The sequence below is a fragment of the Dryobates pubescens genome, chromosome Z (genome assembly GCF_014839835.1).
Source record: "Dryobates pubescens isolate bDryPub1 chromosome Z, bDryPub1.pri, whole genome shotgun sequence".
Classification (NCBI taxonomy): Eukaryota; Metazoa; Chordata; class Aves; order Piciformes; family Picidae; genus Dryobates; species Dryobates pubescens.
Window position 1 is genome coordinate 78,709,438 of NC_071657.1, and position 138,543 is coordinate 78,847,980.

General features: G+C 57.0%; 1 protein-coding gene across 1 annotated transcript; it reads left to right on the forward strand.

Moving 5' to 3' along the window:
• Window positions 1-553: 553 nt before the first annotated feature.
• Window positions 554-117,777, forward strand: ZCCHC7 (zinc finger CCHC-type containing 7). Its single transcript, XM_054178753.1, has 9 exons — window positions 554-638; window positions 2,636-3,322; window positions 68,090-68,133; window positions 70,155-70,280; window positions 72,323-72,493; window positions 79,770-79,805; window positions 113,701-113,796; window positions 116,000-116,117; window positions 117,276-117,777. The coding sequence occupies exons 2-9, from the start codon at window positions 2,659-2,661 to the stop codon at window positions 117,683-117,685; spliced, it is 1,665 nt and encodes a 554-aa protein (XP_054034728.1). The 5' UTR covers window positions 554-638; window positions 2,636-2,658; the 3' UTR covers window positions 117,686-117,777.
• Window positions 117,778-138,543: the final 20,766 nt, after the last annotated feature.

Sequence of the window (138,543 nt, forward strand, 5' to 3'; positions counted from 1 at the left end):
CCCAGGGCTGGCAGGGGCAGGCACTTCTGAGGCAAGCTGGGCTCAGGCAGGTTTGGGGTTCCTATGGGAGGGGCAGGGTTCTGCTCTGCCCTAGAGTTCGGAGTTTTGGGTGTTTTTTTCCGAGAAGAAAGGGCAGGCTGGTGCCAAGGTGTGATGTGCCACCTTGCAACCTGGGCTGCCTACCCTAACAGCAGGGCTGCCACTTCTCAGGTGGCTTTCACCCCCAGACACAGGGCATGGCTCTGCCAGAGTCTGTCTGGCTGCCCATGGTCAGAGCTCCCACTGGGAGAAGGAAACCTGAAGGGCAGCTCTGTCCTTCTGTCTCTACCAGTGTGAGTGCTGGCACCATCAGCGTGCCTGCTTTGCCCTGGCATCCTGCAGTGTCTGTCAGCTCCCTTTCCTCTCCTGGAGGCAGTGGTGGCCAGCAGCTGGCATGGGTGCTCCTCACTCTGGGTGAAGAGGCAGGGCACAGCCTTTGTCCTGGCAAAGAGAGCAGGGTCTGGCTTTTGATGGCTGCTGTTTGTCCTTCCTTAGAGGCCTGGACACGAGCAAGAGCTCTGCACCTGCATGGACCTGAGAGGAGGAGGGGGAAGGAAGAGCCTTTGTCTGCCTTGAGCTTCTGGGGAGCACAGGCTGAGGTAAGTGCAGCACCTTGCTGCCTCTTCCTGCTCTTCATTGTCAAGTGTTCCTGGGACAGCTCCTTAAGTGCTCTGTGGCACTCCAGACCCAGCACAGAGCTCAGCTGCAGGTTCTCATCCCTGGCCATGGCTGTTGGGTGACACTCCTGGCCCAGCAGCACCTTCTGAGCCCTGGCCATGGGTGCTGTGTGTGACAGAATGGGGAACAGGGAGTGCTTGAGCTCAGTTGGCTGTGCTGCAGGGGGGATCCTTCCATCTCCTGCACTGCTGAAGGACTCTTTTCTAGCCTCCCTTAGCCACAAACTGATCCTCCAAAAGTGCTTGATCAGAGCTCTCTCTGCTTGTGTCCTCTCCCTGTGGGTGGGGGCAGGCTTAGACCTCTTCAGAGTGCTGACCCCACATGAAACAGAGAAAGGCTCAGGTGTGGGCTGCTCCCTTTGCTCTCTGGGTGCTGCTCTGTCTCCCTTCTGTGACCACCACATCCTGGCCCTTTTGCACCTTGTGTGGCACAGCAGAGGCTGTCCTCACCTCAGGGCCTGGGTGAGAGAGGCAGAGTGCAGCAGATCCAGATGCTGCCCTGCTCTGTGCTGCTCAGCAGGGCTCTTTGCTGGCAGGTGCTAAAGCCTCCAGCACCTTACCCCTGCCAAGTGGGCAGGAGAGCCTTCACCACAGGTTTTGTTGCCTCCACTTTAAGTTGCAGGTTAGAGACCACAGTGAGTGGATCAGGAGGTGGAGATGAGCAGCTGGGGAGCTGAGGAGGGGTCTGATGGTGTCTGGATGTGATCTCAGCTTGGCAGTGACTGCAGGGACTTCTCTGGGTGCTGAGTGGTGGTCGGGGGAGGCTGAGCAGGCAGCAGGCATTGTGCTGTGCTGCTGCTGGGCTCAGGTTTTGTGTGGGTTTGCTTTATTTGGTTGGTGTTGGGGTTTTTTTTTGTGGGAAAAGTGTTGTGTTGTTTTTTTCCCCCCTCTTTAGTTTAACTTCTGGGATAAGAGGAATATAAATGAGGCCAAGTCTGTCATGACCAGGGAAGGACTCTGGCAGGGTATGGGCAGGGCTCCCCTGCTCCAACCCCACCATGGGCAGGGACACCTCTGAGCTATGCTTGGCTGCCCAGGGCCTCACCCAGCCTGGCCTGGGACACCTTTAATCACAGTTGTTTTGTTTTTAATGCAGTTGGGCATCTTGAACCCTCCAACAGCCTGAGGGGAAGTGCAAATGGGGCTTCAGCCCTGGGTGCAGCCTGGAGGCCATGGAGGGCTGCTGGTGCCAGCAGAGATGTCACGGCTGGCAATGAGCAGGGCAGGCAGAGCTTGCAGCTGTGGCTCTCCCAGGTCTGGCAGGGCTATGGCTACAGTGCCAGGGCACTGCCAGGGCAGGGTGGCACTGCCATGGCTCTGCAGGTAAGCCCTGACAGCACAGAGTGAGGTGCCAGCTTGCACGGAGGCTTCAGACCTGTGTGCCGCCTTTGCTGCTCAGTGTTTGTGGTGCCCTGGGACCTGAGCTTGTGCAGAGGCTGTCTCTGTGTCCTAGCCCCAGCACTTCCACTGCAGAGTTAATGTCTGGAGAGCCAGCTGGGGTGGCTCTGCCAGCCAGGTGTAGACAGGCTGCTAATTACTCCTCTCTGAAGGTTCCTCCTCTGCCCCTGCAGAGATAACTCAGTAGAACAAGGTGAAAAGTGCCCAGAATTAGCACTGCCTGGGGGGAAGCAACCAAGCTGGGACTCAGACCTACCCATGTGGCTCTCAGTCCTGTGCAGGAGCCCTGGCATGGAAGCCAGGCCAGAGAGGAGCTGTGGAAGCTGAAGGAGGGCAGGAACCAGAGGTGAAGGAAGCTGCACTCTAGGCAGGTTTGATCCTGTAGCTGTTGGCTCTGCTCAGCTCCATCCTCTGCAGGCAGAGCTCTGTGAGCAGTTTCAGTGAGACCAAAAGGTCTCCTTTGGAAGAGGGCTTTGGGCACATCCAGAACCATCCTGAAGCAGCCTTTTCTCTCTCCCCAGGCAGGGACCCTTTGCCTCCCACCATGTTTTTTGACCACGAGAGCATCGAGGACCCTGAGGAATATGAGGATGAGCTCTACCAGGAGGAGTCCTCCAGCGAGCAGAGCATTGACAGCGAGGTGGAGTTTCACCTCTACAGCCAGATCCATTACTCCCAGAACCTCGGAGAAGCCAGCAGTCTGGGAAGGGATGAGGAGGGAGGCGCCGCGGGGCTGAGGGATGGGCCCCCGGCTCCAGGGGAGCAGCACCGCGAAGAGGGCAGCAGCGCCGCGGCCGCCGGCAGCGCCGCTCAGGCTGCAGAGGACCCGGAGGTCATTGTCTTGTCCGATGGGCCAGAGGATGACAGCGTTTACACCAGCAAAGCAAAGCGGCCCAGGAGGTCTAACGCTCAGGGGAAGGCACAGATCCAGCCAGCCACATCCACCCCGATGCAGGCGGAGGGCGCGGCGCACACCATGTGGGGCAGCTCCAAGAAGAGGAAAAGCAGCAGCAAGCAGCTGAGCCCAGTGAGCCCTGCTGGGGCTTTTGCCCTCCAGGAGGTGCTGGTGATAGAGAGCTCAGAGGAGGAGAGCCTGGAGTCTGAAAGTGACCACATCGAGAGCTGGATGCTGGTGGGAGCGGGCAGCGACGACAAGGATGGAGACATCATACTGAACCTGGAGGGCTGTGCTACTCCTACTAGCCAAGGTTGGTTCCTCTCTCATCACTTACTTGTTCGGGGGGGGTGTGTGTGTCAGGATTTGTCTGCAGCAGTGCTGGTGTCAGTGCTTGAAAAGCATGGTGTGGAGAGGCATGTGTGGGGATGGGAGCAGACATTTGCCTGTGGGTGCCAGCTCTGCAATCACAGTGGGTTTGCTGCTAGGAGCTGAGAAGCTGCATCAGAGTGGTGCCTGCTGGGAACTTCCCAACTTTCCTGGTGTGGATTCCTGAGAGCATCTGAGGAGGTCCAGGGAGGGGGAAGGCTGTGGAACTGTAGCAGCAAACTGTGCAGGGACAAAATGCGGCTGTAGGGGCAAAGAGGTGATGTGAGATTTGCCCAGCAGCAGAGCTGGCAGGGAAGGGCTGCAGGACAGGAGAGTGCTCCAAGCCCAGGAAGAAGTGCCAGCCCTCTCCTGGTGGGGTGACGCCTCTGCCCTGCTGCCTGCCAGCCTTGGCACATTGGCTCTCAGCACAGCAGGCACCAGCACTGGCCAGGGCTGTGCTGTGGCCCAGACCAGAGGGGGCACAACCCAGGGCAGGGAGGAGCTCTGACAGCAGAGGGTGAGGAGGGGAGGAAGCCCTCCTCAGCTGGTTCCCTTTCCTGGACAGAAGCCAAGCACTGGGGGCTGTCTGCAGCTTCTGGTGTGGGTTTTGCGTTGCAGAGGTTCCCAGCTGCCAAGCCTGCAGCAGCTGGCACCTGGGTACTGTTCAGAACACTCTCCCACCACAGGGCACAAGGTTTGTGCCTGTGATGGTTAGTGCCACAGAGCTCACACATGTCTGTGGTGGCCACAGTGTGACAGGCACCAGCACAACCACTGACTGGTGCCAGCCTTGCTTTCCTTTTGTGCCCACTGGCTTCCTGAAGCACAAAGGTGGTGCCCAGGAGCAGCATCCTCTGCCCGCTGGAGAGAGAAAGGCTGCTCCATGTCAGGGCTCCCCTGCTCTTTCCCTTACAGAGAAGTCCTTCACTCTGTGCCCCTGCAGAGGAGGTGGTTTGGGGTGCAGGGCAGTGCAGGCTGGCACCAGCCTCGGGGTACTTCTGTTCACAAGCTGCTCCTGGGCTGGCTGAAAGGAGAAGGCTGAGCAGCTGTGTCTGCCTGTTTTTCTGGCCAAACAGCCATTTCTTGCCCAGAGAGGCTGAGAGTAGGTCATAGGTTGGACTGGATGATCTCAGAGGTCTTTTCCAGCCTCAGTAACTCTGTGATGATTCTGAGAGTAACCTTTCTGCTTGGAGCTGTCCTGGTGTATGTCTTTTCTTAGCTGTCCACAGTCCACTGCTGAAGAACTTTCCCTGCTCCTTCTGCAGTGCCAGAAGAGTGCCTCTGGGAGCTGGGAAGGCCTCAGCTGCCATGCCAGACCCCCAGTTTGGAATTCCTGTGTTTCTGTCTGCCTGTGCATCCTTCAGAATGCTGTTTCTGGGCATTCACATTAACTCACTCTGTTCAGACAGGGCCCTGAGCACCCTGGCCTGGTGGGAGGTGCCCCTGCCCATGGCAGGGGGTTGGCATGGGTTGGGTTGGCATGGGAGGTGACCCAGATCCATGATTTGTGTTTTCTGTTTCCATCTCCTGTACTTTGAAGCTAGAGCTGAGGAGCTTGGCCCTCTCTTACCTGACTGCCCCTGGGGAGCAGAGGTTTGGTGCTGTGTGGAGTGCTGCAGAGAGCCCAAGGGAGGGCTACAAGGATGAGGAAGGGCCTGCAGCACTGCCTGGGGAGCAGAGGCTGAGAGCCCTGGGGCTGTTTAGTCTGCAGAGGAGAAGGCTGAGAGGGATCTGATCAATGTCTATCAATAACTGAGGCTGTCCAGAGAGGTTGTGGAGTCTCCTTCTCTGGAGCCTTTGCAGCCCTGTCTGGATGTGTTCCTGTGCGACCTGTGCTGGATTCTCTGCTCCTGCTCTGGCAGGGGCTTGCACTGGAAGATCTCCAGAGGTTGCTTCCACCCCCTGACATCTCTGATCCCGTGAGACATACTCTTGGAAAGGTTCTGTCATTAATTCATGGTGGGGGTTGGTGGAGCTCCCATCCCACCTGAGGCATTCTGTGCTTACCCTGCCTAGGTACAGATCACAGTCCAGGTCCTGCCTGTGCCCTGTGCCAGCACCAGCAGAGGCTCCTAGTCAGGGCAGCAGGTTCCTGCCAGGACAGCTCTGCCAGCTGGTGCTGTGCTCTGTAGCACATGCAGGGATGCCTCTAGTTCATGCACCTCTGCAGGTGCTGCCAGCAAGCAGCCCTGCCGCAGGCGGAGGTCTCAGTGCTGTGCCTCTGCCACCCTGCAGAACACAAACTGCTTCCCTGGCATGGGCATCCCTCCTGAGTGCTCACAGAGCTCCTCTTCTCTGAGGGCTATCCTCAGATCTGTGCCAGAACCTTCTCTTCTGTGGCTTGCCTAGTGTCTGCCAGCAGCAGTTTGCCTGCAGCAGCTGCAGCTGTGGGACACAGGGTGCCAGGCACAGGCAGACGTGTGGCAGTGGTGCCCATAGTGCACACAGCTGTCTGCTCTGTGCCCTGTCTGACAGCCTTCTCCATGTGCCTGCACTGTGGGCAGGTTAGTGGTGATCTCACCTGTTAGCAGGCTCAGGATGGCATCTGGCACCAAGCAGAGAAACATGCCGTGGTGCCAGCCCCAGCACGGGTGCCAGGTCACAGCCCAGGCTCCCCACCACCTCCCAGACTGCAATGAATGCCATGCAGGCAGCTACAGTGTGCAGGAGTTTGGTGCACCTGCTCTGATGGTGTGGTGCTGGGGATGCAGGGGCAGGTGTGGAAGGACTGGGTGAGATGGTGGAACACCACTGGAGAGGGGCAGGGACCAGGAGCCACCAACTCTCCTCATGCCGAGCAGCCACCCCTGGAGCTGCTGCTGCACTCTGTCCCCAGGCCCAGGCACTGTGAAAGGCTCCTGGGAAATCTGAGCAAGACTTTGAACCAAAGGGATGCACTCAAGAGGTGTGTGGTGGCCAATGATGCCCACAGAGCCCTCAAGCTTGAGGTACCAGCCAGGATGGATGTAGAGACCAGGGACTGGTGAACTCCAGCTCTGGTGTCCCCAGCAGGAGAAGGACAGAGCTGCTGGGGAGAGAGCTGCTGGAGAGAGTCCAGAGGAGGCCACAAAGATGATCCAAGGGCTGGATCAGCTCTGCTGTGAGGCCAGGCTGAGGAAGCTGGGGGTGTGCAGCCTGGAGAAGAGAAAGCTCCAGGGGGACCTCAGAGCTGCCTGCCAGGACCTGAAGGGATCCTGCAGGAAGGCTGCAGAGGAACTTTTCCATGAGGGTGTCTGGATACAGGACCAGGAGGAATGGTTTGGAGCTGAGGCAGAGGATACAGGACCAGGAGGAATGGTTTGGAGCTGAGGCAGAGGATACAGGACCAGGAGGAATGGTTTGGAGCTGAGGCAGAGCAGGGTCAGACTGGAGCTGAGGAAGAAGTGCTTCAGTGCCAGGGTGGTGAGACTCTGGCATAGGCTGCCCAGGGAGGCTGTGGCTGCCTCCTGCCTGGGGGTGTTCAAGGACTTGAGCAGCTGAGTGCAGCTGAGAGGTGTCCCTGGGCATGGTGGGGAGGCTGCAGGGGATGAGCTCTGAGCTCCCTTCCAGCCTGAGCCATGCTGTGGTTCCAGGATCCTGTGGCAGTGCCATGGTGTCTCATGCCCAGTTTGCCTCACAAGGTGTGAGCTGCCCTCTGAATCTGGGGGCAGGCAGTTGTGTCAGGCACTGGATGAAGCTCTTCCCATGTCCCAGTCCTTCAGACAGAGAGGCTGGGGTTCCACTGGGGTCAGAAACAGCTGAAGGCATTGGGCAGATCTCATTATTCTCCGCTGCTGCATCCTGCCTGCTCTGCTCCTGCCTGGCAGCCTTGTTAAACGTTCTCCATCACCAGCTGGCACTTTCTTGGTGCCTCCAGAGCACAGAGAACCTTCCCCCCGTGCAGCCTTCTAGCTTCAGCCAGCCCTGCCTGCTGTGACAGCAAGAGGTGTCCCTTTGCCTGGGGAAACAGCTCTGGCTCCTGGTCATAGAATCCTAGAACTATAGAACTGTTTGACTGGGAAAGCCCTCTGGGATTATCCAGTCCAATACCAATCCAACCCCACGATGGGCACCAAACCATGGCCCCACTTGCTATGGCCCCACTTGCCATGGCCACAGCTTGCTGCAACACCTCCAGCCATGGGGATTCCACCACCTCCCTGGGCAGCCTGTGCCAATCCCTGACCATTCTTGCAGCAGAGAAATTGTTCCTCATGGCCAACCTCAACCCTTCCCTGGCACAATTCCAGGCTATTTCCTCTCCTTCTATCACCTGAGACTAGGGAGCAGAGCCCAACCCCCACCTGGCTGCAGCCTGCTCCCAGGGAGCTGCAGAGAGCCAGGAGGTCTCCCTCATCTCCAGTGTCAGAGAGCTTCCAGGTCTTCCACGGAGGGTTCTCCCCTCCTACTCCTCTCCTCCCGTTGGTGCAAGAAGAGCATGTGAGATAAGAACATTAATCTCCTGTAGCTGGAAATCTTTCATCCATCCCTTCATTAAAAGCCTCCTTTTAACCTATTTCCTCTTGACGCCTAGCTGCAATCCTAATCGCTGCCTTGTTTTCCCTCCTGGTTTGCAGGAAGGCAGCCAGGAAAGCTGCAGCGCTGATGTCCGGCCGCTAAGGGGAACAGAAAACATTTTTATCTTCTCCTCCTCCTCCTCCAGGCTGTGCCCAGCCGGTGCCGCCCGGGGGCATGCGGCCGCGCACGGGTGCTGGCAGGGCTGCGGTGCCCGCGCCTGGCTCTGGCTCCAAAGGTTCTGCGGCGCAGCGCCAGGCTCCCACCCGCGAGAGGCTCTGCTCCGGGTCTTTGTTTTCGAATTAGGGCAGTGGTGAGGCTTTGACAGGAGCACTCTCAGAGATGCTCCTGCTGGCACCGGGAGCTGCTCCTGGGCTCTGCCGGCTCCAGCAAAGCCTTCGAGCCGGGCTCCTGTCGGGACTGCGGCTCTGTCCCCGCCGAGTTCCCCCGCAGGCAGGGCCACGTTGTGGTGCCATCTGCAGTGCCATCTGCAGACAGCGGCACGGCCTGAGACAGTCCGAGCCGTACCCCTGCGTGCTGCTGCCGCTCAGGGGTCCCAGGGCAGCTGCAGCCCCCTGTCGGGAAGAGAAATCCATCGGCGAGGGGGGTGAGGGAAAGACTCGCAGCAATCAATATGATTGATAAGCAAGCTTCAACTTTATTGTTCCACACTTCCTTATTTATAGTCTTATACATAGTTAATTCTATTCTAATTTAACACACACTATTGGTTACTTTCTAAAAGGTTACATCATTGTTTTCACTACTCTGTGGAATTTCCTAATTGCCCTTTTCCCAGATCTTCACCTGCTTCTTATCTTGTTTGCCTTCCTTCTCAAGGGCAGCTTGACTTCATCATACCAAGCATCAGAACTTTTCCACAACTCCTACTCCACTGCTATATTAATAACAGAAAATCCTTCAAGGCCTAATTTGCACAGATGTTCAAACCATTTCCCAACAGCCCCCCGCCAGGCAGCGACGCCGTCGCCCATCGCGCTGGAGCGAGCTCCGTCCCGGGCACAAAGTGCCTCTGCTCCGGGGGTGGGCACAGACCTCGCACCAGCGCTGCTGCCCAGGAGTTGCCTCGGTGTGGGTTCGGCTCCGGGGGTGCCCTCAGACGGCTGAGGAGAGGGCCCTGAGCCCGGCGGAGGCTCCCAGGCCGTTGGGTGTTCTTTCAGTCCCTTTTGTCACCTCCTCTGCTGTCCTCTCCCGGCTGCCCGAGCAGAGATCATTTCTGTGTGTCCCTCCATGGACTGGCTGCTGGGCTTTGGTAAAAGAGGAGCAAATTTGACCTTCTCAGGGGGCAGTGGTTATGAAAGGAAGCCAGGGGAGAAGTCACTTCACCCGGGGCATGGGGATGTTAATGTCAGCTCTTGCTGTCCTGTAAAGCTGCAAAGAGGAGCAGTGGACACAAACTGCAGGCTGGAATTACCAAAACAGGGATTTTTTAATTCCCCACCTCCCACCCCCCGGCTTTCATTTTCAGCAGCCATTTCCAGCTGCTGGTTTTTGTTTTCCCCAGGTTTAGAGAACCTTTCTGTTGCAGCTTCAGCCACAGCAAATCGAGGTTTTGTCATCCAAAGAAACCACAGTAAAAATACATCTGTATAACAGAGTGGGGAGTAAAAACAGAGTGAGGAGTAGAGTGGGGAGTAAAACAGAGTGGGGAGTAAAACAGAGTGGGGAGTAAAAACAGAGTGAAGAGTAGAGTGGGGAGTAAAATAGAATTGGGAGTAAAACAGAGTGAGGAGTAAAAACAGAGTGGGGAGTAAAAATAGAGTGAGGAGTAGAGTGGGGAGTAAAACAGAGTGGGGAGTAAAAACAGTGAAGAGTAGAGTGGGGAGTAAAATAGAATTGGGAGTAAAACAGAGTGAGGAGTAAAAACAGAGTGGGGAGTAAAAATAGAGTGAAGAGTAGAGTGGGGAGTAAAATAGAGTAGGGAGTAGAACAGAGTGAGGAGTAGAGTGGGGAGTAAAACAGTGGGGAGTAAAAATAGAGTGAAGAATAGAGTGGGGAGTAAAACAGAGTAGGGAGTAAAACAGAGTGGGGAGTAAAAAACAGTGAGGAGTAGAGTGGGGAGTAAAATAGAGTGAAGAGTAAAAATTGAGGAGTAAAATAGGGTGAAGTAAAATAGAGTGAGGAGTAAAATAGGGTGAAGTAAAATAGAGTGAGGGGTAAGATAGAGTGAAGTAAAATAGAATAAAGTAAAATAAAGAAAGAATTTGACACTTAGTGAATGAAATCATGAGAGAATAAATAAATAAACAGGTGACACTTAGAGACTGAAACCATGGGGGGGAGGTGGAAAAAAGCCTAAAATGTTCTTAAAAAAAAAAAAAAAAAAAAGTAAAAATAACAAAACTGAAGCATTTTTATTCTTACCTCTAAAATGTGATGTAGGAAGGAGCTTCCTGTTTGGCAGCAGTGGCTTCGTGGAGATAGCTTTGCTATATATGTATTTTATGTGTGTGTGTGTGTGTATATATATATATATAAAAGATGTTTATATATACTTTATCTATCAGGGATTCTGTGTTTCTTGCTGCTTGCTAAACTGATAAATCTGGGTGACTGTTTTGCCTCCCTCAGCCAAGGGGCCCTTTGTTACCTACCAGTGCTTTAAAAGCAGCCTCCGCTCGACACCCGGCTTTAACTGCGTGGTGCCGCAGAGGCCACCCGAAAATCCGACCCCTGTCCCTGGGCTTTTTGTTTTTTATTTCCCCCCCCGCCCCCCGTGCTGCTGCTGTTGTGCAGATCCCTCAGTGTATTTTTAAATCAGGGGAGAAGTGTTCAGGTTGTCTCCAAAATGACAGAAGTGAGCCCAGGCTGCGCTGTGTTTTGCTTCTCTTCTCTTTGCCCTCTCTTCCCGCAGCCAGTTCCGAGCAGCGCTTTGGCACGGCGCGGAACCTTTCTGTTCTAGAGCCTCGACCTTCCTACCACCAACTTTTTAGGTTTTTTCCTATAAAAAGTATCTAGCAGAAATGTTTCCTTGGGCCACAGAGAAATGGCTGAAGGAGCCACACTTCCCTGCCCCAACCGTGGAACCGCAGGACCCCCTTTCGGCTTTCCATAGGGGAAAAAAAGAAAGGATTTATTGGTGAAAATCACTTTACCACTCCAAATATTTCTGACATCCATAGCTTGTGGCACCTGCTCTGTTTCTGAGGAGCAGCAAGACTGCCTGGCATGGCCCAGGGTCAGATGGCCGTGTCACAAACCACAGCCAGAGATTTGTGTGTTGGTGGCTGCGCGGTAGCTGGCAGCGGCGCACGGAGGGCAGCTTCTCCTCACTGCTGCCTGCTCCTGAGGCTGGGGAGGCTGCTGGGATACTCATGGTGGCTCCTTGTCCCCTCTAGTGGGCTGACTTCACCCCCCTGTGAAGCTGCTGTGGCACCCAGGGCTGCAGTGGGCAGCTGGAGGGGCTGGAAATCAGGCAGGAAAGGCTGTAAGCTAAGATGGATGTTTGCGTGGAAGCATCCCGCACCGGGAGCGCCGTGCTGCGGGACCCTGCCGGCTGTCACCTGCCAGCAGGCTTGGAGAGGGACAGTGGAGGAGAGCCCCCAGCCCTGCTGCCCACACTGGGGCCATGCCCATGTCTGCTGGCGAGCAGGGCTGGGTGCTGCTGTGTGTCTGTGTCCCCCCGCCCCGGCCAGAAGGCCAAACCGGCGGCGCGGCCGCGCAGGGCCGGGCCGGTGTCAGCCGGGTGGGTTTGCGTGCCCGCTGGCAGCCGCCGACAGCCGTGCCCCCGGAGCCCGGGCTGGCTGCCCTGCGGGGCGTGCTGTGCCGGCTGGTGCCTGCGCCAGCCCCAGCGGCGCTCAGCTGTAGTAGGAGCGCTTTGTGCATGAGTTGCTGCGGAGAACGCGCCCCGGAGCCCTAATCAGCACTGGGAATCCACCTACCAGTTGGAAGATGCAGCACATGCATATGGATATTTTGATTAAAGGGGGGGAAAAACCCAACAAAAACACAACACCAAACCAACCCACACTTAATCTTCTTTACTGTGTGCTGTGGATGCACTCCACTCTCCTGATGATTTAAGGGGGGGGGAAGAAAAATTAATAAAACTAATAAAGTTGCTTGGCGGATGTGAGGGGGTCTGGGGGCCAGGCTGTACCTGGCAGCCTGAGCAAGGAAGGCCTTTTATCTGTGCAGATCTCTGCTGCTATTGTGGACCCTGGCCCTGATTTAAATTTCCCAAGGCTGGGATTGCTGACTGGGTTTTCTGCAAGAGTGCCCATGCTTGCATGGTCATGTATGCCGGGTGACTTTGCCACTTCTTTTCTTGTTTTCTTTTGCTGTTCTGCTGATTGTTACAAGGGGAATTTTCTTTTCTTGCCCTCCCCCCCACCCCCCCTTCTGTCATCCAGTTTGATCTTTCTTCCTTGTCCCTTATTTCTTTGGCTTCTTACAGGTTGGGGGGGGGGGGGGGGGAGGAACCCAAACCAAAAACCTTTCCTTGCAATTGGAATATTTGAACCCTGATGAGGAAACTGTGACCAGAAGGAAGCTCCAAGATTTATTCTTTCTTCCTTGTCCCTATTTCTTTGGGTTTCTTATAGGTGGTGCTGGTGGGGGGAAAGACCACAAAAACCTTTCCCCTATTGCAGTTGGAATTTCTGGACAACCCTGATGGGAAAACTCTGATTTAATCCTTCTGAAAAGGGATTTCCAAGATTTATTCTTTCCTCCTTTTCCCTATTTTTTGGGGGGTTTCTTACAGGTGGGAAAACTAAACCAAAACAAAAACCTTTCCCATATTGCAGCTGGAATTTTTGAACCTTGATGGGGAAACTCTGATTTAATCCTTCTGAAAGAGAAGTTCCAGGATTTATTCTTTCTTCCTTGTCCCTATTTCTTTGAGTTTCTTACAGGTAGGGAAAAAAAAAAACACAAAAAAACCCAACCCCAAAAACCTTTTTCATATTGCAGTTGGAATATTTCAACCCTGATGGGGAAACTGTGATTTAATCCTTATTATTCCTGTCCCCTATTTCTTTGAGTTTCTTACAGGTTGTAGAGAGGAAAAATAGACCACAAAAACCTTTCCCCTGTTGCAGTTGGAATTTCTGAACCCTGATGGGGAAACTCTTGATTTAATCCTTCCAAAAGGGAAGTTCCAGGATTTATTCTTTCTTCCTCGTCCCTATTTCTTTGGGTTTCTTACAGGTAGGAAAAGCCAAACCAAACCAAACTAAACCAAACCAAACTAAACCCCTTTCCCATACTGCAGTTGTAATTTCTGAACCTTGATAGGGAAATTCTGATTTAATCCTTCTGAAAGGGAAGTTCCAGGATTTATTCTTTCATCCTTGTCCCTATTTATTTGAGTTTCTTACACGTGGTAAAACCAAACCAAACCAAACCCAAAACCTTTCCCATATTGCAATTGGAATATTTGAACCCTGATGGGGAAACTGATTTAATCCTTCCAAAAGAGGAGTTCCAGGATTTATTCTTTCTTCCTTGTCCCTATTTCTTTGGGTTTCTTAGAGGTAGGAAAAACCAAACCAAACCAAACTAAACCAAACCAAACCCCTTTCCCATACTGCAGTTGTAATTTTTGAACCTTGATGGGGAAATTCTGATTTAATCCTTCTGAAAGGGAAGTTCCAGGATTTATTCTTTCATCCTTGTCCCTATTTCTTTGGGTTTCTTACAGGTAGGAAAAAACAAACCAAACCAAACCAAACTAAACCAAACCAAACCAAACCAAACCCAAAACCTTTCCCATATTGCAATTGGAATATTTGAACCCTGATGGGGAAACTTCCAAAACAGGAGTTCCAGGATTTATTCTTTCTTCCTTGTCCCTATTTCTTTGGGTTTCTTACAGGTAGGAAAAACCAAAGCAAACCAAACCAAACTAAACCAAACCAAACCAAACTAAACCAAACCAAACCAAACCAAACCCCTTTCCCCTACTGCAGTTGTAATTTCTGAACCTTGATGGGGAAATTCTGATTTAAGCCTTCTGAAAGGGAAGTTCCAGGATTTATTCTTTCATCCTTATCCCTATTTATTTGGGTTTCTTACAGGTGGTAAAACCAAACCAAACCCAAAACCTTTCCCCTATTGCAGTTGGAATTTCTGAACCCTGATGGGGAAACTCTGATTTAATCCTTCTAAAAGAGAAGGTCCAGGATTTGTTCTTTTGTCCTTGTCCCTGTTTCTTTGAGTTTCTTACAGGTGGTAAAACCAAAACAAAACCAAAACAAAAATCCTTGCCATATTGCAGTTCCTGATGGGGAAACTGTGATTTAATCCTTTTTTTTTTTCCTGTCCCCTGTTTCTTTGGGTTTCTTACAGGTAGGGAAAACAAAACAAAACAAAACAAAACCTTTCCCATATTGTAATTGGGATTTCTGAACCCTGATGGGGAAAATGTGATTTAATCCTTCTGAAAGGGAAGTTCCAGGATTTGTTCTTTTTCTTATCTTTTTTTTTTTTTTTTAAAGTTAATTAGAAAAATGCAATAGAGAATATACTGAAGACAAAGGACTTGAGGGTTTAAAGGGAGAAAGTTTGAGCAGGGCTGCGGAGGGGGCATGAGTCATGCAGATGTCTGGGTAGGTTAAGCACAGGAGAAGTTTGTGTTAATGAATTTTAAAGCAGAGGTCTGGAGGAGGCCTGGCGGGAGGACTGCGATGGCTCACGGCTGCTCCGTTCCCCATCCTGCTGCCTGCCGCTGCGGGCAAAGCTGGCATGTGCAGGCACATGCCTCATTTGGTGAGCCCTCAGGCTGGCATGCTTCTGCAGACACCGGGGCCCTTCGGCTGCTGAGAGCTCCTGCTTCTCCCCCTGGCAGGGACAGGCTCAGCTGCAGCGCTGTGATCTGCCCGGGGGATGGACGGCGCTGGCGCAGCAGGCATGGCTGCAGGTGTCTGACTGCAGAGCAAAGGGAACGCAGACTGGGCACCATCACAGCCACCACTCACCTCGTGGCAACTGGTCGTGGGTGGCTCTGCTCTCTGTGTAATCTGAAGGAGAGGCAGCAGTAGGTCCTTGGGCTGTGTACATGCAGAGGTGCCCAGCGTGTGGAAGAGCACAGGCTGCCAGCCCCGGAACGGTGGCAGTGGCTGTCTGGATGCTGTTACCTGGCATTTCAGGGCTCTTACTGGCAGGTTCTGCACCCCTCTTGTGATTGCCCTTCACAGAACCACACTCCCCCAGCAGCTCTTCCAGATGAGGTGCCCACAGGCATGGAGCAGCCTCTGCCCACTTCGCACTGCTGCCAGCCTGCAGTTGCTGCCTGGTGCCTTCTGGGCTGAGCGCAGCCTCCGTGCTCTGACTGCCTCCATTGTTTGTCCCCTGGTCTCCATCTGTAATGCCTCAGACCTCCAGAGAAGCTCTGGACGAGGGAGGTTTTGTCTGCCCAGTGCTCACCCAGACTGCTCTCTGCACCTGTGCCCCCTGGTGCTAGCAGCCAGCAGGCCTCTGGCATCCCGTGGTGCTGGCTGGTTGGCTGGCAGGCACCTGGTGCTGTCAGGAGGTGGATGAGGCAAGGGTGACCCTAAGGATCTTGCAGTCAGTGGTGTGGGCAGACCACCAGCAGCTCCTCTGATGAGGGCTCCTTGTCAGCAGAGGCAGTTACCATTATTAGCATCACCATTTTTGTAGTTAATGAATTTAGCTTTAAGGATTTTTTATATATACATGGATAGGGATTTAGCTATAGATATGGAAACTTTCAGCCCAGGAAGGTGTCCTGCCTGCAAGGCTCAGCCTCTGCTCCCTTCTCCATGGTGGGGATTGGTGATGTTTGGTCTATTTTTCCTCCAGTGCTGCTGGCAATGTCTCTGGGTTCGCAGTGTCTGCGATGGTGCCAAGTAACCCGAGTGTGCCTGAGAAAACCATGGCATGGGTAGCAGTGAGGCAGACAGCAAATAAAAGCTCTGCCTCTTCAGATGGACTTCTCCTGCCGTCTGGCTTCCCTGGGAGAGCTGAACAGCCACGGTCTGAGCAGTGCAGAGAGCCAGGAGAGGGCACAGGACGAGGTGCATTTGGTCACCGGCTTGGTGCTAGCCCTGGGAGCTCCTTTCCTGTCGGGTTGGCTGTGTGGCAGTGTTGTTGCTTCCAGCTGGTCACTGCTGGAGTGTAGGTGAGGGGAGTGCCCTCCCGGGCATGGAGGAGGCCTGGTACAGAGAGCAGGGTCTGGTCACCGAGCAGCCGGAGGGCAGGTTGCTCTCTGCGGTGCCGTTGTGCCGTGCGGGTGGCTGTGCCCTGCTCGTCTTCGTCGGCCCCCAACACCAGGATGGTCCTCATCGGCCACCCTTAGTCCTTGATAAATCTTCCTCCATCACCTCCTTTAAAACCCCAACAACCAGAGGGGGAGGGAGGGAGCGGGGGGGGGGGGGGGGGAGGCAGGCTGCCAGATGCTGTTTTCGGTCTCTTTTGGAAACCCTCTGTGCATGGTAGAACAGCAGAGTCCTGCCTGCCCCGGCACGGCGCAGGGCTCGGTCTGTCGCAGCCCCGGCGGTGCCTCTGGCTGTGTCGAGGCTGGGCAGTAGCGACCTTGGCACGGCCTGAAGGTAAGGCACCCGGCAGGGAACTCTCTTCTACCTTTAAAACTTTGGCTGCGGAGCCGCCGGGAGCACCCCTACCCCGCAGCCGTGGCGGCTCGGCGGTGCGGGGCTGCCACAGGCAGAGGTGGGCACAGGGGCCCCGCGTGTGCCGCCCATAGACGTGTGTGCCCGCGGGGCACCTGGCACGCAGCTTTACGGAGAAGGTGGGAAAAAAGTCTCCAGCTGCCAGCAGAGGTTTCTCTGGTGCTCCAGAACCAGCACACCTCCAGCCTGTGCCGGGTCCCCGCGATGGGACAGGCTGCAGCGCAGCACCGTGCCCTGAGGCTCGCTCTGCAGGGGGCACGCAGTTTTGGGGTCATTTCACCGCACTTTCGATACTTCCTGGAAACCGGGCTGAGTGGGCTTTCTCACCAGGTTTTGAATACAGGATGGAAAATGGCAAAGAGGAGGCTGCCGTTCAGACACCAGCCCTCGGAGGGGCAGCTTGCAGCCGTGTGCCCTGGGCCGGGCACCCCCTGACAGGCGTGGGGGGATTGTGGCTCGGGGGTGAAGGCAGCGTGGTTTCGGGTTTCTTTCTAAGCGACTCTGCCGGGCTGTGTGTTTTAAGGCGGCAGTGACGGGAGTTTTTAATCCTCATTTTCAAGGCACCCTTAACTTTGTGAGAACCTTTCAGTAGCTTCCAGCTCCCTGGACAGGAAATATTTAAGCTGCTGTGGAGCCATAGCCCTGCACCAGAGACGGACCTGGCAGCCAGGCACCCGCAGGCGTCTGGTGTTTGGGCTCATTCTCTCCTTCCCGAGCGGCAGCCTCGCACAGGTGGCCGCCGCCGTTCCTCGGCCGTTTCTCCGGCACCGGCAGCGGTGAGACGCCGGCGCCCGGCCGCGGCTCGCTGCCTTCCTTAGGCTTCCTCCAAGCAGGCTGCGGAAGCGCTACCGGGCGCAGGGCAACGCCGGTCGCTGTCCTCGGCCTTTCCCGCCGGGACCTCCAGGGAGAAGCCGGTGCCAGCCCCGGCTTCCCGCCGGGAGCCTCCCGCCGCCGCTCCCCGGAGCGAAGGCAAGCCCCCAACGGGCCCCTTCCTGCGCCGTCCTCTCCCGGCGGGCGGTGCCCGGCTCCGCCGCCCCGGAGCCTGCCCGGCAGCGGCTCTGAGAGCACGCCACTGCAGAGCCGCTGCCGGCCCCTGGCTTTCCCCCGGGTCCTGCCCCTGCGGTCTCCGGGGCTGCCTGACGGGCGCACCCAACTCGAGTCCCGCCGGCGGCGGCAGCGGCAGGGGTGAAGGGCTGGGTCTGGCCCCGCCGGGCAGGCGCGTCGGGGAGCCAGCCCTGTGCCCTTCTGCGCGGTGGGTAGCGGGCTCCGTGCCCGCCGGCATGTGCCCAGCCTTCTCCTAGGCTCCTTCCTTCTCTCCTTGTGGTGCTTTTTGCACTGCACTGCACGGTGGTAGTGGTGAGGAGGTGTTCCTGGGACCCCAGCACGGCGTAGCTCCACTGTACTGCTTTGGGGTAGCAACAACCTGGGCCATTCTGCATCCGCTCTGCGTCCAAGCAATTGTGATTTACCTTCAAAAATTACTCCAAGCATTTCTGATTTACCTTCAAAAACCACTCCTTCCTGGAAATGGTGGTAAAGTTACCAGCTTAAGGAAGGAGTAAATCAGCAGTAAATCAGTTTTACTCAGCTTGCCTTCCCCCGAGGTCTGGAGTGAGAGCTGTCCACGCTGTGGATGTTCTCTCACCCTGCAAAGCCCAGCCTGATTTCAGAAACCAAGGACAGGTTCATGACCTGTGTCTGTGATGCAGGTTTTTTGGTGGCACACACTCCTGCAGTCTCTGGAGGACAAAAGCTGGAAAGTATTTTCTTCTGTACATAAGTGTGGGTCTGGAGGTGGTTCTGCACTGGACTGGGCTGCTCAGGAGGAGCTGGGAAGCTGCAGCTGCTTTTTGCCTTGCCTCAGCACCAAGCCCAAGCAGAACAGCAGCCAGTAGCCCTCTCTGCTCACCACCTGCTGCCTCACAGAGCAGGCTGCAGGGAGCAGGCAGCAGATCACCTGCACCTGAGGCTGCTCACAGGACTGTCCTGGAGTGACTCCATTGTTAACAGGGTAGTGGTGCTGCTGAGACTGCAGCCAGGGTTAAGACTTGAGAGTTGTTTCTGATTGTGTTCAGCTCAGGTGGATTATTAGTGTCCTGTGCTCGTCCTGACCGAGAATGCACCTTCAGAGGCATCCTCTCTCTTAGTTGGGCTCACCTCGAGCTGCTTTGTGCAGCTGAAGAGGTGCAGGGCTCGCCAGGAGGAGCGAGCAGGATCACAGGGAGCTGAGCCCTTGCTCCAGGGAGGGTTTTGGTGGCCTTGCTTTGTGTGTAGTGTTGTGAAAGCGGCTGAGGTTGTGTTGGTTATGGAGGATAACTCCCCTGAAGCTTTGCCTTTTGGTTTGGCAAATTTGTGATCTTTATGTCTTAAGTAAACCAAACCCTTCCCAGGCAGTGCTCCGTCGCCATCCCGGTGTCTGAGGCTGACACCAACAGGCAGATGTCACAGAACAGCTAACAGGTTGGAAGGGACCCCAGAGAGCATCTACTGCAGCCCCCCTGACATGGGCATGGACTCCTGTGCAGGCTCAGTACTTGAGGAACCACTTGGCAGACAGAATTCTGTCTCTGCATTAAGATTATATATCTACATCTATGGATCTTTAAAATTTATATCTTTAAAATACATCTCTGTATCCTTAAAAATTTACATCTATCTAATAATAGTATTTGATATATAGAGATCTCAATAGATCTATATCAGTGTCTCTATAATCTATGGATATATAATATGTAATGATATTATTGAAGGTATTCTTCTAACCATTTCCAGTTTAAAAAACCAAACCAGAGAGGCACAGAATGGTTCTGGTTGGAAAAGACCTCTAAGATCAGTAGGCATAAATGAAGAACACATCAGCCCCACCCTGGTCAGCAGCTCAGATGTGGCACAGCTGCAGGCACAACTTCCAGCTTTGGCACAGCTCTGCTGCGGCTTCCTGAAGAACCAGTGCAAGGGGGCAGCTGTGCCAGCAGTGCCCTTGCCAGCAGTGCCCAGGCCAGCAGTGCCTGGGCCAGCGGTGCCCATGCCAGCAGCACTGGGCACACAGGACAGTTCCAGTGTCCCTGTTGTGGAAGTTGCAGGGGTTCCCTGGGTGCCTTCCAGGCATGCAGCAGCAGTGCCGCCCTGTGTGGTCTCACCAGCAGCAGTGCTGTGGTCTGCATTTATCAGCAAGACAGCTTGGCAGGTGCCCCTAGCTCTTGGGGTGGGCTCTGAGTTTGGGGCTGCCGCTGTGAGTGAGGAGGAGAGTCAGGAGCTGTGTTACACACTGAGTGAAGAGGTCTGGAAAAGGCTCTTCTGTGCCCAGTGGTCACCTCTAGACACTCAACAGGCTCTGTCCAGTCTCTAAAGTTGTCGCTGTTTCTCTTAACTTTGAGGTGTTTTAATAAAATGCAGTCCCACCCATGACACAGTTCTGTTTGGAGTGAGTGAAAAATCAGACTCACACACAGGATCACAGATCACAGGATCACAGATCACAGGATGTCAGGGCTTGGAAGCAATCCCTGGAGATCTTCCAGTGCAAGCCCCTTCCAGAGCAGGAGCAGAGAATCCAGCACAGGTCACACAGGAACACTTCCAGACAGGGCTGCAAAGGCTCCACAGAAGGAGACTCCACAACCTCTCTGGGCAGCCTGCTCCAGGGCTCTGGCAGCCTCCCACTGCAGAACTTCCTCCTCCTCTGGAGCTGGAACCTCCTGGGCTGCAGTTTCTATCCACTGCCCCTTGGCCTCTGGCAGGCTGCAGCTGAGCAGAGCCTGTCCCCTGCCTCCTGACCCCCAGCCCTCAGCTCTTGAGAGACATGGATCAGATCCCTCTCAGCCTTCTCCTCTGCAGACTGAACAGCCCCAGGGCTCTCAGCTTCTCCTCGTAGTTGTAAAACTGCCTGGGTGGGGAGGAGGCTTCAGCTGGTGTGGTGTAAGGTCTGTGAGATGTGAGGCAGGTGAAGGACTGCACTAGAATCGCAGTCGGGGTGGAAATGAGCCTGGACACTGTTCTGCTGCAGGGACCCCTGAGAACAGCAGCTCAGCTTTCAGACCCTGGTGGGGATTCTGTTTTCCTGAGGCTGGTGCAGTGTGGACAGTGCTGGGATGAGATTCCAGCCCTGGGCACCTGCCGGCTTCTGTCTTGGTTTGTGGTGCAGCAGTGTCCAAAGCTGTGATCCCTGCTGTGTCTTCAAACCCCAAACAACTCTTTTCCTGTGGCCTGTGCTTATTTCTCAACACAAACTCTGGCTTCAGGGCAGTGAGGAAAAAGGATGTATTTAATTTTTTGCAGGATTACCCATCTCAGGGTGTGGCTTTCTGTGGCTTCCATGTGATATCGGATGGCTTGGGTTTGGGGTTTCGTTTTGTTTGAACCCTGGAGAAGATCAGAGAAATAACTGCACTAAGGAAATAAGCAGGGAAGCACTCAGAACAATCACCCCCAGTGCTGAACCTGCCCAGGCAGTTAATTACTGACTGCAGCAGTGTGCACTGAAGGAGGCAGCCGGGCTCTGGCTCAGCATCAGGCTCCAGCGTGTGCCCAGCTCCACAGGCCTGCTCCTGCCCTCTAGGTGTGGGCTTGCTCCTCTCCACAGGCAAGCTCCACCGTCACCAAGTGATGCCCAGGGCACTCTTCAGCCCTGCCCACGGGTGCTGTGCCCTGGCTGTGGGTTGTTGGTGTGGCTGCAGCAAGGGGGTTTGGGTTCGTGCTGACCGTGGGCCAGGCGCTGGGGGCATGGTCAGAGGGCACTGAGGTTTGACAATGTTTGCTCCACTGCTGGCAGCCTCTTGCCAGGCTCCTGCCAGACCCCAGTGCTGCTGTGGGCAGCACCACAAGGGGATGTGGTAGCCAGAGAGAGATGCAGGGAGACTGAGATCATAGCACTACAGAACTGTCAGGGCTGGAAGGGACCTGAAGGCTCATCCAGTTCCACCCCGCCTGTCATGGGCAGGGACACCTCACACCAGATCAGGTTGCTCAGGGCCACATCCAGCCTGCTTAAAAAGATCACAGAGGGCCAGGTTGGAAGGAACCCCAGGGACCATCTGGTCCAAGCTATCTAAGTGCTGATGGAAAGGAGCTGGCCCAGCACCTTGCCAGGCTGAGCCTTCACACTGCCCAAGGTAGAGAAGATGATTCCAACATCTGTGCTCCTACCTGCTGTGGTTTAAGCTTCTCCCAGAGTGCACAAGGCCAAATGGAACAGATTTAGATTTGCCTCCCCTCCCTTTTTTCCCAGTAGGGGAAAAGCAAATTAGGCAGGAGAAGAGAGAGGTAAAACCACGCAAGAAAAACAATTTGGAATCGATTTGGAAGTAAAAATGTTAAGTTTAACAAAATATATCTAGCATTTGAGTAACAGGGAAGGCTACATAGGTGTAAGGAAAAGAGCAAATAGAAAAATACACAAAAGCAGGCCCAGCTGGGAAAGGAGTCCCTGGGTGTAGATATGGATTCTCCTTGGGTGCAGCCCTTAGGGTGCAGCATGAGGCAGGCCATGTGGTAGCTGCAGGAGCAGGTACAGCAAGAAGTCTGTGAGGCAGGCAAGGCAGGAGCAGGAGAAAGAGCCTGGAAGAGGTCTCCCCTTAGGTAGGCTTGGGGGACAGGAAGGGAGAGTGGAGTAGACCTTGACCTGGCAACAAAGCTGGGGAGGGGTCTGGAGCACAGCCCTATGAGGAGAGGCTGAGGGAGCTGGGGGTGTTCAGCCTGGAGAGAGGAGGCCCAGGGGAGACCTTATTGCTGTCTACATCTCCCTGAAGGGAGGTTGCAGCCAGGTGGGGGCTGGGCTCTGCTCCCAGCACCCAGCACAGAAGAGAGGCCACAGCCTCAAGCTGTGCAGGGGGAGGTTTAGGCCTTGATCTTCGACAGAAGTTGTTGACAGAGAGAGAGATTGCCCTTAGGATGGGCTGCCCAGGGAGGGGCTGGAGTCCCCATCTCTGGAGGTGTTTCAGGAGAGCTTGGATGAGGCACTCAGAGCCATGGTCTGGTTGGTGAGTTAGGGTTGGGTGAGAGGTTGGACTTGGTGATCCTGGAGGTCTCTTCCAACCTGGTTGGTTCTGTGATTCCTGCCCACAGGTTTTTTTTGTCAGGTTCCTTGGTCCCCCTCAGGGCTAGGTTCGTGTCAGCCCCTCAGGGGTGGGTGTAACCTGATACAATGGCAAGCATCTTCTGGAGCCCAGTGGAGCTTGTCCCAACCACCCCTCCTCTGCTCCATGGCACTCCTTGTACCAAAGGAGCCTCCACCCTTTGTGTCCTGGCCCATGGTGGGAAGGTCTCCCCTGAGCCTTCCCTTCTCCACCTGCACACCCTGCAGCTCTGCACTAACAGAATTGGCTTCAGGTACTCTGCTTCTGCACCTGACTGCCTGCAGCTCACCCCCAGCCACTGTGTGCCCTGCAGGCCATGGTCCTGGTGCCACTGGGGGGCAGAGAGCTCCAGCTGCAACCTGACACTGGGGGTGAGGACAGAGCAGTGCTGCAGCCATGGTGCCACACAGTTGCTGCAGATGGTACCCTAGGTACTGCTCCTGCCTCTGGGCTTGGTTTGCCCTGTAAGCAGAGCTGACCCGGGGCACAGGGTGCCCAGGCATGAGAGGGAAGCCTCAGCTGGAGCATGCGGGGGATGGCACAGGGCTGGTGATGTCCACAGTGTTGGTCTGCAGGCCTGCAGCCAGCCTGTCTGTGGGACAGCCAGAAAATGAACACAAAAATCACTTCAATCCCAAAGGTGCTTGCAGGTGATTCTTTTTTGGTCTGCCTCTTTATTTACTGAGGGAGGAATACAAGAGGGTTCTTGGGCTGCATCAGGAGGAGCTTTGCCAGCAGGGCAGAAGAAGGGATCCTGCCCCTTGACTCTGCTCAGACCTCACCTCCAATCCTGCCTCCAGGTCTGGTGTCCCCAGCAGGAGAAGGACAGAGCTGCTGGGGAGAGAGCTGCTGGAGAGAGTCCAGAGGAGGTCACAAAGATGATCCAAGGGCTGGAGCAGCTCTGCTGTGAGGCCAGGCTGAGGGAGCTGGGGTGTGCAGCCTGGAGAGGAGAAGGCTCCAAGGGGACCTCTGAGCTTCCTGCCAGGACCTGAAGGGATCCTGCAGGAAGGCTGCAGAGAGACTTCCCATGAGGGTGTCTGAGACAGGAGCAGGGGGAATGGTTTGGAGCTGAGGCAGAGCAGGGTCAGACTGGAGCTGAGGAAGAAGTTCTGCAGTGCCAGGGTGGTGAGACTCTGGCACAGGCTGCCCAGGGAGGCTGTGGCTGCCTCCTGCCTGGGGGTGTTCCAGGCCAGGCTGGATGAGGCCTTGAGCAACCTGGACTGGTGGGCCGGGTGTCCCTGGGCATGGCAGGGTCTTGGAGCTGGATGATCTTCAAGCTCCCTTCCAACCTGAGCCATTCTGTGATCTGAGCACACCAGAGCTGTGCCAGGGACTGGCACAAAGCGGGCAGGAGCCAGCTGAGCAAAACCTTCATTGGCTTCTTGCACAGGAGAGAGGTGGAGCTGCTTGTCAGTGCCTGTCTCTGGGGGTGGTGTTCCCCCCAGACATGAGGGGGGTCTGCCACACCTCTGCTGCGTGTGGTGCTGGCTGGGTGGCTGGAGCAGCCCTGTGGCTGGGTGCCAGCCGCTGCCCGCCCCGGGCTCTGGGTGCAGCGGCTTCATCTGCTCCATTAAAAATGCAGCAGAACATTATCTGCTGCAAATAAATTTTCCCAGGAAGGGCTGATTCTGCCTGTGTAAAGGTGACATCTGTTTGCATTGGCTGGCAGCAGGTGATTAATGCCTCTCTAATTTCGAGGTTTACCAGTCCAGCTCACCTCCTTGCTTGGGTAGCTGGGGATTGATGGCTGTCGGCTGCAAACACTTCACCTGTTGATGTTTATTTGATGGATTCCCTTTTTTTTTCCTCCCTTTTTTAAGGATAATATGGAATCCATCATTGGGCACTCATTTACTGGCTGCTCATCAAGATGATTGACAGTGAGGCTGGGGAAGGCTTTTCCCTGCTGGCAGCGGCGCTCAGCGCAGGATGATAAGAGCCTGGCCAGGGAGAGGAGATCTCCCAGATTGCTCCTGCCCACAGCCCAGCACAGGCTGCAGGCTGAGCCTGAGGGGGGTGGTTGCCTGGCACAGGGCAGAGTGGTGCAGCAGCTGGCCAGAGGAGTTGTGGAGTCTCCTTCTCTGGAGACTTTCCAGACCTGTCTGGATGTGTGTGGACTACCCTAAAAGATCCTGCTCTGGCAGGGCGTTGGACTGGGTGATCTGTGGAGGTCCCTTCCAACCTCTAATGTTCTGTGGTGCTGTGGTGCTGTGCTTCCTGGTGAACTGATGGCTTGTGGAGAGCAGAGAAGCACCAGGGAGCTGCTGCCAGCTGGGAAGGTGTTGATGCCCAGCTCTGCTCAGCAGGGCTGGCTGGGGCTGCTGGCTGGGGCTGCTGGCTGTGCCTCCATGAGGCCCACACCTCATGGGGAGCTGACCCTCTCCACCACCATCAGCCAGTGCCAGTCACCAGTCATGGCTTGCCTAGCCCCCTGTGCCTGCTCTGTGAGGAGCCCTGTGCCCCTGGGGGTGCCTAGGGACTGCTGATGCCACATGCCACGCACTGGGCACTCTGGTTGCCACCAGGAGAGGTGGTGGTAGCTGAATGCTGTGGGTCCAAAGGGTGGGGGCTGACCTGGTTCCTCCTGATGGTGACACAAAGAGGTCAGCTTGGTGCTGTCCACCAGCTGCCTCTGGGCTCAGGGTGGCCCTTCCATAACCAGCACAGAGCTGGCACCTGGCCTGCAGGGCAGAGAATCACAAGAGCTGAGCTGGTGCTGTTTTGTGAGACTAATTTCAGAGTCTTAGCATGATGGGGTTCAGAAGGGACCCCAGGAGCTCACCCAGCCCAACCCCCTGCTCCAGCAGGGCACCCACAGCAGCTTGCCCAGGGGGGTTGGAAGCTCTGCACAAAAGGAGACTCCACAGCCTCTCTGGGCAGACTGCTGCAAGCCTCCAGCACCCTCATACCAAAGGTTCCCATCCTGCTCAAGTGGCACTTCCTGAGTTCCACTTTGTGCCCCTTGGTCTCTGCCCCTGCCTCTCTCTGTGAGCCTGGGCAATGGCTTCATTGATCTCCTCACTCCCCAGCCTGCGACAGATGCAGCAGCAGCTGCCCAGCTGTGCAGCTGCTCTGTGAGTTGTGCGCAACGACAGCTCCTTTGGGCTTGGGTTTTCAGTGCAGGAAGGAGATGCTGCAGGAGGGTCTGCAGAGATTCACCATGCAGCTGTCCTGAGCCTGAGGGAGCGCTTCAGAGGGGTCAGAATGTATTTAAAGCCCTTCCATGTGAAAGCAGATGAGGAAAATAGATTTTGAGGGTCCTGTCTTTCACCACAGCCAAATTGCATGCTGAGGAGATGCATCTGCATGGCACCCACAGGCTGCTGCTTGCAGCTGCTCCTGTGCTTGTTGCTTGTAATGCTTGCAGCTCCTGCTTTGTGCAGCTCCTGATGCTTGCAGCTCCTGGTGTTCATTGGTCCTGCTGCTTGCAGCTTCCACTGCTTGCTGCTCCTGCTGCTTGCTGCTCCTGCTGCTCAGCCTCCTTGCCATGGTGGGGGATCACTTCCTAGCAGCCTGCTTCCTTCTGGGGGAGGTGCAGTGGTCACAGACCCTTTTCTCCACACTCTTTTGCTGTTTGTGTAGGGTCCAGGGCAGCTGCTGGGTTCTCCATGCAGGGTTTTGCTCCTGGCAAGCTAATCCCAGCCCTTCCAGACCCCTTTGCATTGTCCCTGCAGCATGAAGTGCTGCCAAGGACTGAAGTGATGAATGCTTAAGAACCTGTGTGTGGCATGGTAGTGCCCTGCCCTCACCTCTTCTCGTGCTAAGGGCAGGCCCTTCTCCTTCCCCTCCCATGGCATGGCCCAGGGGTTACTCCCAACTCACCTGTGCAGTTCTTCCCCTAGCCCCAAGGCACTTTGGAAACCTGAAGCAGGGTCACAGGTAGGGTTCCCTGCCAGTGGCTTAGACATGCCAAATATGCATTTACACAAGAACCACACTTCTGTGGCCTTGCCCTTCCATGGCTGAGTTTGGCAGCAGGATCCCTCCCTCCCAGCCCTGGCATCTGTCCTGGCCACAGCCGCCGTGAGTCCGGAGAGCAGCCCCTGCCCCTCTGCTTTGTGCGCCGCACGCCCCCCTGGCTCCTTGCTGCACCCAGCTACTGGCCTGGGTTCGTTTGTTCTGTTGGGCTCCCCTGAGAGCTGGGCCGGCCACAAAGCAGCCCCGGGGGGGACCTGAATGCCTCTTCTTTGACACCCCTGAAAAACGGCAAGCTGCCTTGTTTTGGGTTGTTTTGTGGGGTTTTGGTGAATCGCCGTTTGTTTGGCCCCGTCGCGCCCCGCGCCCTGCGAGCACAGAGGAGTTCTGTGTGCCGGGCATGTAAATAAACTGCTGAGGGTTCTTTGGGGGGCTGGGTATAGTCTATTTCTCTTTATTATATCCGAGTGAAAGGGGCATTGTGTGCCGGGATCTAGGGGGCTCAGGGCTAATCCAGGCTGCGTGGAAAACAAGGGGGTGTACTTCAGGGGATTTGCCGCAGCTCCGCTATTGTCGCCCGGCGCCGGCCGCCTCCCTGGCCCCATGACCTCATCCGTGGCCGAGGGCTAATCCAGCCCCGCCGCGGGCACCGGCGCTTGGAAAAGTTTATTTGAGGAGGCTCGCCCGGGGAGAATGGGCCCTGCTTTGCATAAGTCAGAAAGTCAGGGCGGGGAACAAGTACATCTATGTTGTGCCGCCCAGGGATTCGCCGCTGCCGCTGCCGCGGCGGGGTCTTGCTCCGGGGCTGAGCGCTGCGAGCAGAGTGCAGGGCTGCCTGGCACAGCCCCTGGCTCACAGCCCCTGACCCACAGCCCCTGACCCACACCTGAGCACAGCCCCTGGCTGTGGGGTCCTGCTCTGGTGCTGTGCACTGGGGGTAGAGTGCAGGGCAGCCTGACACAGCCCCTGACCCACACCTGAACATAGCCCCTGGCTGTGGGGTTCTGCTCCAGTGCTGAGCACTGGGGGTAGAGTGCAGGGCATCCTGGCATAGCCCCTGGCCCTCACCTGAGCACCCTCTGTGACTCAGCTATCGCCCTGAAGAATGTGTTAGTTATTTGCTTTTTTTGGTCAGTGCTAGGACGAAAATAATCTAAGGAACTGTTTTTGAAGAGGATTCTCCCTCTGTGTGAGCTCCCTGGAGACCCTCAGCAGCTGGTGATGTCAGAACCCCAGTGTGGCAGGGCTGGGAAGGACCTCTGGCGCTCACCCACCCCAACCCCCTGCTCCAGCAGGGCCCCCACAGCAGCTTGCCCAGCAGCACAATGCCCAGGGTGGGTTAGAAGCTCTCCACAGAAGGAGACTGCACCACCTCTCTAGGCAGCCTGCTGCAGGCCTCCAGCACCCTCAGAGCATTTTCTCCTCCTGCTCAGGTGGCACCTCCTGGGCTCCAGTTTGTGCCTGCACTGTTAAGGTATCTGATAAGCAGGAAGGGTGAGGGCTGTGCAGTGATTAGACCACTTACAGAGCCACAGAGTAGGACTTGGAAGTGAACAGAATGCACCAAATGAACTCACCTGCTGGTCTGTCAAGCCCTGCCACCAGCTCCTGCAGCCACTGGGCTGGCAGTCAGACCATGGAGTTCTTGTGCCCTCACCCCCATGGATGTCCAGAGCCAGGACAGGAAGCTGTCTGTGTGTCTGCCTTGGGCCCAGCTTGGCTCCATCCTGATCTGATGAAATCCCAGACCTGTGTTCCTGCTGTTAGCCCTTTCCTCCCCACCCCCACTTGTTCCCCTGACCTTTTCCATCCCTTTCTTGTCCCAGCTCCTGCCAGAGGGTCAGGCTGAGCCAGCTGGAGGGTGGCTGTGCAGTGCTGCAGCAAGCCCATGGGCAGGCAGGAGGAACTATGCCTTCAAGCCAGCGTGGCACAGAGCTGCTGGGGCTGTGAGCTGCCAGTCTTGCAGGCAGGGATGGTGCCAGGAAGCAGCTGCAGATGGAGGTCTGGTCAGATGCAGCTCTTCTGCCTTGGGAACCCTCCCAGGCTGGCCTGGGCTGCTGCAGTGTCCCCATCCCCTGCTCTGGGTCTCGCTGGCACTGCAGCCCCCAAGGTAGGGGCTGCCCCTGGCTGCACCACTGCCCCATCAGGTTCCTCTTCCCACAGCCCAGGCTTCAGGCTCCGGTCTGGGAGTGCTGCTGGCTGTGTGCTGGGGCTGGAGCTCCATGCCCTGGTGCCAGGCACTGGTGCCCAGCGTGGCTGGGAGGAGCTGCCTGGGCATATGTCTGGCTGTGTGCTTTGTGCTGAGGAACGCTGAGCTCCGTGGCCACAGAGAGGGATTGGAGAGCTTCAGAGCTGTGCAGGTGAGGAGGTGGGGGTGGATTTGTGACCTCCTGCGTGCAGTCCCAGGGGTGGCAGCTCACAGAATCACAGACTCATCATTAAGGTTGGAAAAGACCTCTAAGATCATCAAGTCCAACCTTCCACCCAACCCCTCCACGACCACCAGATTCTTCATCTTCCCTAGCAGTGAGGCCACACCAACTCTTCAGACTTCCAGGTGCTTGTGGAGACTCCTGTGCATTGTTTAAACTTTAGCTTTGGTTTAGTTAAACTGGAAAAGGATAAATGAAGCTTTCCACCCCTTACAAAATAGCTGATGATGGGTTCTGACCTTCCTCTTAAACCACCTCCCACATCAGCAGCACTTAATGCTGGGCCCTGGTCGAGTGCTGAGCTCCTTGGAGGCTCTTCCCCCACCAAGGGCAGGTCCTTGCCATTAGAGTTAGGGCAGGCAGCCTGATGCACTGAGCTGAGTTGCTGTGGAGGCAGAGGCTGCAGGGCTAGGTGGTGGTCACCCCGGTGGAAGTGTCCCTGGTGCAGTGGCTTTCCCCTGGTGTCTCTTGTTACTATTTCTGATGGCTCTGTGGTATCCTGGGGTGCATTAGAAGGGTTCTGGTCAGTAGGTCAGAGAGGTTCTCCTCCCCCTCTGCTCTGCCCTGCTGAGAACACATCTGGAATGTTGTGTCCAGTTCTGGGCCACTTAGTTCCAGAAGGAGCTCAGGGAACTGCTTGAGAGAGCCCAGCACAGAGCCACAGAGCTGCTGCAGGCAGTGGAAGATCTTCCTCATGAGGAGAGCCTGAGGCAGCTGAGGGCTCTGTAGCTTGGAGAGGAGGAGCCTGAGGGTGACCTCATTGCTGCTGACAAAGATGTGCAGGGTGATGCCCAGAGGATGGAGCCAGGCTCTGCTGGGTGCTGCCCAGTGCCAGCACATGGGGCAGTGGTGGAAGTTGAGGCATAGGAAGTTCCCTGGAAACAGGAGGAAGAATTATTTCCCTGTGAGGGTGGCAGAGCCCTGGAGCAGGCTGCCCAGGGGGGTTGTGGAGTCTCCCTCTCTGGAGATACTCAAAACCTGCCTGGGTGTGTTCCTGTGTGCCCTGCTCTGGGTGACCCTGCTCTGGCAGGGGGTTGGGTTGGATGATCTCTGCAGGTCCCTTCCAGCCCCTAGCATTCTGTGACTGTGTGATTATTTTATCTGTACAGTGGTGTGACAGTGCCAGGTTGCTGTGGCCTGGGTGCCTGCAGCTGGACACTTCTGAGCATGCCAGGCCATCAGGGCTGGGTACCACGCTGCACCTCCCTTTGCCCTGCGGTCTCAGCCCTGCCAGGGGATATTTTCCTCCACACAGGGTGAGGAGGGTGGCTGTAGCCTTGGCACCTGTGTGAAAGGCATTTTCCTTCTTGTCTTTACCAGTAGACGCCATGGATGAGCAGCGTGGCTGGGGCCCTTGCTCGCGGAGCAGCCTGCACTCTGCTCTCTGCTGCCTTCGCTGCTGCTGGCTGTTGGTTGTTGGTTGTTTTTTTGGTGACTCTGAGGTTTGCTCCTTCAATTGCTGTAAAATTCTGAAACTTGATGGGTTTTGGTCAATCTGGTTCTTCGGGCACAATGTTGCTGCTGCTGGTCAGAAGACAGCCTGAGAGAGTTGGGGCTGTGCAGGAGAGGAGAAGGCTCCCAGGAGAGCTTCTTGTGGCCTTCCAGGATCTGCAGGGGGCTGCAGGAAAGCTGGGGAGGGACTTCTGAGGGTGCCAGGGAGTGACAGGACTGGGGGGGATGGAGCAGAACTAGAAGTGGGGAGATTGAGCTTGGCTGTGAGGAAGAAGTTGTTGCCCATGAGGGTGGTGAGAGCCTGGCACAGGTTGCCCAGGGAGGTGGTGGAAGCCTCCTCCCTGGAGGTGTTTAAGGCTGTGAGCAACCTGCTGTGGTGTGAGGTGTCCCTGCCCATGGCAGGGGGTTGGGACTGGATGAGCCTTGAGGTCCCTTCCAGCCCTGGCAGTTCTGTGATTCTAAGTGAGGGCTTTGCAACCTACCATGCCTCAGCCCCCCCCCCCGAGGCACGGAGAGGCTTTGTGCCTGGCAGATTTACATTCGTTTCCATGTTATTTATGGAGGGATGGGGAAAACTCACTCATCCTTTGCAAAAAAAACAAAAGCTGCTACTGCAGCTCCAGCCTGCTCCACGCTGAGCCACCACGGCCAGGGTGGTTTCTTCCTTTACACAAGAGAGTGGTTTGCACGGCCCTGGCCGCCCCCTGGCACCCTGGGGGGCAGGGAAGGTTGTTTTGTCCTGGGGGGAAGGCTGCAGGAAGGAGGGATGGATGGGGAAGGAAGGCTGCGGGCAGGAAGGATGGGGCCGGCAGCGGTGCCGCCGCTGTGCCTCGCCCGTCGGCGGCAGGGGCCAGGTCTTTGTTCCTGGGTCCCATCTGAGCGCTCCCTCCCCACCCCCGCTTTTCCCTGCCCCGAGCAGGTACCGAGGGGCGGGGTGGGGAGCTCAGGCTTGCAGGGGGTGGGCTCCGGGGCCCGCGGCCGGGGCTGGGTTCTCCCCGAGTTTTTTATGCCGAGCGGCAAAAGGCTTCCCCGCGGCGGTGCTGCGGGCAGGCAAAGTTCATTACCGCCGCGCTGTGTATTTTTGTATCCACTCGAATGTAATTCAGAGATTATAAACTGTAATAGGATTTATAACATTACACTGTTTAATCTGGACGGCTCCACAAACAGCCGCGGCTGCCACGGCCCTGCCGACACAGCCCTGCCGCCCGCCCGGCCGCCTGCCCGCGGCACCAGCCTGCCCCGGAGCGCCTCCCTGCCTGCTGCACCTCCTGCCTGCCTGCAGGACCTCCCTGCCTGCTGCACCTCCCTGCCGCACCTCCCTGCCTCCCTACCGCACCTCCCTGCCTCCCTGCAGCACCTCCTGCCTGCTGCACCTCCCTACCTGCTGCACCTCCCTGCCTGCCTGCAGGACCTCCCTGCCTGCCGCACCTCCCTGCCTCCCTGCAGCACCTCCTGCCTGCTGCACCTCCCTACCTGCTGCACCTCCCTGCCTGCCTGCAGGACCTCCCTGTCTGCTGCACCTCCCTGCCTCCCTGCAGCACCTCCTGCCTGCTGCACCTCCCTGCCTGCCCTGGAGTACCTCCTGCCTTCCCCGGAGCGCCTCCCTACCTGCTGCACCTCCTGCCTGCCTGCAGGACCTCCCTGCCTGCTGCACCTCCCTGCCGCACCTCCCTGCCTCCCTACCGCACCTCCCTGCCTCCCTGCAGCACCTCCTGCCTGCTGCACCTCCCTACCTGCTGCACCTCCCTGCCTGCCTGCAGGACCTCCCTGCCTGCCGCACCTCCCTGCCTCCCTGCAGCACCTCCTGCCTGCTGCACCTCCCTACCTGCTGCACCTCCCTGCCTGCCTGCAGGACCTCCCTGTCTGCTGCACCTCCCTGCCTCCCTGCAGCACCTCCTGCCTGCTGCACCTCCCTGCCTGCCCTGGAGTACCTCCTGCCTTCCCCGGAGCGCCTCCCTACCTGCTGCACCTCCTGCCTGCCTGCAGGACCTCCCTGCCTGCTGCACCTCCTGCCTGCCTGCAGGACCTCCCTGCCGCACCTCCCTGCCTCCCTGCAGCACCTCCTGCCTGCTGCACCTCCCTACCTGCTGCACCTCCTCCCTGCCTGCAGGACCTCCCTGCCTGCCGCACCTCCCTGCCTCCCTGCAGCACCTCCTGCCTGCTGCACCTCCCTACCTGCTGCACCTCCCTGCCTGCCTGCAGGACCTCCCTGCCTGCTGCACCTCCCTGCCTCCCTGCAGCACCACCTGCCTGCAGGACCTCCCTGCCTGCTGCACCTCCCTACCTGCTGCACCTCCCTGCCTGCCTGCAGGACCTCCCTGCCTGCTGCACCTCCCTGCCTCCCTGCAGCACCTCCTGCCTGCAGGACCTCCCTGCCTGCTGCACCTCCCTACCTGCTGCACCTCCCTGCCTGCCTGCAGGACCTCCCTGTCTGCTGCACCTCCCTGCCTCCCTGCAGCACCACCTGCCTGCAGGACCTCCCTGCCTGCTGCACCTCCCTACCTGCTGCACCTCCCTGCCTCCCTGCAGCACCTCCTGCCTGCTGCACCTCCCTGCCTGCCCTGGAGTACCTCCTGCCTGCCCCGGAGCGCCTCCCTGCCTGCAGCACCTCCTGCCTGCAGCACCTTTGCTGCTGGCACCGATGGACTGGAGGAGCCTGGGCAGTGCCAGGACAGCAGCCTGTTGAAGCCAGCCCCTTGCTGTCAGGGGTGCCCTGGCTGGCTGCAGGGAGGTTTGTGCCATGCCCGGTGGGTGCCAGCAAGCTGCTGTGCCCCAGGATGGGCTCTGAGCAGCTGGGTGTGCCCTAGCAGCCAGGGAGCAGCTGGCATCTCCCTCTGGCCAGGCTGCTGAGGGCTCCTTCCTGCCCTGCACTGTGTGGGACTCCCAGCAGGGAATCCCCACTCTGCATGCAGAGCTGTGAGCGAAACAGGGGGGCGGGAGTGGGAGGCAGGTGCCCAGCGCCCTGGCACAGCACCCTTCCAGGGGCTGCTTAGAGTGCCAAGCAGGCTCAGGCTGCTCCTCCTCACCTCAAAGCACTTCTGGGCGTTGCTTGATGCTTTTCTGTTCTCTGAAATGACATCCTCTTAGTTGGCTTTTTAACCCTTGAGGTACTAGAGCAAGATAACCTCTGCAGGGCTTTGTCTTACCTAGGACTCAGAGACCTCTTCTCCTCGTTGGGAAAGGAAACAACTTCCTTGTAGTCTGCCCTGGTGGCTGCAGAGAGCTGCAGAGTTCCCTCCTGTCCTGACCAGCTGGGCAGGGGTCTATGGTACAGCCCTCCTTGCCCTCAGGGATGCTTCTTTACTTTGTGAGCTGCAGTGGCTGCTGTGGTACTCTGTGGCTGTGGTGCTGGGTGGGAGCTGTTTCAGGTGGACTCAGTGATCTTAAAGGTCTTTTTCCAGCCTCAGTGGTTCTGTGACTCTCTGGGGAAAAGAGAACCTTCCAGGGGTCCATGGTGAATCAGAGAGGAGGGATCTGAGAATGCATGAGCTCCACTCATCTGATCAATGTTTCTCAAGAGCTGAGGGCTGGGGTCAGGAGGCAGGGGACAGGCTCTGCTCAGCTGCAGCCTGCCAGAGGCCAAGGGGCAGTGGATGGCAACTGCAGCCCAGCAGGTTCCAGCTCCAGAGGAGGAGGAAGTTCTGCAGTGGGAGGCTGCCAGAGCCCTGGAGCAGGCTGCCCAGAGAGGTTGTGGAGTCTCCTTCTCAGGAGCCTTTGCAGCCCTGTCTGGATGTGTTGCTGTGTGACCTGTGCTGGATTCTCTGCTCCTGCTCTGGCAGGGGCTTGCACTGGGAGATCTCCAGAGGTCCCTTCCAACCCCTAACATCCTGTGATCTGTGACCCTGTGATCAGCACACCACTGATGTGCCCTGACCTGGCTGAGTGCACCTCAGCTGTGTGCCAGCCTTGTTCAGCTGTCAAAGCCCTGGTGGGCACCTGGGGCATGACCTGTGTTCAGTGTCTGTTTCACAGCCACTCCTGGGGGCTGCCCCTCCCAAGCTGTCCTTTTAACACTGACCTGGGCACACAGCACTGCTTGTGGGGATGGCGCCCAGGGTGGGTGCCTTGGAGGGGGTGAGGCACCAGAGTTTGTCTGCCCTGTGCCACACAAAGCTTGGGTTAGCCCTGGGGAGGGGCATGAGTGTGGCAGCAAACCAGACCTAACCACCTGGGGATGTAGGCACCAGCCCTGGAAAAAGTGGAGTGCAGATGATCTGGGGGGGGGGGGGGGGGGGGGTCATGGGCAGCAATGGGCATCTCTCTGGGTGCCTGCTCTGTGTGGCATGGGCAGCAATGGGCATCTCTCTGGGTGCCTGCTCTGTGTGGCATGGGCAGCAATGGGCATCTCTCTGGGTGCCTGCTCTGTGTGGCATGGGCAGCGATGGGCACCTGCCTGGGTGCCTGCTCTGTGTGGCATGGGCAGCGATGGGCACCTGCCTGGGTGCCTGCTCTGTGTGGCATGAGCAGCAATGGGCACCTGCTCTGCATGGCACGGGCAGGTCTCTCTGGGCAGCTGGCACTGGGCTGGACAAGGCTCTGGGGTCTGTTGAGGGCCATGGCAGTGCTGTGCCAGCCTGCGCAATGACTTCTTGTCCTTCCTCCTCCTCCTCCCAGGCTCTGGGTCAGGGCTTTCATGGCCCAGGGCCGAAGCTCAGCTCCTGCAGCAGGAGCACAGCACTTGGACAGAGACATCCAGGAACAGAGCAGACTCCCAACAAAGATGTCCCTGTGTCAGGGGACCTCACCCCAGCACCCTGCCCCAAACACCCTCTTCTTTGCCCTCACCACCCCTCCACCCCCTCCACCCATCTCTCCTTTTCATTGTTTTGCTTTGCTGTATTTTGAGGTAAACCCTCAGCTTTTCTGGCTGCTGGGTTATTCCTCCCCAGAATGGATCTTTTCTTTGCATAAAGTGAGCTGTGTGTGTTTATTTAGATGTCCAGCCCAGCTGTGGAGAGCTGTGATTGTGTGGTGCTGAAGAATTAATCCAGTTAGTCATGGGAAGCTCTGCTCAGCCTTTTTTCCCCCCCTTTTCTTTTTTCTTTCTTTTTTGTTGCTTTTTTTTTACAGTGTAACAGGGTCTAAAGGAATTACAACTTACATGTGGAAATGTTATTACATCCATAGACCTGCTCTGGCTGGGGCTGGGGGCAGCCAGCCCCTTCCCCACCACCTATTTACTGCTTTTCAGCAGGAAAAAAAACCCACCACAAAAACTTTGTGCTTCCCTTCCCTTTATTCTCAGGCTTTTAAACAACCTTCTTGCAGCACACAGAGACCCTCTGGACTGTGGGATAGAGATCACTAAGCCAGCTGAGGGACTCCTGAGCTGTGGGCACAGCACAGAGCCCCTGCCTGGTGCCATCAGTGCCCTGCCTGGCACCATCAGCCCCTGTCTGGTGCCATCAGCCTCAGCCTGGCATCATCAGCCCCTGCTTGGTGCCATCAGCCCCTGCCTGGGACCATCAGCCCCTGCCTGGCACCATCAGTGCCCTGCCTGGCACCATCAGCCCCTGCCTGGCACCATCAGCCCCTGCCTGGTGCCATCAGTGCCCTGCCTGGCACCATCAGTCCCTGCCTGGCACCATCAGCCCCTGCTTGGTGCCATCAGCCCCTGTCTGGTGCCATCAGCCCCTGCCTGGCACCATCAGCCCCTGCCTGGTGCCATCAGCCCCTGCCTGGCACCATCAGCCTCAGCCTGGCACCATCAGTCCCTACCTGGCACCATCAGCCTCAGCCTGGCACCATCAGCCCCTGCCTGGCACCATCAGTGCCCTGCCTGGCACCATCAGCCCCTGCCTGGCGCCATCAGCCCCTGCCTGGCGCTATCAGCCCCTGCCTGGCACCATCAGTGCCCTGCCTGGTGCCATCAGCCCCTGCCTGGCACCATCAGCCCCTGCCTGGCGCTATCAGCCCCTGCCTGGCGCCATCAGCCCCTGCCTGGCACCATCAGCCCCTGCCTGGCGCCATCAGCCCCTGCCTGGCGCTATCAGCCCCTGCCTGGCACCATCAGTGCCCTGCCTGGTGCCATCAGCCCCTGCCTGGCGCTATCAGCCCCTGCCTGGCGCCATCAGCCCCTGCCTGGCACCATCAGCCCCTGCCTGGCGCTATCAGCCCCTGCCTGGCACCATCAGCCCCTGCCTGGCGCCATCAGCCCCTGCCTGGCGCTATCAGCCCCTGCCTGGCACCATCAGCCTCAGCCTGGTGCCATCAGCCCCTGCCTGGCACCATCAGTGCCCTGCCTGGCACCGTCAGCCGCTGCCTGGCGCCATCAGCCCCTGCCTGGCACCGTCAGCCGCTGCCTGGCAGTGCCGGTCAGGCTGCCCCCGGTGCCGCCGCAGTCACCCTCGGGGTTACTGCGGTTTGTGCCTTCCCCGGGGCGGCTGCGGCGCCGCCGTCCGTGCTGAGGCGCAGCAGGACGCCGCTGGCCGGCCCCTCCGAGCCCTTCCGAGCAGCTCCCCGCGCAGCTCCACCGCCCTGCGGCCGCCGGGGCCTGCGGGCAGCGCCGGCATGAAGCTGTCCCCAGAGGAGCTGTGGGTGGGACAGGGCAGGAACTGCCCTGCGCAGAGGGCAGGGTGTGGTGTTGGGCTTCGTGGGGGCACCGTCTCCCCTCCTGGGAGCCCTCAGGCCCCTGTGCAGCCCTCTGTCCCCTGGGAGCCCTCTGACTCCTGAGGGGAGCAGCTGTGGCTTTCCTTCCCCCAGGAGATGGTCCTCTGGTGAGCACCCCTGGGCTGTCCCTGCGGGCACAGGGCAGCACAGCAGTGCCGGGGCAGCGAGCGCTGGGGCTGCGCCGTCCGGGGAGCCACAAGAGGCATCTGGTCAGCCTCCAGCACTGCCTGAGGGGTGGCTGTCAGGAGAAGGGGGCCAGGATGGTTTTGGTGCTGCCCAGTGACAGGACAGGGAGTAACAGGTACAAGCTGGACCCCAGGAGGCTGCATGTGAGCAGGAGAAGAAAGTTGTTTGGTGTGAGGGTGCTGGAGGCCTGGAGCAGGCTGCCCAGAGAGGTTGTGGAGTCTCCTGGTGTGGAGAGCTTCCAACCCCCACTGGATGTGTTACTATGTGCCCTGCTCTGGCATGGGGGTTGGACTGGATAGTCTCCAGAGGTCCCTTCCAGCCCCTACCACGCTGTGATTCTGTGGTTCCTACACCTGCCTGCAAGTGCTAGTGGAGGTCAGTGTGTCCAGGGGCCCTGCCCTGCTCCTGTCCACCACACAAACTCACAGTGCCTGTGTGCCAGGCTGGCAGCCTGGCTGTGTGAGGCAAGGCTGCCTCTGCAGTGTGCCCTGGCAGAGGGAGCAGTGTGTGTCTGCCAGACACCCAGCAGCAGCCTGCCCTCATCAGCTTCTTGGTTCTCAACCACAAACAGCCTCTGGCACTGCCACTTAGTGCAGGTCCTAATGTGAGGGCACCCATGAAACCTCACCTGGAAGACTGCAGCCAGCTCTGGGCTCCCCAGCTCAGGAGGGACAGGGAGCTGCTGCACAGAGCCTAAGGGAGGGCTGCAAGGATGAGGAAGGGCCTGGAGCACTGCCTGGGGAGGAGAGGCTGAGAGCCCTGGGGCTGTTCAGTCTGCAGAGGAGAAGGCTGAGAGGGATCTGATCAATGTCTCTCAAGAGCTGAGGGCTGGGGGTCAGGAGGCAGGGGACAGGCTCTGCTCAGCTGCAGCCTGCCAGAGGCCAAGGGGCAGTGGATGGCAACTGCAGCCCAGGAGGTTCCAGCTCCAGAGGAGGAGGAAGTTCTGCAGTGGGAGGCTGCCAGAGCCCTGGAGCAGGCTGCCCAGAGAGGTTGTGGAGTCTCCTTCTCTGGAGCCTTTGCAGCCCTGTCTGGATGTGTTCCTGTGTGACCTGTGCTGGGTTCTCTGCTCCTGCTCTGGCAGGGGCTTGCACTGGGAGATCTCCAGAGGTCCCTTCCAACCCCTGACATCCTCTGAGCCTTGTGAGACACATTTGCTGTTCTTGAAGCTGAGAGCAGAGAATCCACATCCTGTCCTCAGGACTCCTTCGGATTTCGTGGAATTACGAAAACATAGAAAGGAACAGAAAATACACCAGAAATAGCAGCACCCACAGAGCATGGGGGAGCCTGGAGAAGAGGAGACTCAGGGCTGACCTTATTACTCTCTACAACTACCTGAAGGGAGGTTGTAGACAGGCAGGTGTTGGTCTCTTCTCCCAGGTGGCCAGTACCAGAACAAGAGGACACAGTCTCAGGCTGCGCCAGGGGAGGTTCAGGCTGGATGTTAGGAAAAAGTTCTATACAGAAAGAGTGATTGCCCATTGGAATGGGCTGCCTGGGGAGGTGGTGGAGTCACCATCACTGGAGGTGTTCAGGAGGAGACTTGATGGGGTGCTTGGTGCCGTGGGTTAGTTGTTTGGGTGGTGTTGGATTGGTTGATGGGTTGGACACGGTGATCTTGAAGGTCTCTTCCAACCTGGTTTATTCTATGTATTCTATGGAACTGCAGCACCCACAGCTTGTGCCCTTCTGGAGCCATGGTCATAGTAGTATCATAGTATCAGTCAGGGTTGGAAGGGACCACAAGGATCATCTAGTTCCAACCCCCCTGCCATGGCCAGGGACACCCCACACTAGATCAGCCTGCCCAGAGCCTCATCCAGCCTGGGCTTAAACACCTCCAGGGACAGGGCCCCAACCACCTCCCTGGACAACCCATTCCAGGGCTTCACCACTCTCATGGGGAAGAACTTCCTCCTCACATCCAGCCTGAATCTCCCCACCTCCAGCTTCATTCCATTCCCCCTAGTCCTGTCACTACCTGAGATCCTGAGCAGTCCCTCCCCAGCCTTCTTGTAGCCCCCTTCAGATACTGGAAGGCCACAATGAGGTCACCTCGGAGCCTTCTCCAGACTGAACAGCCCCAACTCCTTCAACAGCCCCAACTCCTTCAGGAGTTCAGGTCCATACAGCTTCAGGCACCTGAGCCTTTACACAGGTTGGCAGTGCCACCAAGCAGAGGTCCCTCAGGTCCATCCTCTGTGCCATGGCTGCTGGTTCTGTGCCTAGTCTGGTGCCACTGGTTGGTGAGCTGCACTGCAGGAGCCGCTGAGGAGGAGGTGCACAGAGACCATTCCCAGAGGATGGATGAGGGCAGGCAGCTTGGAGGCACTGCCCTGGGGTTGGGTTCAGGCTCTGCCCTGTCCTCGTTGGAGGGTCCTGTCCTGCCCTGGCCCCTCTGTGTGACAGAGCTCTGGGGTGCCCTAGAAAGAAGCAGAGGTCAGCCTTGAGGTTCCCCTGTCCCAGACAGCTGTGCTGAAGAGGTTGAGGGCTTTTCCCATACCAGTTTGTCCTGGACACCTCTCCTGCTTCCAGGAGGGTTCCCAGGCATTGTGCCTGTTCTGAGGTGCAGCATTTGCAGCCCTTCCTGCAGTTCCTCTCTGCTTCATCTTCCAGAGGGTGGAGGTTGGTCACTTACTGCACATCCACAGCTGCTCATCCTGGCACAACTCAGACAGGTCTGGGGCTGCAGCTGCTTGAAGCCACATCCCAGTGGCTATGAAAAGCTGGAGTGGGGCTTGGTTGCCCTGTGGAGATGCTGTCTGCCTGCTGCTGCAGGAGGTTTTCTTTCCCTCCTTTCCTCCTCAGGCATTCTCTGGTGGGTGCTGGATGTGTGCAGCAGGAGCTGGAGCACCCCAGTACTGTGCAGTGACCCCAGGGGGTCCTGGCTTAGCAGAGCAGGGGTCAGTCAGGGTGAAGGGTGAGCTGCTTGGACCTTGCATCTGGGTGATGGTTCCTGGACAGCTTGTAGGACCTGTGCTTTGGCTAGGAGGAAGGTAGATGGGGTGCTGTGTGTGCAGCTGCCTTGTCCCAGAGCTGTGATTTGTTCTAATTTAAGGAAAAAAAAACAAACACACAAAGAACAAAACCCCACAAGCAAACCAACCCAGCAAAACCCTCAGAACCCTCCAAAATTGGTGTTTTGATCAGACTTAGCTTCAAACACAGGAGTTTGCAGCTGGATTTAGGAGCTGAGTTCCCAGCAGCTGTTTTTGAAATACCTCTGCATCTGGCAGGATGGTGCTGAGCACCCTTCACTGAAGCTCTTCTGCACTGGTGGTCACTCTGTGCCTCCCACTGGGGCTCCTGGTTGGGGTCTCAGTGTGGTGTGGAGGCTCTGGGGCTCCTGGTTGGGGTCTCAGTGTGGTGTGATGGCTCTGGGGCTCCTGGTTGGGGTCTCAGTGTGGTGTGGCGGCTCTGGGGCTTCTGGTTGGGTTCTCAGTGTGGTGTGATGGTTCTGGGGCTCCTGGTTGGGGTCTCAGTGTGGTGTGGAGGCTCTGGGGCTTCTGGTTGGGTTCTCAGTGTGGTGTGGAGGCTCTGGGGCTTCTGGTTGGGGTCTCAGCATGGTGTGGAGGCTCTGGGGCTCCTGGTTGGGGTCTCAGTGTGGTGTGGAGGCTTTGGAGCTTCTGGTTGGGGTCTCAGTGTGGTGTGATGGCTCTGGAGCTTCTGGTTGGGGTCTCAGTGTGGTGTTGCTACAGGCTCTGGTCAGGCAGGACACTCAGTGCTTACCCTCTGCTGTGTCATGTCCTGCCTCACCTGACTTACATCAGTGATTCACGGAAGGGTTTGGCTTGGAAGGGACCTCCAACCTCATCCAGCTCCAACCCCTGCCATGGGCAGGGACACTTCCCACCAGCCCAGGCTGCTCAAGGCCTCATCCAACCTGGCTTTCAACATTTCCAGGCTTGAAGGCTGCACAACTTCTCTGGGCAACCTGCTCCAGTGCCTCCCCACCCTCATGGTGAAGAATTGCTTCTTAATGTCTTATCTCCATGCAGCTTCTTCAGTTTGCTTGTCCTGTCCCTCCATGGCTCTGTAAGGGGGCCCTCCCCAGCTCTCCTGCAGCCCCTGTCACGTGCTGGAAGGCTGTCTTGGCATCTTCACCTGGTACCCAGTGGGCAGAGTGCTGTGTGCCATCTTCTCCAGACTGTGCCCTGCCAAGAACAGTTGGGACAGGTTATCCCTGAGGTCCCTCACAGCCTGGAGCTGCGGTTCTGTATTCCCAGCAGCTTCAGGCAGGTTCAGTAAGAGGAGCTTCTGACCTGAGCTCACAGCTGGAGGCTCTCTCCTGCTGGGATTTCTTCATTTCTCCTGGATTAGATCACCCAGGGAGCCCCTGGGGCTCACACTTTCCTTCTGAGGGCTGCTCCCCTCTGGCACAGGATGGGGGTAAGGGGAACCTTGCTTCCCACAGCTGCCCAGAGGCCTTGCTGCAGGTGGCAAGGCAGGGGGGTGGGATAAGAGCCTCCCTTTTGGCTTCTGCAGCCACACAAGGAGGCAGACCCTGCCACAAGGCCAAAGTGCAGCTTCCTGAAGTCTAACTGGGAAGCCACTGAAGCCTTCTGCAGTTTGGAGCATCAGCTGCAGGCCTTGCCCAGAGACCACCCCCCTCATTTTCCTTCTGCTGCTGGTTGCTGTGCCCCACACCTTTTTAGTGCCTTTTCCCTCAGCACTGTCTCCTTCCAAAATCAGTTGTTTTGCTGAGGTTTATGGGTTGTGTCTAGGCAGTGCCCTGTGGTGTGCTGGCAGCATCACAGGAGAAGGTCCAGCAGCAGGCAGTGAGTCAGGGAGCAAAGAGTGGCTGGAGAAGAACAGGACAGAACCCCCTAGGCCAGACCCTAGGCCAGGCTCTGTGCCAGGCTGGCTTCAGGGAGGGCAGTGTGAGCTCCTCTCTGGCTGTCTGTGGGGGAGCAGTGGGCAAGGCTTCCTGCACACTGCTGGGTGGCAGGCAGGGCTGTAGCATGCTGTGACAAGCACCTCGGGCTCCTCACTGGCAGGGCAGCACCCACGACCTGGTTTGCTCTGCCTGTGCCAGGCAGGCACAGCTTTACTCTGCAGCTGCCAGCCAGATGCTGTGGGCTTCCCTGGAGACTTTGTACCAAGCCCTTTTGCCTTTGGCTTTTGTGAGGGTTGGGCTGAGTGATGTGGAAGATCCCTTCCAACCGGAGACTTTCTGAGATACCTTGGCAGAGCTAAGGCTCATGCCATTGGTTGTTGTTCCTGGGTTGTGTTTGGCAGTGGTGTTGGTTTGGTTTCCACAAGACAGCAACCTGCAAGTGTGGCCAAGCTGCAGCAAGCTGCTGCTGCCCATCCTAGGACAGGCCCAGACCAAGCTGCAGCCCAGCCCAGGACAGGCCCAGCCCAAGCTGCAGCAAGCTGCTGCTGCCCATCCTAGGACAGGCCCAGCCCAAGCTGCAGCAAGCTGCTGCTCATCCCAGGACAGGCCCAGCCCAAGCTGCAGCAGTCTGCTGCTCATCCCAGGACAGGCCCAGCCCAAGCTGCAGCAAGCTGCTGCCCAGTCCAGGACAGGCCCAGCCCAAGCTGCAGCAGTCTGCTGCTCATCCCAGGACAGGCCCAGCCCAAGCTGCAGCAAGCTGCTGCCCAGTCCAGGACAGGCCCAGCCCAAGCTGCAGCAGTCTGCTGCTCATCCCAGGACAGGCCCAGACCAAGCTGCAGCAAGCTGCTGCTCATCCCAGGACAGGCCCAGCCCAAGCTGCAGCAAGCTGCTGCCCAGCCCAGCCCAGCCCAGCGCCCGTTGGCGTCCAGCGGCGCTGCTGAGGCTGCAGCTGCTGCAGATGAAGGCAGCCCCAGATGGTGGCTGCCTAATCCTCATGAGAATTCATGTCCTGGAGGCAGCTCTTATCTCTGCAGCCCTGACATTGTCTGCCGGCCTGCTCTGGGGGAGGACGATGCAAACACGCTGGGCGTGAGTTTCACTTCCTCGAGGGACACAAAGGCACAGGAAGTGAAGCTGAACCTTACCAGAGTGGAGCTCACATTGCCCCAGGTCTGCCTGGTTTGGCTCCCCAGAAGGGGCTTGGGGAGTGAGGTGCAAGCTCCAGTGCTGCCCTGGCTGTGCCTTGCCAGGCAGAGCTGCAGCACAGAGGATCAGAGGCTGTTAGGGGTTAGAAGGGAGCTCTGAAGCTCATTGAGTCCAACCCCAGAGGTGGTGTTGCTGGTGTGAGCCTGGTCTTTGCTGCCACGCTGGCTCTCCTGGGCAGCTGTACAGATGCCCCTTTCAGCCCCTGTGGTGATGCCCAGCAGGCACTGGAGGTGCTTTATCAGCAGAAGTTTCCCTGGGTAAAGAAAGATGTGGTTTGAATCTAGAAATTGAGTTCCTAGCACCTGTTTGTGAAGGAGATGAGCACCACATCTGAGTGGGCAGTGCCAGGCAGCCAGCACTGAGGCAGGAGCTGGTGGTGGGAATGTTTCTTGCCTGCAGAATCACAGGATCAGAGGATGTTAGGAGCTGGAAGGGATCACTGGAGATCTTCCAGTGCAAGCCCGTGCCAGAGCAGGAGCAGAGAATCCAGCACAGGTCACACAGGAACACATCCAGACAGGGCTGCAAAGGCTCCAGAGAAGGAGACTCCACAACCTCTCTGGGCAGCCTGCTCCAGGGCTCTGGCAGCCTCCCACTGCAGAACTTCCTCCTCCTCTGGAGCTGGAACCTCCTGGGCTGCAGTTGCCATCCACTGCCCCTTGGCCTCTGGCAGGCTGCAGCTGAGCAGAGCCTGTCCCCTGCCTCCTGACCCCCAGCCCTCAGCTATTGTCCCTTGACTCCCCCTTGCCTGGGTTCTCCCATGCCCCCCTCTCTGGTGTGGGGTGGTCAGGGTACTTCCCAGACCCTCTGCAGCTGCTGCAGCAGGCAGGCAGGAGGGCTTCTGCCTCCTGACCCCAGATCCCTCCTGCCACTCCTCTACAAGGGTGACTTCTCTGGCAGGTAGCAGGGATCCTTGAGCCCCTTCTCTGCCCTCCTCCACCCACGCCCTTGGCAGCAGCCTGTGCCGGGCTGCAGGCGGCCCCCACGCTGCTGCTGCAGAGCAGTGCTCAGGTGCTGCAGGTCTGCCGCTCCTCTCTCACTCTGGGCCTGTGCTGACCTCCGTGATGCTGGCAGTGCAGCATCCAGCCCCGCCCGGGTCGGGGGGGGAAGCATTAGGAATGGAATCATCCCACAGGCCCCACCCTGCTCCAGGCGTGGGGAGCTGCTCGCAGCTCCCTCACCGCCCACCCCTGCTGCTGAACGGCAGAGCGGCTCCAGGGGAGCCCCAGGAAGCGGCAGGGCCCTGGGGGTGCCGTGGCCGCGGCCGAGGCACAGCGCAGCCTCACAAGCAGGGGGTTGGGGTCCTGTTTGGGTTATTTTGGGGGGGAGGGGTGGTGGTTAGGTTTGTTCAGGTTTGTTTTTTTCCTGTTTGTTTTGCTTTGGGTATTTCGTTGGGTCGGGTTTGGTTTGGGTTTGTGTTTCAGGTCTGGTTGGTTTGGTTGGGGTTTTTCTGGTCGGTTGGTTTAGTTTGGATTAGGGTTTTTTGTTTGTTTTAGGGTGGGGTGAGGGGGATTTTTTTATTTGGTTTGGGGTTTTTTGTTTTGTTAGGATTGGTTTGGGTTTTGGTTTTGATTTCCATTTGTTTTGTTCTGGTTTTGGGGTTTGGTTTGGTTTGGATTGGGGGGTTTTTTGTTTGGTTTATTTTTGTTTGGGGGTTTTGCTTTGTTTTGGATTTTTCCTTTGTTTTGATTTTTTTTGTTGTTTTGATTTCTTTTTTTCTTGGTTTGGATTGTTTTTTGGTTTGGTTTGGTTTTAGATAATTTCATTTGGATTGGGGTTTGGTTTTGGGGTTTATTTTCTGTATTTGTTTGGGGTTTTCATTTGTTTTTGATTTTTTGCTGTTGTTTTGGGGGTGGTTTCTTGTTTTGGTTTGGTTTTGGTTTAGATTTTCATTCCATTTGGTTTGGATTGGTGTTTTTTTTTTTTGGGGGTGGGGGTTGGTTTTGGTTTGGATTTTCATTTGTTTGGGTTGGGGGTTTTGTTTGGCATTTCTTTGGGGTGGTTTTTGTGTTGGTTTGTTGGTGGGGGTGGTTGGGGGGGTTGTTTGTTTATTTGTTTTGGCTTTTAGGGTTTTGTTTGTTAGTTTGTTTAGGGATTTTGGTTTGGTTTGGTTATCTGTTTGTTAAAAATAATAAATACCCAGAAAAGCTTCACCAAGCAGAGCAGCACTGACAGGAACAGGCTGGCGGTGGTAGGGCCATGGGAAGGTTGCTGGAGGTAAGGAAGTCTGGGCAGCTGCTGGGGAAGGATAACTACAAGGAACATTTGGTTGCTGTCAGAGGAGGGAAGGTTTGCACTGCTGAAGCCCCAGCCTGGGCTGCAGGACCTGCAGTCACTGAGCCCTTCTCTGCTGTGGTCAAAAAACGGAGCAGCTCTCAGCAGCAGAGCAGGGAACCTCCAGCCTGGTTCACCAGCAGAGCCTTGGTGCTGGGGTGTTCACCTGGGGCTGGTTGTCAGGTGGTGTCTGGGTGATGCTGTGCTGCCCTGCTCCCCGCAGGAGCGTGTCCAGGCGTGCTCAGGTTCATGGCCTTGCTTGCTGGTGCTCTCCACCAGAGGCTCTTTGCTTGCCTGGCTGGAACTGGAAACCAGAACATTTCTGTTGGCTCTGCCGGCGCTGGCGTCCAGGGCTCTGTAACGCTGCAAGTGGAGACACTCGGGATGGGGGGAGTCTGCCTGGTTTGAAAGAGAGTGAGCAAACCCCCTTAACCCTACCCTTACCCCTGATGGCTTTTCCCTTGAAAACAGCACAAAACCTGTTAGCATTCTGATAACCAGGTGAGAGAGGAGGAGCACACACTGAGCTCTGGGCTCTTCTGGTCTGGTTTAGGTCAGGTTTAGGTCCAGCTGCACTGGAAGCAGAGCTTTTATCCCACCTTTTGGGTAGCTGTGACCCAGCCCGTGGCGTGTGGATGAGTGCACAGACGCTGAAGTTTCCTTTTCGGGCTTATTTTGGTTGCCAGCTCGGGGCGGAGCCGCTGCGTTTGGGTTTAGTTTTGGCTCCGAGCGGCAGCAGGCTCCAAGGGCATCGAGCGGTGCCAGCGAGTTCTGAGCTCTGCTTCTCCTGCCCTGGAAGTTGTAATTAAACCTAATTAAACCATCATTAGCAAATTCGAGCTGTGTCCTGAAGTTAAGATGTAATTGGGCTTTATCTGGCTGCGGAGCAGCGCTGGTGCCCTTCCTGGGAGAGATGCGGTTCCGTCCGGGCCGCCCGTAGCCAGCCGGCTCGGAGTGCCAGGCGAGGTGCCCAGCGGGGGGCAGTGGGCCGCTCGCAGGCTGCAGCAGACATGTGCTGGGTGCTGTCTGCGCCCTCCCGTGAAGCCCCCACTGCTCATCATCCATTCCGTCAGCGTCCCCGCGGTCCTTACCAGCAGCACCATTGACAGCGCGGCGGCTCCCCGGGTGCGCGCCGCGGGGCCGCGCAGCGCCGCGCAGCCGTCAGCCGCCCCGGAGCTGAGCACACAAGATAAAAGATGTTGGAGATTAATATGCAAACAATGGGAGCACAATGGGAGCAGCAGGCGAGCCGCAGCGCTCCTGCGCCGCGGCGTTCCTGCATCTCGGCTCCCGCACCTCGGCTCCTGCGGCTGGCAGGACGCTGGGAGGCCGCCGGGATGCGCAGCGCCCGGGGCGCGGGGGGTGCCAGCCGTGGGAGCCATCCAGGGGCGGCAGAGGCTTGCTCCCGGGGTGACCCTGGAGGGCAGGGTGCAGCAGGCGGGAGGTTCGGCAGGTCCCTCGGCGCCGTCGGTCCGGGCGGCATTGATATTCCATCGGCTTTGTGGAACAGTTATGAATATGAACATCTCATTGGGCTGCCGAGGAGCGGGGGGGGGGAGGGAAAAAAATCTAAATTAAAACTTTAAATACCACTATTTAATTACCCAAATGGCTTCATCTGCGTTGAGGAGTGCCTGGGATTATTCTGTTTTTCAATTTGTTTTAATGCTTTCCCGGGTAGGGGCTGATGGATCCCCAGGCCCACTGCTGCCGCTGATGAACTACACTGAGATAAATGACATTGTGGTAAACTCCACTTCATGACACAGCTTTAATTTTCGGGAACACAGACGTTCTCCGGCTGCTGAATGGAGGCTAATTACCTCCAGATCCGAACAAAGTAACTCCTCGTTCTGAAAGATAATAGGAAAGAAATGTTGCAGATTAATGATGCTGTTTATCTTTAAAAGGAAAAAAAGAAGGGGGGAAAAAAACAACCCCCCACCTCCACCTCTCCCCTGACAGTGCCCTTCCCCCAGGACCAGGCTGACAAACCCAAGCTGAAGTCACAACTTGCTGGGTTGTTAAAATCGTTTGAGAGTGGGCTGCTCGGGCTCAGCCTCCCCATGGCTGTGAGGGGGAGGTTTGCTGTGTGCTGAGGGCAGCAGCTTTGCGAGGCTGTGGGGAGCAGCTGGCAAAGGCTCCCTCCCTGCCTGCCCTCTCCCAGCCTCCCTCTCCCTGCCTGTCTTCTCCTTGCCTGTCCTCTCCCAGCCTGCCCTCTCCCTGCCTGTCTTCTCCTTGCCTGTCCTCTCCCTGCCTGCCCTCTCCCTGCCTCCCTCTCCCTGCCTGTCTTCTCCCAGCCTGCCCTCTCCCAGCCTGCCCTCTCCCTGCCTGCCCTCTCCCTGCCTCCCTCTCCCTGCCTGTCTTCTCCTTGCCTGTCCTCTCCCAGCCTGCCCTCTCCCTGCCTGCCCTCTCCCTGCCTGTCTTCTCCTTGCCTGCCCTCTCCCAGCCTGTCCTCTTCCTGCCTGCCCTCTCCCAGCCTCCCTCTCCCTGCATGTCTTCTCCCTCCCTGTTCTCTCCCAGCCTCTCCTCTCCCAGCCTCCCTCTCCTTGCCTGTCCTCTCCCTGCCTGACCTCTCCCAGCCTCCCTCTCCCTGCATGTCTTCTCCCTCCCTGTTCTCTCCCAGCCTCTCCTCTCCCAGCCTCCCTCTCCCAGCCTGTCCTCTCCCTGCCTGCCCTCTCCCAGCCTCCCTCTCCCTGCCTGCCCTCTCCCTCCCTGTCCTCTCCCTGCCTGCCCTCTCCCAGCCTCCCTCTTCCTGCATGTCCTCTCCCTCCCTGTCCTCTCCCTCCCTGTCCTCTCCCAGCCTCGCCTCTCCCTGCCTGCCCTCTCCCTGCCTGTGCTCTCCCAGCCTCCCTCTCCCTGCCTATCCTCTCCCTGCCTGTCTCCTCCCTGCCTGCCCTCTCCCAGCCTGCCCTCTCCCAGCCTGAGCAGAGCAGGAGTGTTCCTGGAGGAGCTGGGGGAGAAGTTGGACTTGTTTGCATTGTGTGGCGCTGGAGGCTGTGAGCCAGCACCAGAGCATGGGGCAGTGAGGAGCACAGAGGTGTCTCTGCTGCCAGCAGGGAGGTGCCAGAGCTGCAGCTGGTGGCACAGGTGGCACTGGTGGTGCTTGCTGAAAGGACTGCAGTGATGCAGCTCCACCTTTCCAACACGGGGCAGGAGAGCATCCTCCTGAGGGAGCCTTCTGCAGGGCCCTCTCCATCCCCATCCCCACCTGGATCACCTGGACTCTCCTGCTGTTAGAAGTGAGTCCTGGCATCAGTTCTGCCATGCCAGCTGCAGAGAGCTCAACCAGGGGTGTGTGAAAGTGCAGCTGGAGAAGGAACTTCTATTCATGGGAAATCCTTCACCTGTGCAGGAGGAACAAACTGCAGCAGCACAGGTTGGGAGGGGAACTGCTGGAAAGCAGCCCTGGGGAGAAGGACCTGGGAGTGCTGGTGGGCAGCAAGTTCTGCATGGCACAGCAATGTGCCCTGGGGCCAAGAAGGACAAGGGGGTCCTGGGGGACATTCCTGGGAGGAGTGTGTCCAGCACAGCCAGGGAGGTTCTCCTCCCCCTCTGCTCTGCCCTGCTGAGACCTCACCTGGAAGACTGCAGCCAGCTCTGGGCTCCCCAGCTCAGGAGGGACAGGGAGCTGCTGCACAGAGCCCAAGGGAGGGCTAAAAGGAAGAGGAAGGGCCTGGAGCACTGCCTGGGGAGGAGAGGCTGAGAGCCCTGGGGCTGTTCAGTCTGCAGAGGAGAAAGCTGAGAGGGATCTGATCAATGTCTCTCAAGAGCTGAGGGCTGGGGGTCAGGAGGCAGGGGACAGGCTCTGCTCAGCTGCAGCCTGCCAGAGGCCAAGGGGCAGTGGATGGCAACTGCAGCCCAGGAGGTTCCAGCTCCAGAGGAGGAGAAAGTTCTGCAGTGGGAGGCTGCCAGAGCCCTGGAGCAGGCTGCCCAGAGAGGTTGTGGAGTCTCCTTCTGTGGAGCCTTTGCAGCCCTGTCTGGATGTGTTCCTGTGTGACCTGTGCTGGATCTCTGCCCCTGCTCTGGCAGGGGCTTGCACTGGGAGATCTCCAGGGATTGCTTCCAAGCCCTGACATCCTGTGATCCTGGGATCTGTCATCCTGTGTGTGAGTTTGTCTTGTTGGCAGCTTGTGTGTCTTTGTGCCTGGTCTTGCTCCAGTACCCTGCAGGATGGACCCAGCTGGCTTCTCTGTGGGGGCAATCACACAACAACCACTCCAAGCCCGAGGGAGGTGACCTCCTGATGGCCACCACCATCAATAGCACTTCCAGCACCTCTGTTTGTTGTTGTCCTTTTCCTAGATCTAAAGCATCTTCTAGATGCTTTGTCTGTATTCCTCATGCTCATCTGTGACAGGGGCACTGTTGCAGCTTGCCTGTGACTGCTCTGTCTTTTGCCCTGTCCATCTGTATTGCAGATGCTGATGGCTCATGGTCTGGGGTTTGGCATTCCTGCTGCCCAGAGCAGAACTCAAGCCCCTGGCTGTCAGCAGGAGGTTGCCATGGGCAGTTAGTGTGTGGTGGGAGTGTGAAGAGCAAAGGTGGAGCACTTTTGTTGTGGCTGAGAGTAAAGCAATGATTCGTTGCCTTTCCTTCTCCTCTTGCCTTGCCCTGACTGAACCTTCCACCCTTTCTCTTTACACCAAACCCTGCAGCAGGCTTCCCAGAGTGAGTGGATGTGGTGCTGAGGGACATGGTTTAGTGCTTGATAACCCTGAAGGTGTTTTCCAGCCTTCTTGTCTCTCTGGCTCTGTGGCTGAATCCTCATCCCTGGAGGGGTTTCAAGGAGGCAGAGATGTGGTGCTGAGGGAGTCACAGGCTCTTAGGGGCTGGGAGGGAGCAGGCTTGGCATGGTTGGACTGGGGTATCTTAGAGGTGGTTCTCTTTTAAGCCATCTTGCCTCACTGGTAACTATTGTGGGGTTGTTGGAAGGTCAGAGTATCCTGGCACAGAGGTGGTCCCATCCTGTGCTTCTGCTGTGCCCCAGCAGATGCAGGAGGAGGCTTTTAAGTACAATGCACCTACTACTCATTTAGCATTTCTGCTGGAAGGGGAGCACTCAGAGAGGTTCTCCTCCTCCTCTGCTCTTCCCTGCTGAGGCCACATCTGGAATCCTGTGCCCAGTTCTGGGCCCCTCAGGGCCCCTCAGCTCAAGAAGGACCTCAGGGAACTGCTTGGGTCCAGCTCAGAGCCACAAAAATTATGAAGGCAGTGGAACATTGTGGTAGGTTTAGGTTTCAACCCACCACAAACATCTTCCTTATGAGGAGAGGCTGAGGGAACTGAGGTTCTTGAGCTTGGAGGAGAGGAGCTTGAGAGGTGGCCCCATTGCTGTTGATAAAGATGTGCAGGGTGAGTGCCCAGAGGCTGGAGCCAGGCTCTGCTGGGTGATGCTCAAGGGACAGCACAAGGGGCAGTGGGTGGCAGCTGGAGCACAGAAAGTTCTCTGTGAACATAAGGAAAAAACTTTTTCCCTGTGAGGGGCACAAAACCCTGGGACAGGCTGCCCAGGGCAGGTGTGGAGCCTCCTCTGGATACATTCAAAATCCCCTTGGACACATCCCTGTGTGACCTGCTGCAGGTGACCTTCTCTGGCAGGGGGGTTGGGATCTCCCTTTTGATGTCCCTTCCAACCTCTAATGTTCTGTGGCTCTGTGAAGCACTGTTTGGGAAAGTGGCTGGTGGTCCAGGTGGTCTCATTTATGTTAGCAGGCATCAAGCCCCAGGGAGTGGGAGGCTCAGAGTAGGGACCAGGAGGTTTTCTGTGCACCTGATTCTTGGAGGCTGGCACTGGGTCACACCTGGGTTCCCTCTCTGATGGGGCAGTGGCTTTAAACTGGAAGAGAGTAGTTTAGATTGGATATAAGGAAGGAATTTTTCCAGTGAGAGTGGTGAGACCCTGGAACAGATGACCTGGAGGAGCTGTGGATGTTGCATCCTTTGAAGCTTTTCCCAGCAAGAGTGGTCAGGGACTGCAATGTGCTGCCCAGGGAGGTGGTGGAGTCCCCAAGGCTGGAGGTGTTTCAGGGTGGGTTATATGTGGTGCTTGGGGCTCTGGTTCAGGGGTGACCCTTGGAGAGTCAGGTCAGGGGGTGGACTTGGTGCTCCTGAGGCTCTGCTCCAACCTGGATGATTCTGAGTCTCTGATTCTGTCTTCTCCAACTACCATGATGCTGTGATTCTGGCTCTGGGTTTCGAAGAGGCCTTGGCTGTTCCACAACCCTGTGAGGAGAGGCTGAGGGAGCTGGGGGTGTTCAGCCTGGAGAGAGGAGGCTCAGGGGAGACCTTATTGCTGTCTACATCTGCCTGAAGGGAGGTTGCAGCCAGGTGGGGGCTGGGCTCTGCTCCCAGCACCCAGCACAGAAGAGAGGCCACAGCCTCAAGCTGTGCAGGGGGAGGTTTAGGCTTTGGTCTTCGACAGAAGTTGTTGACAGAGAGAGAGATTGCCCTTGGGATGGGCTGCCCAGGGAGGGGCTGGAGTCCCCATCCCTGGAGGTGTTTCAGGAGAGCCTGAATGAGGCACTCAGAGCCATGGTCTGGTTGGTGAGTTAGGGTTGGGTGAGAGGTTGGACTTGGTGATCCTGGAGGTCTCTTCCAGCCTGGATGGTTCTGTGATTCCTGTCCACAGCTGTGGCTCATTGCTGCTGTGGGGGAGCCATCAGGGTTTGTGAGAGCAGTGTGAGGGGAGGGTGTGAGGGGGGCATCCTCTGTGTCCTGAAGGGCTGCTGCAGCTGGGGTGGGCGCAGGGCTGCAGGGGCTCCCCTGCCAAAGCCATTTCAGGTCAGAGGGAGAGCAGCTAGCCCCTGGTGAGCCTAGTCCCAGCTTCTGCTCCCAGGTCCTGCTCAGCAGAGAAGGTCCCTGGGGCTGGAGCACAGCCTGGATGTGCAGCTGGAGGGCTCAGCAGCTTCTCCTGCCGTGCCCCTGAGGACGGACAGGTTGCAGGAGGCAGCACTAGGTGCCCCTCTAGCAGGCTCTGGGTGCCCCTGGCAGGCTGGGGGGGTTTTCCTCACAGCAGAAGGGTTTGCTGCTGACTCCTGGGTGCTCTGAGATGCAGCCCAGGGGGTCACTTGCCTCATCCCTCAGCCTTTCACCAGAAGTTCAGCAGCTGCCCCAAGAGTGGTCACCAGGAGAGCACTGCACAAGGTGGGGTTTGGTTTGCCAGAGGCTGTGGCCAGGTGCTGGCTGGGGATGCCTGGATCCATGGAAGAACAGACAGCTTGCAGAGCCTGTTTGGTGCTGGGGAATTGGCACAGAGACCTCTCACACACCTGCTGCTGCTGCCCTCTGTGCCCCTCCTTCACTGCCAGCCTCTGCTGCCAGCCTGCTGCCTGCCAGAGCAGGGCTGGCATGAGGGGGGTGTCAGCCTGCAGCCCTCAGTCCTGTTTGCAAGGGGGTAGGTTCAGCACTGCAGGAGTGAATCAAGGGACATTCCCTGGCCCAGAAGGGTCCTTTTTGTCCTTCCCTCCCCACCCCTCACGACTTTTCCTTCATCTTTTGAGGCCCAGAATCACCATGGGGGTGTTGAGAAGAAGCCTCTTGCAGGTAGATGGTGACATCAAAGCTGTTTGTGTCACTGTGATGCCACCTGTGTGGGGTGCAGATGGCATCCCCTGTAGTGCAGTGCTGTCCTCTGGCACTCCTGGGTGCAGGTAACCTTCCTTGGCTGTTGCTGTAGCGGTGCACAGCTACCAGAGCTGCTGTTGTTCCCCCTCCTGCCCCGCAAGCTGCAGACCTCTGTTGCTGTTCTCCCTCGTGCCCCACTAGCTGCAGATCTCTGTTGCCCTTTCCTCCTCCTGCCCCCAGGAGCCTCAGATCTCTGTTAGGTGTCTTTTAGGCTTTGGGGTTTCTGTTGGGCAATTCTCATCACAGCTGAGGAGGCCTGGGGCTTTTAAACACATAAGTAAAGTTTCATAGGATCACAGAACTGCCAGGGCTGGAAGGGACCTCCAGGCTCACCCAGTCCCAACCCCCTGCCATGGGCAGGGACACCTCACACCACAGCAGGTTGCTCACAGCCGCCTCCAGCCTGGCCCTAAACACCTCCAGGGGTGAGGCTTCCACCACCTCCCTGGGCAACCTGTTTCTCTAGATGATGCTCTCCACAGAGCTGAGTCCTGCTCCAGCTGTCCCCGTGGCTGTGTGGCTCACCCCTGGCACTCTCACAAACATGCCCCCGTTGCCCTCCTGGCATTCTGGGCCCCAGCAGTGACACCCTGGGGCACCATGGCAGAGAGCAGTGCCTGGAGCTGGCACTGCCTCTGAGAAGCTCTTTCCCACTCCAGCAGGAATCTGCTCAGCAGAGAGAAATGTAAATGTGAGGAGAAATCTCCAATTTCCCATTCTGTGCCCGGCTTTGATTTTGTGCTGATTCAGGCGGCAGGGCTGACACCGGAGCTGCTCCTTCCCTCTGCCCTAATCAGGCTTTGCTTTGTGCCAGCCTTTCACTGCTCACAGCACTATCTCCTGAAACAGTCCACTTGGTATGTATGAATCTGTTTTTCTCCAGATAACACAGAAAGTAAAACCATGAGGGGCAGGCTCCCATCTATTGCCTTCTGCTCATCTCCAGCGGTGAGATGGAGAGGGGTTGGTTGGTCTCTGCTGAGGGGTTGGTTTTTTGCTCCCTTTTCCAAAAGGGAAAAAAAGAGGCAAGAGGAGGAAGTAGCAGACAGCTCTGTGGCCTGGCTGTGCCAGGTGCCAACAGCCAAATACCAAAGAGCACGCAGCTGGTGTTGATAAAGCTCTCAGGGAGATCCCAGGTGCTGCAGGAGCCCCACGCAGAGCCCACGCCAGTGCCTGCAAGCAGCCTCCGGAGCCAGCAGCTCTGCCAGCTGTCCCCTGGGCTCTCCTGTGGGGTGTGGGTGCTGCAGGAGGTGTTTCTGAGGAAGTGGGAGGGAGCTGGTCAGACGTTCTGGAGAGCTTCACTGCAGAGTGGGGCACTACTGGCCATGCCCAGGAGAGTGGGCAGCTGGCAGAGCACACAGTGGGGCTTGGCACTGATGCCAGCAGGGTTTTAACCTCTCACTCCAGAGGGGCTATGGTGCTGTAATAGTGCAATTGCCCTGCTCCAAATGGACCATGCTGGTCTTCCACCCAGGGTTGCCATGGAGGGCCTTGTCCTGTGCCTCCTCTGTGTGTGGGACCCTCCACATGCCTCCCCCGTGGGGTTCTGGGTGGGGTTCTGACCAGCACCATCCATCCTGGCAACCCTGGCAGCTGATGTGTCGTGTCCTCTCCTCTCCCACTGCTGCTCCTGGGGCAGGCTCAGGTGCAGGGGGGGGTCCCTCTGCTGCTTGCCACCTGAGGGGCAAGAAGCCCCTTTGGATGGGACTCTGCCCTGTCTCCTGTCATATTTCATCCTAGGTGCTGCTGGCTCTGCATCCCCTCCTCTTTCCCCCACTGATGTGATTTTGTCTTATTTCCTGTGCTGCAGGCCCAGGGTGGGGGTCACCAGCTCCTTCAGCTGGAATACCAGAGGGGAGAGAAGCATTGCAGCCTGGGAAGGTTTTGGTAACCCTCTTTTCACAGGGTGAGAGGTGGCAGCCTGGCTGCAGCAGGCAGGAGCCAGTCAGAGCAGGGGCCTCGGGCAGGGCCAGCAGTGCCTCTGCAGATCAGGCTTCAGTGGGGACCCTGAGGACCCCTGCACAGATCACAGCTCTCTCAGGAGTCTGTTGTTCCAAACAGCAACCCCAGACCTTCCTGGGGAGCTCTGGGGTAGAAGGGAACACCAGGAGCAGTCAGAAGGTGAGGGTGCGAACACCAATAAATGAAAGACTTCCTGACTGGCTTGGGAGGAAGTCTTTCCTGGTCCCAGATGGAAGGATCCTGGATGGAGCTGGGAGGGTCATGGATATAGCTGGAAGGGTCATGGATGTGGCTGGAAGGGTCATGGATGTGGCTGGGAGGCAGAGGTGCTGTGTAGGAAGGAAGATGCTGAGCTGCAGTGTGGAGACCACTGCTGGCAGCAGTTGTGCTCTCATCCTGACAGCTGCTAGCAGGGAACTTGGCCACATTTCTGTTTTCCTGGGGCCAGCCTGCTCTGTTGGCTTCCCCTGTGCAGCTCCTGCTGGTGCTGAGGCCAGGAACAGGACCAGGACTCACTGGAGTGCCTCTGTGGTTGGCTCTGTGTGTGCACTGCCAGCCCTTGTTTCTCTCTGCTGGTCACTTCCACTGTGCCATTTTATCTTCCTGCGAACACCTCTGGGCATCCCTCCTGCTCTGCAGGAGCCCTTTCCGTTTGGCTGCAGGCTCTGCACTGGAGACATTTTCTGCTGGGAGGCTTCTTCTGCCCCAGCCCTGGCGACCGCCCCCGGCCCGGGCGGAGGCTCCGGCAGCGCGGCTGGGTGCCGGTGGTGGCAGCTCCTCCTGGAGGCGGTGTGAGGCTCCCCGGGGCTGTCCCTTGGTGCCGGGTTCCGGGGGTGTTTGGGTGCTGGAGATGTGGCTCCTCGGAACTGTTTGTGCTGTTCGGCAGAGATGCTCTCCACGGCCACAGATTTCCTGCGTGTGCCGTGGGGAGTGGTCACCTCTGTCGGCAGAGCTCTCAGGTTCTCTCCTGCCACCCTTCCTCCTGTCTCTGTCGCCCGCAGCTGGCTGGAGTAGCTGAAGCTGAGATTCTTCTCTAGACCCTGCTGCAGGGATCAGCCTGGACGTAGCCTCCCGGCCTCAGCCTCCCGGCCTCAGCCTCCTGAGCATCCCTGGTGCCTCTCCTGGCGATGCAGCTCCCAGCCCCAGGGGCAGCAGGGGACACCTCCACCCTCTCCTGGGTGCCGCAGGTGTCCCCTCGAGGTCTCGTCCCGCAGCGGCTGCTCCGTGGGGGCAGGGCCCTTGCGCGGCTCTCTGCCGAGCTGTGCACCTACTGAATTCGTTAGGAGGCAGCTAAAGCCACTTTTTAATTTCCCCTCCCCCAGGGCCGCTTTTGTTATGTATTGGCTTGCTAATCCTTGTGTTGAGCAGTATCAGACATCACCTTTCTTGGGGGCACTTAGTCCACTCTTCCGCTTTCTTTGTCAAAGGGCTCCCTTAATAGGAGAAGTCAACAGGGAGGACAAAGGGGCTTGAAAGCCGCATTTAATCGGGGTCAGAGGGGTGGTGTCGGGAGTGACGGGCCCACAGGCAGGCTGTCCTTTCATGCTTCCCGACGCAGATGGTCCCGGAGCATTCAGCTGCGGGGAAGAGAAAGCTGCCCGCTGAAAGCCATTGTAGGGCAGCATCGTTACAGTCGAGAGGGGTTGCCAGGGGTAACTGGAGAGTGTCACCAGCATCCTGTGATCACTAGGCTGTGCCATTGAAAGCCCCCCGGACCCGCGGCTCCCCGGGCACCCGCACGCCCCTGCGCCGCAGCCCCCTCCCAGCCTCCCCTCTGGCGGCCCTAATGTCATCATTTTGGCTGCGGCCGGGGGCGGGGGGGACGCAAAGCTCCTCCGCATCCCTGCCTGCTGCGGTCGCCGCCTCCCGCACGGGGTGCGGCCGCGGGCCACGGCCGCTCGGCCGCCCCGGGGCAGGGCCTCGCCGTGTGTGAACTTAGGAAGATAACAGCACCGTGCGCGGAGCCTTCCTCCTCCGGCGCCGCTCCCGGGGCAGCGCAGCCAAGCCGCAGGGCACCGAAGCCGGGAGGTTGCGGCGCTCGGCACGAACAAAGCCTCGGGAAGCTGTGCCCGCAGGAAGCCCCGCGGGGACCTGCTCTGGCACCTCGCAGCGGGTGCAGTGTGTTCGACAAAACAGCGCAGCGCTGCCTCTGTGTCTAAGCAGGAGCCCCACTGGCACGGCTTGGTTGGCGCTGGGATGCCCAGCGCCAGAGCCTTGCCTCAGGTCTCCCCTCAGACGCCTCGGGAAGGTGCAACCTGTGGGGAGGGGTCGGCAGAGCAAGCCAGCTGGTGGCCAGCAGCCATCCACCCCCGTGTGCCAGCAGCAGCTGGCACTGAGGGGATGCATCCCTGGGTGCCACCCGCCCTCAGCTGGAGCTGCGCTCTGCTGGCAGGGGCTGGGAGGGTGAAGGTGCCCCTCAGCTGGTACTGCACCCCTGGGGGCTCTGGAAGGGGTGGCACAGACAAGCCTGGTGTTGGGTACAGAGCCAGCCTGGTGTTCAGTGCAGAACCAGCTGTGTCCACTCAGCATTTGGTGAAGAGATGCCCAGTGTGGAGCACAGAGCCAGCTGTGCTGCCCAGTGGTGCCCACATGTCAGGGCATAATCTGCAGGTGTGTGGTGCAGGTCCTGTGGCTCCTCTGCTCTGCCAGAGAAATGGCAGGGCCAGGGGCAGGAGGTGCCAGTCCTGGTTGTGGTCAGTTCTTGTGAGAGCATAGTCTGCATGGCAGAGCCTGGCAGTGCCACCACGCTGGGACTGTGCAGGGAGTTCTCTTGCAGGTCACTGGAGGACTCAGAACTAGGGGGACTGTAAATGCAGGGGTAATCTTGACTAAAGGTTTGGCATTGGAGGTATTTCTGCCCTTTTTTAGCAGTGGCAATGCTTCCTGTGCTTGCCAGCTCCTGCTCTTCACTCCCTTCTGCACTGCTGCAGAGCACTGAGACATCTCCTGGGCACCAGCGGTGGTGCTGGTGGCATCTCGGAGGGCTCCGTGTGGCCTCTGTGCTGCTGGGACTTGGTATGGTGGCAGGGGTGGTGCCATGGGTAACACAAACAGATGGCAGAGCCTGTGTGCCTCTGGGTGTGGTGGGCAGCCCTGGCATAATCTCTGTGGCAGTGGGACAGGCAAAGAGCACAGGCTGGAGGCAGGAGTGTGGTGCAGGGAGCAGGGCAGCAGGGACTGGCACAGAAGGAACCCCTCAGGCAGGCTCTGCTCAGGCCACCAGAGGGTTTGTCCCTGTGTGCCTGCAGCAGGGGCAGGCTGCAGACCCCTCAGGGTGGCAGGGAGTCGCTGCCCACCCATCCTCTCAGGGTCTGGGTGCAGCCTAGGTTTGCCCCTGAGGGCTCTCCCCTCCTGTGCTGTGCTCCCCTGTCTGAGGGGTGCTGCAAAGCTGTCCTCTCGCTCCCCTCTGCCAGAAGAGGAGCAGCAGGGTGGAGACCTCTCTGCTGCTGCAGCTCCTGGCTGCTGGTGCCACGTGGGCACGGCAGTGGCCAGAGCAGCGCTCTCAAGGTGCATTTTGGGCACAGTCTTCACTTGTGCCTGAAAATCAACAGCTCTGGAAGCTGAGCAGTGGGTGCAAAATTCCTGCCTGGATCCATCTGTGCTGGGTCTCTGCCTTCTGAGACCTGGGGCAGATGGCATCCTGCAGCTCTTTATTGTTGCTGTTGGGGGCTTTGAATGCAACGGTTGGAGGCTGCTCCTAGCAGAGGTCCTGGCTGCTGCCCACAGCTGAGAAGCTGTTGCTGGTCTCCTGCCTTAACCTTGAGGAGGGCAGGTTGAGAGCAGAGATGAGGAAGAAATTGTTGGCAGTGAGGGTGGGGAAACACTGGCACAGGTTGCCCAGGGAGGCTGTGGCTGCCTCCTTCCTGGAGGTGTTGGAGGCCAGGCTGGATGAGGCCTTGAGCAACCTGGGCTGGTGGGAGGTGTCCCTGCCCGTGGCAGGGGGCTCGAGCTGGGTGGTCTTGGAGGTCCCTTCCAGCCCAACCCATTCTGTGACTGTGATTCTGTGCCATCTGCTTTGAAGGGGGCCTGGACCTGCCACTCCCCTCAGGAAGCTGGGTTGGTTGCAGAGTTTGAGACATTTTGATAGCCTTCAGGGGAAGGAGTGGCAGGGGTTTGCCAGTGCTGCTGGGTAGAGGCTGGGTCCATGCTGGCATCATCAGCTGGGGCATGGCTTGCTTGTGTCCAGCCAAAGGGGAAGCCTGAGGCAGACCTCAGGAGTGAGTGCCCTGGGCTGCAGCTGAGTTGGCACAGCAGAGATTAGTGCCAGGGGCTCTCGCTCAGGGCAGCAGGCCAGGCTGCTGAGGCCATCCAGGACTGAAACCACAGCCCCAGGGCTGCTTGAGCTTCCTCTGAGCGGCGCAGGCACCGCAGTGCTGCAGCCCAGGCTGCTGAGCCAAACCCAGGGCTGTGTTTTAAAGAGTTACTGCTTGGAACATTACAAACTGCACTGAAGACCATGGACGTGCAGCTTGCTGCAGGAGCTGCCCCAGGGCTCCACTTCAGGCAGGGGGAGAGGAGGGCACCCTGCAGCTCTGCCAGGGCCAGCCAGAAGTGCCCCCTGAAAGTCTCAGTGTGCTCTTTGAAAGCCATTCTGTGCACCCCAGCTGCTCAGGGCTACTCCTGGCTGCTGCCCTAGCAGCAAGGTGAGGGAATGCTGAGCTCCCCGAGCTCAGGATTTGAGTGCTGGCTGCTGGCCAGGCACAGAGCTGTGAGCTCTGCTTGGCCCCAGTGTGCCCCTGATGCGTGGAGCACCTCAGCAGCACCCAGTGTGGTGCTGGACCAGCTGAGCACCTCCTCCTTGGCCTGGTGTCTGCCCACCCTCAGTGATTTCTCCTGGTGGGCAGCTTGTTGTGGGTTTGTCCAGGGACTGCTCCAGAGCAGGGATTGTGGATGTGAGGGGGAAGGGCTGCAGGGCAGCTCGTGGGGCAGTGGCCATGCCCAGCACGGACTGCTTGTGCCAGTCTCGGGGCACAGGCTGCAGTGTGTGTACCTGTGGGCTGATTCTGGGGGGTTGTGCAGCCTTGCCCACAGTGCAGCCACTGCTGGTGGCTGGCTGCAGGCCAGCAGGACAGGGCTGGCTTCTCTGCTGGCTGCTGCACAGCCATGCCATGCCAGCCATGCCAGCCGTGCCTGAGCTCAGCACCAGTTGCCTTGGTTCTTGATGCCAGCCCTCGGGAGTCAGTGCCTGGGAAATGCTGTGCCTGGTGCTCAGGGTCTCACACAAGGGCTCTGGCTGGTCCTGCAGACATTTTCCCTTCCTGGCTGAGAAGGGCACAGCAGCCTCCTGCGGGCACCGGGCAGCTGCAGAGCAGCTGGTGAACGGCTGAGTCCTGACCTGGAGGATGCTGGTGCTTGGCACAGGGGCTGCAAGCTGGAACACAGCAGGAGGAGAAACCTCCCTGGTGTGAGGCTGCTGCAGGCCTGGGCAGCTGCACAGAGAGGCTGTGGAGTCTCCTTGGCTGGAGGCTTTCAGCACCTGCCTGGATGTGTCCTGTGTGCCCTGCTCTCAGCTCTGGGCTGGGCTGGGAGAGCCCTAGAGGTCCGTTCCACCCCTGCCATGCTGTGGTTCCATGGAGCTCATCCCACTGGATCCCTGGGGCCAGCACCATGGGCCAAAGACCATGGGCCAGAGCAGAGTGGCTCTGCCAGCCTCTGCTCCCTGGGGCTGGAGGGTGCTGGTCTCATCCTTCCCAGGGAGTGCTGCATGGCCCTGCCCTGGGCAGGGGGCTGGGGTCAGGCATCCCAGGTCTGAAAGACCACAGCAGAGAACTTGAATACAGTGGAGCTGAAAGACCCTGCTGCAGACCCTGCATGCAGTGGATATGCCTGGAAGGGCTGAGTTTGAAGGAGATGCAGCAGGGAGGGGCAGTGCAGTGCCCAGGTCACTGCATCCCTCACCCCTGGCAGGTGGGGACCTGTTCTCAGATTTCAAGATCTATGCTAAATCCATGAAGTGACAATGATTTCTGCTCCTGAATTGCAGAAGTGTTCGTAGAGTCACAGGACCACAGCATGGTATGGGTTGGAGAAGCCCTCCAGGATCATCACCCGGTCCAACCCCAGCCCAACCCCACCATGGGCACCAAGCCATGGCCCCAAGTGCCATGGCCACAGCTTGGTGCAACGCCTCCAGGCACTGGGACTCTACCACCTCTCTGGGCAGCCTTTGCCTGTCCCTGACCACTGTGGCAGCACAGTAATTGTTCCTCACCTCCAACTTAACCTTCCCTGGCACCACTTCAGGCTATTTCCTCCTCCTCTCACCTGAGACTGGGGAGCAGAGCCCAAGCCCCACCTGCCTGCAGCCTCCAGTACCAATATTTTTCAGGAGCTTCCTGCATGTTCCCTGTTCCATCTGTGCTGTAATCCCCAGGGGAATCAAAAAGAGGTTCTGGGGATATATCCAGCAGGATTTCACCAGTTCCAGGGCTCCTCATTAGCTTTAACTCAGCCTTCAGCCCTGCTCTCAGAGTAATGCAGTGTCCTGCATGCTACTTGGGTCAGGCTTGTTGGGACTCTTCCTCTGCAGGTGAGGACAGTGGCAATGCTTCCCTGGCACTCAGTTCTGCTGCCCACCTGTTCATGCTTCCCTGGCATTTTGCTGCCCACCACGCTGGGGCTCAGTGCCACCTTGCTGGTAGCCTTGGTCGCAGGGTTGGCATTTCCAGCTGCACCTGCAGAAGAGCTGAGGGTCTGCCCCTTCCTACCTGTGAAGATGCCCTGTGAGCACAGGTATTTCAGACCTGTGCCAAGCTGCGGCCATGACCTGAGCCTGGCCCTGTGAACAGTCCATAACCTGCACAAGGGCAGCAGAGGAGCAAACTGGGATGAAGCCAGACTGGGATGAAGCCACCACATCTATTGTTGCCGTGCCTTGTTCTGCAGAGGGCTTTGCCTTCTCAGGGGGAATGTGAATGCTCCCAGGACAGGGACATGGAGTGGCTGAGGCTTGCCAGCCTGGGAGCTGGTGTGGTGTGGCCGCCCTTGGGCCTGCCTTGTCCCAGGCACGCTGTGGTGCTTCTCCCTGTGTGCCCAGAGCTCCTCTTCTCCCACTCGAGTACCTGCGAGCCTGGTCTGACCTCGAGGGTGGGAAGGAATCTCCCAAGGGAAGCAGTGGACTCAGCCTGGCAGAGTGCTGGGCCAGCTCCTTTGAACTACACCTGGAGAGCTTGGGGTCCCTCCCAGCCTGGCACTCTGGGGTTATGTGAAGGAATGGTCACAAGTGGGATGCTTCAGCCTTGCCCTCTCCAAAGGGGGCAGGTTCCAGCATGGGAGAGAGCTGCCCCAGCTGAGCCCATGGCCAGTGACTGCTGCTCAGCCTGTGTGCAAATGTGATTTGTATTTTTGTGTGGGTCCAGTACTTTTGGACCTTCAGGGTGAAAGTGAAGAGGCAAAGAAGAGTCCCAGGGGAGCTTTACCAGTTTCAGCTCTCCACCTGCCTCAGTGTTCTCCCAGCTCAGGGATTCAGCCCCACAGTTCACCCCGAGGGCAGCATCCAGGGAGCTGTGCTGCTTTCCGTGGGGGGTGGGCTGGGGTGGGAGGGTGGTTCACTGACTTAGGTTTGGAGCCTGTTTGAAACATCAGCGAATTGTTTCCATGGAGCTTTAGGTCTGGGTTCCTGCCCCTTGAGGGGGGAAGCATAATGTGGTTGGCACCTCCCTTCCACAGCTCCAGGCAGGGACACCACCAGCCCCAGCAGAAAAAGGCTCCATGGACTGGGGCCCCTCCCTTGTCCTGTGCTGGTGCAGAAGGGTGAAAAACGTTACCAAAACTGTGAAGTGAAGCCACAATCCCCTCCAGGCTCTGCTGCCAGCCAGGAGCTGAGCACCACTGGCCACAGCAACTCCATGCAGTGCTACAGGCTGGGGTCAGAGTGGCTGGAGAGCAGCCAGGTAGAGAGGGACCTGGGGGTGCTGGTCGATGGTAGGCTGAACATGAGCCTGCAGTGTGCCCAGGCAGCCAGGAGGGCCAATGGCATCCTGGCCTGCATCAGGAACAGTGTGGCCAGCAGGAGCAGGGAGGTCATTCTCCCCCTGTACACTGCACTGGTTAGGCCGCACCTGGAGTCCTGTGTCCAGTTCTGGGCCACTCAGTTTAGGAAGGAGGTTGACTTGCTGGAACGAGTCCAGAGAAGGGCAATGAAGTTGGGGAAGGGTTTGGAACACAGCCCTGTGAGGAGAGGCTGAGGGAGCTGGGGTTGCTTAGCCTGGAGAAGAGGAGGCTCAGGGGTGACCTTATTGCTGTCTACAACTACCTGAAAGGAGGTTGTAGACAGGCAGAGGTTGGTCTCTTCTCCCAGGCAGCCAGCACCAGAACAAGAGGACACAGTCTCAGGCTGTGCCAGGGGAGGTTTAGGCTGGAGGTTAGGAGGAAGTTCTACACAGAGTGATTGGCCATTGGAATGTGCTGCACAGGGAGGTGGTGGAGTCACCATCACTGGAGGTGTTCAGGAGGAGACTGGATGGGGTGCTTGGTGCCATGGGTTAGTTGATTAGGTGGCATTGGATGATAGGTTGGACACAATGATCTCAAAGGTCTCTTCCAACCTGGTTTCTTCTTATCTTCTTACCTTCTTACCACTTCGCTGCAGAAGGTATTAAAGATAATCAGAGGGGTAAAAGAACTTCTTTCTCCTTCAAAGCCACCGATTACCCCTTTTTTTGTTGTTTTGGTTTGGCCACCTAGGAAGCAGTCAGGGAGTGAATCCTGGGTGCAGCCGATGGGAGCAGTGGATCCGTGTTGGGTCTTTCTCCCTCTAAATTAGAGCTCCCAGCATAGACAATGGCAGCTATAAATTGTCTCTGAGCCCTCATTCTCTGCTGGCAATGAAAAGTTCACTTTTGCCTCCTTTTCTCTCCTTACCTTGGGTCGCTGTGAACACCAGGAAGAATAACCCTGCTTTTCTCTCCCTCTCCCTCTCCCTCTCCCTCTCCCTCTCCCTCTCCCTCTCCCTCTCCCTCTCCCTCTCCCTCTCCCTCTCCCTCTCCCTCTCCCTCTCCCTCTCCCTCTCCCTCTCCCTCTCCCTCTCCCTCTCCCTCTCCCTCTCCCTCTCCCTCTCCCTCTCCCTCTCCCTCTCCCTCTCCCTCTCCCTCTCCCTCTCCCTCATTTTTTGTGGGGTTTTTAATCCATTCGTTTTACACTTTTCAGACAGATGTTTTTTTTCCCCCGGGGTGAAACAAAGGTTAACTGAAATTTCCTCTGTTGTGTACCTGAACGAATCAGCGCTCGGAGGAGGAAATCCCATTGATGGCCGGGAGAGTGACAGGCGCTATTTAAAGAACTCCCCCGGCGTTGTGGTAGACCAACCATGCCCCGCAGTTAACTGTTCCTGTGGTCCCCGCACTTGTACCCACCCAGAGCAGAGAGAAAAACTACTTTGTTCTGCAAATGTTGCGCTAAGCTTTGAAAGTCATGAGCCCGGGGGGCGGCCGGGGCTGGCGGCGGCGGCAGGCACCGGGGGCAGACAATTGTGCAGCCTGCACAATGCGGCCGGCAGCGCTGCGGCTCTGCCTGCGCCCCCCGCGGCCGGGGCTGCACGGCTGCATCGTCCCCTGCCTTGCAGCACTGCAGCTGCAGCAGCTCTCCTCTCTGCAGCCAGACAATGTGCAGCCTGCACAATGCGGCAGGCAGCGCTGCGGCTCTGCCTGCGCCCCCCGCGGCCGGGGCTGCACGGCTGCATCGTCCCCTGCCTTGCAGCACTGCAGCTGCAGCAGCTCTCCTCTCTGCAGCCAGACAATGTGCAGCCTGCACAATGCGGCAGGCAGCGCTGCGGCTCTGCCTGTGCCCCCCAGCGGCCTGGGCTGCACGGCTGCATCGTCCCCTGCCTTGCAGCACTGCAGCTGCAGCAGCTCTCCTCTCTGCAGCCAGACAATGTGCAGCCTGCACAATGCGGCCGGCAGCGCTGCGGCTCTGCCTGCGCCCCCCGCGGCCGGGGCTGCACGGCTGCATCGTCCCCTGCCTTGCAGCACTGCAGCTGCAGCAGCTCTCCCTGCAGGAGCTCAGGATTTGTTGCTGGAGAAGCTGCCTGATGGCTCAGCTTCAGGGAGCTGAGCTGCAGGGGTGGGACCCTGCCACTGGGCACAAGGGGCAAGGGGTCCCCACACCTGTCTGTGCATCCCCGGCTGTGTGCCCTCAGCAGCTGGAGCAGACTCTCTGCCTGGCTCCTTGCTGCATTCTGCCACGCTGCAGGACCTGCCTGCTGTGGAGGGGCAGCCCTGCCTCAGCCTGGTGCTTCTGGGGCCTGGGGGGAGGCAGCCTGCAGCCCCTCAGTTGTCAGTCTTGGCTGGCAGCAGCTGAGACTGCTCCTGCAGGCAGTGGCAGCTGAACTTCACTTAAGTCACTTTAATAGCTGCGGGGCTGGTTGCTTCCCTCCTGAAGGACTCCTCAGAGGTGTGTGTGGGGTTCCCTTTCCAAACCCTTGCATGCTTCTGGCCACTGCACCTCTGCTGTGGCTGAGCTCTTGCATTGAACGCATTGCAGAAGAAGCTGAGCTCTGTTGTGTGTCCCCTGCCATGGTTCTGGTTTGTGATGCCTCTCCAAGGCCTCATGCTGGGTCAGGGACAGCCTGCTGAGTGCTGCAGGTGCAGCTGCACTGGCAGGAGTGTGCCTTTGCCTGCACTTGTGTGAGGTGATGCACAGTGAGAGGCTCTCCTTGCCATGAGGAAACATCTCAGAGCCTCTGTCAGCGCTTACCTGAGCTGATCTCTCCCTGGGAGCTGACAGATCCCTGCTCAGGTTGTGTTAGAGACACTGCCCTGTGAGCTGCTGCAGCAGCAGAGTCCTGCTCTGCAGCCACCTCCCCTCAACGGGGCAGAGCTGAGGCATCCCCAGGAGTGCCAATTCCCCTCCCTCTCTGCAGGAGTTCATTCAAATTAAAGGTGATTCTCCCCCTCTGCTCCACTCTGCTCAGACCCCACCTGCAGCTCTGGGTCCAGGTCTGGAGCCTCTGTTCCAGGAAGGCTCTGGAGGTGCTGGAAGGTGTCCAGAGAAGGGCCCTGAGGAGGAGCAGAGGGCTGGAGCTGCTCTGCCATGGAGACAGCCTGAGAGAGTTGGGGCTGTGCAGGCTGGAGAGGAGAAGGCTCCCAGGAGAGCTTCTTGTGGCCTTCCAGGGTCTGCAGGGGGCTGCAGGAAAGCTGGGGAGGGACTTCTGAGGGTGCCAGGGAGTGATAGGACTGGGGGGGATGGAGCAGAACTAGAAGTGGGGAGATTGAGCTAGGCTGTGAGGAAGAAGTTGTTGCCCATGAGGGTGGTGAGAGCCTGGCACAGGTTGCCCAGGGAGGTGGTGGAAGCCTCCTGCCTGGAGGTGTTTGCAGCCAGGCTGGAGGTGGCTGTGAGCAACCTGCTGTGCTGTGAGGTGTCCCTGCCCATGGCAGGGGGCTGGGACTGGGTGAGCCTGGAGGTCCCTTCCAGCCCTGACACATCTGTGATTCTGTGACCGTGGTGTGTGCCCTGGCAGTACTGATGGCTGAGGGCCACAAACACCAGGGAGCCTTTGTGAGTGAATCTCCTCAAGAGGCTGCCAGGGGCAAATACTTCACTCTGAGATGCCAGAGTATTTCCTCATTTTCAATGGAGGGACACCAAAGGGCCTCATTCTGCCATGGGCATCACTACAAAGAGCTGGCACCATGCTGTGCCACCCAGAGCTGACACCGTGGTGTGCCCCCTGTCTGCTCTGCTGGGACCAGAGAGCCTGGGGGCAGCAGTGCCCAGGAGTGTGGGTGTGGTACCCCCTGCCCTGGTGCTGGAATGTTCTGAAGGATGCTGAGCTGAAGAACTCTTGCTGGATATCTTGGCAGGGGGTTGTGTCTGTGCCCTTAGTATGCCCCAAAGGACCAGCTGGGTGCCCTGGCTATGCACCATGGCTTGGGCACCACCTGTCACCAACAGGCTGCCTGTGAGCCTCTGTGGCAGTCGTTGGCATCGCTGGCACTGGAAATAAAAGCATTGCAGAGTGCTCTGCAGGGCAGGGCAGGTGGCAGTGGGCACAGCTTTGGGGTGAAGAACAGCAGCAAGCAGGTGCTTGAGTGCCCAGCCTGTGCCCTGGTACAGCACACTTCATCTGAAATCGCTGACTGCCAGTCAGTGGGGGGGCTGCCATAGCACTCTGGGTGGCATGGGTTCAGTTTCTGGCTGCCTGCCTCCTGTTGACCAGGAGCAGGGCAGTGCCAGACAGCTGGGTAAATGGCTACTGCTTGGCAGCCGTGGTGTAATTTGTGTGCTGAGTGGGCACAGGCTGTGACCGCTGCTGGCACAGGGTCAGCCGTAACTGTGAGGGGGCAGGTGGGCTCCTCTGTGGGCATGGGGGTGAGGGAGGGAAGAGAGGGTGCCCTGGGCACAGCAAGGGCAGCAGGCAGTGCCCAGGTGCAGCACTTCCAAGCAGCTGTAGCTGCATCCCTCTCCTTCAGCATCTTGCCTCTGGCTTCCCTTCTCCCTCTGTGCTCCTCCAGCCCAGAGCTGTGCCTGAGGAGGTGCAGGTCTGACAGCTGGCACCTCCTGTGGCATCCTGGTTTCCTGCACCCTACCAAGCCCCACTTGGGAAGGGTTCCTCAGCTCACAGGCTTGGTGCTGTGGCTGTGCATGGAGGCACTTGGGCCTGCAGCAGCAGGTAGCAGTGCAGGAGGCACAGGTTCTGCAGAGCCCCAAGGAGGAATTTTCTGCTGTCTGTTTGCTTCCTGCTCCCTGTGCCTCTGCTCTGCAGGGGCTGGCCTGGGCATCTTCTGAGTGCAGGCAGAGGTCTGCAGCAGGAGCTGTGGAGGCCCTGTCCTTGAGGATGTGAAATCCTTGTCTGAGCTGGTACAGAGGGGGAGGACAGTGGTGCCAGGGTACAGGGTGGTGCCAGAGGAAGTGCTCCTGATGGTTGGACACTGAGGTGACTCAGGTCTGGTGCCAGCTGGGTTGTAGTTTCCTTTCCTGAGGGTGCAGCAGTTTCAGGCTTGGAGCCTTCAGAGTCTGCTGTCAGCACTGAGTGTGTGACAGGGAAGTGTTTGTGCAAACCCAGTACAACCTCCTTCCATTTCTGTTTTTCAGGGGACCCTGATGTGGACTGGTCCATCTCCACCAAAGACTTGGAGGTAATTGCCAAATTCTCCTGAGGTTGTTCACTTCCATCTGCACTGACAAGCAGGGCAGGACAGCTGGGGCTGAGAACTCCATCAGGTTCAAAGCTCAGATTCACCAAGCAGCTGGGGAGCAGTTCCCATGCTGGCTGCATGGGAAGTAATGTGAGGGCAGTGGGAGGGAGACAGCTGTTTACAGACTCGTTTTGCCTTTTCCCTCAACGTTTTTGAGTCCTTCTTTATAGTTACAAATGGCAGATTTGGTCTGGGCTTGTCCAGCTTTGCACTTGTCCCAAGAGGCTCCCCTCAGTGCATGCAGGGAGCCTGCTTCCTCAGGCACTGCCGGCTGTGGTTGTGCTCAAGGACTCCAGCTCCTGCTGGAAGGGCTCAGGGGAGAAAAGTGTCCTGATGAGGCTAGGGAGAACAAACCTCACAGCTGCCACTTTGAACATCTAAAGAGAGTGTGAGCAAGAGCTTAGTGTGAGCAAGAGCTTAGTGTGAACAAGAGCTTAGTGTGAGCAAGAGTGGAGTGTGAGCAAGAGTGGAGTGTGAACAAGAGCTGAGTGTGAGCAAGAGCTGTGTGAACAAGAGCAGTGAGCAAGAGCTGAGTGTGAACAAGAGCTGAGTGTGAGCAAGACCAGTGTGAACAAGAGCTGAGAGTGAAAAAGAGCTGAATATGAGCAAGAGCTGTGTGAACAAGGGCAGTGACCAAGAGCTCAGTGAGCAAGAGGAGTGAGCAAGAGCTGAGAGTGAAAAAGAGCTGAGTGTGAATGAGTGGAGTGTGAACAAGAGCAGAAAAAAGAGACTCACACAAATGGACTGCAGAAGTGCTGGAAAGTTTAAATGGAAAAGCAGTGAGTGTTTTACAGAAGCTACAAGCACAGTGACAAAGGAGATCCCAAAGCACACCTGGAAGCCTCCCAGCATTTCCATTCTCCCTACCTCAGGATACACCCAAAACCCTCAGGGCTCTTTCTTCCCCCCCTCCACTGATAGGCTAATCTCAGCTGGCCAGATCTGAGGTTGCCCTTCCCCCTTCTCCTCCTGGCATTAGGCCTAGCCAGGCCTAAGAGGCCTTGAGGTAACTCCCCTTCCATTACCAGATAGGGAGCATCTCCCATGGGAGCAGTGAGGGAAGAAAGAGGAAGTGTGAGACCTTGCAGATGGATTTATAGGGAGCAGGACATGATGGGGATGAAATACACAGCTTCCTGTGTCCACCCACTGGGCTGGACACCTGGGACACCAGAGGTGTATCTTGTGTGGTAGCAGCACAAGGCACCCAGCCTAAACTGCCACAGCAAGAGCTGAGTGTGATAAAGAACTGAGAGTGAAGAAGAGCTGAGTGTGAACAGGAGCTGATAGTGAACGAGAGCTGAGAGTGGACAAGAGCTGAGTGTGGACAAGACCTGAGAGTGGACAAGAGCTGGGAGTGGACAAGAGCTGGGAGGTGAGTGGACAAGAGCTGGGTGTGAACAAGAGGTGAGTGTGAAAAAGCCTTCTCCATGCTCAGGCTCCTGAGAAACCAAAGTGCAGCTCAGCCTGTGCTGTGCAGCTGTGCCTGCAGGGGCTGAAGCACTGCCAGAGTCCAGCTCTTGCCAACACTGAGGATGAGAGGCTGCAGGACCTCCCCTGTGGGCACAGTCTGGCAGAATTGGGGCTGTTCAGCCTGGAGAAGGCTCTCGGGAGACCTCAGAGCAACTGAAGGGGCTCCAGGAGAGCTGGGAGGGGACTTTGGACAAGGGCTGGGAGTGCCAGGATGAGGGACAATGGCTTGGAACTGGGAGAGGGCAGATTGAGAGTGTTGAGAGTGAGGGTGGGGAGAGCCTGGCACAAGCTGCCCAGGGAGGCTGTGGCTGCCTCCTCCCTGGAGGTGTTTGAGGCCAGGCTGGATGAGGTCTTGAGCAGCCTGGGCTGGTGGGAGGTGTCCCTGTCCATGGCAGGGGTTGGAGCTGGGGTGTTGAAGGTCCCTCCAGCCCCAGGGATTCCTTGAGCCTGTGAGCCCAGGGGTCAGACACCTTCCTCTCTGCTTGCAGGCTCAGATCTCCAACTTCGGAGCTGTGCGGCGCAGCGGTGCCAGGTACTACACAGCCAACAAGAATGTCACCTGCAGGAACTGTGCCAGGCAGGGCCACCTCTCCAAGAACTGCCCAGTCCCAAAGGTATGTGGCACACCTGCACTGCACTGGTTTCTCTCACACCACTCTCTGCTGGTCTCTTATTCCACTGGAAGGTTCTCCTTCATAAGGACACAGAACTGTTGGAGCAAGGCCAGAGGAGGGGCACCAGGATGAGCCAGGGGCTGGGGCAGCTCTGCTGTGAGGCCAGGCTGAGGGAGCTGGGGGTGTGAAGTCTGGAGAGGAGAAGGCTCCAGGGAGATCTCAGAGCTGCCTGCCAGGACCTGAAGGGATCCTGCAGGAAGGCTGCAGAGAGACTTCTCATGAGGGTGTCTGAGACAGGAGCAGGGGGAATGGTTTGGAGCTGAGGCAGAGCAGGGTCAGACTGGAGCTGAGGAAGAAGTTCTGCAGTGCCAGGGTGGTGAGACTCTGGCACAGGCTGCCCAGGGAGGCTGTGGCTGCCTCCTGCCTGGGGGTTTTCAAGGCCTTGAGCAGCTGAGTGCAGCTGAGAGGTGTCCCTGGGCATGGTGGGGAAGCTGCAGGGGATGAGCTCTGAGCTCCCTTCCAGCCTGAGCTGTTCTGTGATGGTTCTGTGGTTCAAGGTGAAGGATGGCTTGCACCAGAGCAGGTTACTACATACAGTTCACTGCTTTGTGGAGGTCTTTGCTGGGAAAGAAATCTGTAAGTGTAAACTGAGCCGGCAGAGTCAAGCCCAGCACAGAGACAGTTTCAGTCATGTTGCAGAACCAGTCCTGAGATGCTGAATGTCCTTCAGATGTACTTTCAAGAAGAACCACCCAGGGAAACCCCAGACCACCCTCAGGGAAATGTGGGGCAGCAGTGAAGCAGGGTGTGAGAGACTGCAGGATCTGGAGAGCAGATTCATTTGGAGAGAACCCTGAGCAGCTCAGTGCCAGGGCTTAGAGGTTTCAAAACCAGTCAGGATCCTGTGCAGGAGTGGGGGCAGCCTCATGAGAGCCTCACAACTGAGGCTGTCAAAGGCTTGGTGCCTGAGGCTGTCACTCACCCTTGCAACTTGGGCCTTAACACTGCACCCAGCTGGGACAAGCCCTTGCCCCCTGGGGTATGCTGGCATTGAGGAGATACCAGCGTGGCCCTGGCAGGGTCCTCAGTGTGTTGTTCGTTGCCCCACAAGGCACATGGCCAAGGGGCTGTACCAGACAGCCCAGCTGGCACTCATGGCCTGGCCAGCCACTCATTCACACAGCCCTTGTGGGCCTAGGGAGAGGGCTGGGAGCACAGCAATGGGACCAGGCCACGGTGGGAGGTGCAGAGAGTGAAGTGGGAAAGAAAACCCAGCAGTGCAAAGGCCCTCTGAGCACAGCAGCTCCAGCACTGCCAGCCACAGGATGGTGGGGGGTGGAAGTGACCTCTGGAGGGCACTGAGTCCAAGCCCCTGCCAGAGCAGGGCCACCTCAAGCAGGCCACACAGGAGCACATCCAGGCAGGCCTTGAAAGTCTCCAGGGATGGAGACCCCACCACCTCTCTAGGGAGCCTGCCCCAGGGCCTTACACCCTCAGAGAAGTTCCTCCTGGTGTTTAGATGGAGCTTCCTCTGTCCCTGAGCAAGAGCTGCTTGGGAGAGCCTTGCTCAGCTCTGTGGCTAAGCACCATCTCTGGCACAGTGTCCCTTGCCCAGGGATGTCCCCAGCAGCCTGCTGGCTGCACAGGGGTGAGTGGCACAGCCCCCACACCAGCCCATGCTGGGTGCCAGGAGGGGTTCAGGCAGAGTGCCCAGTGCTGCTGCTGGGAGTGAGACACTGTCTGTTCAGTGATTACTTTTGCTGCACGCACTGGGGGCATGGGACAAGGGCACAGGGCACAGCAGAAGTGCTTCTGGTGGAGAATGTGCAGGGAGTGTGCAGACACAGCTTGGAGTTTTGCTCCTTTTGTAGTCTTCTTCCCTTGGCTTCCTTGAAGGAGCAAAACAGCTCTGCAATTCCTAGCAAGAAGCAGGCATTTATTTGGGGTAGCTGCTTCTCCATGTCCTCTCTGATTGTTCTGGGGGGGGTTGTAGTCTTCTAAACCATTGCACTGAGCTTCTTCCTTCCTTTGTTTCTGCACAGAGGGTTCCCCCCTGCTGCCTGTGTGCCAGGAGAGGTCACCTCCAGCACAGCTGCCCAGCTCGTTTCTGCCAGAACTGCTCCTTGCCTGGGCACTGCTTCAGGGACTGCCTGGAGAAGCCCTTCTGGAACAAGCAATGCAACCGCTGCCACATGCAGGGGCACTATGCTGATGTGAGTACACACGGCCTGGCACAGCACTGGCACAGCGCTGGGCACGGCACAGCCTCCTCTTGTGTGAGAGACTCACACAGTCACACAGTTGCAGCCTGCTTCAGGCTGGAAGGGACCTTCAAGATCATCCAGCTCCAGCAGGCCTGGGGAGGGGGTACTGGGCAGGCCTGGGGAGCGGGTACTGGTCTGACCTTCTCTTCCCTTTGGCTGCATGCAGAGCTTTTATCTGCACAACTCTCCCTGCTGCAGCTGGTGTCCCATGGCTTCTGCCATGCCTCTCACCCCTGGTGTCACAGTCATGGAGTAGATGAGTTTCAGGGGAGGGCTGAGCCTGTAGCTCAGCAGTGGACATAAGAGGCCACTCCTCATGTGCCCCCTGAGCACATCTTCAGGAGGGGCAAAGCAGCTGTGGCCTGTCCTGTCTGTGTGTTCATCCTGCTCCTGCCCTGTCCTGTCCTGCCCATGTGTCCATCCTGCTCCTGCCCTGGCCTGTCTGTGTGTCTGTTCTGCTCCTGCTCCTTCCCTGTCCTGTCCATGTGTTCATCCTGCTCCTGCCCTGTCCTGTCCATGTGTCCATCCTGCTCCTGCCCTGGCCCCGTGCTGCAGCAGGTGTGAGTCAGGGCAGAAAGTCCCAGCGTCTTTGTCAGGTCACCACAGGCAGTGGTACATGGGTCATGCAAATGGTGCTCAGCACCTCTGGGAGCTCTCCATCTCCCCTGGTGTTTGACTGTTAGCAGCCTGCAGCTGCTGTTCCTGCCAGCTGCACCCTCCCTGAGCTCTCTGCTCCTAAGAGCTGGGGGGTGACAGCAGGGTCTCACCTGCCCCATGCCTGGTGGCACTGCAGAATGCAGAGGGCAGGTTGTGTGGCCACAGGGCAGGGTCAGAAAGGGCAGGGAAAGCAAGAAAACTGAGGTAGGGCAGTGGAGAAAATAGAAAGTGAGCTAAGCTCTGGGAGATTAAAAGTGAAAGTGCAGAAGTGAGGCTGAAAAAGGGGCACTTGGTAAAGGAGTCAAAACAGTAGCACAGGATCACAGTACCAGAGTACATTACAGGTTGGAAGGGGCCTCCAGAAATCATTGAGTCCAACCCCCCTGCCAGAGCAGGGGCACCCAGGGCAGTCTGCACAGGAACCAACCCTAAACCCTTCTTAACTTCAGCAAGAGGCCTGTAAGGAGATGATGAAGGCTTGCAGGAAGGCTCAGCTGAGACAAGGCTGTTGCTAACCTCCTGAACAGCAGCAGGCTTGACAATGGAAGAAACCAGGGACATCTCCACTCTGAGGTCTTGCTTGGTGGAGGGAGCCCCCAGAGAGCCCCTCTGAAGCTGCAGAGCACAGCAGGGTAACCCTTGGCCTGAGCAGTAACCTTCACCAGTGCCAGTCAGCACAGCCCAGAGGCTGTGGGGCAGCTGGAAGGTAACAGCAGAGGGTCAGTTCTGGCTTTGTGCCTGACCAGGAGCTGACTGCAGATGCAGTGGCACTTTTGTGCTGGTCCTGAGGAGAGCTGTGCAGCTCTGCCAGCCTGACATGTGGGGGTCTGGATGTGATGCACATAGGGGGGTCCCAGCCTGCTTCTATAAAGCAAAGCTCACATCTCAGGAAGCTCTGGAGCTCCTCAGGTTTGGAGCTGAGGCAGAGCAGGGTCAGACTGGAGCTGAGGAAGAAGTTCTGCAGTGCCAGGGTGGTGAGACTCTGGCACAGGCTGCCCAGGGAGGCTGTGGCTGCCTCCTGCCTGGGGGTGTTCAAGGCCTTGAGCAGCTGAGTGCAGCTGAGAGGTGTCCCTGGGCATGGTGGGGAGGCTGCAGGGGGTGAGCTCTGAGCTCCCTTCCAGCCTGAGCCATGCTGTGAGGCAGCTCAGTGATGCACTTTGCTAGACACTGTCAGGGTAATCAATTGATCATCTGCTGGGGCAGTCTCTGTCCCTCAGCCCTGCAGATGTGTGCAGGCATCAGCTGGAGTAATTTGGGAAGCAGCTCAGCCTCAGAACGTCTCCAGAAGTTTTCAGTGCAGCTTTGTTTGTGTGCTGCTGCCCCAGGACAGAGTGCATCAGGTAGTGTGTGCTGTGTGTGTGCAAGGTGTGTGCTGTGTGTGCAGAGCATGTGCTGGGTGTGTGCACGGTGTGTGCTAAGTGTATGCAAGGTTGTGTGCTGTGTGTGTGCAGGGGGGGTGTTGGGTGTGTGCAGGGGGTGTGCAGTGGGTGTGTGCAGTGGGTGTGTGCAGGGGGTGTGCAGTGGGTGTGTGCAGTGGGTGTGCAGTGGGGGTGTGCAGGGGGTGTGCAGGGGGTGCAGGGGGTGTGCTGGGTGTGTGCAGGGGGTGTCCTGAGTGTGCTGGGTGTGTGCAGGGTGTGCTGGGTGTGTGCCCTTGCACAGGTGCTGCTGTCCTTGTGTCCCTCACCTGCAGCTGCAGACCCCCTGAGGCTGCTGTGTGCTACAGGCTTCAGGGCAGTTTGGTGATCTTCTGAGGCTTGTGCCAGCTGCAGGGGTGGAGAAGACTTCTTACACAACATCTGTGTCAGGGAGCAGGCAAATGTGCCAGGCAGGACAGGGTGCCCTGGTCTTCTACCTTCAGAGCAGCAGGGGCATGCTTGGTGAGCTGGCTGATCTCAGCCTGGCAGCCAGCAGTGCCCAGGCCCTGAGCTCTTGGGCCAGGCTGTGTCTGCTGGCCCAGCCTGTGCAGAGACACAGCTGAGTCTGCAGACCCCAGGGTGCCAGGGCAGCAGCCAGGGACCTCGGCCAGCACCTTCCCCATGTGTCCTGGCACCCTCTGGCTATGTGAACGACTATCAGCCTCCCCTCCCCCGGAAGATTTCCTTCTGCCTTTGGCATGTGAACCAGGCTCTAGGCTTGGCTGGAGGCCTCGTGGCCCATGGTTCCATTCCTGCTGGCAGGGCCATAGGCCCTTGGTCCCCTCTGAGTAGCAAACAGGGAGTTTGCCCTTCCCTGGTTCCCTGTTTTTTGTGCCAGCAGTGAGTCAGTGCCCACCTAACCCTGGGATCCCAGCACGGTGGGGGTTGGAACGGACCTCTGAGCTCCTCTGAACTCCTGCAGCCCAACGCCCCTGCCCTGGGCAGGCTGCAGTGGTGGATGTGGTGTTGATGGCGATGGTCAGCGCGAGGAAAGGGTTTGAAGGGAGGGACCCCTGAGCCCCTGCAGCCCAGAGCAGGCTGCAGTGCTGGCTGTGGGCGCTGTCGGCGATGGTCAGTCTGAGGAAGCGCTGCCGGAGCCGGGTCCGCGCCGGTGCCAGCCGCCTCGGTGCCAGGCGCGCCGGGGGCAGAGGTCTGGACATCTGCCGGTGCAGGAGGGGCCGCGGCGGGCGGCATTGTGCGAGCGTCGCGGCGGCGGCCGCCCCGCCGGGGCCGAGCGGGGTGCGCGTTTGGGCAAATCTTTTGTTCGGCTGCGGCGGCTTGCGGCAGGGGCAGCTCCTCGCAGGCGGCGCTTTGACAAAGCACCAGAGGATTCTGTTAAAAAGTTGTGTTTAGTAATTGTAGCCGTCGTGTCAGGCCGTCAGCGGCTGGGAGCTGAAGGATTTTCCGAGATGAGCAGCGGCGCCAGCAGGGACCCGCGTCTCCTGGGCCAGCCGCGCTCTCATTAAGATTTGCCGCTAGCCGCGGCGGGGCTCGGCGGGGATGTGACGTGCATGCTGTTATTGTATGCTTGGCTTGTCAGCCCGCAGCTTCCTGACACTCACTTATGTCACTCTTTATTCAGGGAGGAAGAAGCTTTTGATAATTTGACAAGACAAGCTCTTAAACGATCTAGGTCATGGCCTTCACTGTCTGTGATTGTGAACATATTTCCTCCAAGCCCTGTCACTCATCACAGCTACATTTTCTCCCGGGGAGCCGCGGGCCCGTCCCGCTCGGCTGTCAGCGCCTGCGCCGGGCTCCTTCCCGGCCGCTGCGGCTGCGGCAGCGGCGGCGCTGCCGCTCCCCGGCGCGGCCGCTCGGCTCCGAGCGAGGCTGCTCCGCTCGGCCGCGCCGCTCCCGGCCGCGCCGCCGTCGAGGGCCCTCTCGGCGCAAGGCGGACGCCCGGCCGAGGGGAGCGGAAAGGAGGAAAGGCCTCTTAGTGCCGGTTTTGTGTTTGCTCATTGTTGTGGAAATAGGAGAACTGGTGGTGAGGGCCTCGCCTATTGAGCACTCGAGCCCCGGTCTGCTGTCAGGGGCTGCCGGAGATTGAGTGTTTTATTTCCTTTGATGTGCACGTTCGAGGACGGGGAAGTGGGAATTAAACGGCGGGCGCATTAAGCCGCCGCGCTGGTAAAACGATAATTAGCACCCGATAAAACCCAGCGCGGGCCGAACCGCGCAGCACCCGGCCTGGACTCGTCTGGCGTGGCGGCCGCGGCTGGACCTGGCTCGGGTAGGCTCCACCGCCCCTGCAAACCGACTCCGCCGCGGGCAGGGGGAAGCCGGCGCCGGGACCTCGGCGGCCCCGCCGGCGGCGGCCCCGCTCGCACGGGCGGGCGCCTTTTGTGCCGGTACATCTACATGCGAGCAAGGTCAGAGCGCTGGGGCAGCGAATAAACGCAGTTTTATTTTAATGTAGTTCATCGCTCCGCCGTCGTTACTCGTGTACCGCAGGGGCTTTTCTTTAAACGAGGGCCATTCACGGTTAAATACTTTTAAATAAATAAGGCGAGTCGCAGCCTCGGTGGTGGTTGTGTTTGGCTGCGCTCTCTTCCACGGCACACCTCCGTGCTCCGTTTGAGGAGCCAGCGCTCGGCGGTAATTGTTAATTAGAGTTTTTGTCCTTGGCTGGTAGGAGATGCAAGCAGCGGCTCGCAGCCGGTGCGGGGCAGTCGGGGCCCCGCTTCGCAGCGCCGTTGTTTCGCCAGGCATCTGCTCTCGGCTCCTGCAGCCGGCTCCGGGAGTTCTGAGCGAGCGCTGTGCTGATCAGCAGCGCTGCACCGAGTCACCACCTGAGCGAAGGAACCTGCCTGGCCACCTTGCCTTTGACACCTTGCCCTTGACACCTTCCTCCTCCCTCCCTCCCTGAAGTTCACCCACAGCCTTAAAGCTCCCTGCGAGGTGGTGATGGCTAAACCTTCCCCTTGGTGTGACTCCTGCTTCTCGCTAGCACTGCTGGGGGGGCAGGGCTGTGCCTCTGCCAGGGCTGGGTGGCAGCGGTGACAACTGCCCTTCCCTGCCCTGAGGTACAGATTTCTGCTGGACACAGATTTCTGCGTTTAGAGCAGGTGGAAAAAACCTCAGCCAAGCTGCTCTGGGTATTGGAAAGCTCGGGCTAGATGATCTTGAAGGGCCTCTTCCAACCAAATACATTCTGTGATATTCAAAAACACAGCACTTTAAAAAAAATTATATTTATTATTATTTATTATTATTACTGAAAAGCTGCTGTGTGAGTAAAGGTCATGTCACAGAGTGGCATTTTGCCAGCGTGTGACCAAGGTGCTGATTGTGATTTTTCACCCACATTAGTGCAGGGCTCTGTGGTAATGGAAAACTACCCAGAACTAATGCACAAATAACTGCTGCCACCTCTGCTGCCTGCCCGGCCAGGCCTGTGCTGCTGGCGGCCTGCAGAGAGCAGCCAGGCCTGGGCAGAGAACCTCTCTGGGCACATGAGGCTCCTAGCTGGGCAGCCTCTGCCCGCCGTGTCCCACGAGTGCTCAGGGTGGAAAATCCTTTTGTGTGCGTGGGAGGCAGCACAGGGTGCTGAGGCTGTGGGGTGCCACAGGCAGCCCCTGCCAGGCTGCCCCTGCCAGGCTGCTGGGCACCCCCCACCCCCGCAGGCTTTCCTTACAGAGCACTAATACAAAGCTCAAATATTTGCCGGCGCTGTTTGAGCAGGGGCGGGGGGGGTGGGAGGTGGGGAGCCACCGTGCAGAGCAGGCTGCAGATTTTCCTGCAGAAAATTGTGTTGTTAGCTGCAGAATGAATAACAAACAACAAAACATCTCCACCACCCTCACAGCCAGGGCAGAGCGCACTGCCTGTGCCAGCGGGCCGCTGGCAAACATTTGGGCCGCTTTTGGAGGCACTTCATTGCTAATTTTGTGTTGGGGTTTTTGTTTGTTTGTTTGTTTGTTTGTTTCCTTGTTTTAATGAACATTTGCTTGTTTGTTTGTTTTAATTAATGTGCTGTGTCAGAACAGAAAGAAGCAAACATTTAGGCAGGGGGCAATAAAAATAAATGTGTTCAAAATGTAAAACATTAATAGCTCTCATTTGCAAGGAGCAGGGAGGCTGCAGCAGGTGGGGCAGGAGCCATCCCACAGCTAAAATTTCCTCTGAAAACAGTGGGGATTGGGACAGGCCAGGCAGGCTGCTATTTGTCCTCAGGACCCAGGAGCTGCCCTCACAGGAGGGTAAATGTGTAAAGCAACAGCCGTGGACCGTCCCCACCCCGGCAGCCATGTGCACACTCAGCACTGAAATGGCTAACAAAGTGCCCCTTTTCTCTGTCTGCCTGGGGCTCAGAGAAGGAAGGCAGAAATGTTGTAGATTTAGTCAAAGAGTCCGAAGGACCCCGGAGGAAGTCAGCTCTGCCTCCCTGGCTGCGCTGGTTTGTGCTGGAGGAGAGAGGAGCCGTGCGGTCCGCCCACGTCTCATCCTTCTTCGGTCTGGCCGTGTTAATTGCTGCCACTCGGGAACTTGCCCTGCAACATTTTTCACGAGGGGTTGCAAGTTTGTGTCCCAGCCTGGCAAGTCAGAAAAAGAAAAAGAAAAAAAAAATAGAAAAGGGGGGTGGTGGTGGGAAAAAAGTCATTGTAAAAATAGAAACATTAAAGCAATCTGTTCTGCTGCTTGTTTACAGCTCGGCTGACAGCCGGCTGCTGAGGATTATTACTTGTAACAATTATGTTTTGATTAGGATGGAGGCGAGGGGCACAAACACTAAAACGCTGCTGCTCCTGCGGGGAGCAAGGGCACCCTGTGAATCGATTTCCCAAAACGTTCTGCCAGGGCAGAGTGTGTCAGAACACGCAGGGTCCACACCCCGTCCGGCGTGGTTTGCAGCACCAACACTTCGCTGCAGTTAGAAGCAGGCTGCCGTCCCAAACTTCTGCCCTTCGGAGGGGAAGGGGAGAGGGAGCAAACTTGCTGGCTGCCTGACCATGGCAGGGAGTGTGTTAAAGCAGTGTAAAAATTCAATTAAACTGTCTAGCCAGGTTTCTGAAGCTGAAATGCAGACCCTTTCAGTTAAGCTTCTTATTTTCCTGTGACCGACACCGGTGGATGCTGTGTTATGCCAAAACCAACAGGCTGTAAAGCACCTTGTTTCATGCTCCTAGCTGATCAATATTTTTATTTTCCAGGCTTGCCCAGAAATATGGAGGCAGTATCACCTAACAGTAAGTAGAAACACCTTTTTTATTTTCTTCTACACCCCAACCTATTTACTCCTCTGTGAACTGCTGACCATAAAATATAGACAAGCATCTTCTGTGGGAAGATAATGAACATCTGAAGAGGTTTTGAGCTGAGGAATGCAATGAAACACTGCCACTGCTTTTTTAAAACGTCTTTAGGAGCTGTGGTTTGGTTTTCATAGTGGAATCTTTAAGTGAGTGCCTGGCAGCACTCTGCTCTCAGCGACTGCCTGCGCCCCTGCAGAAAGGGCAAGGTCTGCGTGGAGGCGTGCAGCAGAAGCAGTGATCCCATCTCAGAGATCCCAGATGCTGGTAATTAGCCACTGTGTGTGACAGAGCTTTCTGTTGAAACCAGCGAAATAAGCCTCAGCCAGAGCAGGGATGAGGAAGGGAACACTGTGAACTTCAGCAGATGATTTCTGGTGGGTAAGGAGCTGGCCGCGTCTGCTTCTCGGGCCTGCGTTAGCTGATCTTTAGCCACTGAAGCAAGAGAAGGAACCAAAACTTTGTGCCCTGCACCAGTGTTCTGCTGAAGGTGTTTCCCTGGTGTGCAAAGCTGAGACAAAAATTGAACAAAATGTCTGCAGAGTTGGCTGAAACCTGCAGCAGGGTCTGGCTGGCTGCAGCGGGGTCTGGCTGCAGCGGCGCTCAGCGTGCTGCTGTCGCACACCTCGAGCAGATCCATTTGCAGCATTGCTGTAAATAAAAAACCCTTCAGAGATGTGGATTTCTGCTGCTCCTCTGAGCCTCTGCTGTCACTGCTGCCCAGCTCAGCCTCGCCGCCGTCAGCTCTTGGGGAGGATTCACCACTGACATCCACCCACAACAAAGCAGCAAACTTTGTCCACTGCTTTTCTTCATGGCTCTGAGCTCTGCGCTTCTTTCTCTGTAGCACTAAACAGGAGATGCTTTAGAATTTGTTGCTTCCACCCCTGTACGGTGCTGGAATGCCCTGGGGTTTGGTTTTGGTTCCCCCCCCCCCCCCCTTCTATTTTTGCTTCTAAATGCAACGAATAGGAGATAGGAGAAATCTGTGCTGAAAAACCTCTCCCTTGTCTTTTCAGCATCGTGGTTTTAAAGCAAAGATCTGCACTGCAAATCCTCCACCCTTTCTTCTGGTTGTATTTTGGCTTTTGCTTGTATTTGAAGCAGAATTGGTGTGGACTCTTTTAAAACAAACAAACCAACCAACAGAATAAAAAATTAAGACCAAAGCAAACTCCAAACAACAACCAAAAAAAGCCAACAAAATCCTCAAACCAAATCAAACCCAAACAAACTCAAAGAAACCCCAAAACCAAAACCACAACAAACCAACCAAACCAAACCCCCCAAAAACAAACAAACCAAACCCCATACCAAGAGGAAACAAACCCCATGGTGAGCAAAAGGTGTGCTCGCTGATGTGCTCTGAGCACTTCTTGCTTGCTGCTTTAACATTTGATGAAGTGGGAAAGTAAATGCTGCCTTTCACTGCCATCCCTCAGGGTGCTTGTGAAAGGGATGCTGATGCTGTTTGGGCTCTCACAGGCAGGTGGGCTGGGTGCAGCCCTGTGCTGCTGTGGTACTGAGGGGTAAGGCTTAGTTTAATTTTCACTCTTGCTTGCCACCGAAAATTCCTCGTCAGGTAGGCAAGCTGCAGTCCCCTCTCAGAAAATGCTTCTTACAGGGGAAGCTTAAACTTGGCCTAGGGACAGGATCTGGGGCACCTGAGGTAGAAAATGTTACCCTTGCATCCTGCAGAGTGCTGAGTTCAGCCTTCCCTGAGCGTGACGCTGGGGAGGTTTTGCCCAGACCAGCCCCTGTGCAGCAGGCATCAGAGGAGGACGTTTGTTACAAGCAGCCTTTGGGGCTTTTTTGGTGCATTTTAGGGGCACTCTGAAACCTGGTGGAATCTGGGTGCACAAAGATAAAAACAGACATGGAGCTGGACCCTCACTGCTGCTAAAATCACTTTTTTGTTTTGCAGTGAGCTCCAAATTATGTGCACATGATCCACATTTCTGAGGCTTTGCACATAGCCCTTTTTTGCTTGGTTTGCACGGGCAGACCAATTCTGACTCAAAGTTCTGTTCAGTGCTCTGGTTGAGCCAGGAATTTAAATACCAGTGGTAAAGGATGTGCTCCATGTCAGAAACAGATTACAGCCGCGAGAAGCTGCTTCGAGGGAGTCGTTTAAAGGTTGTAGCTGTTCCCCTCCGCAGCCAAAGCAGGGCAGCCAGCGCTGCTCTCTCAAGAACCAAAGCTGCTGCAGAAGTGTTTGTTGAATTCATTTACAGACCGAAAGTGGAGCTGCGTCGCTCCCAGGTCTGCGGGGTGTTTTCTCGCTGCAGGAACCAGTTCCGTTTTCAATAGACGATAGTTTCCCTACTTTAACTCTCCCGGTACAACCGGGGCCCGAGAAGGTCGGCCGCAGGGTAAAGCAGAGCAGTTTGAGTTCGTAGAGCCCTGTCGCGGCGGTCGCTGCGCCGCGGGGGCTGAGGAGTTTTTGCTGTGTTTTAGCCGCGGCTACAGCCAGCAGATTTCAGCTGATTGGGGTGAGCTGATGAGGATTGTGCCCAGGCAGGAGGCTCTGAGCGCTGTCCCGGGGCCGTTTTAGCGGCGTTCCCCCGCAGCACCCACGGCAAAGTTTGCCTGGGCGCCGGCGCTGCGAAGTGCTGTGAGGTGCAGCGCAGGCAGCCCCCTTCCAGCTCTCCCTTTTGTGGCGCTCTCGGCGGCTCCGCGCCGCCCGGGTCCCGTTGTTCAGAGCCGGACTGCCATCTATTGACTCCGGCACAGCCCTGCACGGCGGCCGGGGCCGGCGGAACAATGCCTCGGGAGCCAGCCCGGGCCGCGGCTGGGGATGCGCCCCGCGTTTGTTTGCCTTCGCCCTGCTGAGAAATGCTGGCACGGTGCAAACAATTCCTTGTGTGGGCAGAAATGTCTTACTCCGGCCCAAGCAGGCTGCCGGCGCCAGCAGCCTCAGCAGCAGCTGGAATGGCAAAAAGGATTATAAGAGGAATATTTTAATTTGCCTTCTGATGGAAAAAGAAAAAGATTATCATATTGTATTCAATGAAGCTGAAATTTAAAGGCTCTGTGATAATCGAAGCTTTAGGAGTGGATGAAGTCAGCTTCTTTAAACTTCTTCTTTCAACTCTGTTAACTAAAATTATTCTGAAAAAAAACCCAACCAAACAAAAATTCAACAACCAAACAAACCACCCAAAAAAAACCCAAACCCAACAAAACCCCAATCAAAGTCAGCAGAACAATCCAATTGTTGTTTAAAATAATATTTGATAGCCTCTGTCAGGTGGTGGTTTAGAACTTCTGCCAAGCCTTTGCTGTGTGCCTGCTCTCTGCCTGTCTCTGTGGTGCCAGAGAAGGGAGAGGATGTTTGGCACAGCTCTAGGAGCTGCCCTCCGTGCAGGCTGGTGGTCAGGGGCTGGGTTCTGACCTCTGCTGACCTTGAGCAGAGGTTTTACCATTAGTGCATTATGGAATCTGTTACCAATCTCTGCTGGCAGGCCCTGGAGGAACAGCTTTGGTTGCAGCTTGCTGCCCTGCGAACAGCAGCACCAGCGGCGGCCTCGGGCCACGGCGGCTGCGGGTCCTGTGCAGCTCTTTGTTCTGGGTCATTAGGAGGCTTAGCTTTTGCCTTTCTCGGTGCAGGATGCTCCACAGACCCAGGGCACTGCACTCTGTGCTGCAGGGGCTGTGCCATCACGTTCCCGTTCCCCTTCCCCTCAGGGGGTGCTCCTGGCAGGGGTTCTGCACCTCAGGATGCTTGGCTGTCGTTCCTGTTCCTGCTCTCTTGTCGTTCTGTATTTCAGCTACAAAGGCAGAGACACCTCCCAGAGGTTTGGTGCCTGTGGAGGCTGCTTTGGAGCCCTCTAATTATGAAAGAAGTCAGTGCAAAAACTTGAGAGATCAAGGCAATGGTTTCCATTTTTTGGTTAGGTTCTGCAGTTTTCAGGGTCTCTCAGTCTGATAATGCCTTCTGGCTGCTTGTCCCATGCAGCTCACACTGCTGGGAGGTCTGAGCTGGAGGGGAAGGGACAGTCCCCCGTAGCCCAGGCTTGGAGGTTTGGTCTGAGGTCCATGGTTCCACAGGGCACAGAGCTTCTTCCCAGGCATGGAACTACTGTCAGTGTTCACAGCTTGGGCTTTGGGTGGCCAGTGAGGTGGGAGCTGCCCTTCTGTGGGGCTCCACACTGTGGAAGGAGGGAAGGAAGCTGCTTGAACTGGTGGACAGGACCCTGGGTATAGACCCACTCGTGTCCTGTAGGTCATCCCATGGCTTTGCTGGTGGAGTGACCCACCCCAGGGCAGATTCTGTGAGCAGTTTGCCCACCCAGAGATGACATCAGTGAAGAATAAAGAGGAAACTTACTTTCAGCACATCATGCCCTGTGTTTTCCCTTGGGCATGAAGCTGCTTCTGTGCCAGCCCCCTGAGGTGTAACTCAGGCTGTCCTGCACAGGGGTCCCCAGCAGGGGTGCCCAGGGCCCTGCTGGTGGTTCTGCCATGGGCATGTGCTGGCTGCAGAGGGCTGTGCTGTGCAGGGCAGCTCAGGGTACATGACAGTCAGTGAAGGATCAGGATGTGGATGCAGCAATCCAGCAGCAAAGAGGGCTGCAGGCACTGCTGTTGCCTTCAGCAAACAGCCACAGAGCGGTGGGGTGCTGCCCCTTGGACAGGCACGGCACAGTGTTTGTGTCCAGCTGCTCTTGGGTGCGGATCTGTGCGTGTGCAAACCAAGCCCTGCTCCCAGGGGATGCTTTCTTTCTGCAGGGACTGCTCATTTTTAACAGCTTCCTCCTCCCCCTGTGCCGCCCTCGCCGCCAGGACTCCTTCCCCCATCCCTGCCTTCGCCAGACTCATTTATATTAAAGCTCCTAGGCCAAGATGGCCACCAACAGAGCTTTAGAGCCATCAGAATTTTTTACTAGCAGAAGCTATCATTTAACATGCTTTTTGACAGTTGGTTAATCTTACTTTTAATCCACTCACACAAAAGAAGGTGAACCAGGAGAGGGCTGTTTTGGCCTCTGTGTGCAGGAGACAAGCGGGGACAAAGCAGCTTTTGTGTTGCAATGTTGCGCTGGGGTTCCTTTGTGTGCGCTGTGTTACAGCTCCTCCTGGCCCCACTCCTCCCTGGGATCAAAATGTAAGCACTGCTTGTGCCCTGCACCATGAGGCTGCTACCAGGAGAGGCAAAACGTGACCCTGGCCAAAGAAAGACATCGGCTCTGCAGAGAGCCAGCGCTGGGCTCCGGAGCAGACGCACGGCTCTGGGCGGCGAGGGAAGGGTGGGAGCAGGACAGCTGCACTGCAGGCCAGGCCTGGTCCAAGGCCAGTCAGGGGCAGGTCAGACCAGGTCCAGTGCAAGTCAGACCTGGTCAGATTCAGGTCAGGTGCAGGTCAGGTGCAGGACCAGTGGATGTCAGACCTGGTCCAGTGCAGGTCAGGAGCAGGTCAAGAACAGGTGAGGTGCAATGAGGTCAGGTCAGGTGCACGTCAGGTTCAGGCCAGGAGCAGGTCAGGAGCAGGTCAGGTGTAGGTCAGAAGCAGGTCTGGTACAGGTCAGACCTGGTCCATTGCAGGTCAGACCTCATCAGATTAAGGTCAGATGCAGGTCCAGAGCAGGTCAGATCCAGGTAAGGAGCAGGTCAGACCTGGTCAGATTAAGGTCAGTTGCATGTCAGGAGCAGGTTAGGTGCAGGTCAGGAGCAGGTCAGGTGCAGGTCAGACTTGGTGCAGTGCAGGTCAGACAGACCTGGTCAGATTAAGGTCAGTTGCTGGTCAGGAGCAGGGCAGGTTCAGGTCAAGTGCAGGTCAGGGTTAGGTTAGGGTCAGGTCAAGTGCGGCTCGGGAGCAAGTCGGGAGCAGGTCACATTCAGATCAGGTTCAGGTGCAGATCTGGGTCAGGTCAAGTGCAGGTCAGAAATGGTCTAGTGCAGGTCTGGTGCAGGTCAGACCTGATCCAGTGCAGGTCACACCTGGTCAGATTCAGGTCTGGTGCATGTCAGGAGAAGCTCAGGAGCAGGTCAGGTGCAGGTCAGACCTGGTCCAGTGCAGGTCAAACCTCATCAGATTAAGGTCAGATGTAGGTCAAATGCAGCTCAGGTGCAGGTCAGAAGCAGGTTAGGTGCAGCTCAGGAGCAGGTCAGGTGTAGGTCAGGTGAAGGTCAGGAGCTGGTCAGGGTCAGGTGAGGTACTGGCCACAACAAGGTCAGGAGCAAGTCAGGTGCAGGTCAGACCTCGTCCAGTGCAGGTCAGACAGACCTGGTCAGATCAAGGTCAGTTGCTGGTCAGGAGCAGGCCAGGTTCAGGTGCAGTGCAGGTCAGGGTCAGGTCAGGGTCTGGCCAGACCTGGTCCTGTGCAGGTCTGGTGCAGGTCAGATTAAGGTCAGTTGCAGGTCAAGTGTAGGTCAGACCTGGTCCAGTGCAGGTCTGGTGCACATCAGGAGCTGGTCACAACAAGGTCAGGAACAGGTCAGGTGCGGATCAGACCTGGTCCAGTGCAGGTCAGACCTCGTCAGATTAAGTTCAGGTGTAGGTCAGGAGCAAGTCAGGAGCAGATTAGGTGCAGATCAGGAGCAAATCAGATGCAGGGTCAGGTTCAGGTGCAGGTCTGGTTCAGGTCAAGTGCTGGTCAGGAGCAGGTCAGGGTCAGGTCAAGTGCAGGTCAGGGTTAGGTCAGAGTCAGGTCAGACCTGGTCCTGTGCATGTCTGGTGCAGGTCAGGAGCAGGTCAGGACCAGATCAGGACCAGATCAGGAGGAGGTCAGGACCAGCTCAAGTGCAGGTCAGACCTGGTCCAGTGCAGGTCAGGAGCAGGTTAGGTGCAGCTCAGGAGCAGGCCAGGACCAGGTCAGGCCCAGGTCAAGTGCAGGTCAGGCCCATGTCAAATGCAGGTCAAGTGCGTAGCCCATCACATCAGGAGTAGGTCAGGTGCAGGTCAGGAGCAGGTCAGGAGCAAGTCAGAAGAAGGTCACAAGAAGGTCAGGAGCAGGACAGGAACAGAACAGGAGCAGGTCAGGGCAGGTCCAGAGCAGGTCAGGAGGAGGTCACAAGAAGGTCAGGTGCAGGTCACAAGCAGGTCAGGTGTAGCTCAGGTTCAGGTGAAGAGCAGGCCAGAACTGGTCCAGTGCAGGTCTGGTGTAGGTCAGACCTGGTCTAGTGCAGGTCAGGAGCAGATCAGGAGAAGGTCAAATGCAGGTCAGGTGCAGGTCAGGAGCAGATCAGTTGCAGGTCAGGTTCAGGTGAGGTGCAGGACAGGAGCAGGTCTGGAGCAGGTCACAAGCAGGCCAAGAGCGAGTCAAGTGCAGGTCAAACCTGGTCCAGTGCAGCTCAGATGCAGGTCAGCCCTGATCCAGTGCAAGTCAGGATCAGATCAGGATCAGGTCAGAAGCAGGTCAGGTGCTGGTCAAGTGCAGCTCGGGAACAGGTCAGGAGCATGTCAGGTTCAGGTCAAGTGCAGGTCAGGTGCAGGTCAGACCTGGTCCAGTGCAGGTCAGATCTGGTCAGATTAAGGTCAGGTGCAGGTCTGGTGCAGGTCAGGGCTGGCATCCTGGCATGCAGAGTTCAGGCATCCACAGCAGCGGAGGACGTGGCTGCGGCCTCCTCAGCTCTGTGCTCTGCATGCTGCCACCAGCCAGCCACGTGCCTGGGAGAGATGTCAGTGGTCTGCCAGGTTCTGCTCAGGTGTTCTGGTGTTGTTTCTGCCAGTTCCAGTGAAACCACCACTTTGTGGCACTCTGTTTTCCCCTGCTGTAGGATCTGGGAGCAGGCTGCTCTGTGTCTGCCCTGTGGTGGCTGCTGGGTCGCAGGGCAGGCAGCCCAGAGCTCCGGGGATGTGAGTTTGGGTAGGGATGACTCTGGATGGTAGGGGCACAACCCCCTGTGTGGCTGTGATGCCCTGGATAGAAGGTGCCCTTTGGGAGCCTGGGTTCCTCCAGATTTCATATGCTTTGGAGGTGCCTGCTGGCCCCCTGGCCAGGGGGAGGTTGGGTAGGTCTGGGACCTCAGCTGGTGGGTATTTTGGGTTTAAATTCTCTGCTGGCATTGTCCCAGACCAAGCCCTGCTGCCTTTGCCCATTGGTGGCCAGGATGCTTCTGAAGTGTTTGCCCACCCTGCAAGGGGACAGAGCTGCTCTGCTGAGCTGCCCAGAGGCTTCTTCATGTTTTGCTTTGCTCTCTTTATGTCCCTGCAGGCTGTGGTCTGTCCTGTGTGACCATCCCAAGCTTCAGTGCTTCTGAGGCTGCCAGAAACATAGCCCCAGCATCTTGTTCTCTCTGTTCCATAACAGGCAGTGTTCCTTTGGATGGTTACTGGGGTTGGATTGGTTGTTGGGTTTTCCCCCCCCAAAAAAACAAAGAGAATTTCAGATCCTGAAATGTGCTGGCTTATGAGTTCAAAGCTGTAGCTTTCAGTATGGTTCTGTCCCAGTTTGTGCTTGAAAGCTGTGTGTAAGACATCACAGGAACAAGAAGTAGCTTTCAGTAACTTAACTTTAGACACTTAACTGTGTCTGCAGTTGGCCTTTTCATGCAGGTGCTGGGTGGTAACAGAGCCCTGGCCAGCAGTCAGCACACAGTAGTCAGTGGTTCAGCGGGAAGAGGAAGCTCAGGCTGCTCACCTGAGGTGTGCCAACGCATCTGGCTTGTGGCAGGCCAGGAAGCTGCAGGGTGCTGCACAGACCTGAGGAGCCGCTCTGGGTGGCACTGGAGGTGCCTCCAGCTGCCCTGCATCTGCTGCTGCTCACCTGAATGGCAGCAGCGCAGCAGGCTGCACACCTGCGTCCTGTTCCTCTGCCTCCTGCCCTGTCCCAGTCCCCTCCTCAGAAAACACAACCAAACAAAGGGTTGCTGTCAGGCCTGGGGCTGAGGGCTGATCACAGCTTGGTCAGAAACTGCACTTGGATATATTTCTGGGAGCGGTCTGGGGCTGGGGGCACAGAAGGCCTGGCTGACTGCACCAAACCATTTCTGTGTTTTGGGGCTCTGAGTAACCTCAAAATGTTTGTCTGTGGGAAGTGGCAGTCCCTGGCTTCAGTGTGCACCTCCATGCTGGCTGAGGAACTCTCTTCCTGCAAAGCAATACCTTCAGGGCCTGCCTTTATGTGATGGGTTGAAGGTCCCCTGACATGAAGTTGCCAGACCAGGTGAGCTGGGAAGCAGATGAAGCTCTGTTTGCAAGCACAGCTACAATCCAGAGATACGGGCTGCCATGAATGTGCGCCAAATACACAGTATTTACTCAGATGTACAAGCTATAAACAACACAGGAACCCCCTGGACAAGACCTGGGGGTTACCAACAGCTCCCTCCTCTTCCCTCCCTCCCCCCTACATGGGACAAGAGAAGCAGAGAGCTGTTTGCTGGTACTTAGCCACAACAATAGAATAGAATAGAATAGAATAGAATAGAATAGAATAGAATAGAATAGAATAGAATAGAATAGAATAGAATAGAATAGACCAGGTTGGAAGAGACCTTCAAGATCATCATGTCCAACCTATCATCCAACACCACCTAATCAACTAAACCATGGCACCAAGCATCCTGTCAAGCCTCGCCCTGAACACCCCCAGCGACGGCGACCCCACCAGCTCCTCAGGCAGCCCATTCCAGTGGGCAATCACTCTCTCTGTGTAAAACTTCCTCCTAACCTCCAGCCTAAACCTCCCCTGATGCAGCCTGAGACTGTGCCCTCTTGTTCTGGTACTGCTTGCCTGGGAGAAGAGACCAACCTCTGCCTCACTACAACCCCCCTTCAGGTACAAAGAGCACAGCCAAGGCCAGCCGAGCCAGCAGGAGCCAGAGCCAGGATCTGCCAGAGTGAAGGAAGTGAAAAGAGAGCAAAGTTAGTCTACAGATCTAAGTTTATGTTTATTGTCTGTCCAAAGGGATTATTTTCTCCTCCTATGATCAGGTGACTGCCTGGTGGATGTGGGGCAGGCTGTGGATATGGTCTACCTGGACTTCAGCAAGGCTTTTGACACCGTCCCCCACAGCAAACTGCTGGCTAAGCTGTCAGCTCATGGCTTGGACAGCAACACTCCATGCTGGGTTAGGAACTGGCTGGAGGGCTGAGCCCAGAGAGTGGTGGTGAATGGTGCCACATCCAGCTGGCAGCCAGTCAGTAGTGGTGTCCTCCAGGGATCATTGCTGGGCCCCATCCTCTTTAACATCTTCATTGATGATCTGGGTGAGGGGGTTGAGTCAGTCATCAGCAAATTTGCAGATGGCACCAAGTTGGGAGCAGATGTTGGTCAGTTAGAGGGCAGAAGGGCTCTGCAGAGGGATCTTGACCAACTGGAAAGATGGGCAGAGTCCAACAGGATGGCATTCAACAAGTCCAAGTGCCAGGTGCTGCACTTCAGCCACAGCAAAACCATGCAGAGCTACAGGCTGGGGTCAGAGTGGCTGGAGAGCTGCCAAACAGGGACCTGGGGGTGCTGATTGACAGCCACCTAAACATGAGCCAGCAGTGTGCCCAGGTGGCCAAGAAGGCCAATGGCATCCTGGCCTGTATTAGGAACAGTGTGGCCAGCAGGAGCAGGGAGGTCATTGTGCCCCTGTACTCTGCATTGGTTAGGCCACACCTTGAGTGCTGTGTCCAGTTCTGGGCCCCTCAGTTTAGGAAGGACATCGAGACACTTGAACGTGTCCAGAGAAGGGCAACAAGGCTGGGGAGAGGCCTTGAGCACAGCCCTGTGAGGAGAGGCTGAGGGAGCTGGGATTGTTTAGCCTGGAGAAGAGAAGGATCAGAGGTGACCTCATTGCCCTCTACAACTACCTTAAAGGTGGTTGTAGCCAGGAGGGTATTGGTCTGTTCTCTCTAGCAACCAGCACCAGAACAAGAGGACACAGTCTCAAGCTGTGCCAGGGGAAGTTTAGGCTGGAGGTGAGGAGAAAGTTCTTCACTGAGCGAGTCATTCACCATTGGAATGTGCTGCCCAGGGAGGTGGTGGAGTCACCATCCCTGGAGGTGTTCAAGAGGGGATTGGACATGGCACTTGGTGCCATGGTCTAGTTGTGAGGTCTTGGGTGACAGGTTGGACTTGATGATCCTTGAGGTCTTTCCCAACCTTACTGATGTTGTTGTTATTTTCACCTTGCCATTATTTCCCTTTTCACACCCAGTGGTGGTCTGTTTACATTCTGTCACTTTCTGCTCAAGATTTGTGGAAAGTTTTGTGGATATAGCCTAAACCCACCACACTTTAAAGGGGATGGAAATTAAAGTGGTTTAGTGTTTGGGGTGTTGAAGTCCATGCTGAGCTCAGCCCTGCCTGCCTCAGAGGCTGCTCTGGCACTTCGCCAGTGCTGTGCCAGCTGGGGCGGTGAGGAGTTCTTGGGGCCAGAGAGCTGCTCCCTCTTGTGCCAGCTGTGGGTAGGACCCTCTCTGTCCTCCACACACCCCTGTGCATCTCTCCTGTGCCCCAGGCAGGCCAGAGCTCTGCCATTCCTATCTCTGTGCCAGACCAAAGCAGTTGGGAAGGAGGTGAATGGAAGAGAGAGCAGGAGGGTCGTGCAGGAGCCTCTGCCGTGGTGCCAATCACGCATCAGGGCACTGCTGCTCAGGGGCAGGGCTGGGCTGTTCCACTGCCTGCAACACTTACAGACTGGGTAGGAAAATTCATCTCTCCTTCAGTCAGAGAAGGTGAACCTGCACCATCACTGCACTGGTTTGTGCTGCTTCAATTATGGAGAACAAATCTGATGAGGAGAGCCTGAGGGAGCTGGGGATGGTTAGTGTGAAGCAGAGCAGGCTGAGGGCAGAGCTCATGGCTGTCTCCAGCTCCCTGAAAGGAGGCTGTGGAGAGCTTGGTGCTGGCCTCTGCTCCCAGGGAATTGGTGACAGGACAAGAGGGAACAGCCCCAAGCTGCCACTGGGCAGCTTCAGACTGGACAGGAGGGAACATTTAGTGCCAGCAAGAGTGGTCAGGGACTGGAATGTGCTGCCCAGGGAGGTGGTGGAGTCCCCATTAGGGAGGAGGTGTTTCAAGGTGGTTTGTATGTGTTGCCTGGGGCTGAGGTTTAGGGGTGACCCTTGGAGAGTAAAGTCAGGGGTTGGACTTGTTGCTCCTGAGGGTCTGCTCCAACCTGGATGTTGCTGTGAGTTTGTGATGCACCTCTCTTCCAGTCTCTCCAGCCCCACAGCAGCAGCGTCCTGCGCCCCCTGCGCTCACTCCCACCCCAGCGGCGCTCAGAGCCCTGCGGGCAGTGCCTGCCAGCTGAGAAGGTGCCCAGAGAAAGTTGTGTCAGCGCTGACACTGCCGCCCCGGCACCTGGCAGCCAGCAGCTAACTGAGAGGGGAGGGAGGGAGGGAGGGAGGGAGGAAGCAAGGCGTAAAGCATCGGGAGGGAGAGAAAGATGCCTGGGGCTGTGCCGAACTGAGAATACAGCCCTGAGCCACTGAGAACACAGACCCGAGCCGCCCAGCAAGCCCCAAGAACAGGGAAACACAACTGTGCTGCCGAGAGCAGCCTGGATATGTGTGTGGCAAGGACATGGTGATCAGTGTGCACAGTGTGTGAGAGCACAGACACAGTGATCAGTGTGCACAGTGTGTGTGAGAGCACAGACACAGTGATCAGTGTGCACAGTGTGTGAGAGAGCACAGACACAGTGATCAGTGTGCACAGTGTGTGTGAGAGCACAGACAGTGATCAGTGTGCACAGTGTGTGTGAGAGCACAGACACAGTGATCAGTGTGCACAGTGTGTGTGAGAGCACAGACACAGTGATCAGTGTGCACAGTGTGTGAGAGTAACTGACACAGTGATCAGTGTGCACAGTGTGTGTGAGAGCACAGACACAGTGATCAGTGTGCACAGTGTGTGAGAGCACAGACACAGTGATCAGTGTGCACAGTGTGTGTGAGAGCACAGACACAGTGATCAGTGTGCACAGTGTGTGTGAGAGCACAGACACAGTGATCAGTGTGCACAGTGTGTGTGAGAGCACAGACACAGTGATCAGTGTGCACAGTGTGTGAGAGCACAGACACAGTGATCAGTGTGCACAGTGTGTGTGAGAGCACAGACACAGTGATCAGTGTGCACAGTGTGTGTGAGAGCACAGACAGTGATCAGTGTGCACAGTGTGTGTGAGAGCACAGACACAGTGATCAGTGTGCACAGTGTGTCTGAGAGCACAGACACAGTGATCAGTGTGCACAGTGTGTGAGAGCACAGACACAGTGATCAGTGTGCACAGTGTGTGTGAGAGCACAGACACAGTGATGTGTGTGCACAGTGTGTCTGAGAGCACAGACACAGTGATCAGTGTGCACAGTGTGTGTGAGAGCACAGACACAGTGATCAGTGTGCATAGTGTGTGTGAGAGCACAGACACAGTGATCAGTGTGCACAGTGTGTGTGAGAGCACTGGCACAGTGATCAGTGTGCACAGTGTGTGAGAGTAACTAACACAGTGATCAGTGTGCACAGTGTGTGTGAGAGCACAGACACAGTGATCAGTGTGCACAGTGTATGTGAGAGCACTGACACAGTGATCAGTGTGCACAGTGTGTGTGAGAGCACAGACAGTGATCAGTGTGCACAGTGTGTGTGAGAGCACAGACAGTGATCAGTGTGCACAGTGTGTGTGAGAGCAACTGACACAGTGATCAGTGTGCACAGTGTGTGTGAGAGCACAGACACAGTGATCAGTGTGCACAGTGTATGTGAGAGCACAGACACAGTGATCAGTGTGCACAGTGTGTGTGAGAGCACTGACACAGTGATCAGTGTGCACAGTGTGTGTGAGAGCACTGACACAGTGATCAGTGTGCACAGTGTGTGTGAGAGCACAGACACGGTGATCAGTGTGCACAGTGTGTGTGAGAGCACAGACAGTGATCAGTGTGCACAGTGTGTGTGAGAGCAACTGACACAGTGATCAGTGTGCACAGTGTGTGTGAGAGCACAGACACAGTGATCAGTGTGCACAGTGTGTGTGAGAGCACTGACATAGTGATCAGTGTGCACAGTGTGTGTGAGAGCACAGACACAGTGATCAGTGTGCACAGTGTGTGTGAGAGCAACTGACACAGTGATCAGTGTGCACAGTGTGTGAGAGAGCACACAGTGATCAGTGTGCACAGTGTGTGTGAGAGCACAGACACAGTGATCAGTGTGCACTGTGTGTGTGAGAGCACAGACACAGTGATTTGTGTGCACAGTGTGAGAGCACAGACACAGTGATTTGTGTGCACAGTGTGTGTGAGAGCACAGACAGTGATCAGTGTGCACAGTGTGTGAGAGTAACTGACACAGTGATCAGTGTGCACAGTGTGTGTGAGAGCACAGACACAGTGATCAGTGTGCAGAGTGTGTGTGAGAGCACAGACACAGTGATCAGTGTGCACTGTGTGTGTGAGAGCACAGACACAGTGATCAGTGTGCACAGTGTGTGTGAGAGCACAGACACAGTGATCAGTGTGCACAGTGTGTGAGAGTAACTGACACAGTGATCAGTGTGCACAGTGTGTGTGAGAGCACAGACACAGTGATCAGTGTGCAGAGTGTGTGTGAGAGCACAGACACAGTGATCAGTGTGCACAGTGTGTGTGAGAGCACAGACACAGTGATCAGTGTGCACAGTGTGTGTGAGAGTAACTGACACAGTGATCAGTGTGCACAGTGTGTGTGAGAGCACAGACACAGTGATCAGTGTGCAGAGTGTGTGTGAGAGCACAGACACAGTGATCAGTGTGCAGAGTGTGTGTGAGAGCACAGACACAGTGATCAGTGTGCACAGTATGTGTGAGAGCACAGACACAGTGATCACTGTGCACAGTGTGTGTGAGAGCACAGACACAGTGATCAGTGTGCACAGTGTGTTTGAGAGCACTGACACAGTGATCAGTGTGCACAGTGTGTGTGAAAGCACAGACACAGTGATCAGTGTGCACAGTGTGTGTGAGAGTAACTGACACAGTGATCAGTGTGCAGAGTGTGTGTGAGAGCACAGACACAGTGATCAGTGTGCACTGTGTGTGTGAGAGCACAGACAGAGTGATCAGTGTGCAGAGTGTGTGTGAGAGCACTGACACAGTGATCAGTGTGCACAGTGTGTGTGAGAGCACAGACACAGTGATCTGTGTGCACAGTGTGTGTGAGAGTAACTGACACAGTGATCAGTGTGCACAGTGTGTGTGAGAGCAACTGACACAGTGATCAGTGTGCACAGTGTGTGTGAGAGCACAGACACAGTGATCAGTGTGCACAGTGTGTGTGAGAGCACAGACACAGTGATCACTGTGCACAGTGTGTGTGAAAGCACAGACACAGTGATCAGTGTGCACAGTGTGTTTGAGAGCACTGACACAGTGATCAGTGTGCACAGTGTGTGTGAAAGCACAGACACAGTGATCAGTGTGCACAGTGTGTGTGAGAGCACAGACACAGTGATCAGTGTGCACAGTGTGTGTGAAAGCACAGACACAGTGATCAGTGTGCACAGTGTGTGAGAGCAACTGACACAGTGATCAGTGTGCACAGTGTGTGTGAGAGCACAGACACAGTGATCAGTGTGCACAGTGTGTGAGAGCAACTGACACAGTGATCAGTGTGCACAGTGTGTGAGAGCACAGACACAGTGATCAGTGTGCACAGTGTGTGTGAGAGCACTGACACAGTGATCAGTGTGCACAGTGTGTGAGAACAACTGACACAGTGATCAGTGTGCACAGTGTGTGTGAGAGCACTGGCAGAGTGATCAGTGTGCACAGTGTGTGAGAGTAACTGACACAGTGATCAGTGTTCACAGTGTGTGAGAGAGCAACTGACACAGTGATCTGTGTGCACAGTGTGTGTGAGAGCACAGACAGTGATCAGTGTGCACAGTGTGTGAGAGCACTGACACAGTGATCAGTGTGCACAGTGTGTGTGAGAACACAGACACAGTGATCAGTGTGCACAGTGTGTGTGAGAGCACTGACACAGTGATCAGTGTGCACAGTGTGAGAGCACAGACACAGTGATCAGTGTGCACAGTGTGTGTGAGAGCACTGACACAGTGATCAGTGTGCACAGTGTGTGTGAGAGCACTGACACAGTGATCAGTGTGCACAGTGTGAGTGAGAGCACAGACACCTTGATCAGTGTGCACAGTGTGTGAGAGTAACTAACACAGTGATCAGTGTGCACAGTGTGTGTGAGAGCACAGACACAGTGATCAGTGTGCACAGTGTGTGAGAGCACAGACACAGTGATCAGTGTGCACAGTGTGTGTGAGAGCACAGACACAGTGATCAGTGTGCACAGTGTGTGAGAGCACAGACAGTGATCAGTGTGCACAGTGTGTGTGAGAGCACTGACACAGTGATCAGTGTGCACAGTGTGTGTGAGAGCACAGAAACCTTGATCAGTGTGCACAGTGTGTGTGAGAGCACAGACACAGTGATCAGTGTGCACAGTGTGTGAGAGCAACTGACACAGTGATCAGTGTGCACAGTGTGTGTGAGAGCACAGACACCTTGATCAGTGTGCACAGTGTGTGTGAGAGCACAGACACAGTGATCAGTGTGCACAGTGTGTGTGAGAGCACAGACACAGTGATCAGTGTGCACAGTGTGTGTGAGAGCACAGTGATCAGTGTGCACAGTGTGTGTGAGAGCACAGACACTGTGATCAGTGTGCACAGTGTGTGAGAGTAACTAACACAGTGATCAGTGTGCACAGTGTGTGTGAGAGCACAGACACTGTGATCAGTGTGCACAGTGTGTGTGATCGCAGTCTTAGTATCATAGTATCAGTCAGGGCTGGAAGGGACCACAAGGATCATCTAGTTCCAACCCCCCTGCCATGGCCAGGGACACCCCACACTAGATCAGCCTGGCCAGAGCCTCATCCAGCCTGGGCTTAAACACCTCCAGGGACAGGGCCCCAACCACCTCCCTGGACAACCCATTCCAGGGCTTCACCACTCTCACGGGGAAGAACTTCCTCCTCACATCCAGCCTGAATCTCCCCACCTCCAGCTTCATTCCATTCCCCCTAGTCCTGTCACTACCTGAGATCCTGAGAAGTCCCTCCCCAGCCTTCTTGTAGCCCCCTTCAGATACTGGAAGGCCACAATTAGGTCACCTCGGAGCCTTCTCTTCTGCAGACTGAACAGCCCCAACTCCTTCAGTCTGTCCTCATAGGAGAGGTGCTCCAGCCCTCTGATCAGCCTCATGGCCCTGCTCTGGACACCTTCCAGCACCTCCATATCCCTCTTGTAATAGGGGCTCCAGAACTGGAGGCAGTAGTCCAGGTGGGGTCTCACCAGAGCTGAGCAGAGGGGGAGAATCACCTCCCTTGACCTGCTGGCCACACTTCTCTTGATGCAGCCCAGGATCTGATTGGCCTTCTGGGCTGCAAGTGCACACTGAGAGCTCCTGTTGAGCTTCTCCTCCACCAGCACCCCCAAGTCTCTCTCCTCAGGGCTGCTTTCCAGCCAGTCACTGCCCAGCCTGGATTTGTGCCTGGGATTGCCTCGACCCAGCTGCAGGACCCTGCACTTGGTCTTGTTGAACCTCATGAGGTTGGCTTGTGCCCACCTCTCCAGCCTGTCCAGGTCCCTCTGGATGACATCCCTTCCCTCCAGTGTGTCTGCTGCACCACACACTTGGTGTCATCAGCAAACTTGCTGAGGGTGCACTCAATGCCACTGCCCATGGCACCCACAAAGATGTTGAACAAGCCTGCTCCCAGGACTGATCCCTGAGGGACTCTGCTTGTCCCTGGCCTCCACTGGGACATGGACCCATTGACAGCCACTCTTTGGGGGCAGCCATCAAGCCAGTTCTTTATCCATCTAGTGGTCCACCCATCAAACCCATGTGTCACCAGTTTGGAGGCCAGGATGTGGTGCAGGACAGTGTCAAAGGCTTTGCTCAGGTCCAGGTAAATGACATCAGTTGCTCTCCCCTCATCTATTAATGTTGTCACCTGTTCATAGAAGGCCACCAGGCTTGTCAGGCAGAATTTGCCCTTGGTGAAGCCATGCTGACTGTTCCAAATCACCTCTTCACTATTCTTCTGAGTCAGTAGTGCCTCCTGGAGGATCTGCTCCATGATCTTTCTGGGCACAGAGGTGAGACTGACTGGGCTGTAGTTCCCTGGTTCCTCCTTCTTACCCTTTTTGAAAATGGGGGTAATGTTTCCCCTTTTCCAGTCTGTGGGGACTTCCCCAGACTGCCATGACTTTTGGAATATAATAGAGAGGGGTTTAGCAACCTCATCTGCCAGATCTCTCAGTACCCGTGGGTGTATCCTGTCGGGTCCCATGGACTTGAACACTTTCAGGTTCTTAAGGTGATCACGAACCTGACCTTCCCTTACGATGGGCAGTTCTTCCTCCCCGTCCCTGGCATTGTCTTCCATAACATCAGGAGTGTGACTGGAGGCCCTTGCAGTGAAGACTGAGGTAAAGAAGTTATTGAGTACCTCAGCCTTTTCCTCATCACTTGTGACCATTTCACCAGTTTCCTTTCTGAGGGGGCCCACACCTTCTCTAGTCGTCTTCTTCCCATTAATATACCTGTAGAAGTTCTGAGTGTTCCCTTTAACCTCCCTGGCTAGATTCAATCCAAACTCTGCTTTGGCTTTCCTAACCAGGGCCCTTGCTGCTCGGGCAGCTTCCTTATATCCCGCCTGTTCTAGCTGTCCTTCCCTCCACTTCCTGTAGAGTTTACTTTTAAGTAATAGTGTGTCCAGTAGTTCCTTGCTCATCCAGGCAGGCCTCAAAGCATTCTTTCCAGCTTTTCTATTTGTTGATATGCATAGCTCCTGGATACAGAGGAGGTGGTCCTTGAATAGTGAGCAGCTGTCCTGGGACCCTCTTCCCTCCAGAGCTTTGTCCCAAGATATTTAGGCTATCAGATCCCTGAAGTGACCAAAGTCTGCACGCCTAAACTCTAGGGTCACTGTGCATAGTGTGTGTTAGCACTGACACAGTGATCAGTGTGCACAGTGTGTGTGAGAGCAACTGACACAGTGATCAGTGTGCACAGTGTGTGTGAGAGCACTGACACAGTGATCAGTGTGCACAGTGTGTGTGAGAGCACTGACAGTGATAAGTGTGCACAGTGTGTGTGAGAGCAACTGACACAGTGATCAGTGTGCACAGTGTGTGTGAGAGCACAGACACAGTGATCAGTGTGCACAGTGTGTGTGAGAGCACTGACAGTGATCAGTGTGCACAGTGTGTGTGAGAGCACTGACACAGTGATCAGTGTGCACAGTGTGTGTGAGAGCACTGACAGTGATCAGTGTGCACAGTGTGTGTGAGAGCAACTGACACAGTGATCAGTGTGCACAGTGTGTGTGAGAGCACAGACACAGTGATCAGTGTGCAGTGTGTATGAGAGCACAGTGATCAGTGTGCACAGTGTGTGTGAGAGTAACTGACACAGTGATCAGTGTGCACAGTGAGTGTGAGAGCAGACACACAGTGATCAGTGTGCACAGTGTGTGTGAGAGCACAGACACAGTGATCAGTGTGCACTGTGTGTGTGAGAGCACAGACACAGTGATCAGTGTGCAGTGTGTATGAGAGCACAGTGATCAGTGTGCACAGTGTGTGTGAGAGCAGACACACAGTGATCAGTGTGCACAGTGTGTGTGAGAGCACAGACACAGTGATCAGTGTGCACAGTGTGTGTGAGAGCACAGACACAGTGATCAGTGTGCACAGTGTGTGTGAGAGCACAGACACAGTGATCAGTGTGCACAGTGTGTGTGAGAGCACTGACACAGTGATCAGTGTGCACAGTGTGTGTGAGAGCACAGACACAGTGATCATTGTGCACAGTGTGTGTCAGAGCACAGACACAGTGATCATTGTGCACAGTGTGTGTGAGAGCACTGACACAGTGATCAGTGTGCACAGTGTGTGTGAGAGCACAGACACAGTGATCAGTGTGCACAGTCTGTGAGAGCACAGACACAGTGATCATTGTGCACAGTGTGTGTGAGAGTAACAGACACAGTGATCAGTGTGCACTGTGTGTGTGAGAGCACAGACACAGTGATCAGTGTGCACAGTCTGTGAGAGCACAGACACAGTGATCAGTGTGCACAGTGTGTGTGAGAGCACTGACAGTGATCAGTGTGCACAGTGTGTGTGAGAGCACTGACACAGTGATCAGTGTGCACAGTGTGTGTGAGAGCACTGACAGTGATCAGTGTGCACAGTGTGTGTGAGAGCAACTGACACAGTGATCAGTGTGCACAGTGTGTGTGAGAGCACAGACACAGTGATCAGTGTGCAGTGTGTATGAGAGCACAGTGATCAGTGTGCACAGTGTGTGTGAGAGTAACTGACACAGTGATCAGTGTGCACAGTGAGTGTGAGAGCAGACACACAGTGATCAGTGTGCACAGTGTGTGTGAGAGCACAGACACAGTGATCAGTGTGCACTGTGTGTGTGAGAGCACAGACACAGTGATCAGTGTGCAGTGTGTATGAGAGCACAGTGATCAGTGTGCACAGTGTGTGTGAGAGCAGACACACAGTGATCAGTGTGCACAGTGTGTGTGAGAGCACAGACACAGTGATCAGTGTGCACAGTGTGTGTGAGAGCACAGACACAGTGATCAGTGTGCACAGTGTGTGTGAGAGCACAGACACAGTGATCAGTGTGCACAGTGTGTGTGAGAGCACTGACACAGTGATCAGTGTGCACAGTGTGTGTGAGAGCACAGACACAGTGATCATTGTGCACAGTGTGTGTCAGAGCACAGACACAGTGATCATTGTGCACAGTGTGTGTGAGAGCACTGACACAGTGATCAGTGTGCACAGTGTGTGTGAGAGCACAGACACAGTGATCAGTGTGCACAGTCTGTGAGAGCACAGACACAGTGATCATTGTGCACAGTGTGTGTGAGAGTAACAGACACAGTGATCAGTGTGCACTGTGTGTGTGAGAGCACAGACACAGTGATCAGTGTGCACAGTCTGTGAGAGCACAGACACAGTGATCAGTGTGCAGTGTGTATGAGAGCACAGTGATCAGTGTGCACAGTGTGTGAGAGAACACTGACACAGTGATCAGTGTGCACAGTGAGTGTGAGAGCACAGACACAGTGATCAGTGTGCACTGTGTGTGTGAGAGCACTGACACAGTGATCACTGTGCACAGTGAGTGTGAGAGCACAGACACAGTGATCAGTGTGCACAGTGTGTGTGAGAGCACTGACACAGTGATCAGTGTGCACAGTGAGTGTGAGAGCAGACACACAGTGATCAGTGTGCACAGTGTGTGTGAGAGCACAGACACAGTGATCAGTGTGCACAGTGTGTGTGAGAGCACACACACCTTGATCAGTGTGCACAGTGTGTGTGAGAGCACTGGCACAGTGATCAGTGTGCACAGTGTGTGTGAGAGCACAGACACAGTGATCACTGCACAGTGTGTGTCAGAGCACAGACACAGTGATCAGTGTGCACAGTCTGTGAGAGCACAGACACAGTGATCATTGTGCACAGTGTGTGTGAGAGTAACAGACACAGTGATCAGTGTGCACTGTGTGTGTGAGAGAACAGACACAGTGATCAGTGTGCACAGTCTGTGAGAGCACAGACACAGTGATCAGTGTGCAGTGTGTATGAGAGCACAGTGATCAGTGTGCACAGTGTGTGAGAGAACACTGACACAGTGATCAGTGTGCACAGTGAGTGTGAGAGCACAGACACAGTGATCAGTGTGCACAGTGTGTGTGAGAGTAACTGACACAGTGATCAGTGTGCACAGTGTGTTTGAGAGCACTGACACAGTGATCAGTGTGCAGTGTGTGTGTGAGAGCACAGTGATCAGTGTGCAGTGTGCACAGTGTGTGTGAGAGCACTGACACAGTGATCATTGTGCACAGTGTGTGTGAGAGCACTGACACAGTGATCAGTGTGCACAGTGTGTGAGAGCACAGACACAGTGATCAGTGTGCACAGTGTGTGTGAGAGTAACTGACACAGTGATCAGTGTGCACAGTGTGTGTGAGAGCACAGACACAGTGATCAGTGTGCAGTGTGTATGAGAGCACAGTGATCAGTGTGCACAGTCTGTGAGAGACCACTGACACAGTGATCAGTGTGCACAGTGAGTGTGAGAGCACAGACACAGTGATCAGTGTGCACAGTGTGTGTGAGAGCACTGACACAGTGATCAGTGTGCACAGTGTGTTTGAGAGCACTGACACAGTGATCAGTGTGCAGTGTGTATGAGAGCACAGTGATCAGTGTGCAGTGTGTGTGAGAGCACAGTGATCAGTGTGCACAGTGTGTGTGAGAGCACTGGCACAGTGATCAGTGTGCACAGTGTGTGTGAGAGCACAGACACAGTGATCAGTGTGCATAGTGTGTGTGAGAGCACTGACACAGTGATCAGTGTGCACAGTCTGTGAGAGCACAGACACAGTGATCAGTGTGCAGTGTGTATGAGAGCACAGTGATCAGTGTGCACAGTCTGTGAGAGACCACTGACACAGTGATCAGTGTGCACAGTGAGTGTGAGAGCACAGACACAGTGATCAGTGTGCACAGTGTGTGTGAGAGCACTGACACAGTGATCAGTGTGCACAGTGTGTGTGAGAGCACTGACACAGTGATCAGTGTGCACAGTGTGTGTGAGAGCAGACACAGTGATCAGTGTGCACAGTGTGTGTGAGAGAACAGACTCAGTGATCATTGTGCACAGTGTGTGTGAGAGCACTGACACAGTGATCAGTGTGCACAGTGTGTGTGAGAGCACAGTGATCAGTGTGCACAGTGTGTTTGAGAGCACTGACACAGTGATCAGTGTGCAGTGTGTATGAGAGCACAGTGATCAGTGTGCAGTGTGTGTGAGAGCACAGTGATCAGTGTGCACAGTGTGTGTGAGAGCACTGACACAGTGATCAGTGTGCACAGTGTGTGTGAGAGCACAGACACAGTGATCAGTGTGCACAGTGTGTGTGAGAGCACTGACACAGTGATCAGTGTGCACAGTGTGTGTGAGAGCACTGACACAGTGATCAGTGTGCACAGTGTGTTTGAGAGCACTGACACAGTGATCAGTGTGCAGTGTGTATGAGAGCACAGTGATCAGTGTGCAGTGTGTGTGAGAGCACAGTGATCAGTGTGCACAGTGTGTGTGAGAGCACTGACACAGTGATCAGTGTGCACAGTGTGTGTGAGAGCACAGACACAGTGATCAGTGTGCATAGTGTGTGTGAGAGCACTGACACAGTGATCAGTGTGCACAGTCTGTGAGAGCACAGACACAGTGATCAGTGTGCAGTGTGTATGAGAGCACAGTGATCAGTGTGCACAGTCTGTGAGAGACCACTGACACAGTGATCAGTGTGCACAGTGAGTGTGAGAGCACAGACACAGTGATCAGTGTGCACAGTGTGTGTGAGAGCACTGACACAGTGATCAGTGTGCACAGTGTGTGTGAGAGCACTGACACAGTGATCAGTGTGCACAGTGTGTGTGAGAGCAGACACAGTGATCAGTGTGCACAGTGTGTGTGAGAGAACAGACTCAGTGATCATTGTGCACAGTGTGTGTGAGAGCACTGACACAGTGATCAGTGTGCACAGTGTGTGTGAGAGCACAGTGATCAGTGTGCACAGTGTGTTTGAGAGCACTGACACAGTGATCAGTGTGCAGTGTGTATGAGAGCACAGTGATCAGTGTGCAGTGTGTGTGAGAGCACAGTGATCAGTGTGCACAGTGTGTGTGAGAGCACTGACACAGTGATCAGTGTGCATAGTGTGTGTGAGAGCACTGACACAGTGATCAGTGTGCACAGTGTGTGTGAGAGCACTGACACAGTGATCAGTGTGCACAGTGTGTGTGAGAGCACTGACACAGTGATCAGTGTGCACAGTGTGTGTGAGAGCACAGACACAGTGATCAGTGTGCACAGTGTGTGAGAGCACTGACACAGTGATCAGTGTGCACAGTGTGTGTGAGAGCACTGACACAGTGATCAGTGTGCACAGTGTGTGTGAGAGCACTGACACAGTGATCAGTGTGCACAGTGTGTGTGAGAGCACAGACACAGTGATCAGTGTGCACAGTGTGTGAGAGCACTGACACAGTGATCAGTGTGCACAGTGTGTGTGAGAGCACTGACACAGTGATCAGTGTGCACAGTGTGTGTGAGAGCACTGACACAGTGATCAGTGTGCACAGTCTGTGTGAGCACAGACACAGTGATCAGTGTGCAGTTTGTATGAGAGCACAGTGATCAGTGTGCACAGTCTGTGAGAGACCACTGACACAGTGATCAGTGTGCACAGTGTGTGAGAGCACTGACACAGTGATCAGTGTGCACAGTGTGTGTGAGAGCACTGACACAGTGATCAGTGTGCACAGTGTGTGTGAGAGCACAGACACAGTGATCAGTGTGCACAGTGAGTGTGAGAGCACAGACACAGTGATCAGTGTGCACAGTGTGTGTGAGAGCACTGACACAGTGATCAGTGTGCACAGTGAGTGTGAGAGCACAGACACAGTGATCAGTGTGCACAGTGTGTGTGAGAGCACAGTGATCAGTGTGCACAGTGTGTTTGAGAGCACAGACACACTGATCAGTGTGCAGTGTGTATGAGAGCACAGTGATCAGTGTGCACAGTGTGTGTGAGAGCACAGACACAGTGATCAGTGTGCACAGTGTGTGTGAGAGCACAGACACAGTGATCAGTGTGCACAGTGTGTGTGAGGGCACAGACACAGTGATCAGTGTGCACAGTGTGTGTGAGAGCACAGACACAGTGATCAGTGTGCACAGTGTGTGTGAGGGCACAGACACAGTGATCAGTGTGCACAGTGTGTGTGAGAGCACAGACACAGTGATCAGTGTGCGCAGTGTGTGAGAGAGCACTGACACAGTGATCAGTGTGCACAGTGTGTGTGAAAGCACAGACACAGTGATCAGTGTGCACAGTGTGTGTGAGAGTAACTGACACAGTGATCAGTGTGCACAGTGTGTGTGAGAGCACTGACACAGTGATCAGTGTGCGCAGTGTGTGAGAGCGCACAGACACAGTGATCAGTGTGCACAGTGTGTGAGAGCACTGACACAGTGATCAGTGTGCACAGTGTGTGTGAGAGCACTGACACAGTGATCAGTGTGCACAGTGTGTGAGAGCACTGACACAGTGATCAGTGTGCACAGTGTGTGTGAGAGCACTGACACAGTGATCTGTGTGCACAGTGTGTGTGAGAGCACAGACACAGTGATCAGTGTGCACAGTGTGTGTGAGAGCACTGACACAGTGATCAGTGTGCACAGTGTGTGTGAGAGCACAGACACAGTGATCAGTGTGCACAGTGTGTGAGAGAGCACTGACACAGTGATCAGTGTGCACAGTGTGTGTGAGAGCACTGACACAGTGATCAGTGTGCACAGTGTGTGAGAGAGCACTGACACAGTGATCAGTGTGCACAGTGTGTGTGAGAGCACAGACACAGTGATCAGTGTGCACAGTGTGTGTGAGAGCACAGTGATCAGTGTGCACAGTGTGTGAGAGAGCACTGACACAGTGATCAGTGTGCACAGTGTGTGTGAGAGCACAGACACAGTGATCAGTGTGCACAGTGTGTGTGAGAGCACAGACACAGTGATCAGTGTGCACAGTGTGTGTGAGAGCACAGTGATCAGTGTGCACAGTGTGTGTGAGAGCACTGACACAGTGATCAGTGTGCACAGTGTGTGTGAGAGCACAGACACAGTGATCAGTGTGCACAGTGTGTGTGAGAGCACAGACACAGTGATCAGTGTGCACAGTGTGTGTGAGAGCACAGTGATCAGTGTGCACAGTGTGTGTGAGAGCACTGACACAGTGATCAGTGTGCACAGTGTGTGTGAGAGCACAGACACAGTGATCAGTGTGCACAGTGTGTGTGAGAGCACAGACACAGTGATCAATGTGCATAGTGTGTGTGAGAGCACAGACACAGTGATCTGTGTTCACGCGTGTTTGCCAGCACGGCCATACCATGCGCTCCCGGGTCCTTGCCACCTGGCGGCGCTATTGGAGCCTACTCGTCAGGTCCTGTACCTACGTCCTGCTCTCTGCCGACTCTTCTTGCCGCCGCCTCTCCGCCCCGCTGTGCCCTATTCATGGTCTCGGTCCCCTGCCCATCCCCGCGGTTCTCTGTTCGTGTCCTCTGGCCGTGCCCGCGGTCCGCTGGCCGTTCCCCTCCGTAGGGCTCCTTCGTGCGCCCGGCCTTCCGTTCGGCATTGTGTGCGTCCGGGCGCCGGTAACGGAGCCTGACAGCGATCCGGGCCGCGCTGAATGCCGGCTGCGCGGCGGACAATCGGCGGCGGCGCCGGGGCAATATTCCTGAGAGGATTATTTAACCTTTCAATTTAGGGGGCACAAAGCCCGGCTGATTAATGAACTTTCTGATGGGCGCCGATAAGCGGATCTGTTGCTTTATTTCCTGCAGAAGTGATTCCTTCTCCTGCCACATTACTATAATCTGGGACGTAAAACGCGGCAAATAGATTAGCGAACAGCACTAAAGAGTTTATCTGTCCGGCAAACTGAAGGAGCTAAATTAAAACGGGTAATGAAAGCGGCGGCTGAGCCCCGTGCGGGGCCTGCCAATGCGCTGCGCGTTTGGAAGGGACTGGGCTGGGCGGCGGGGCCGGGGCCGGGGTTGCCTCCCGTCCTCCCTCCCTCCCCCCCGGTAAAAAAATGAGCTGCGTTATCTGGATGAGTGCAGACACGGCGCGGTCCTGCCTCCCGCGCGGGCAGACAAGGTCGATAGCATTACAAGGTATTTGTGGCAGTGCTTGTTTCAGCCTTCAGAGCTGCCAGCTTCCAGCCGGATTTGAATTACAAAAGAAGAAGCTGGCATGAAAATTGAAAGGCTTTATCGGCGAGTCTGGAGCCTCGTCGCGCATTGCTTATTTATGCAGTCCATTTGCACCGGGAGATGTGAAAAGGAAATGTGTTTTTTTAAAAATAAGGCCATAAAGGCCCAGATGTGTTCCAGATGGCAAATAAAATATAGATACCTCCAAGTATCTGCCCAGGAAGCGACTCCGCTCCCTGTCGCGCCGGGCCTGGGAGGAGCCTTTGTGCTCCTGCCGCGAATTCCTGCGTTTGTGTCACCCCGCAGGTAGTTTCCGGGCGCGAAGGGGGAAGTGTTTGCTAACTCCCAAATCCCGCCGGAGGAGGATGGGCTTGTGGCCGGAGAGCTGCACCCGAGGCGGCTGCAGGCCGGCGCGACCCTCCCGTGGAAACCAGGGTTTGCGTTCCCGGTAAAATTAGCCACGGAGGTCCGGAGAGCTGCCAGCACCTCCAGAGGAAACTGGGATGCCTCTGGAACCGTGAAGGGTCCGAGGCACTCGGGGACTGTGGTGGTGGTCTTGCCTATATCCCTCTGGAGGTTGTTTCAGGGTGGTTTGGGTGTGGTGCTTGGGGCTTAGGGGTGACCCTCGCAGAGTAAAGGTCAATGGATGGACTTGGTGCTCCCGAGGGTCTGTTCAGACCTGAATGTTTCTGTAAGTCTGATTAATTTCTCTAAGAACTTGAGATTTTCTTTTATTTCTCCCCCTCCCCATTTTTTAGAAAAGACTTTTGTTTAGAATTAATGTTTTAGTATCTCCCCCCTGCTTCCCCCTCCCCCCCGCCTGCCCATTCTGGCTAAGAGAGTCAAAAGATCACTTCCCTTTCCCTCAGTTCTGTAGTACTGCACTCTCCATTCTCTTCCCGGAGCCTTTCCGCGCAGTGGGCTGTAGGTGCTGTTTGCATCTATTTAAGATGCATCACAGAAACGTCTTACTTCAGTCGGAAGCGACCCCTGCGCTGCTGCGCTCCTGCTGCCGACCCAACGACTTCTACTCCTGCTGCTGGGAGGGGCTGCGGCTTCCCAGGCTTTCCTGTTAGCTGTGGGTGTGCACTGTAACCTTTGTCGTGCACTTCAAACAGCTCTAACCCTGAAGTCAGCCGGGCTGCCTCCTGGGTTGCTCTGCTGTGTTTCCTTGGTCCCGAAAGGGGGAGAAGAGGGCTGCAGGAGCACCGCCAGTGGCCTCAGCCGCTTGTGGATGCTCAGGTGTGACCTCCGCAGCTCCTGCCGGAGGAGAGGGCTGGAGGAAGGCAGAAACGCAATTTGATACAGAAACTGACCCTGTTTATAGTTGTTTGGAGGTGTGTGGGGGGAGTGTGTTAAGAGCCCAAACGCCAGGTCTGCCTGTGCGTTCCTCTTTCATTAGCATGCAGCAGGCTGGGTCGGTGCCTGCCATGAATTTTCATAAGGGTTTTTACTACGTAGCATGTGTGGCTTAATGATGCAATCACCTGATAGACTGGGAAGGCTCCAAAGGAGACGTTCCGGTCTGTTGTGTACATAATGCTTGTTTCAGAAACCTGCCTAATTAAGGAATTACCCAATGGAATGCCAGCCTGCTGGGTGCACGACACGGGGAAGGAAAATAACAACAACAGGAGCCCCGGCGTAATTACGATATTACATGATAGATTGGCAATTTTGACTAGCGGGCAGGGAAGCAACCCTGCCATTGTTCCAGCTGCCGAACAAGCAGATTATGGTAATTTCCCAGGGAAAATAAATGTACGTTTCGCGGTGACAGAGCCGTTCTGACCGCTCCGACTCCAGCCCGCGGCCCACGGTGTGTAATGATTCACTTGATGATCACCTTTCAGCGGCTCAAGAAAAGAGGGGGAACGTCGCCGCTAATGAGTTTTGCTCCCAGCCTCGTGTCTCATTTGTCTCAGCGAGCTGCACAGAACCAGAGCCTGTGGCGAGCAGAGCTCGAGTGTAGGCTGTGCTGGGCACGGCGTTGGAAGGGGCAGCTCCTTCTGCTCTCTGGGATGTGCCGAGCTGCTTCCCCTGCGCTGCTTCCCCTAATCCGCTGCTCCTCGGAGTGCGACAGGAAGCAGCAGCAGGAATGCGCTGGTGGATGCCCTGCAGGCGCAGCAGCTGATGCCAGGGGCCGGGGGAGAGCTCAGCCTCGGCGCGGGCAGCGCTGGGCGGCTCCGAGGCGCTGGGGGGAACCACAGCTCGGGGAGGTGGAGGGGAAGGGGCCACAAAATCGCTCCCAGCACGGAGCTATCCCAGCCCCGGTGCTGGATGTAACGAAGAAAAGCGCTCGGTGCCAGCCTCCATCCGAGGCAGCTGACGGGCACTGCTGGGCCGGCGCAGGGTTACGGCTTGTGTCTGCCGGCCGTGAGACTCGGGGGCAGGGGGACCCTCTCCGCACCTTGTTTGGTTGCCAGGGGGTTTCAGTGGCGCACAGGGCAGGGTGGGAAGATTTTCCTTCGGCAGGCTTGGGCCCGGCGTATCCCCGAGCGACGCCAGGGGGGTCCGTGCAGGGCAGGCTGCGGCTGCTCTCGGTGGGCAGCGAGGCTGGGCGTGCGCCGCGGTGCCATCTGGAGCCACCGGCGTGCGGTTGGGCGGTAGGAGTCGGCTGGCAGGGCCGGCGGCGCTGGCCCGGCACGGGTGGCACAAAAGGGTCTCCCTCCCTCTGCCCCTCGGCGCAGCCTGCTCCCCGTGCGGCCGCAGGGGCACACAGTCGGGGCGGGCAGCGGCTTTGGGTTAATTAGTGAGGTTTAGCCAGATTGCGGAGCCTAAGTGGTAATGAGCTGCGCGGGAGCGAGCCCTGCGCGGCGCCGAGGCGCTGCAGATAAGGGGAGCTGAAGGTCACCGGGGGAGCTGCCCGTCTGGGGCCATTTGCATTCGGAATTACTGCCGCAGATAGGCCGGAGAGGCAGCCCTGGCATTTTGATCTCTTGGCCTTTGTCATGGAGATTCCCGGCCCGGGAGGGGGGGCGGCCAGCGTCCCAGATAATGATTAACTGTTTTAATGGCATTCATTCATTCATCCCGCACTGGCTACTCATGCAGAAAAAAGGGTTATGTAAAATGACATTAGAAGAAAAATCATTTGTAATCGTTGCATCAGGCTGCACTTTGAGGAGACATTAGGAGTAAATCCATGGCGTGGTAGGCTTATGCTTTATCTTCTGATATTTACTGAGTGTACTGGTGCATGAAAAGCTTTCAGCAAGAATAGCAGATGGGATGGACCTTCCTTAGGTAATGCTATCTGCCAGGTTATTACTTCTCTGTATTGATAGTGGAGTAATCTCCAAGATATCACCCTACAAATATAGATTATTTAAATGTTTGTAACAAAAAAACCATAACATAAAGGCAGCCACGTTCATGAATAGTTTATTCTGTACCCATGTGGCTGCAGCCCTTTGCATGCCTTTTTATATTTATTTTTTTTTTTTCCCCCGGCCGTAAATAACACAAAACAGGGCGGCTCGCGCGGGCGGGGTCCCTTTTTGTCTGGCTGCGGAGAGGACTGAAGTTATGCAGCGCTGCCAGCGCCGGCTCCGCTCCCCCTGCGCCGCGACCTCCGCTGCCGGCTGAACAAAAGGCAGCGTGGCCGCGGGGCGCTGCCCGCCGCGGGGCGCTGCCCGCCGCGGGGCGCTGCCCGCCGCGGGGCGCTGCCCGCCGCGGGGCGCTGCCCGCCGCGGGGCGCTGCCCGCCGCGGGGCGCTGCCCGCCGCGGGGCGCTGCCCGCCGCGGGGGTCGCCGTCTGCGTGCCGCTGGCCCCGGGGAGGCTGCAGGACCAGGGGCGAGCCCTGGCTGGCAGCTGGGGTCTCGGTGTGGGTGCCCCTCGCAAGACCCAGGCACTCTGCTCCTGTGGGCGGCGTGGCCGTGGTTGGCACTGCCGGCACCCTGGGTTCCAGACAGTCTGCAGCTGGGCACCACCAGCCACACGTTCCTTGGCAGGAGAGCAGGAAGCTGCCCGGGTGTCAGTGGTCAGCCAGGTCACCTCCTGCATGCTTCGCTGTGGGGCTGCACCTAGGCACCTGCTGAAGGAGGTGGGAAGGGACCTCTGAAGACTACCTGGCAGAGCAGGGGCACCCAGGGCAGGGCACACAGGAACACATCCAGCAAGGCTTGGAAGCTCTGCAGAGGAACAGACCCACAACCTCCCTGGGCAGCCTGCTCCAGGCCTCCAGCACTCTCACACCAAAGAAGTTTCTGGTCATGCTGAGGTTCCAGTTTGTGCCTGCTGTTCCCTGGCCTATCTCAGGACACCACTGAGCAGAGCCTGGCCCTTGCCTCCTGCCCCCCAGCCCTCAGGTACTGGTAAGCATTGCGCAGATCCCCTGCTCCTCTCCAGGCTCAGCAGCCCCAGGGCTCTCAGCTTTCCCTTCCAGTCCCTTCAGCATCCCCACAGCCTCTGTGGGACTCTCTGTGGTAGTTCCCTGTCCTTGACCTGGGCAGCCCAGAGCTGCATGCAGGTCTCTCCAGGGCAGAGCAGCAGCACAGAGGGCAGCACATGCTCGGCTGTGCCTGCAGCTGCCCTGCCAGGAGGGACCAGCAGCCCAGCTCAGAGCAGCAGAGGATCTCCCCATGAATGGCTGTCAGAAGTAGCAGCCTCTGGAACTCCATGCAGGTGTTCCCTGTGGGAACAGCAGTGATGGCCAAAGCCACCTGCTGTGTCTGGAGGGTGCCCACTGGCAGGGGAAGGTGCCAGGCCAGTGGGCACCATGGTGTGCAGCACCAGGCTGTCAAGGGCTGTCCCTGACACCATACATGCTCTGCTCAGCCACAGGTCACTGCTGCCCTGAAGTGACCACACGGTGCAGCTGTGCCACTGCCAGGCTGGGGTTGTGCCTCGTGCCAGGGCCTGGCTGGCAGCGGGCACAGCAGCAGCAGGGAGGGCCTGGGTCTGTCTCTGGCAGCTGTGTTGCTCTCTGGCAGAGCTGCAGCAGACAGGGACTGACTGAGGGAATCTGCTGGGGCTTTGTGGTACCACCTCAGGGTGGGCACCAGTGGACATCAGCTCTGAAGGCAGGTTTGGCGTGGGTACCCTTCTGCGTGGTGGGAAGGCAGAGGAAGGCCTCCCTCGTGGGACTCATTTCTGCTCTCCAGGAGACCTGTCCTAGGTGGAGGCCATCTCGGGGGCCACCCTGAGAGCTAACCACAGTGCAGGAGGCTGCTCTGGGACCTGAAACCCACAGCAAGGGATTATGGAAACGTTTGCAGCTCAGGGGGTCTTGTTCCACCCCTTCTGTGCTCCTGATCAAAGCTGTAACCCCAGCAGTGCCATGGGCTGGGGCTCTGGCTGCAGGGCAGGGGGGAGGACTGCTCCGTGGCTGAGGGCTCCTTCCTGTCCCTCTGTCCCCACCTCGCTGTGGGATGGGTCACTCTCCTCTGTCCCCACCTCGCTGTGGGATGGGTCACTCTCCTCTGTCCCCACCTCGCTGTGGGATGGGTCACTCTCCTCTGTCCCCACCTCGCTGTGGGATGGGTCACTCTCCTCTGTCCCCACCTCGCTGTGGGATGGGTCACTCTCCTCTGTCCCCACCTCGCTGTGGGACGGGTCACTTTCCTCCGTCCTCCCTCAGCCTCCTCCTGGTGGGGGAGTGCGAGGCACGGGTGTGGAGCACACAGTGGTCCCCGGGGATGGGGGCCTCGGGGTGAGGTGGCCCTGCAGGTGTGATCAGAGTCACAGAGCATGGTGCAGGCAGGGGTCTGCTGCTCCTGCCCATCTCACGCTGCTGCCACTCTCCCGAGGCTGCCAGGGGGCTCCAGCCAGGCTGGGGGTACCCAGCTGGCACAGGAAGCAGCTCCTCAGAGGAAGTTCAGCAGCTGCCACTAACTCCTGTGAGGTCCCCAAGGGTCCTCTGAGCTCTGTGCTCAGAAGGGAATCCACAGGCACCGAGGCAGCTCTCGCCCTGCTTCGGCCCTGGCTCCTGCACCCCTGCTTGCATCTGTGCCAGCTGCTGGGCACTGGCTCCACAGCAGTTGCCTCTGCAGAGGTGGATGTTCTTGTGCCTGTGGACAGTAAGGGGCAGGGTTCACCTGGTGTGAAGTGGGGAAGGGTCTGCCTGTGCCCTGGGTAAGCCCCAGGGGCAGCCAGGGACGTTGGCATCTCGTCCCCTCTGCTGGGAGCAGCACCAGTCCTGCAGTACCTGGAAGGTTCTTCTGCAGCCTGGGCACTGCTGTGGGTGCAGGCCTGCACCAGGGCTTTGCTCTGTGGCTTTGGGCAAGGTGAGCACATCCAGAGACAGCTGTGCCAGCCCAGCTGCTGCAGGAGTGTCTGATGGGGTGTGCTGGGTTGAAATTCCCCTGACATGAAGCTGCCAGCCCAGGTGGACTGGAAGCACATGGACTTCTGTTTGCAAGCACAACTGCAATCTGCAAAGAAAAGCAAGGAGTATGTACAAAATAGACAACATTTACATGTATTTACAACTCACAAACTACACAAGAACCCCCCTGGAAAAAACAGGGGGCTGCTCATCACTTCCCCTTCCCTGCCCCCTTCCCTACCCCCTGCACACACCGGACCAGGAAGCAGAGAGCTGTTTGCTAGTACTCAGCCAGAACAAAGCAGCAGGGCCAGAGCCAGGACCTGCCAGGGAGAAGGAAGAGAAGAGAGAACAAAGTTGGTTTACAGACCTGAGTTTTGTGGCAGGTGTCTCTCCAATGGGTTGTTTAGGACTCACCATTATTTCCCTTTTCACATGCCCTGGTGATTCGTTTACATGCTGCCACTTTCTGTTCAGCACTGTGGAAGATCCTCTAGGCACAGCCTACAACTGGCACGTGGCCTGATCCGTCCTGGGGGTGTGGGGCAGTGGGCTGGGGGGCAAGGAGGCGTGGAGAGAGCGCAGCCAGCAGCCTGCCTCTGCTGTCTGGAGCTGAAACAAGATGCCCAGCTGGAGCGGAGGTGGGGGAGCCTCTTGCCCCCTCACTGGCACTGCGGGGGCTGAGCTGTGCCCCGCAGGGCTGCAGAGGCAGCAGCCAGGGCAGGGCAGGACCCTAAGGCCCCAGCAGCCGTGGGGAAGGCGCCGGTTTCACCCCATGCTGACCCTGTGCTCTGTTTGCACCCTGCAGACCCAGCCGGGGCAGATCCAGGAGGCAGGGCCCCGCCGCGCGCCGCCCTCCCCGGCCTACTGCTACAACTGCTCCCGCCGGGGGCACTTCGGATACGTGAGTGCTGGGCACCCCGGTGCCAGCTGCCCGCCGCGAGCCGGCACGGGGCATCGGGCGGCGGGGGGCAGAGGGGCTGGGCCGCGGGCTCTGGGGAGGCCGTGGCACCTTCTCATGGCACAGCTGCAGGGCAAGTGGAAGGTTTCTAGCGCCCAGCTGTGCTCTGTGCAGACAAGGCAGGTGCCACACAGCCTGGCAGCCTGAGGAGGGCGCCACAGAGCAGGGCCTGGTCCTGCATTTGACTTCAGTTGCACCAAGGCCAGACACAGGCTGGGTGTGCTGGGAGAGCAGGGCAGGCAGCTAAAAGCTGGAGAGCTTCCAGGTGCAGAAGGACCTGAAGGTGTTGGTCATCGGCCAGGGTGTGTCTAGCTGGGTGCTGTGCCCACCAGCAGCCTGGGCTGGAGCAGCAATGGTGTGGGCAGCAGGAGCAGGGCAGGGCTTGTGCCCCTGGGCTGGGCACTGCTGAGGCTGCAGCTTGAGTGCTGCCTTCAGCTCTGGGCCCCTCACTGCCAGAAGGAGACTGAGGGCTGGAGCAGGGGCAGAGGAGGGCAAGAAAGGTGGGGAAGAGTCTGGAGAACAAGGAAAAGAGTCTGGAGAACTTCTAAGGAGTAGGTGAGGAAATTTGGGTTGTTTGGCCTAGAGGAAAGGAAACTGAGGAGAGCTGCACAGCTGCCTGAAAGGAGGAGGCTGGAGCCAGGTGGGGGTTGGGCTCTGCTCCCAAGGAACAGGGACAGGACAAGAGGAAATGGCCTCATATTGCACCAGGCCAGATTTGGGTGGGACATGAGGAACAATTTCTACCCCTTGAGGGTTGTCCAGGCCTGTCCCTGGCTGCCCAGGGCAGTGGGGGAGTCCCTATCCCTGGAGGGGTTTCAAGGCTGTGTAGATACGGTGCTGAGGGCCATGGCTTGGTGCTGACCTGGCAGAGCTGGGTTCATGGTTGGAGTTCAAAGACCCACAGAAGCATCCAGGTTGGAGAAGACCTTTGGGACCATCAAGTCCAACCACTGACCCTACTCTACAAAGTTCACCCCAAACCAGATCCCCAGGCACCACATCTGAACGCCTCCAGGGTTGGTGACTCCACCACCTCCCTGGGCAGCCTGTGCCAATCCCTGACCACTCCTGCTCTGAGCAAATTCTTCCTCATGTCCAGCTTAACCCTGCCCTGCTTCAGCTTGGGGCTGTTCCCTCTTGTTCTGTCCTGGTTACCTGGGAGCAGAGGCCAGCACCAAGCTCTCCACAGCCTCCTTTCAGGGAGCTGGAGACAGCCATGAGCTCTGCCCTCAGCCTGCTCTGCTTCACACTAACCATCCCCAGCTCCCTCAGGCTCTCCTCATCAGCTTTCTTCTCCAGGCCCTTCACAGCTCCCTTGCCCTGCTCTGCCCTGGCTCCAGCACCTCCACATCTCTCTTGTGCTGAGTGCCCCAAACTGGACACAGCACTGGAGCTGTGGCCTCCCCAGAGCTGAGTCCCAGGGCACAGTGCCCTCCCTGCTCCTGCTGGGCACAGCACTTCTGATCCCAGCCAGGATGCCTTTGGCTTTCTGTGCCACCTGGGCACTGCTGGCTCCTCTTCAGCTGCTTGTCCATCAGCAACCCCAGGGCCCTTTCTGCCAGCAGCTTTCCATCTGCACTGTCCCAGGCCTGGAGCCTTGCCTGGGGTTGTTGTGGCCCAGGTGCAGGCCCTGGCACTGGTGGAAGCTCATGAGTTGATGATGTTAAAGGTCCCTTCCAACCAGAATGCTTCATGACTTTGTGTTCCTGAGCAGAGGAAACTGGTTCCAGGGGCCCTTTGCAGGATGAGGTAGCCTAGGGGTCCTGCTCCTGTTGAAGCCCCCAGACCCCTGGACACACAGCTGCTTGTGCCTGGCTGCCAGAGGCGTGGGGTTGTGCACAGGGAGGGTGCTCGGGCTGGGTGTCAGGAGAGGCCTCTGCACTGGGAGGCTTCTCAAACACTGAACAGGCTGCAAGGGGCAGTGGTGCAGTCACCACCCCTGGCACTTAGGGACAGGGTTAGTGGTGACCCTTGGGTGCTGGGCCAAGGGCTGGGCTTGGCTGAGCCAGGAGGTCTCTTCCAACTGGATGTACTCTGTGACTGTGAATGGTCCCTGGCCAGCACCCTGCACAGGCACCAGCAGCCGCAGCCCCTTCTGCCCTGCAGGAGAATCCCAGCCCTGGTGACCCTCAGCTGTGTCTTGCAGGAGTGCTCAGAGAAGAGGATGCATGAGAGCATGCTGCCAGCCTACCCCTTCATCTGCTGCTACGATGACAAGCAGGAGATCAGGAGGAGAGCCTTCAGGGTGAAGAGGAAAGCTGAAGGTACCTCTGGGGGGAACACCTCCTGCTTTTCACCTCTGTAGAATTATCTTCTTCTGTGCTTGCTGCTCTGGGGAACACTGTGGGATGGCTCTCAGGTGTAGGGATCTGAGCAGCTTCTCCAGCAGCACAAAGGACTTTGTGGCTTCCTTCATCCCTGCCCTCATTGTGCCCAGGTGTCAGGGTGGGTGTCCTCAGAGGCTGCAGCCCCACTGACACTGGAAATGATACAAACCAGCAGGGAGAGGACTGAGCTGTAGGTTATTAGATTCTGGTCTAATAACAGGGAAAAAACCCACTCAAAAAATCCATCAGAGTTCCCTCTGTCAGAGAGGATTTTGTCCTACCCAACCTCACAGCTTCACAGATTGCACTGGGCTGGAAGGGACCCTCCAAGGGCACCTTGTCCAACTCCCCTGCACACAGCAGGGACAGCTCCAGCCAGAGCAGGCTGCCCAGGCACACAGCCAGCCTCAGCTTGAGTGGCTGCAGGGATGGAGCCTCCACCACCTCCCTGGGCAGCCTGTGCCAGGCTCTCCCCACCCTCCCTCTGCACAGCTCCCTCCTGAGGGACAACCTAACCCTGCCCTGCTCCACTGCCAAACCACTGCCCCTGGGCCTAGCCCCACAGCCCCTTCTCAACAGTCACAGAATGCTCTGGGCCAGAAGGGATCTCCAAAGCTCACCCAGCCCAACCCCCTGCACTCAGCAGGGACATCCCCAACTGGATCAGGTTGCCCAGAGCCCTGTCCAGCCTCACCTTCAATATCTCCAGGGATAGAGCTTCAAGCACCTCCCTGGGCAACCTGTTGCCCAGCAGCCTCCTGGTGCAGAACTTGTTCCTCACATCCAATCTCCATCTGCTCTGCTCTCATTCTAAACCATTGTCCCTGGTCCTGTCCCTGCAGGCCTTTGGGGACAGTCCCTCTGCAGCCTTCTTGCATCCCCTCCAGGTACTGGAAGGCTGCTACTAGGTCCCTCCCCAGCCTGCCTGTAGGTCCCCTTCAGATGTTGAAATGCAGCTCTAAGGTCTGCCTGGAGGCTTCTCCTCTGCAGGCTCAGCAGCCACAGCTCTCCCAGGCTGTCCCCCATCCCCTGATGTGCCAGGCACTGGGTCTGTGCCCCCTGTGTGGCTGCTGCAGCAAACTGCTCTGTTCACAGAACTGCAGGGCGCTGGCCTCCTGCCCCAGCAGCCTCCCACCCTAGGCCAGGAGGGGCCCAGCCACAGCAAGAAGAGCAAGTCCTGGAGGGAGCACAGGAAGCAGCAGAAGGATGGCAAGTGGCACAGGAAGATGGCAGAGGGGCCTGGAGAGGAGCAGCACAGAGGCCATGGTCTGGAGGAGGACTTCCCCAGAGGGCTGAAGAGGCAGGCATGGAAGGGCAGCAGAAGCCACCGGGTGCCCATGCTGCAGGCGTTCACAGGCAGCAGGGCCCTGTGCGTGCCAGGGCGCCTGGAGGCTGCCAGCAGGAGGAAGAAGAGCAGAAAGCAGAAAAATGCTGGCCCTGGTGCCAGTGACAACCTCTTCCTCATAAAGCAGAGGAGGAAGAAGCCCAAAGAGAAGCCTTGGTGATGAGGAGGCAGCTGGGCAGGGCTGGCCCTGGCTGGCCTGGGCTCTGCCTGCTGCTTGCCCCTCTGCTCACACTGAATCTGGGTCCGTCCCCAGGCCTGAGCCGTGCCCGGGCACCAGTCGGACCCAGCCCCCACCTCCACCCCTCTGGCAGCTGCCCAGCTGCTGCTGGCACTATGCACTGCCCCCCCCCCCGAGCAGGCTGCAGGCTGATCTCCTTTGCTGGAGGGGTGGGGGCTGGGAAGGGTCCACAGCAGGGTGGGTAGGTTTTGTTTCTGTACCCTGAGATGTTGCTGTGCCCACGGGGGCAGGATCTGCTGCTAGGGCACACGATGCCCTTGGGGCTGGCGTGGGAGGCTCTTACATTGGGGATAAAGCCAGGGGTGTGGACCTGAGCCACACTCCCTGTGGCCACTCGCTCCTCTCCGGGGCACAGCTGGGCACTGCTGTCCCCCTGGACGGTGCTGCAGAGTGGTGGCCTTGCACTGGCACATGAGCCTCCTGCCTCACCCTCCAGCATGGCCTCGTGGGCCCCTTGTCCCTGGCACTATGGCTGCTGGGAGCAGGGCAGGGTTTGCCTCTGTGTGTCCTTCCCATGCTGCTGAAGCTGCTTCCAGAGCAGAGGGAGCAGCTGCTGGGCAGTGTCTGACCCCAGGCCTGCTGGGCCCTAGCCCCATAGTCCTTTTTGAGGCAACTTTTGTACTCTGGAGCCAAGCCCCTGTTTGTAAAAGCTTTGTAAGGATCAGTGTTTCACCACAGGAACAATAAACCCCATATGCTCTTCCTCCCTGGCTCTTCTCTTTCCTCAGCTGGAGCCCCATCCCCTCTGGCAGCAGATTTTCTGGGAAGGAGCAGGCTGGGGGCTGACCTGCTGGGAAGCAGCTGCATGGAGAGGGTCCTGAGCATGCTGCCCATGACCAGCAAGGTGCCCTTGTGGGGTGCATTTGGGCCAGTGGTGCCCTGGGGTGTGGCCAGAGGGCAAGGGAGGTTCTCCTGCCCCTCTGCTCTGCCCTGGTGAGGCCACAGCTGGAGGCCTGGTGCCAGTGCTGGGGTCCCCAGGTCCAGAGAGACAGAGACCTGCTGGACAGAGTCCAGGGGGGGCTGAGAAGCTGCTGAGGGTCCTGGAGCAGCTCTGTGAGCAGCAAAGGCTGAGAGCCCTGGGGCTGAGAGCCTGGAGCAGAGCAGCCCCAGAGGGCAGCTGAGCAATGCTCAGCAAGAGCTAAAGGAGCTGTGGGGGGCAAGAGGCTGGGGCCAGGCTCTGCTGAGTGGTGCCCAGGGACAGGCCAAGGGCCAAGGGGCAGAAAGTGGAGGGCAGGAGGTTGGATGTGAGCAGGAGGAGAAAGTTGTTTGGTGTGAGGGTGCTGGAGCCCTGGAGCAGGCTGCCCAGAGAGGTTGTGGAGTCTCCTGGTGTGGAGAGCTTCCAACCCCCCCTGGGCATTGTGCTGCTGAGCAAGCTGCTGTGGGGGCCCTGCTGGAGCAGGGGTTGGGCTGGGGGAGCTCCAGAGGTCTCATCCAGCAGCACCCTGCTGGGTTCTGTCCTTGCTGGCAGCTGGCATTTAACTTTGCTGATTGCTTGGCTGCAACGTCCCAGCCACACTGCAGAATTAAATCATTTTTAGCCTTATTAAGAAAATAATGAACTCTGCTGCACAGCCTTGCCCCTAGCACTGGAACTCATCTCCCACCTCCTGCTTTGCCTGGCTCTGTCTGAGCCTTTGGAGCCAGCACCTGGGCAAGGAGGGCTGGTTTGGGTTGAGCACGGAGTTCCTGGTGCAAACCATCCCATAAGAACAAGCTGCTGGGTCTCCAGCAATGTCCCAGGAGCCAAGAAGTTAACTGTGAACAGCAACAGCACCCAAGGAGCTTGCTCCAGGCCCTTGGTCTGCTCCTGAGTTCTCTGGGTGCACTGTGGTGGTGCTCTTGGATCCTCTTGGGCTGAGGATCCTGATGGCCACCAGGGTGCCATGCTCTGGAGAGGCTGCACACAGCGCCTGAGCCCTCTGCCCTCGTTCCACCTCACGTCCAGTTAAGGAAATGGTGATGAAAAAGGAGGTTAGAAGTGGTTGCCACTGCTTCTCCAGGCACTAGGCTATGGCTTCCAGTGGTGCAGCAGGTAGCAACCTCACTTGCACCTGGGAGCATCTCAGATTTCAGCCCTGCCTGCCAGGGAGGCTGTAGGAAGGCCCTGGGGCCGGAGAGCTGTGGCTGCCTTGGTGTTGCCCAGCTGCAGTCTCACGGTGAGCAAGTGTGATGAGGACCAAGCCAGAGCATTTCCTGACTTCTCTCACAGTCAGGAGCCCATGGTGCCAGGAGTGAATCCTGAGATGTTTCTCTGGTGCTCCATGGCTTCAGCCAACAGTATTTCACCTTGGAGCCTTCTGTAGAGTCTCTCAAAATCAGTTAGGTGCTGGTGAGCAAACCCCTGCCTTGTCCTGGGAAGCCAACGGTGGAGAGCTCAGGCGGGGCACTCAAGAGGCTGCTGCTTGTCCTGGCAGCGGCTGCTGCAGCACCAGGAGGCAGCTTTGTGGTGCAAAAGTCTCAGGCTCTCCCCAAGTGCTGCAGACACCCAGCCCTGCAGACACCTGCCCTGCTTTCCTCTGGCAGTCTGTGCAAAGTGGAGCATCCACTAAGGTCGTGGCAGGGCACAGCACCAGCTCAGATCTGACTGATGTGGGGCTTGGCACAGCAGGACAGAGTGGATCTGCTCTAGAGAGCCCACCAGGGAGTTCAGAGAGTCACAGAAGGGTTTGGGTTGGAAGGGACCAGCTCCATGGGCAGGGACATGTCCCACCAGCCCAAGTTGCTCAGGGCCTCATCCAGCCTGGCCTGGAACACCTCCAGGCTTAGAGCCTCCACAGCTTCTCTGGAGGACTGCAGCTGGGGCACCAAGAAAGAGGCCTCAGGAGGGTGACAGTGGGGGGACCACAGCAGCTGTCTGAGCAGGGTCTGCAGTCCTGCTGCTGGGTTAGGGAAGAGCTGAACAAAGGTCTGCTGCAGATGTGTGGGGGCTGCTGGGGTCTATTAGCAGCCTGCTCCTGCCCTCCCTGCTGCACAGACAGCAGGGCTCAGCTGCATGGCACTGCCCTGTCCTCAGCAGCTGCTGCCCAGCCTGGGGCAGTGCTCAGGTGCCTGCACCTCAGTGCCCTGCATCTCACAGCCAGCCTGCTCCACTCCAGCACCAGGAGCGTCTTTCAGACCAGGAGCTGGAGCCTGCTGTCTTGCTCCTGCAGGGGACAAGGGGCATGGAGACAGCAAGGATTTGTCCCTTGCCAGGCAGCAGGAGTGGAGCAGGAGCCTTGTTGGCAGGTATGTGTTGTAATACAGATGTCATGTTTGCAGCCCTGCAGATGGGGTGCCGTGGGGTACCCCCAAGCAGGGAATCTCAGCATGGGGTGGGGGGCTGTGCAAGGGACCTCTGGGGATCATCCAGCCCAGCCCCCTCCCAAAGCAGGGCACCCACAGCAGGCTGTGGTCACTGAACCTTTCCCAGGTCACCAAACTCCACATGGAACAGTCAGGAAGCCTCCATTTCTCTGGGGAAAAAGCAGAACCAAGTCTGTGGTCTGTGGTGGGCTCCACTCAGGGCTCTCTGCTGGCTGGGAACAGAGCAGGCTGCATCCAGCAGGCTGTCACTGCTCACCAGTACCTCCAGCATGACCTGTAAGGCTTCTGCCTGGCAGCTGCTGGGCTGCCAGAGCAGAGCAAAAGCAGTGCAGGTGGAGATGGTTTTGCATGGATGAGCAGGGCAGGGGCAGGAGCAGGGGGGATGCATCTTCCACCAGCAAAAGCCCCACCACAGTAGGTCCTGGTTAGAGGATCCTGGAGCATGGAAATGCTGTTCTGGAGCAGGTGCCTGGAGCCTGAGAGGCTTTCACCAGGATCCATTTCTCCTCTCAACCCCAAATACCCCTAGCCTGTCTCTGCCCCCAGCTGTATCCCCCCCTCAGGGGGGGAAGCTTCTGTGGAGCACCAGGAGGTGAACTTCCCAAGGCAGTGCTGGAGCAGGAGGACCAACAACATCATGAGAGAGTCTCCCTCTCTGTGACTCCTTAGTCCTGCACAAGTAAATTTTATCCTGCTGCTTAGGGTTTGGGTAGAACATGAGCTCCAGTAGCTCCAAGAACCTCTGCATGGGAAACCCAGAACACGATGAAGAAGACCAAGCAGAGCCTTACCCTCCTCCTCCTCCCCCCCAGCCATGTGTGCTCAGAGGTCTCTGAGCTGCTGCTGGGTTCTCTGTGCACTGAGGTATTTCATGTTGTCTTAGACCTTCTCCACTGGTGGTTTGCTCTCAACAAGAGAGGTTCTGCAGTGATGCATGGTTACAGGACTCTTACACAGCCTAAGAGGTTTTAATGTCACAAATGCATCAGCAGAGCTGCCTCAGTGGGAGGCAAGAAGCACAACCTACAGTGGGTGCTGTGCACAGGTCATAGCCCTTCTCTCTGCACTCCTCAGCACAGACAGGGACCTGGTGGAGCAGGGCCAGGGGAGGCCACAGCAGTGCTGGCAGGGCTGGAAGCCCTCTGCTGTGAGGCCAGGCTGGGAGGCTTGGGGCTGTGCAGCCTGGAGAGGAGAAGGCTCCAGGGACAGCTTCTGGTGGCCTTGCAGTGCCTAAAGGCTGAGCAGAAAGCTGGGGACAGACTTTTTCTCAGGGCCTGCTGTGCCAGGACAAGGGGGGAGGGTTTGGAGTGCAAGAGGAGACTGAGAGTGGAGAGAAGGGAGAAATGTTTGAGCCTGAGGGTGGGGAGAGCCTGGCCCAGGGTGCCCAGAGAGGTGGGAGCTGCCCCATGGCTGGCACAAGTTGGGGTCAGGTTGGCTGTGGCTGGGAGCAGCCTGCTGTGGTTGGGGATTCCCTGGGGGCTGCAGGGGGTTGGGCTGGAGCAGCCTGGGAGGTCCTTTCCCACCCAACCAGTCTGGGATTCTGTCAGCTGCAGGGTGCTGGTTGGGTACCTGAAGTTCTGCACTTTTCTCTCTCCCACCTGGATGAGAGAAAGCCAAAGGAGTTTAGACTGATGCCCAACCTGTGTGTGCCCTGGCACAGGAGGCCTGGAGAGCTTTTGCTTCCAGGTCTGGGCAGCAGTGCCAGCTGCCAGCTGCCTTTGCCCTCTGCTCCTTACTGCTGCTTGAGGGCATCCTGGAGGCAGCAGCACAGCCCTGCTCCCCTGGCACCCTTTCTCCAAGCCCTTTGGAGTCCACACAGCAGCTGTGCAGCACAGACAGACCTTGGGCTGCTGATCAAGGGCTCAAGGTTGGGCTCTGCTCTCTAGGAACAAGGACAGGACAAGAGGAGATGGCCTCAAGTTACCCCAGGGCAGGTTCAGGTTGGCCATAAGGAACAATTTCTACCCCTTGAGGGCTGTCCAGGCCTGTCCCAGGCTGCCCAGGGCAGTGACGGAGTCTCCAACCCTGGAGGGGTCTCAAAGCCCTGCAGCTGTGGTGCTGAGGGCCGTGTCTTGGGGGTGCCCTGGGGCAGTGCTGGGCTCAGGGCTGGACTCCATGGTCCCCAAGGTCTCTTCCAGCCCACAGTGCTCCGTGGCTCTGTGGCTCCGGGGCTGTCCCCACCGTGTCCAGTAGCCCTGGTGCAGGCTTGCTGCAGCTGGCTGTGCACGGCCTGGCCCTGCAGCAGAGCCTGCAGGGTTTGCATTGCAAAGTGGTGATTAGCAGCTCAGTTCATTACCAGAGCAAATTCAATTTTTCAGGGCAAAGGAGGCAGTTGTGTTTGTAGAGGAGACTCTATTGATACAGCCACAAAAAATTAATTCATGACAAATGTAAGGAAAATTAATAGTCTTTAACCAGGACAATATTTGACTGTGTCTAATTGTGCTTTGCCAGCTGCAGTGCACTCTTTGAGGAGTCCTGGCAGAGCTCCTTGCAGAGGCATTTTGCACCTCTGATGAAACTGCATTTAAACGGGGGGGGGGGGGGGGAGGGGCAGGGGGGTGTTACTTATCCTGGCCCCAGCCTGCTCGAAGCACTGCAGAGCTGTGGTGGGGCCTCAGGACCCTCTTGTGCCCCTGCACTGGCAGAGCTGCTGTGCAACCCAGACCCCTTCTGGCAGAAAGGAAGGACAGGGAGAGAAACTCTGCTGGCAGGTGGGCCCTGGGCAGCTCTGGGCCGTGGGTGTGGGGTCCCATGCAGACAGCAGCCAGGATCAGCTGCTGCTGTGGCTGTGCCAGCACCTGCTGGTGCTTCCCTCTGCCAGCCCAGCAGGGCAGGGAACAGGAGTGGGGGCTGTGTGTGAGGGGGTGGTCCTGCATTTCCCTTTGAGGGGGAGCCCCAAGAGCCAGGCTGTGAGCCAGGGTCTGCTCTCTGCAGCAGACTTGTCCCAGCGGCTGCAGAGGCCCCCAGAGCCCCTGACCCCTCCTGTGGCCTTGGGGTGTCCCAGGTGGTGGGTGGACAGGGCAGGCACCACTGTGCTGTCCTCAAAGCCTCCTCACTGGGCACAGGGCCACATTCCCCAGGCCAGGATGAGTCCTTAGGTGGTGTCCACCAGGGAGGGTCTTGCCCCTCCTCAGGCTGACTGTGGCCCTTGCAGCCTGTAAGGCAGAGCAGCTCCTGTGGGGGGGTGTGTGTGTGTGTGCAAGTTCCTGCAGGCTCCTCTGGTCCCCACCCTGGTGAGGACTTGCTGGAGCAGGAGGCATCCTAAGCAATGAGCTGCTGGTGTGCAGCAGGAGGGGCAGGAGGCTGCAGCTCCCTTGGCCCAGAGCAGCAGAGAATCTGCTTGTCCTGGGTGTTCCACAGGGTTCCCTGTTCTGTGTTCCAGCCCCTCCATGGCACCCTGCATCCCCTGGGTGACCCTGCAGCCATCCTGAGCCCTCGTGGGTAGGGGGGATCCCAGGTGCAGAGCTGTGCAGGTTCCAGGGCATGCTGCAGGCTCAGCACCAAACCAGGCATCTGACTCCTGAGGAGTCCAGCAGGCTGGTGGTGCCAGCCCCAGGTCAAAGTGGCACCAGGGGCAGGAGGTGCTGTCTGCCTGCTGCTGGACTGACTGGGAGGTGGCTTCAGACAAATCTCATGAGCTGCAATCAGGACAAGTGCAGGGTCCTGCATCTGGGGAGGAATCACAGCAGGGACCAGGACAGGCTGGGGCTGCCCTGCTGCGGAGCAGCTCCATGCAGAAAGCCCTTGGGGTGCTGCTGGGCAGCAAGTTCTGCATGGGACAGCAAAGGGCCCTTGAGGCCAAGAGAGCCAATGGGGTCCTGGGGGGCAGCAAGCAAAGTGTGGCCAGCAGGGCTGGGGAGGTTCTGCTCCCCCTCTGCTCTGCCCTGCTGAGACCACCCCTGGAAGCCTGTGTCCAGCTCTGGGCTCCCCAGTTCCAGAGACAGAGACCTGCTGGAGAGAGTCCAAGCAGAGGCAGGAGGAGGATCTGGGGCCTTGAGCATCTGCCCTGTGGAGAGAGACTGAGAGCCCTGGGGCTGTTTAGCCTGGAGGGGAGAAGGCTGAGAGGGATCTGATCAATGTCTGTCAATAGCTGAGGGCTGGGGGTCAGGTGGAGGGGGCCAAGCTCTTTTGGGTGGTGCTCAGTGATAAGCAGCAATGGACACAAACTGGAACAGAGAAGGCTTCAGCTCCACAGGAGGAGAAACTTCTTTGGTGTGAGCGGGACAGAGACCTGGAGCAGGCTGCCCAGAGAGGCTGTGGAGTCTCCTTGTGTGGAGACTTTCCAGCCCCCCTGGATGCATTCCTGTGCAGACTGCCCTGGGTGCCCCTACTCTGGCAGGGGTTGGGATGGATGCTCTCTGGAGGTCTCTCCCAGCCTCAGTACTCTGGTGCTGCAGTGCTGTGATGCTTCCTGCTCTCAAGGAAGTGAAGAGCTTGCCCAGGATTTGGAACAGGCCCAGGTGGGCAGGATGGGTCCCCCCTGCCCTGTGAGGGAACAGCTGTCCTGCCCCCCTCGTGTCCTGTCCCCCTCGTGTCCTGCTCCCTCGTGTCCTGTCCCCCTTGTGTCCTGCCCCCCTCGCGTCCTGCTCCCTGGTGTCCTGTCCCCCTTGTGTCCTGTCCCACTCGTGTCCTGTCCCCCTCGTGTCCTGCTCCCTGGTGTCCTGCCCCCCTTGTGTCCTGTCCCCCTCGTGTCCTGCTCCCTGGTGTCCTGTCCCCCTGGTGTCCTGTCCCCCTCGTGTCCTGCTCCCTGGTGTCCTGTCCCCCTCGTGTCCTGTCCCCCTCGTGTCCTGCTCCCTGGTGTCCTGTCCCACTCGTGTCCTGTCCCCCTCGTGTCCTGCCCCCCTGGTGTCCTGTCCCCCTCGTGTCCTGTCCCCCTCGTGTCCTGCTCCCTGGTGTCCTGCCCCCCTTGTGTCCTGTCCCCCTCGTGTCCTGCTCCCTGGTGTCCTGCCCCCCTTGTGTCCTGTCCCCCTCGTGTCCTGCTCCCTGGTGTCCTGCCCCCCTTGTGTCCTGTCCCCCTCGTGTCCTGCTCCCTGGTGTCCTGCCCCCCTCGTGTCCTGCCCCCCTCGTGTCCTGCTCCCTGGTGTCCTGTCCCCCTCGTGTCCTGCCCCCCTGGTGTCCTGCCCCCCTCGTGTCCTGCTCCCTGGTGTCCTGTCCCACTCGTGTCCTGTCCCCCTCGTGTCCTGCTCCCTGGTGTCCTGTCCCCCTCGTGTCCTGTCCCCCTCGTGTCCTGCTCCCTGGTGTCCTGCCCCCCTCGTGTCCTGCCCCCCTCGTGTCCTGACCCCCTCGTGTCCTGCTCCCTGGTGTCCTGCTCCCTGGTGTCCTGCCCCCCTCGTGTCCTGTCCCCCTCGTGTCCTGGCCCCCCTCGTGTCCTGGCCCCCCTCGTGTCCTGTCCCCCTCGTGTCCTGTCCCCCTCGTGTCCTGCCCCCCTCGTGTCCTGTCCCCCTCGTGTCCTGCTCCCTGGTGTCCTGCCCCCCTCGTGTCCTGCTCCCTGGTGTCCTGTCCCCCTCGTGTCCTGCTCCCTGGTGTCCTGCCCCCCTCGTGTCCTGCTCCCTGGTGTCCTGTCCCCCTCGTGTCCTGCTCCCTGGTGTCCTGCCCCCCTCGTGTCCTGACCCCCTCGTGTCCTGCTCCCTGGTGTCCTGTCCCCCTCGTGTCCTGGCCCCCCTCGTGTCCTGCCCCCCTCGTGTCCTGCCCCCCTCGTGTCCTGCCCCCCTCGTGTCCTGCTCCCTGGTGTCCTGTTCCCTGGTGTCCTGTCCCCCTCGTGTCCTGCCCCCCTCGTGTCCTGCTCCCTGGTGTCCTGCCCCCCTCGTGTCCTGCCCCCCTCGTGTCCTGTTCCCTGGTGTCCTGTCCCCCTCGTGTCCTGCCCCCCTCGTGTCCTGCTCCCTGGTGTCCTGTTCCCTGGTGTCCTGTCCCCCTCGTGTCCTGTTCCCTGGTGTCCTGTCCCCCTCGTGTCCTGTCCCCCTCGTGTCCTGCTCCCTGGTGTCCTGTCCCCCTCGTGTCCTGCCCCCCTCGTGTCCTGCTCCCTGGTGTCCTGCCGCAGCCTGCAGGCAGCTGCAGCCTCCTGCCCTGCTCATCCCTGCTCAGGACAGCCTGGAAGCCGCTGCCTGCTCGTCCCAGCTGCCGACTCGGAGCCAATTTGCATTGGGTAATTGTTTTCAATTAAGTGATAACAATCCTGCGCGGAGCAGCAGTAATCTTGTCCGAAGGCCAAACAGTTCCTCCTGACTCGGAGATGAGGCTGAGCCCTCCCAGGCCCCCTCAGCGCCAGCCCTTATCGCAGGCAGGGCTGGGGGAGGCTGCTGGCCAGGGGGAGCTGCTGGCCGCCAGCCCTCCCGTCCCCACAGCCACCACCCGAGGCGCTCTGCAGCCCCGACGGCCGGGTTGCAGCGCCTGGGTGGCAGCGGAGCTGCTCCTCAGCTGCAGCCCTCAGCACCCACCAGCTGCAGCCTGCATGGAGCAGGAGGTGCTGTGCACAGCCAGGCAGAGCTGGGCACCAGAAGGGCCTCCGTTCCCCCATCTGGGCAAGGGGCACAGGGCTCAGGAGTGCTTCTGTCACAGAGGGCACCTTGCTGCCCAGAATCCCCCACTGAGGAGCTGCCAGCTCTGCAGGGGCCCCTAAGGTGCCCCCTGTGAACCTTGGTGCTGGTCCTGTGAATGCCCACTGGGCACTGAGGGTCCCTCACAGCAGGCTGGGGGTTGGTGACCTCCCCCCAGGAGCTTTGCCCATAGGCTGCCTACCTTTAACTTGGCTGTCACAGCAGAAGACAAGGACTGGTGCCACCCAAACATGGCACCAGCTAGGCCCCAGTGCCCATTCCAGCCAAGCCATCACAGAATCACAGAAGGGTTTTGTCTGGAAGAGATCTTTAATGTCATGGAGCCCAACCCTTCACCAAGCACTTCCAGGGCACCACCAAGCCATGGCCCTCAGCACCACAACTCCAGGGCTCTGAAACCCCTCCAGGGATGGGGACTCCACCACTGCCCTGGGCAGCCTGGGCCAGGCCTGGGCATTCAGGGCAGAAGTTGTTCCTCATGTCCAAGCTGAACCAGCCCTAGGGCAGGCTGAGGCTGTAACCTCTTGCCCTGTCCCTGTTCCCTGGCAGAAGGCTCTGCCCTCCCGCTGTCTCCAGCCTCCTTCCAGGGAGCTGTGCAGTGCCAGGTCAGTGTCTGACAACTTGGTGTATGTCACAGGAGTTTGGTGTTGAAATCCAGGGCTTCTGGCCAGCCCCAGCACGGGAAGGGGGCAAGATCTTGGCAGAGCTGAAGGTGGTCCCCATCCCTGGCAGCCCAGCATGGCTGGCAGAGCTGCCTCCAGAGGTGCCAGGCTCTGGTCACAGCTTTTGGCCATGGTCTGCCCCAGGTGGCTGCCCTGTGGCTCACTGCCCATTGCCCTTCTGTGCCTGGCACCAGCACTGGGTATGCCCAATGGGGGCCTGGCTGAGTGCTGCCCTGGATGCAGGCACCCAGGATTGGCTGCAGGCTTTGGGTTAGCAGGGAGTTAGAGTTGGACAGCCTTGTGCCCCCAGGACAGGATTGTGCCCTCCAGGACAGCCTTGTGTCCAGCAAGGCTGCAGCCAGGCACCTGACTGTGGGCACAGCCACACTGCAGCTGTGGAGACACTGCAGAGGGCACAGCTCCCATGGAGGGCATCCAGCCATGGCACTGCCCAATTGCACCCTAATGGCTGGGAACAGGCCAGGGCACAGCACGGCCTGGACTGCTGCTCCCAGAGGGTCCCATGCCAGCCCCACAGCCCTGGGCAGCAAGTACAGGGCCAGCATAGGCTGGCACCCACCTAAGGGGCCCTGTGCATAGGGCTGGACCCCAGGGTGCTAAGGCCATGCCAGGCAAAGGCTGTGGGTTGCTTCCCTGGCAGACACAGAAGCACAGACTGGGTTAGGTTGGAAGAGCCAAAGGGCTTGGAGAAAAGGTGCCAGGGGAGCAGGGCTGTGCTGCTGCCTCCAGGATGCCCTCAAGCAGCAGTAAGGAGCAGAGGGCAAAGGCAGCTGGCAGCTGGCACTGCTGCCCAGACCTGGAAGCAAAAGCTCTCCAGGCCTCCTGTGCCAGGGCACACACAGGTTGGGCATCAGTCTAAACTCCTTTGGCTTTCTCTCATCCAGGTGGGAGAGAGAAAAGTGCAGAACTTCAGGTACCCAACCAGCACCCTGCAGGTCACAGAATCCCAGACTGGTTGGGTGGGAAAGGACCTCCCAGGCTGCTCCAGCCCAACCCCCTGCAGCCCCCAGGGACATCCCCAACCACAGCAGGCTGCTCCCAGCCACAGCCAACCTGACCCCCACTGCTTGAAGCTCTGTCCCTGGAGATATTGAGGGTGAGGCTGGACAGGGCTCTGGGCAACCTGATCCAGTTGGGGATGTCCCTGCTGAGTGCAGGGGGTTGGGCTGGGTGAGCTTTGGAGATCCCTTCTGGCCCAGAGCATTCTGTGACTGTTGAGAAGGGGCTGTGGGGCTAGGCCCAGGGGCAGTGGTTTGGCAGTGGAGCAGGGCAGGGTTAGGTTGTCCCTCAGGAGGGAGCTGTGCAGAGGGAGGGTGGGGAGAGCCTGGCACAGGCTGCCCAGTGTGAGCTTTGGATATCCCTTCCAGCCCAGCGCACTCTGTGATTATTTTGTCTTTATCAAGGCACAGATCCAGCTGCCAGGAGCTCTCTTTTTCCCCAGCCTGGCCAGGGGATCAGGGTCCTGTCACATGATGTAGCTGCTGGTGTGCCTGAGCGGGGAGGGTGAGCCCTCAGACCTGCAGGGACCCCCTCAGCTCCCCTGGCTCAGCAAAAGGGCTTTCCACTGTCCCCACCCGGGGTGGCTGCTGAGCCCCTGCTGTCCCCTGCTGCTGCCCAAGAGCAGAGGCAGGCAGCCCCGGGGGGCACAGCCACCATGGGAGTCACAGAGTGCCACAGGATGGGTAGAGGCCATGCAGCTCACACCCCCTGCAGTGCACAGGGACCCTCCAGCCAAAGCAGGCTGCTCAGGGCCCAGCCTGGGGGGAGCAGCCTGACCCCAGCACCTGTCCCAAAGGGTGGTGATGGTGCTGGCAACTGGGCAGGCTTCAGCCTGTACTGAGCACTGCTCAGGGGGTGCTGCAGGGCTGGGTGTTGCCAGGCTGGCTGCTCCTGGGCTGCAGGGCTGTCTAATGCAGAGCTGTCTGCAGGGCTGGGTGCTGCAAGGCTGGCTGCTGCAGGGCTGCAGGGCTGGCTGCTGCAGGGCTGGCTGCTGCAAGGCTGGCTGCTGCAGGGCTGCAGGGCTGGCTGCTGCAGGGCTGCAGGGCTAGCTGCTGGCAACTGACACAAGGCTGCCAGGGATGGGTGGCACCTCACTGGCAGGAGAAGCATCAGGGTGCTTACTGGTGTCAAGCAGCAGCTGAACAGAGCTGATCTGTGGCAGTGGCTTACAAGATTCAGTGGCAAGGAGCAGGAGGTCATTTGCTGCATGGGAGACAAACACAGAGACAAAGTTAATTAGAATCGATTTGGAATGACTTTGCACAGGGACCAGGGGTGGAGAAAGGTGAGGGAGATGCTCCTGCTGTGAGCCCTTTGCTCTTCTGGCTCCTGAGGGAGGTTAGGCATGTCTAAGTGCTTAGTCTCAGACTTGTTCACAGAGATACAAAGGGTGAAGAGATCCTCCTGCTGAGCCAGAAGGTTCAGAGAGGATCCCCGTGCTGACTGAGCCCCTTCTCAGAGAAGAGCCTGGGTGTAGCTGGATCCACTCCCAGCCCCAGGAGTGGTCACCAGTTTGTCTAAAGGGTTTTCTTGTGTGCAGTGCATCCTTTACACCACTCAGGTTGGCATCCTCTCAATCCCTCACCCAGAACCTGCTGTCACAAGGAATCCCTCAGCCTCCAGGAGTGGCTTTGAGAGGTGTCCCTGCTTCAGGGAAGCCTCTGGCACGCAGCCCCTGCACTGCAGGGCAGCTCAGCAGGCCCAGGGCTGCTTTGCAGTAACTCACATTTATACAGCTGCAGCTGTGGCTTCCTGCCAGGGCTGGCTGGAGATGGCAGTGCCCAGCACTATGGCTTGGTGTGCTCAGACCACCCCCAGCTGCTGTGTTGCTTTCTGCCCTGAAGATACATGGGCAGACCTGAGCAGGGCCACATGGGGCTGCACAGCGCCATAGAACCACTTTGGCTGGAAGAGACCTTTAAGGTCATCAACACCAAGGATGCCACTGAGCCATGGCCCTCAGCACCATATCTGCATGGGTCTTTGTGGTGGGTTGAGAACTCCCCCCAACATGAAATTGCCAGCCCAGCTGAAAGCAGATGAATCTGTGTTTACAAGCAGGACTCCACTCTACAATGGAATGCAATGAATGTGTACGAAATATACAATATTTACAACATTTACAGGTATTTACAACAGTGAGTGTGGCCTCATGCATTTTGCTGCCTGCTGCACGTCCAGACCCAGACTCAGTGACCGCTTATGCTGTGCAATGCTCACCAGCTCTGCAGACAGTCTATCTGCAGACCGGCCGCCCAGCTCGACTTCACCTGGGGATGGGCAGCAGCTGCAGACAAGCAGCAAGCTTTTGCCCAGCAGGGACTTATCCTAGGCTTAGCGACACAGACGACTCAAGCTCTGAGGAGGAAGTCCCTCTATGGCACATTCCCCCTATCGTTAGGCAGGAAGTTACTGCAGCCCGTAGTGGCCACAGGACCACAGTAGAACGCAGGTTTGCCCTTACTCTGTGACCTTGAGTACTGCATCCAGTTCTGGGCCCCTCAGTTTAGGAAAGATGTTGACTTGCTGGCATGTGTCCAGAGAAGGGCAACAAAGCTGGTGAGGGGTCTGGAGCACAAGCCCTGTGAGGAGAGGCTGAGGGAGCTGGGGTTGCTTAGCCTGGAGAACAGGAGGCTCAGGGGAGACCTTATTGCTCTCTACAACTACCTTAAGGGAGGTTGTAGCCAGGTGGGGGTTGGTCTCTTCCCCAGGAGGGCAGCACCAGAACAAGAGGACATAGTCTTAAACTGCACCAGGGGAGGTTTAGGCTGGATGTTAGGAAGAAATTCTTCACAGAAAGAGTGATTGTCCATTGGAATGGGCTGCCCGGGGAGGTGGTGGAGTCACCATCACTGGAGGTGACTGGATGAGGCACTTAGTGCCATGGTTTAGTTGATTAGATAGTGTTGGGTGATAGGTTGGACTTGATGATCTTGAAGGTCTTTTCCAACCTGGTTAATTCTATTCTATTCAGTTGAGTTGCAGGAAAAATTCTCCCATGAGCCAAATGAAACAGTTACTGACTGTCTGTGTAGTGTTTCGGCCACGGGCGGCGATCTTGTTCTCCTGAGCGCTGAAGAGGATGATGCAGACTGGGGGCCAATTGTATTTTTGAGTCCAGGTCCTAGCAGGAATTATTCCCTGACTGCCCAAATTGCTTATTGAGCTGGGGGCATAGATACCTCCAAGAAAGATGAACCCATGGTCATACAGATAGAGACCTCAGTTGAAACTGTCTGCAGCCGTTAGAAAAACGTCATGCATTCAAGCCATGCATGAATGAGGGCCCCATGCATCCCCTTTAAATGCACCCATTAACCCCAAGAGGCTTAAACCTCTCCCCTGATGCCTTTAAGGGATGTTTAATTGATCAAATGGAGCAGATTAAGCAGGCAGTTAAAAGGAATAAGAGCTCTGATGATTCTTGTGAGCACATCCCAACCTGGAAAGAACTGTTACGGGACTTAGCAAATCATGGGGATCTTGTTGGCTATCCAGTTCATACACCCTCTGACAACAGATACTGTGCTGGTACCCACAAAGCCAGCCACAGAGCATCACCTTGCAGTAAAAAACGAGAGGTGTGCCAAACACAGGCAGTTCCCCACACAAGTCCAAAGAGCAGCCCAAACCAGTACAGGTGTCACCCTGGGAAAACCTGAGGACCTAACTCCAGCCGGGGCAAGCTTCACCGACCAGAGACTGGTTTCAGCAAGCTCTTTCCTTAGGGATACCTGAGCATGTATTAAAGAGCCTGACCATGGGACACATTCAGTCAATCGTGCTTAGGACTTTGAACAGCAAAGCTGTAGTGGCAGCAGTGGTGAGCAGAGTAATAGTAGCAGTTCTTCCGCTGATGATTCCTCTGCTGTTGTGGAAAACCCATTCATGCCTCATCACCAAAGCTTCAAGGAGGTGCCAAAACCCGAAGTACTGCGATGACTGCCACAGGCCTCTCTCATCACATGGTATGTGCCTTGCAATGGTCTGATAATTTGGAACCTCTTGTTCTAGTTCCAACAGGACCAATCTGAACTGCCATTCAATTCCTCAGTGATACTGGTGCACAAATCAGGGTTTTAAATGTGCAGCAGGCAAAGAGACTGGGAACACAGCCATCCCATAGGAGAATTCAAATTAGAGCTGTCACAGGCACACCCACTATTTGCCATTTGGCTTAGGCTAGGCTGTGGCTCCCAGGTGACAAGCATAGCACCTTGGTAGGGGTTGCCTTAAGCCCTTACCCTGAGAACATCTTAGGATTTGATGTTCTAGCTGGCAAAAGATAGTATCTCCCTGATGGTTCCCTGTGGTCTTTTGGTTTCTCTGGCATGGGGGCAAAAGGGGCAAAGACTGATCATATTAACACTTAGCAAATCATTCCTGCTCTACCATCACCTGCATTAACCAGTATCCATTACCAGTGGCAGCCAGAGAAGGCATCTCAGGAGTAATTACAGACCTGGAGCAGAGGCAGATCATCTGCAGGATGCATTCTCCCTACAGTCCTCCAGTTTGGCCAGCACGAAAGCCTGATGGATGGTGGAGACTAAGAGTTGATTACCAACAATTGAACAACAAGACAGCCCCTCCTACTGCAGCAGTCCCAAGCCTGACCTCTGTGGTAACAGCCATTCAAGCTGCATCCCACACCCAGATGGCTGTGATGGACATCAAGGACATGTATTTCATGGTTCCACTGCGAGAAGAGGGCAAGGCCCAGTTTGCCTTCATGCAACAAGGATACTCTAAGCAAGACACCCTTGCTTCAAAGTGGAACCAATAGGTGGATGGCCTGGCATACATCCATGTGGTGAGTAGCAAGGGGAGAGATTGGGAAGGGTTGGCTGAGTGGCTTCACATCAAAGGGGTCACTCAGGCAAGGCCAATCACCTGAATCTAGCACCGGCCCAACATATCGGTCGGGATAAAACTCTATGGAGTACCTGGAAGAGTGATTATGTTGGTCCCCTCAAACCATCACATGGAAACAAATACATACTGGTTGGTGTAGAAGTGGTATCTGGCTTAACCATGGCCACAGCTACCAGTAGTGCCACAGGAGTCCAGACCACTGAGGTTCTGAAACAGTGGTTTAGCATTCTGGCGATGCCTGATGCATACAGAGTGATAACGGGTTGCATTTCACTGCAGCTGTAGTACAAGACTGGGCACAAGGTGAAGGGGTCAAGTGGCTGTTCCATACCTCATAGTACCCCCAGGCAAATGGCATAGTTGAAAGGACAAATGGCCTCATTAAGAGACATGCCAATGTCTCTAAAGGGAATTGGGACAAACGTTTGGCCCATGCAGTTTATACTGTAAATAACCAATGGGTAAGTTATGGTAGTCCCAAGATTAAGGCATTCTGTCCAGCTGAACCAATGGTAGATACTATCTGCATGCTAGGTGGCCCAGAAGGCAAACCAACACAATCATTGCTACAATGACAGGTGGGCCAACCTGTAATAGAGAAGCTGCCATCAGTTGGTATAGTGCCTATGACACTGGCCAAGCCCCGAGGGTCACACGCATGGGAAGCACTGTATGCCAATGGAAGGACCCATCCCATCAGCGTGCAATGGATTGTTCCTGACCATTAATTTAACCTGCCCAGTTGCTACACACTGAGGCATCCATACAGGATGGAGTCCAGTTCCAACCAGCACTGAAAACAAGGAGGCCAAGACTGGGAATGAAGAAGGCCAGTCATCCAGGGACTAAGAACCATCATCGGGGTGGACAACCAGAGAGGACAACCTGAGAGGACACTTCAGAGACTCTTTAGGGTGGACAACCAGAAAGGATACTTAGAATCATAGAATCAACCAGGTTGGATCATCAAGTCCAACCTATTATCTTCTCCAGAGACCCATCGATGATGGACAACTGGAAGAGACAACATTCCCCGTCAGAGACCTATTCAGCGTTGGACAAAACCTGACTGGACTCTGAGTTACATTGCTCTAAGACCCTGCTATGGACTTCGTGGTTGTTGCATGGTTGTGTAACATTGTTTGAGAAATGTCTGTATAGCTAAGTAAGTTGCTGTCTGCTATAGGGAGCACACATAAAGGTAATTAAGTGATAATCATTCCCAGCTTATTAAATACAGAACTGCCCAATGCCATCGGGGTGGAATGTCTTGGAAGAGGCATTAACAAGCCAGCTAAACCTGTTTGGCCACTGTCCTTTCTCCTCCCTCTCTGTTGCAGGGTCTGGATTGAGATCAAGAAGCCAATAGGCAGGTGTCATTAAGGCTGCCTGAAGGGGGTGGAAGCTGGACCCTGAGCTTCCTGTTTCAGAGAGGCAACTGCATGTGTCAGAGGCTATGAGAAAGGGTGTGTGCAGGTTTGCTCACCATACAACATTTTGAACTGATTGGCAGGATTTGAACAGCTAATGTGCCATTGGGCTGTTCAGGTGTCAAAAAGGGAATTTATAGGGGAAAGATTTCAGAGCCCACATCTCTCTCTCCCCTGTTCGTTAATAGGATTCAAGGCAGCACAAGCACCCACTTCGTGCTCCTGTCTTCAGGGCAATTAGCTTCTTTTGTCCTAGCAGCATAGTGTTTAGGTCTCCACCACAGCAGTGTGTTTCCCTCTCTCTCAGTTCCTCCAATTTTGGATGCTGCCTTTTGGATTATTCCTGCCCTCTGGATTACAAACACGAACTCATAGCATCACTTCTTCAGCAAAGGTTTTGGTAGTTAACAGCTCAGGGCTCATGAGTAACTTACACTGATTCACCTGGTCATTCCTAAGGTTTACAGCTTGGTTACCTGTTGGTTAGCTCGGTTGTGAACCTGAGGTGGTCAATCTCTCCATCTGGGGCTGCACTGCTGTTGTTCTAGAGTGTTACTCCACTGCTTGTTGGCCTCCTACCGTGTGTAATTAACCTACCATCGACCGGGCAAGTGAACCTGGATCAAACTGGCTCAGAAAAATAATGTTTGATATTTAATAAATAATATTCATATCTTATCATATTTCCAGCTTATCAATTTGATCAAAATTATATCACTCCACCACCGCCCTCCTGGACATAAAGGGACAAGAGAAAAGAGCAGAGGGTTATTTTGTGAGGCTACTCAGCCAAAACAAAGAGCACAGCCAAGGGCAAGCAGGAGCAGGTCATTGTCTCCCAGAGCAAGGAAGCCAAGAGAGAGGTTTACACTACCAGCCTCCTGTTTGTTATCTTTCCAATGCATTGTTCAGAACTGACCATTATTTTCCTTTTCACACCCAGTAGTGATCTACTTACATTCTACCACTTTCTGTTCAAGATCTGTGGAAAATTTTCTTGGCATAGCCTGAAACTACCACACTCATAATTGCCTCCAGGGACTGGGATTCCACCGCTGCCCTGGGCATCCTGGGCCAGGGCTTGACAACTCTTTTGGGGAAGAAATTATTCCTCATGTCCAACCTGAACCTGCCCTGGCACAACTCGAGGCCATTTCCTCTCATCTCTTGCAACTAGACAGAAGAGTCTGCCCCCCATCTTGCTCCAGTCTCCTTACAGAGAGCTGTAGAGACTGAGAAGGTTTCCCCTGAGCTTCCTTTTCTCCTCTTAGACCCTTGCCCAGCTTTGTTGCCCTTCTGTGGACCTGCTCCAGAAACCTGAAGTCTGTCTGGCAGTGAGGGTCCCAGAGCTGAAGGCAGCACTCAAGCTGCAGCCTCAGCAGTGCCCAGCCCAGGGGCACAAGCCCTGCCCTGCTCCTGCTGCCCACACCATTGCTGCTCCAGCCCAGGCTGCTGCTGCCCTTCACAGTATCACACAGTATCATCAAGGTTGGAAGAGACCTCAAAGATCATCGAGTCCAACCCATCACCACAGACCTCATGACTAGACCAAGTGCCACCTCCAATCCCCTCTTGAACACCTCCAGGGACGGTGACTCCACCACCTCCCTGGGCAGCACATTCCAATGATGAACGACTCGCTCAGTGAAGAACTTTCTCCTCACCTCCAGCCTAAACTTCCCCTGGCACAGATTGAGACTGTGTCCTCTTGTTCTGGTGCTGGTTGCTAGAGAGAAGAGACCAACCCCCTCCTGGCTACGACCACCCTTCAGGTAGTTGTAGAGGGCAATGAGGTCTCCCCTGAGCCTCCTCTTCTCCAGGCTAAACAATCCCAGCTCCCTCAGCCTCTCCTCACAGGGCTGTGCTCAAGGCCTCTCCCCAGCCTTGTTGCCCTTCTCTGGACACGTTCAAGTGTCTCGATGTCCTTCTTAAACTGAGGGGCCCAGAACTGGACACAGGACTCAAGGTGTGGCCTAACCAGTGCAGAGTCCAGGGGCACAATGACCTCCCTGCTCCTGCTGGCCACACTATTCCTAATGCAGGCCAGGATGCCATTGGCCTTCTTGGCCACCTGGGCACACTGCTGGCTCATGTTTAGGTGGCTGTCAATCAGCACCCCCAGGTCCCTCTCTGTCTGGGAGCTCTCCAGCCACTCTGACCCCAGCCTGTAGCTCTGCATGGGGTTGCTGTGGCCAAGTGCAGCACCCCTTCTTGTCCCCCTGGCCACTGCTGGCTCAGCTCCAGCTGCTGCCACCCAGCACCCCCAGGGTCTTTTCTGCTGGTCAGTTCCCAGACACTCTGCCCCCAGCCTGGAGCCCTCATGGGGTTGTTGTGACCCGAAGGACAGCCCAAGTGCTGTGCACATCACAGGGTCACATCAGGACACCAGACAGCCGGGCCATGCCCTGCCAGCCCCGCAGACCTGGCAGAGTTTATGTGCCAGAGGCACTGTGAGGCTGCACTGGAGCTGCTGCTGCCTGGCAGGGGCTGCTCTGTGCACTGGGGGTGCTGTAGGTGCAGGGGTTGCTGCAGCGTGGGGGCAGGCAGCAGGGCAGCATAGCCGCTGTGGAGGTGTGCATGGAGCTAACGTGCAGCTCATGAGTTAAAGCACCCAAACTGATCCTTGCTGCTGGGAACAGAGCCCTCCCTGGGCATTGTGCTCCTGAGCAAGCTGCTGTGGGTGCCCTGCTGGAGCAGGGGGGTTGGGTTGGGTGAGCTTCAGAGGTCCCTTCCAGCACCACCCTGCTGGGATACTGCAGGGTCCGGGTAACAAACTGCACACAGCTGTCCCGGGGACCCTTACTGCTGCTTCTCCCTGCGGCAGGGAGCATGGCAAGAGGCAGATCCCCCTGCAAGGAGCTGCAAGAACCACAGCTCAGGCAGTGGTGCCTGAGGAGCGAAGCCCTTTACAGGCTTCTCCTGCCCTGCACAGC

Coding starts and splice junctions, on each gene's coding strand:
- ZCCHC7 (XM_054178753.1), top strand. CDS start 2,659: ATGTTTTTTGACCACGAGAGCATCGAGGACCCTGAGGAATATGAGGAT. Junction 68,134..70,154: donor TCTCCACCAAAGACTTGGAG/GTAATTGCCAAA, acceptor CTCTGCTTGCAG/GCTCAGATCTCCAACTTCGG. Junction 70,281..72,322: donor AGAACTGCCCAGTCCCAAAG/GTATGTGGCACA, acceptor GTTTCTGCACAG/AGGGTTCCCCCCTGCTGCCT.